The sequence below is a fragment of the Macaca nemestrina genome, chromosome 11 (assembly GCF_043159975.1).
Source record: "Macaca nemestrina isolate mMacNem1 chromosome 11, mMacNem.hap1, whole genome shotgun sequence".
NCBI lineage: Eukaryota > Metazoa > Chordata > Mammalia > Primates > Cercopithecidae > Macaca > Macaca nemestrina.
In genome coordinates this window covers 108508785-108652963 of record NC_092135.1, presented here as the reverse complement: position 1 = coordinate 108652963, position 144179 = coordinate 108508785, and the positions used below count along the sequence as shown (strand labels likewise).

Sequence of the window (144179 nt, the reverse complement as noted above, 5' to 3'; positions counted from 1 at the left end):
ATAACAAACACTAAAAGACTTCAGTAAAATTGCTGGGTACAAAATCAATATACAAAAATAATAGCCTCAATATATACAAATAAAAACCTGTTAGAGGATATAATGGAAGAAAATATGTCATTTATAGACATAATTTTGAAAAATAACATAACTAGGAATAAGCCTGGGAAATGTATATATTTATGTAGAAAACATTAAAGTGTTACTGAAAAACCCAAGTAAGACTAGAATAAATGGAAAAGCAATATCTGTTCTTGAATTTCAATGCTCCATAAATTAATGTATAAATTTAAAGTGACCCCAATACACTAAAAACAAGCAGTATAGTGGAGAAAGTATAGTCTTTTCAATGAACAAGACTGGGAAAGCAATGAATCTTACCTCTTACTTCACACCTCTAGATGGATTGCAAATGTAAATGTGAAAGGGAAAACTGTAATCAAATTAAAAACATAGATGAGCACATCATGACATTTGAATAGGTACAAAAAATTTCTGTTTATATAATCAAAGCAGGCACAACTAATTTATGGTGTTAGAAACAGAATAATGGTTACCTTTGTGAGGAGGTAGAGATGAAAAGGGGCTTCTAGGGAACTGGTTCTATTCTGTTCTTTGATCTGGGTGGTAATTACATGGGTGTGTTCACTATACATAAATATCAAGCTGTGTATTTATGATATGTGCACTTTTCTGCATAGAATTATTTCGAAAACAAAGTTTACTAAAGCAAATTTTTGGAACAAAATAAGCTAAACTTGATATAGAAAAATTAATAGCATGAATTAAGTGGGAGCTTATGAAAGTTGAGTAATAATGACAAGGCACCAGCCTTTTAACAAATCATATTTTAAAATTATGATAGTTAAAATCATAGAATAAACTGGTCATTGTCTATTTTCTTCTCTAGAACCATCATCTGCCTTTCTCTTTTTTTTTTCTTTTTTTTTAAAATTTATTTATTATTATTATACTTTAAGTTGTAGGGTACATGTGCATAACGTGCAGGTTTGTTACATATGTATACTTGTATATGTATGTTGCTGTGCTGCACCCATCAACTCGTCATTTACATTAGGTATAACTCCCAATGCAATCCCTCCCCCCTCCCCCCTCCCTATGATAGGCCCCTGTGTGTGATGTTCCCCTTCCTGAGTCCAAGTGATCTCATTGTTCAGTTCCCACCTATGAGTGAGAACATGCGGTGTTTGGTTTTCTGTTCTTGTGATAGCTTGCTAAGAATGATGGTTTCCAGCTGCATCCATGTCCCTACAAAGGACACAAACTCATCCTTTTTTATGGCTGCATAGTATTCCATGGTGTATATGTGCCACATTTTCTTAATCCAATCTGTCACTGATGGACATTTGGGTTGATTCCAAGTCTTTGCTATTGTGAATAGTGCCGCAATAAACATACGTGTGCATGTGTCTTTATAGCAGCATAATTTATAATCCTTTGGGTATATACCCAGTAATGGGATGGCTGGGTCATATGGTACATCTAGTTCTAGATCCTTGAGGAATCGCCATACTGTTTTCCATAATGGTTGAACTAGTTTACAATCCCACCAACAGTGTAAAAGTGTTCCTATTTCTCCACATCCTCTCCAGCACCTGTTGTTTCCTGACTTTTTAATGATCGCCATTCTAACTGGTGTGAGATGGTATCTCATTGTGGTTTTGATTTGCATTTCTCTGATGGCCAGTGATGATGAGCATTTTTTCATGTGTCTGTTGGCTGTATGAATGTCTTCTTTTGAGAAATGTCTGTTCATATCCTTTGCCCACTTTTTGATGGGGTTGTTTGTTTTTTGCTTGTAAATTTGTTTGAGTTCTTTGTAGGTTCTGGATATTAGCCCTTTGTCAGATGAGTAGATTGCAAAAATTTTCTCCCATTCTGTAGGTTGCCTGTTCACTCTGATGGTAGTTTCTTTTGCTGTGCAGAAGCTCTTTAGTTTAATGAGATCCCATTTGTCAATTTTGGCTTTTGCTGCCGTTGCTTTTGGTGTTTTAGACATGAAGTCTTTGCCCATGCCTATGTCCTGAATGGTACTACCTAGGTTTTCCTCTAGGATTTTTATGGTATTAGGTCTAACATTTAAGTCTCTAATCCATCTTGAATTAATTTTCGTATAAGGAGTAAGGAAAGGATCCAGTTTCAGCTTTCTACTTATGGCTAGCCAGTTTTCCCAGCACCATTTATTAAATAGGGAATCCTTTCCCCATTTCTTGTTTCTCTCAGGTTTGTCAAAGATCAGATGGCTGTAGATGTGTGGTATTATTTCTGAGGACTCTGTTCTGTTCCATTGGTCTATATCTCTGTTTTGGTACCAGTACCATGCTGTTTTGGTTACTGTAGCCTTGTAGTATAGTTTGAAGTCAGGTAGCGTGATGCCTCCAGCTTTGTTCTTTTGACTTAGGATTGTCTTGGAGATGCGGGCTCTTTTTTGGTTCCATATGAACTTTAAAGCAGTTTTTTCCAATTCTGTGAAGAAACTCATTGGTAGCTTGATGGGGATGGCATTGAATCTATAAATTACCTGGGCAGTATGGCCATTTTCACGATATTGATTCTTCCTATCCATGAGCATGGTATGTTCTTCCATTTGTTTGTGTCCTCTTTTATTTCACTGAGCAGTGGTTTGTAGTTCTCCTTGAAGAGGTCCTTTACATCCCTTGTAAGTTGGATTCCGAGGTATTTTATTCTCTTTGAAGCAATTGTGAATGGAAGTTCATTCCTGATTTGGCTCTCTGTTTGTCTGTTACTGGTGTATAAGAATGCTTGTGATTTTTGCACATTAATTTTGTATCCTGAGACTTTGCTGAAGTTGCTTATCAGCTTAAGGAGATTTTGGGCTGAGACAATGGGATTTTCTAAATATACAATCATGTCATCTGCAAACAGGGACAATTTGACTTCTTCTTTTCCTAACTGAATCCCCTTGATTTCTTTCTCTTGCCTAATTGCCCTAGCCAGAACTTCCAACACTATGTTGAATAGGAGTGGTGAGAGAGGGCATCCCTGTCTTGTGCCAGTTTTCAAAGGAAATTTTTCTAGTTTTTGCCCATTCAGTATGATATTGGCTGTGGGTTTGTCATAAATAGCTCTTATGATTTTGAGGTACGTTCCATCAATACTGAATTTATTGAGCGTTTTTAGCATGAAGGGCTGTTGAATTTTGTCAAAAGCCTTTTCTGCATCTATTGAGATAATCATGTGGTTCTTGTCTTTGGTTCTGTTTATATGCTGGATTATGTTTCTTGATTTGCGAATGTTGAACCAGCCTTGCATCCCAGGAATGAAGCCCACTTGATCATGGTGGATAAGCTTTTTGATGTGTTGCTGAATCCAGTTTGCCAGTATTTTATTGAGGATTTTTGCATCGATGTTCATCAGGGATATTGGTCTAAAATTCTCTTTTTTTGTTGTGTCTCTGCCAGGCTTTGGTATCAGGATGATGTTGGCCTCATAAAATGAGTTAGGGAGGATTCCCTCTTTTTCTATTGATTGGAATAGTTTCAGAAGGAATGGTACCAACTCCTCCTTGTACCTCTGGTAGAATTCGGCTGTGAATCCATCTGGTCCTGGACTTTTTTTGGTTGGTAGGCTATTAATTATTGCCTCAATTTCAGAGCCTGCTATTGGTCTATGCAGGGATTCAACTTCTTCCTGGTTTAGTCTTGGAAGAGTGTAAGTGTCCAGGAAATTATCCATTTCTTCTAGATTTTCCAGTTTATTTGAGTAGAGGTGTTTATAGTATTCTCTGATGGTAGTTTGTATTTCTGTGGGGTCAGTGGTGATATCCCCTTTATCATTTTTAATTGCGTCGATTTGATTCTTCTCTCTTTTCTTCTTTATTAGTTTTGCTAGTGGTCTGTCAATTTTGTTGATCTTTTCAAAAAACCAACTCCTGGATTCATTGATTTTTTGGAGAGTTTTTTGTGTCTCTATCTCCTTCAGTTCTGCTCTGATCTTAGTTATTTCTTGCCTTCTGCTAGCTTTTGAATGTGTTTGCTCTTGCTTCTCTAGTTCTTTTAATTGCAATGTTAGAGTGTCAATTTTAGATCTTTCCTGCTTTCTCTTGTGGGCATTTAGTGCTATAAATTTCCCTCTACACACTGCTTTAAATGTGTCCCAGAGATTCTGGTATGTTGTATCTTTGTTCTCATTGGTTTCAAAGAACATCTTTATTTCTGCCTTCATTTCGTTATGTACCCAGTAGTCATTCAGGAGCAGGTTGTTCAGTTTCCATGTAGTTGAGCGGTTTTGATTGAGTTTCTTAGTCCTGAGTTCTAGTTTGATTGCACTGTGGTCTGAGAGACAGTTTGTTATAATTTCTGTTCTTGTACATTTGCTGAGGAGTGCTTTACTTCCAATTACGTGGTCGATTTTGGAGTAAGTACGATGTGGTGCTGAGAAGAATGTATATTCTGTTGATTTGGGGTGGAGAGTTCTATAGATGTCTATTAGGTCTGCTTGCTGCAGAGATGAGTTCAATTCCTGGATATCCTTGTTAACTTTCTGTCTCGTTGATCTGTCTAATGTTGACAGTGGAGTGTTGAAGTCTCCCATTATTATTGTATGGGAGTCTAAGTCTCTTTGTAAGTCTCTAAGGACTTGCTTGATGAATCTGGGTGCTCCTGTATTGGGTGCATATATATTTAGGATAGTTAGCTCTTCCTGTTGAATTGATCCCTTTACCATTATGTAATGGCCTTCTTTGTCTCTTTTGATCTTTGATGGTTTAAAGTCTGTTTTATCAGAGACTAGTATTGCAACCCCCGCTTTTTTTTGTTCTCCATTTGCTTGGTAAATCTTCCTCCATCCCTTTATTTTGAGCCTATGTATGTCTCTGTGTGTGAGATGGGTCTCCTGAATACAGCAGACTGATGGGTCTTGACTCTTTATCCAGTTTGCCAGTCTGTGTCTTTTAATTGGAGCATTTAGTCTATTTACATTTAAGGTTAAGATTGTTATGTGTGAACTTGATCCTGCCATTATGATATTAACTGGTTATTTTGCTCGTTAGTTGATGCAGTTTCTTCCTAGCCTCGATGGTCTTTACATTTTGGCATGTTTTTACAATGGCTGGTACCGGTTGTTCCTTTCCATGTTTAGTGCTTCCTTCAGGGTCTCTTGTAAGGCAGGCCTAGTGGTGACAAAATCTCTAAGCATTTGCTTATCTGTAAAGGATTTTATTTCTCCTTCACTTATGAAACTTAGTTTGGCTGGATATGAAATTCTGGGTTTAAAATTCTTTTCTTTAAGAATGTTGAATATTGGCCCCCACTCTCTTCTGGCTTGGAGAGTTTCTGCCGAGAGATCTGCTGTTAGTCTGATGGGCTTCCCTTTGTGGGTAACCCGACCTTTCTCTCTGGCTGCCCTTAAGATTTTTTCCTTCATTTCAACTTTGGTGAATCTGGCAATTATGTTTCTTGGAGTTGCTCTTCTCGAGGAGTATCTTTGTGGCGTTCTCTGTATTTCCTGGATTTGAATGTTGGCCTGCCCTACTAGGTTGGGGAAGTTCTCCTGGATGATTCTTTGTGGTGTTCTCTGTATTTCCTGGATTTGAATGTTGGCCTGCCCCACTAGGTTGGGGAAGTTCTCCTGGATGATATCCTGAAGAGTGTTTTCCAACTTGGTTCCATTTTCCCCCTCACTTTCAGGCACCCCAATCAGACGTAGATTTGGTCTTTTTACATAATCCCATACTTCTTGCAGGCTTTGTTCATTTCTTTTTCTTCTTTTTTCTTTTGGTTTCTCTTCTCGCTTCATTTCATTCATTTGATCCTCAATCGCAGATACTCTTTCTTCCAGTTGATCGAGTCGGTTACTGAAGCTTGTGCATTTGTCACGTATTTCTCGTGTCATGGTTTTCATCTCTTTCATTTCGTTTGTGACCTTCTCTGCATTAATTACTCTAGCCATCAATTCTTCCACTTTTTTTTCAAGATTTTTAGTTTCTTTGCGCTGAGTACGTAATTCCTCCTTTAGCTCTGAGAAATTTGATGGACTGAAGCCTTCTTCTCTCATCTCGTCAAAGTCATTCTCCGTCCAGCTTTGATCCGTTGCTGGCGATGAGCTGCACTGCTTTGCCGGGGGAGATGCTCTCTTATTTTTTGAATTTCCAGCTTTTCTGCCCTGCTTTTTCCCCATCTTTGTGGTTTTATCTGCCTCTGGTCTTTGATGATGGTGACGTACTGATGGGGTTTTGGTGTAGGTGTCCTTCCTGTTTGATAGTTTTCCTTCTAACAGTCAGGACCCTCAGCTGTAGGTCTGTTGGAGATTGCTTGAGGTCCACTCCAGACCCTGTTTGCCTGGGTATCAGCAGCAGAGGCTGCAGAAGATAGAATATTTCTGAACAGCGAGTGTACCTGTCTGATTCTTGCTTTGGAAGCTTCCTCTCAGGGGTGTACTCCACCCTGTGAGGTGTGGGGTGTCAGACTGCCCCTAGTGGGGGATGTCTCCCAGTTAGGCTACTCAGGGGTCAGGGACCCACTTGAGCAGGGAGTCTGTCCCTTCTCAGATCTCAACCTCCGTGTTGGGAGATCCACTGCTCTCTTCAAAGCTGTCAGACAGAGTCGTTTGCGTCTGCAGAGGTTTCGGCTGCGTTTGGTATTGTTTACTGTGCCCTGTCCCCAGAGGTGGAGTCTACAGAGACAGGCAGGTTTCCTTGAGCTGCTGTGAGCTCCACCCAGTTCGAGCTTCCCAGCAGCTTTGTTTACCTACTTAAGCCTCAGCAATGGCGGGCGCCCCTCCCCCAGCCTCGCTGCTGCCTTGCTGGTAGATCACAGACTGCTGTGCTAGCAAAGAGGGAGGCTCCGTGGGTGTGGGACCCTCCCGGCCAGGTGTGGGATATGATCTCCTGGTGTGCCTGTTTGCTTAAAGCGCAGTATTGGGGTGGGAGTTACCCGATTTTCCAGGTGTTGTGTGTCTCAGTTCCCCTGGCTAGGAAAAGGGATTCCCTTCCCCCTTGCGCTTCCCAGGTGAGGCAATGCCTCGCCCTGCTTCAGCTCTCGCTGGTCGGGCTGCAGCAGCTGACCAGCACCGATCGTCCGGCACTCCCCAGTGAGATGAACCCAGTACCTCAGTTGAAAATGCAGAAATCACCAGTCTTCTGTGTCGCTCGCGCTGGGAGTTGGAGATTGGAGCTGTTCCTATTTGGCCATCTTGCTCCGCCCTCCTCATCTGCCTTTCTCTACCCTGATTTGAGCCCCTGGGGGACTGAACCTCTGTGGATTTATCATCAGACGTGCTAATGGTTGGATTCTACAATGGCAGGCACTAGCAGGAGAGATTTAGAGGGAAGGGAAGAGAAGGAAGTCAGGTTATGTATTTTCTTGGCTCATGCTCCTTTTATGCTGGGGCTGTAATTGTGAAAGTGGTTGGAATCTTCTATGGCCACAGCCCCTTTTGGTCCAGCCTTTTCAATGGCTGCAGGCCTTCCTGGGTTATGGCAACAGTGATTCCGCTTGTGGTTCTCCAGGGGTGCAGGTGTTAATACCTTCCTATCATTGCTACTCCCTGCTTCTCAATATCCTTGTTAATTCCCTTAACTTTGCCCACTCCTGTGTATATAGTATGTTTCATTCTCTTCAAATAACCCTTTAAATGTGCCACCGATCTCCTATAAGAGCCCTAACACATACTAGAAACATTGCTCTTATAAATAGACAAATAGATTATTGGTACAGATAAAGATGCTCAGAAACATACAGGAATGTAGTATATGGTAAATGTGACAAACATATAAGTAGAGGAAATAAGAATTATTCACTAAATAGTGTCAGGGTATCTAGATAAACTTCCAAATTTAAAAAGAGAACTAATAATGGCTGCTTCTCTCTCTCCTAAATCGCCAAATGGATCAAATACATTTTTAAAAAATGTTTTTCCATAAGTAGTAATCTCAGACAAACAAAATCTGCACTGTACGTAAAACCCTTATTATATGAATTTGACAACTTAAAAGTAGCTGTTCTTTCTAGTCAGAGAAATAAATAAAATAAAAACCTACCATAGATGTCGTCAAGTGAAAAAACAACAAAAATCAAAATGGAAAAAAATAATTGAGATATAAATAATGAACAAAGGCCCAATTTCCTCTATATATTAAAGCTTCTGCAAGTTAATTTTTCAAAGTACATGAAACTGTACATCAAGAAGGAAAATGGCATGTAAACATTCCCATTGAGAGGTGAGGTCTCTTTCCGCACCTTAAGCAGAGTTTAGCTGTGTGGCTGGTTTGCCCAATGGGATTCTAGCAAACATAATGCATGCAAAGGCTCAACATGTGCTTACTCATCAGGGCTTCCATTTTTCTTGCTTTTGGAAACCAGCCACCATGTGGCACAACACAGGCTAGCCTGTAAGCTGCTAAGAACTTAGAACACTATCACTTCCTTTAATCTAGCAACCTCCAGACATGGAAATGAGCACATCTAGGACTAATCAGCCACCAGCTGACAGCAGCCACATGGAGGAATGCTCGAAAGACCATCAAAACTGCCCAGTTGAGCCCATCCTGACTGCCAGTCTACAGAATGTGAATTAATAAAAGACTATTGTTTTTTGCCAGTAATTGGGGAGGTGGCTTGTTATACGACAAAGGCTAATTGATACAAATAGAGAACTGTTAGAAAGGGAAATTTTCAATAGCTATCAAAAATAAAAATGTACATTCACTTTGATCCAGTAATATCATTTATGGGAAATTATTTTTTACATGTGGGTGGGGTACACCCATCTGTGTACAAATAGTTATTTCTACATTGTTTATAATAGCAAAATATTAAAAATGACCTACAAGTTCATCACTATAGGAATAATTAAATATGATCTATCTGACTTGTTTATACAATGATATTTTATGAAATAATTTAAAAGAATGGGGCAACTCTCAGTGTAATGATGTGGGAAAATCTCTGAAATATATTCTTAAGTGAAAAAAGTAATGAGTGGGACAGTATGTTCTAATTAGAGTTTAAAAAGTGTATTGTTGTATGTGTGTACTTTTGAATATTTTCATAAAAGTAGCTGCTCTGGAGAAGAGAAATGACTACCTGGGGGACAGTTTTGAAAGGATGAGATTTGTTTTCATTGTATACTCTGTTTACATTTTGAATTTTGAACCATGTGCACAAATTACTTTAAAATTTTTTAAACTCATGATCTTTTAAAACAATTCAATATTTTCCCATTGATCTTGGGATATGATCTAAAATTCTATTACGACCCTGCCTGATCTGTCCTCCAACAAATTCTCCAGCCTCCTTGTAAGTTCCTTTTTACTTCCTGTATGTCAATGACACTGGCCTTTATTAATACCTTTGTACGGGCCTTGCTTCTACCTGCCTCACGACTTTTACCCATGACTCTTGACTTTGTTTTCTTTCTTCTTCTTCCTCTTATAAACTCCATCATTCACTCCTTATCATTTACTGATTAACTCTATTTTGGGTATCAACATTAATATTACTTTCTCATGAAAGTATTTTTGGATTCCTCAAATCAGCCTAACCCCTCCATATGTATTTTTTAGCATGCTCATATTGTTACTTTCTAGTCATTTTCTAACAATGAATTATAAAACTTATTTGGTATATGTTGTCCCTGGTGGACTATAAACTCCATAAGGACAGTTAAAAAAATCATTTTTATCATTGAATCCTCAATCATAATGTTTGAAAAAGGTAGGCACTCAATAAGAACTTATTGAGGTAATAAATTAATAATGGCACACACCTTTATAGGCCAATCACTAATAAGCTTACCCTTGAGCAAGTTGTATAATTCACATAAGTCTTAATTTTCCCATTTCTAAAAGTTTTTTGAGAGACCTCTCCAAAGTACCTCTTCTCTCTGCTTCAAAATTTTATCAGTCTAAAAAATACTATAAGATGGTGTGTTGCTTCCTCAAATCAGACTGAGATGAGTGGCCGAATCTAGACCAGGAATACGTTGTATTATTGACTCTCTCAGAAATGTGGCTGCCTCTTCACAAAATAAACATAAAAGCCAGACCTGGACCATTTTAGACTATGTCTTTGGGCCTATGTAGTTAATATGTTTCATCTTCTCAACTGGTTTGGTGAGGTTGTCCAGTAGCTCAAATTCTCTCATCTGTTGAAAAACCTTAGCTAGACTAGAATAATTATCAAATTCTTACTCCCAAGGCAGCCCACTACCTAGAAGTCCCAAGAACCCAGGTTAGAGAAAGCAGACTTTCTATTGGCTGACTTGACTGATGAGAAAATTCCTTGTCTCTACCCCAAGCAAAAGACCCAAAGGGAGGGGAAGAATGGCTGTATGAGCTAATCACGTATTTCACTGTCATCAACTAAGAGTGGCCTCAGTGGATAAACTGATCCTGTCACCTAATTACTGTCAGAAAGTATGGCTTAATGACACCCACTCTAAAGCTTTAATAATCATTTTGGCAGACCTCCAAAGATTAATTGGCTTATAGTTAACAACTTTATATCACAGGTCAATTCATTTAGTTACCTAGGGGTATATTTTTATAACCACTTTATCTTGGAGATGTACCAGGAAAATGTCTTTGATTAATTTTAGGCATCTGATGTTACCTTATTGATACGTTTATGGCTACCACGAATGATTTGAAACACCCGCTTTGACTTTTTTGCTTTTTCAGAAGAAAATTATTATGACCATATTGTGTAAGTTTTATGCCAAATTCCACTTTGGCACACAATTTTGGGAACTTGAGTGTCCTTTTATTAATCTGTTGGAATAGACCTGACACTTAAAAATGCTCTGGAATCATATGGCTTGTCAAACATTGTACTCAAATTCAGATGGCAATTGCAATGAGAGGTGAGGAACCTGACATTCACTGATTTTCTTACTTTCAGGTTCCTGCCAGAAAAGATATTTTCAAATTATCTAATGTCCAATTTTTAAAAGTGTTTGACAAGTGGTGGAACTCAAAGAGGATTTCAGTTACCCATTTTTCCAGATATTCTAAATTGTTTGACCTGTTTCCCATTGCCCTTAGAATAAAATCAACATGTTTCACCATCAGTTACTATGACTTCTTGTAATCGCATCTCAACTTCTCTTCATCTCACTCACTATGCTCTAGCCACACCAGCTTCCCTGTTATTTTTCCAACTCACCAATATTGTTTCCTCTTCTGAGGTCTCACAATTGCTGTTCTCTATACTTGCAATATCTTTCCTTCTAACCTTGTCATGATTGGTTTCTTGTCATTTAAATGTCCTCAAGTATCATCTTTCAGAGAGGTCTTTCTTATCCTCCTAGTTACTCCCCATCACATAATCCTGTTGTATCATCTTCATAACACTTATCATCATTTGAACCGAGTTTAATGATTCGCCTATTCTCCCAATAGTATGTCATCTCTGATACCTTATCTGTCTTGTTCACCACTTTATCTTCAGTGCTCAGAACAGTGTCCAGCAAATTGCCAGTTCTCAATACATCTTTTTAAATATTTCTTAGTTGAATGAATAAACAAAACTGTGTTATGAAAGGAGCAACCTACACTGAGGAACACACAGCCATGAAATCTAGCTTTGATATTATATAAACAGCTTTGAGATTTAATACATTATATCCTTCAGTGTTCCTCTTCAGGATTTATAAGAGATATTTATCTTGGGTATGTATATACAGGACTAACTAGCAACTCAAGTGCTAGCTAAGATAGTATTTCTCTTACACCCAATCTTGTTTCTATTCCTGGCTGCCAAGAAACTCAGGGCTAAATCTGAGACCCATCTCCAAAAATCAGACAGAAACTTATAGTGCATATTTGGAATCCTGAGCTCACCCCTGGAGTTATTGCATAGTGTTACATTTATCTATCTCTTTATTTTTGATCACAATGTACTGTGTACATTTCTGTAAGTTGTCTCAAATCCTATTTAGAATGAGATGAGCTGAAAAACAAAACACATAAATTATGCATGTCCATTTAATACCTGTGGGCAACTCCGACCCCCTCTCTGCAAATCCTTCAAGTGCCTATCCCTCTCGGAACTAAGATGGCCTTTCAGGTTCATTGGTTACAACTCAATATTTGATTAAATGCTGTTTTATAGTATGTTTTTGTCATTTCATAACTTAGAGGCCATAAGATGTTCAAGTTCTTGTGTATTCATATGTTCTTCATAGCACCTAGACTAGTGCCTGCCACATAACAGGTGTTCAACAGACATTTGTTCAGTGAATGAATGTGCAAATGGCTTAATATGCTGTGTTACTCAATGAAGGGAGGCCGAGACGGGCGGATCACGAGGTCAGGAGATCGAGACCATCCTGGCTAACACGGTGAAACCCCGTCTCTACTAAAAAAACACAAAAAAACTAGCCGGGCGAGGCGGCGGGCGCCTGTAGTCCCAGCTACTCGGGAGGCTGAGGCAGGAGAATGGCGTAAACCCGGGGGGCGGAGCTTGCAGTGAGCTGAGATCCGGCCACTGCACTCCAGCCCGGGCGACAGAGCCAGACTCCATCTCAAAAAAAAAAAAAAATAATAATAATAATAAAAATAATAATAATAATAATAATAATGAAGGGATACAACTACTTTTAAAACCTCTAGGGAAAAACAAAATAAGTTCAATCGCTGAAACATTTTGGAATTATACCTATCAAAGCAATGGAAAATTGGGGAAATTTGGTTTAACAGGTTTCTTACAAGAACAAAGAATTGATGATGTTTAACTATATAAATATTAACAGTCTAAGGCATGTTTTCAGGATGCAAAATTTTCCTAAACATAGATTCATCAACTATGCCATGCCTTTGTATTGATTCTAAAGTGGTTTTTAGATGAAATGTAAAAGCCATTTGCTGAGTGTGAGATTTTGCAGGCTTGGGATTGTCAATAAATATGTTTTTCTATAATTAATAATGATATGTTCTTGCACCTGTGGAGAAGATGAAGCATTATTCTAATTTCATGTTCAGCAATAAACATGAGCAACTGTCTGCACGATTCCTCTTTTGATTCCAGCTGCCAACAGCTTGGAATAGTTTGAGTCCAGCTAACTCTACATTCCCTCATTAACTGGTGTCCCCATTTATTTTTCTGCCTAAATGGGTAGAGAAGTCATTTTGTTTAGCTCATTCGGATCTATTGAGAAAGATACCAGCAAATCAACACCTGTCACTTTTCAGTAAATCCTAGGAGGAACTGGGCTTTGTGGCAGATTTGCCTTGGCAGGAAACAAAATACTCTAGGATTGTAGTAAATGACTGAATTCTATGAAACTGTTATCTCCTCCCCTAAAGTGGGGAATGAGCATCAGTCTATTATGGGCGTAATTAATCCAAATCACTTATAAGACAATAAAATTTAATTATGGGTTCTTAGAAACTAATAACCCACCAATTATTGTTAATAGGCTTTTTCTTAATTGTAGCTAGTGAGTCAAATTTGTTGAGGCTATTTTTCCAACAGTTAATTTTTTTAAAATAAAATCACTATATTTTTAGCTAAGTAGCGATGATGTAACATTGCCTTGTAGTGGTAGACAAAATACTCTGCTGACCTCAGTTTAGTTTTTGTATTTTAGAAAATAATTATTTAAGAACTAAATTCCTGGATGTGTTTTTATATGTTTGGCATTTATTGTACCTTAGAAACTTTCCATCTTTATTATTTGTTAAAAGAAGCATTTCCAGGCAGCTGGATATCTATCTCTACATTGATTTTCAGGTACCTTTGTGTTCAGGAGTGAAAACATGGAAAATATTTAAAAGTTCATTATTATTTTATCGGATCCTATGGTGGGTCAATTGTTGCATCCCTTGAATGTTTAGTAACAAAGACATTACGGATGTAATGATCCTTTTATCTACAAAGGGTTAAGCTGTCCCCAGCGATCAGTAATTTATTTTTAAAAGGGACTTTTTAAGAACTAGTATTTATTGAGCTTTTGCTATGTGGCATGTACCTTTCTATTGCAGTCTTCATGGATCATTTTATTTACCTACTTTACAATTCTATAAACTAGCTGCTATTACTTCTGTCACTTTATCAATGAGTAGACTGAAGCACAGGGAGCTGAGATAGCTTGCCCAAAGTTAGGCAGCAAGTCAGCGGTGGAGACAGACTTTAAACCCAAGAAGGCTTGATTTTAACCGTTATACTCTACTACTCTTTGTTGGCTAGAGGGTAAAAGGATGTGTATACATACACATGCACTAATTTCTTTAAAACCTATCATGTGCTTACTAAGTTGCAAAGCATTTTAATTGATACCAAAAAAAATCCCATATGTGTGCATGCTATGTATGAGTGCCTTGTTAGAAAAGTCTGTCCAAAGTAATGGTTAGAGCCAAGCAGACGTTATCTGTTATCTATTTCTAGCTATGCTACTATGTCAAAAATGTGTGCCTATAACTCTTCTAAACCTCATCCAAATCTTTCAGGCAATGATTCTGTTTTGCTTTAGAGTCAGTCAAAATTACTATCATTATAGACCTTGACCTGAATTGACTTTAAAGTATCACCTAGCCTTCAACAACAAAATATTATTTTCTGCTATTGGGAGATAGATATGTCTTCAAATGAAAAAGAAATGCTGTCCATACACTGATAAGATTTGTGCGCTGAATAGTGCTTACAGCTGTCATGGTGACCTGTGCACAGAAAACTTCAGAGTTTTGAATCAATTAAATTATTTGCAAGTCGTCTAATTGGAGTTAAAAGTATATGATTAAGTATATATGGCTGTAAATTCTTTGGTACTCCTTCCATTGAGAAATAGAGTTTAATTTTCCTCTCCTTGAATATGAGTTGACTTAAGGTTGTGTTTGACCAACAGAGTGCAGGGAAAGTGACATTCTGAAAGGTCTAAGGCTAGATCATAATAAGACTTTCCACTTCTACTAAGGTCTCTCCAAATGCTCACTTTAGGAGGAGCCAACTGGCTTGAGACTTCCACATTAGAGAGGTCAAGTGAAGGCACCCTGGTCAAAGCCTCACCGAGGCCCATGCCTCCAATCATTCTGCCCGAGGTACTATACATGTGAGTGAAGCTGTCTTGGACCTTCAAGACTACCCAAAATACCAGCTGAGTACACCAAATGACATCAGCCAATGTCACAAGAGCAGAGGAATTATACAAGTCTGGTCCAAATTTCTAACCTACATAATTATGAAATAATATTTTATATTTCATAATTATGTATTTCAAGGGTTATTTTAACTCACTAAGTTTTAGAGTAGCTTGTTATACAGCAATGGTAACCAAAAGAGTATCATATGTGACTCTGCCACAAGGAAATCACACCTGACATTGTGATTCTATCATCACAACCCCAAAGCCCTCGGGCCCCAAAGGAGTCACTTCACATTTATAACCAGATTTCACTTTCATATTTGGATCCATCTAAAGAAACATAGGGCTCTGACTCTCCCTTGTAACTGGGCCATCAGTGTTTCCAGTGTGAGATGGTTTAGCTCTGTGTCCCCACCCAAATATCATATTGAATTTATAATTCCCAGGGTTGGGGGAGGGACCTGGTAGGAGGTGATTGAATTATGGGGTTAGATTTCCCTCGTGCTGTTCTCATGATAGTGAGTGAGGTCTCATGAGATCTGATGCTTTAAAAGTGTCTGGCACTTGACCCTTCACTGTCTCCCTCTCCCGCTCTGCCAGGTGAAGAACATGCTAGCTTCCCCTGGCCCTTCTGCCATGATTGTAAGTTTCCTGAGGCCTGCCCAACCATACTTCCTGTACAGCCTGCAGAACCATGAGTCAATTAAACCTCTTTTCTTCATAAATTACCCAGTCTTAGGTAGTTCTTTATAGCAACGTGAGAATGGACAAATACTGCATTCAGGAATGAGTCTGGACAAGCTGGCTACTCTCTGGGAACATTTCTCTATCCTCTGGGTCCACTGAAAGGCCTCTAGCTCCCAACGCTTCTGAGTGTAGCTCACATTTTCATTGACATCTTCAAAAGGATCCAAAATTCAGTTTGTGTGACTGAATGAGTATTCAGACATCATCCATTCCTTCCTGATTTGTCCATCCCTCCTTCTCACTTCCCTCTACTCCTTTGATCTCCCTCCTGCTCTTGTTTACTCTTTCCCCTGCTGCTGCAGACTCATTGCTTTTCTACACTTCCTCCCTTCACCTTCTGTGTGACCTCAGGTGGCTGCTTCACCTCTCTAAACCCCAGCTTCACATCTATAAATTTAGGGATGCTGTAAGCATTAAAATGAGATCACATAATTAAAGCATTAGCATAGCTCATAATAGAGTAAGTGCTGAAAACATGTTCATTATTAATATCACTATTATACTTCAGCACTTTTCCATCAAAATCTGAATTTCCTTGAGCTCATTCAAGTCTACCTCTACCATAATCAGAATGTCTCAGTAAAAGTAACCACACTGCCCAGAAAATCACAGCATGACATGCTGTGAAGAAGAATATCCAGCCCCATCACACAGAGACACTGTCTACCAAACTGTCACTGAAGCCATTCCAGAAATCCAAATTTTCCAACTAAATTATGCTTTATAATTTTATGATCATGCTCAATAAAGCTATATTACTTCTGATGAACACATTAAAGTTATTTAAAATTGGGTCTATTTTAGAATATTAAAACTTGCTATGGTACTGACATATATATTTAACGTTCAACCAAAAGTAATAATTTTTAGTTTTGTATTTCTAGAAGTTTTTAAAATTCAAGAATCTCTAAACATCTTAACATTGAATCAATTTCACTTTTACGTTGTTAAGGAGTCAGTGATGACTATTAGGACTTTCTGTTTTAGGGGTCAAAGTTTCTCAAAATATAATATTTGGTAAGATATGTACTTATAACCAAAAGCTTTCCAATTTTTAAAACTAAGTATACAACTGACTACTAGATATCTCCGTTTGGACATTCCACAGAAATAATAACAATAATAATGGCTAACACTTACCATAGCACTTGCTCTGTACCCAGTAATATTCAAAGTGCCTAACTCACATTTTCTCAATCCAACCCTCATAATAACATTATGGGCAGGTATTATTATTCCCACATGAGAGAGGGGAAGCTGAGATATGGGAAATTTAAGCAATCTACTTAAGATTATGCAGCTACTATCAGAGCCTGGACAAGAAGCTGGACAGTATGCAGCTACTGTCAGAGCCTGGACAACTCAAGAAGACTGGCTCCAATGTCTGGCTTTTAATCACTGACTGGATACTATTTTCATTCTACCTCTCATAGACACCTGAAGTTCACATGTTGGAAACAGAACTTACCATTTTCAGCCTTTTCTCACTCCCAGGTTCTCTGGGGCCAATAAAATCAGGTGACTTCTCACTGTTTTCCCAAGCCAGAAATGTGTAACTCTGAATCTGAGTACCTCCTCTCACTCATCCAAATACATTACAACAGTTCTTTCTCCCAAAAATATCATTCCTCAAATTAGTTTCTCTTTCCTACTCTAGTCCAAGCAATCTCTCTCTATCCTCTCCTCTCTTGCTCTCTTTCTCTCCCTCTCTCTTTCTCCCCTTCTTTCTTCCTCCTGTATCATGATAATGGCTTCCTAACTAGTCTCTCTGCCTCCAATTCTAGTTTATTTCATTCATTCTTCATTCTGTAGTCAAATTGAATTTTCCCAAAATGCAAAAGTAATTGTCACCTTCTGATTTAAAACACTTCAACAGCTTCTTCTTACCCTTAGCAAAGTGTTCACACTCCTTAACATGGTTTACAAGGCTCTATGATTTCCCTACCGTCATCATCAAACCTGTATGCACAATGCTCCAGTTATGCTCAGCTTCCTTCAATTCTTCAATTCTTCAAACACAGGATGTTTTTCTTGCCTTGGGTCTTCATCCGCGTTGTTGTCACTGTATAGAACACATCCACACTTCTTGGTCTGGCAAATTTTTATTTAGCCCTTGGGTCTTCATCCGCGTTGTTGTCACTGTATAGAACACATCCACACTTCTTGGTCTGGCAAATTTTTATTTATCCCTTGGGTTTCAGCTTAGATGTTACTTTCTCATGGAAGCCTGCCTTGATCTGCCCCATCATTTATTAACATAGCCCCCTAAACTTCCCTAAAACCAAGCTCTATTGTAATAGGTTTTTTTTTTCTCTCTCTGTATTCATCACTAGGCTATAAGCTTTGTAAGTCCAAAAATATTCTATTTTATTAAAGGTACTCAGTAAGTATTTGTGAACTTAATGAATGAAGGTTAAGACACAAAGAAGCTTAGAAAAGTGATGCATGAAATGACACACTCCTAAATTGTCTATTTTCTATAAAAATATAGATTTAAGTGAATATACTGTATGAAATATTCTATAAATTGAAATTAAAAAGTAAAAGGAACAGTAAGTGGTCATGAGCAAACCATAATGGAGAAAGAATAAGGGAAAATATAAATACATTTTTAGAGATCATAAGTACATATTTAATACTATGGGCATAGAGATATATATATAAGTCTTCATTAAATGACTGGAACAATAACTAAGATTGAAGACAACAGATCTATTTGTAGTATCAAATAGATTAAATATTTGCAACAATTAATGTTTATCAATGTTTCCTACACAAGGGCACATAAACTGCGCTAGTTTCTTGAGTACCTACAGAGCAAGGCTGAGGCTGAAGGCTTAACACAAACTGTGGTTTGAGATCCCTACAGTCAAGAGACGAGATAAGAACTTGGAACTAAAAGAGAGGACCAAACACATCTCCCTACAATCATTTTCTAGTATCAAAATTTTGTAGATTCAATAGTTTTTGACATCAACTATATTTAAGTTCTGGGAACACAACAGTCAATAAAATAAATATGTCCCTACCTTCTATAGATTTGAATTATGTACCAGAGACTCATGATTATCTCTTAGCTTGTAAGTATCAGGCTGAAGAGATGCTCAAATAATGTGGAATGATTTATAGTGGCAACCTTAATGGACCAAAGAAAATCACCATTGATTAAAACCACCTCATCACATCAATGTTAGTACAATGAGTACAACAACCAAAGCAGCTTTGCATTTCTTTTATTCTTGAGAATATCAGCCTTCCAGAGGTTAGCATAGCAAAACCCGATAAGGTGAATAAGCCAGGGACCATACGAGGAGGAGTCAGTCGGCCAAGTACCATCCCTTTGCGTTAAGAAGTCCCTGGGGCTCCACAGATCCACAGATTTCAGCAGCACCAGGGCACTAGAGTTAGTGAGGTACCTCCGAAGCAAGCAGGGCTTTGCTCAGGATTCTAACGCACGTAATGATAGATTTGGCACAAATAATTATTTGTCCTGGAGGCATCCTCAATGTTGAGAAAGTTAACTCCGTGTTGCCTTATCTGATTCCAACCCAATTAATAAAATGTGAGCCTAATTCACATCAAATGCTTAGGCCTCAAAGTTATTAAAAATCTCTACAGGGCCGTGCGTGGTGGCTCACGCCTGTAATCCCAGCACTTTAGGAGGCTGAGGCCGGCGGATCACGAGGTCAGGAAATCGAGACAATCCTGGATAACATGGTGAAACCTCCTCTCTACTAAAAATACAAAAAGTTAGCCAGACGCAAACTAGCCGGGCGTGGTGGCAGGGACCTGTAGTCCCAGCTACTCGGGAGGCTGAGGCAGGAGAATGACGTGAACCTGGGAGGCAGAGCTTGCAGTGAGCCGAGATTGCGCCACTGTACCCCAGCCTGGGCGACTGAGCGAGACTCATCTCAAAAAAAAAAAAAAAAAAAATCTCTACAAACTCCTACTCACTTTTTAACTACAACAATACTATTTTTCCCTCCAGATCCCTATATATTTTAGTTATGAGTGGGAAAGGAAGTATATCGAACCTGGAAAATAATATTGTGTCCTCAGTTTAATTAGAAAACATTTTTTAAAAAGGATCCATATGTAATTCGTCTTGAATGGGGAGTTCAGCGAATTTTACAGTCTGATTATATTATTCCATATACATTTCATTTGCAGTATTCTATGAGGAAATTTCTAAAGAGTTATGGAAAACACTTAGCAAGATACTTCTTTTATGACAAAGTCCTCAAACTCCTGCCATATTTCAACCTTCGAGGCCTTGCATAGGCAGAGAGAAGAAAGATCACTAAAGAGATTACTGAATGCCTTTAAATTTCAGACAGGAAAACATAGTTGTCTGGGCCCTGGATATTAGAATGTATCCTTTATTAGTAAAACACATTTTCAAGTGATTTATGTCCTTTAATAACATTTTGATCTTGTTGAATTCTCACTCCTTTCTAAATGTTGATCATATTTTGTCTGTCCTCACTATGGCTGCCCGACAATACTGAGCTTTGTGTGTGAAATTATCATTTGGGGACACACACACATCTTTCCTCCTTTTTTTGTGAGGCTGCTGGTGTTGCTTCTTCTGAACAAAAGCTCCTCACTGTGGTGTGTGCGATTCTAATAGGGAACACCTTAGCAAAATCATTAGGTAGGCTGGTCGTTTCAGGAGAAAGTAGACCTTTAGTCCTACTGGAAAACCCTATTTTGTTTGTTTGTTTTGGTCAACAATCAATGGTTTTCTTTGTGGATGTAAGTCCTTTATAAAATGAAAGTTATAAAGACTCAAAAATGATCTTTAAGCAACAAGAAGCAGACACAAATGGTGCTAATTTTGACTTGCTGAGTCTTTTTTTCATAGCTGCATTGATCTCAACAGCTGTAGGTACTTAAATTCTCTTTCTGGAACCCTTGCACCCTACATTATGCACAAGAAAAGAAATAGGAACGATTATTACCAATTTTTCCCAGAGCCCAGGGAGCCACTCAGGGAGGAAAGACATTCTTCCTACTACCACATTACCTTCACACTCGCCAATTGTAACAGCTTCTCATGAAATAGCACAGTAATATTAATTAGGAAAAATGGAATTTTTATATATAAGAACAAAGAGAAAGAACTAAACTTGAGCTAGTCTTTTTTAAGTTAAGGGTGTCTCAAATGATATGTAATGAAAGGTCTTTGTGGATTTGATTGGGTGTGTGTGAGCATTTATGGCACCTGTGCCCACAGGAGACCACACCAGCCGCCAAATGGCAACACTGGCGTGTAATTACAGAGCACTTAACTGCATTCAGCCATGGTTTGTTTCTCTGATAATTTCCACGTTCATTGTTCAAGAGGCTGTGGACATTGTGGAAGCTGAGGTTCAAGTACCTGCAGCTGTTGAGATAAATGACTGTTATAGTTGTTTTTAAAAGTTTCCAGTAGGAATTCTGTTTAAGAGGAAAGTTTGACAGAAGTAAAGTTAAAGTATTATACTTACCTTTCCAAAGCTATAAAATCCTAAATCTATAAATGGATCATTCTTTATTCCTCTTAATTTCAAAAGCTGGCTGAGCTCCTTTTCTCCATAGAACCCATCCTTCTTACATGCTATTAAATTATCAGTATGGAAAAAGTTAGATTTGCTATTCAGCTCTACAGACATAGACCCTGTGTTGTCTGAACTTGTGATATATAATAGATTTGGATATTTAAAACTGCGTTAACATGTTTATATGAAATAATATGTTTCAAAAGGACAGAGCCTTGCCAAATCTGAACACAAATGTTTCCAATTTTTGCATTTCTCTCCTCCAATCAAAGCTCTTAAATGTGTTATTTATCTGTAGTTAAGTCTTTTTAAAGTTTGGAATGTTGGAAAACAGAAAGGCAACCAAAACAAAAATTAATGTAATTCCATTTTTAGCATCATGAGGTCTATCCTGTCTTCTGGTTTTCCAAAGGCCTTTTGTCAACCAAAAACAGTTTATATAGACACAATGTTAAATTAATTATTATTAATCTTCAAATTTTACCATATCTTACAAATATCCAACTCACATTAATATAAAAATTAGGACCCTTTATTAAATTCTCACAACACAATAATTAACTCATTGAGTTTTTGATAGTTTCAGCAAACAATTGTTTATTTAAGACATCGAGTTAGATATCTAAATTGGTCACTAACAGCCTGCTCATTTTTAGTCAACATGTAATTTTTATCTTCCTCTGTGAATATATACATGTGTGCAAGTGTGTTTAGATAGAGAAATAGATGATTGATAGAGTAGAATAAAGCAAATGAAGTAAAATATTACCAATAGGTAAATCTGGGGATTTCTTTTTTACTTTTAAAATTTAAATCCAAAATTATTTCCAAATAAAAAGTTTTAAAACTTCTACCTAGTTTAAACATCCATCATTAAGAGTCCAGTCTCAGCTAAAGCTACTAGCTCTTTCCCTGCACACATACCCTGAGTTCCAGTCATAACAACGTCCTTGTCATTTTCTTAAATGTCCTTACCTTCTAGTCTTCCTTGGGAACGACAAGACATTATTCAAGACAAAACATGAATTCATCTCCTTAAAATGCCCTTCCCTGATCTCTGCAGGCAAATTTAGTATTTTTTTCACCGTGAGGAATGATTTCTTTTTACATGTCTACCTTCACCAGAATATGATACAAAAAAGTGAGACTGCATTTCATGTGACCTTGAGCATATTACTTAACTTCGGTATGCCTATGTTTTCTTATTTATAATATGGAGATAACAGCACCTACTCATAGGGATATTTTGTGGATTAACCAGGTTAACTCATGTAAAGTACTTACAAATGCCTGAAAAATAGTATGGACTCCATAATGTTAATTATTATGGTGATGGTGGTTGTGGTGCTGGTGATATGTAACAGAAACATGCTAGAATAACAGGAGTAGGAGAGACTGTGATATATTCTACATGAAACAGGGAAGAAACTCATTAAATATTTTCAGGTGAATGAATCAAAGTGATCAGGGATTACACAATTATAAGATTACAGGGGACCAGCCTGCCCAACATGGCGAAACCCCGTCTCTATAAAAAATACAAAATATTAGCCAGGCATGTTGGCTGGTGCCTGTAATCTCAGCTACTCAGGAGGCTGAGGCAGGAGAATCGCTTGAACCCAGGAGGTAGAAGTTGCAGCGAGCTGAGATCGCACCACTGCACTCCAGCCTGGGTGACAAGAGGGAAACTCCATCCAAAAAAAAAAAAAAAAAAAAAGATTACAGGGAAGAAGTAATGAAAGTCTTGACCACAGGAAGAACAAGGAAGAGAAGATGAATACTTAAAACATTCATATAGAGCTATAAAAAGTGGTAATCAATTGACTGTGAGGTAACAAGGAAGAAATAAAAGCTGTTATAGCATAATTATCTTAGGACCTTCACAAAGCCATGGTTTCGGTGGTAAATTGGAGGTATGGCATCAATGTGCTCATTGGCACTATTTCCATTAGACAATGTTGGTCAGCCTCTGATGGGATTAAGTTACTTTTCTGAGTTATGTAAGACATTTGTTTGAAAGTTTACTATATATTTGTGGCAATCTTTAATCAGTATGTGGTTGTACTTACACATTAGAAAGGATCCGGGTCAAAGATGGTTTATAGCCATATAACCACATAATGTTATGATGAGACTTAAAAGTAAGGGGGGGGGGACAAGAAAAAATGAAACATGTAGCAGCTGAAACTTATTTTTAATGTTAATTTTCTCATACCCTATATGGGTTTGCACGGAAAAAATAAATAAGCAATGCAATCCTGGCCCAAAACTCTGTTTTATCATAGAAGTAAACTGATTTTTGTACATTAATGTAAAATAAAAACAAATACAACTGCATCACCTCTTAATAGTATTTTATTTAAAAGTTCACAATTAGCGTACTTGTAATAACAGAAAACATTTAAAGGTAACAAAGGCTGCCCTTCGGGAAAGACTTTTTTCTTATATGTAGAAGGAATGGTGTTTTTGCCCTTACAGTGGGTAGAATTCATAGTGCAGTGTGGGACCCCATAGTTAACAGAATCCATCATCTTAAGGGAATGAATCTTAATTCCAAGTTATTCCAAAACCGGGGGAGAGTGTGAATGATAGAAATCTGATTGTTTCACTTGGGCCAAGTTGAAATCCAATGATAAAAACAACAACAAATCTACATAAACACTGTCTACCATCTGCTGATACAGTCCAGAAAACAAAACCAATATTCCTTAAAGAAATCCGTACTCTAAAGCAGGAGAATCGCTTGAACTTGGGAGACAGAGATTGCAGTGAGCCGAGATCATGCCACTGTACTCCAGCCTGGAGACAGAGCGAGACTTCCATCTCAAAAAAAAAAAAAAAAAAAGAAAGAAAAGAAAAGAAATCCATACTCTAAACACCTCTGTCACATTTCTCAACTTCAATATCATGGGAAGGGATAATAATATTCCTGGATTAGCCAAATGGGTGAGAATGAGGATCAAAAAAGAAGCAATACACAAACATCATGATGGAAGGTTCATAAGTTAAATCTATATTTCATTTTATCAAGTTTTTAGAGTATTCTGCTCTGTTAAAGTGTCCTGAGTTTGCAGATACTGTATTAAAAATAGAGTATCTTAAAGTATAGAAAGAATTCAGGGGCCGGGCGCGGTGGCTCAAGCCTGTAATCCCAGCACTTTGGGAGGCCGAGGCGGGCGGATCACGAGGTCAGGAGATCGAGACCATCCTGGCTAACACGGTGAAACCTTATCTCTACTAAAAATACAAAAAAAAAAAAAACTAGCCGGGCGCGGTGGCGGGCGCCTGTAGTCCCAGCTACTCGGGAGGCTGAGGCAGGAGAATGGCGTAAACCCGGGAGGCGGAGCTTGCACTGAGCTGAGATCCGGCCACTGCACTCCAGCCTGGGTGACAGAGCAAGACTCCGTCTCAAAAAAAAAAAAAAAAAAAAAAAAAAAAGAATTCAGAAGGTAGGACAGCAACTTTTCCTGCTTTGATCACCATTAATCAGCACCATAAAATGTAAAAAGCTACAAATAAGCACATAGGCAAGCCTAGTCCACCAAAAATACGGTATTAGTAAATGGATGAAATCTCATGAAGAGTAAGTAACTTACGAAGGACTGTAAGGTTTTGAAGAAGTGACTGACACTTTAATTGCAAAAGATACAGAATATTAAGGCATAACAAAGTAAACTGAAATAAAGTTTAGGTATCAATATTCATCTCTGGGAAACCAAGTTGTGAATCAGTTCCTTTAGATAACATGTGGCTCAGATTTATTTAATAATGGGGCTGTGATGTCTGCATCTCTATGGTGCTTTTCCAGCACTGTACTGCCTGTAGTGGAAAAGACTCTTGGAGTCCACCTTGCGAGATTTCTGCACAGCTTCAGCAAAAAGTTTGGTCACCTGAAAATATAATGGTAGGAATCAGCAACCTCCATGAGATGAAAGTGAATTTTTAATGAATCAAGACTGAGAAGTCACAAGTGTCTGTCCCCAGTTTTCAAAGGGTATGGGATAAAAGGCATAAAAGTTTCTTATTTGATGGAGACTTTCTCCCACATCTCAGACCTCACCATGGGAAATCTCTTTGGTATCTCGGACGTCACTGTGAATAAGCTTGTTTCTCCTCCCATAGGGATTAAAACTGATTTTGGATAAAAAATAAATATGATAGGCAGAAAGTTAATGGGTCTCCACTCTTTCTCCCTGTGATAAATTTGATGGGTCATGTCCAAGTGAAACTGAACATACCTCATGCAATCATTTTTTGTGAATTGAACAAGCACTTGTGCTACATCTGGACCACCATTAACCTGTTGCTTTTATGTGGTGGCTTTCATTTAGAAACAATGAAATAAAAGTCTATATCTTTATTCCATGTCATGCTGTCACTTTTTATTCAAAGGATAATTGTAAGGAGAGAGCCATGGCCATTTCATGGCCTTTGATTATCTCAATTGCTCGATCACCAACTGTCCCATTTAAGCCAGGACCTACCATGTTAGCATCATTATTTTAGATTACTAAAAATTCCTCTCTACTCTGAAAATTACAAAGAGGGGAAAAGAGAGATGTGCATCTACTGATTACACTCTTAAGGGAGGCACAGAAATAAAATTCCCATCCAGTCTATATCCAAGGAAAAGATTATACCTGAAAATTAGTGAGGAGAGGGATTCCACTATCAACAGCTGTCCTCCGAATCACATAATTATCATGGACAAATTTAGTGTTGTTGTTAGGAAGGTTAATCACTAGGTCAATGCTGCCATCTCTAATCAATCTGGAAAAATAAACAAATAAAAACTTATAGACGACAAGCCATATTTTATAGTTTATAAAATACCAACATAAATTGCTGTCGTAGCCATTCAAGTCAATGCCATTCTGAGTTGACTGCCATCTGCCCTCCTCTATTGCTAAGTCAATGTTTAAATTACACTTATACAGGGATTATAATTTTTATTGTGTTCTTGAAGGAATTCTGGTGCAAGTCTAATGGAATGCAGATGTTTGTTTCTGTTTAAAATGCTATCTGTTCACTCATTAAGAATTGGTAATTTGATAGATATTTACTTATTTTTTAAAAAGAAGTGATCCCTCCACCATTGAATGCCCTTTCACCCCCATGCTCCCACTCCCACATTAAGTCTATTGCCTCCTAAGTAGTGCTAATTATTGTTTTACAATGCCCCAAACAAGGAGCTATTACATCCTTGGAAGCCTGCTAAGGTTTGAACACAATGCCATTATTTTATTAAAGTGATAATAATTTATGTGTTGGCTTCTCAAGAACGCTAACAGATAATATATTGCATAGAATGGCACAGCCATTCTGTAGACTGTAATATCTTAAAATAGGTGAGAATTATCTCCCATGCACTTATGCCACATAGATCTTTAAGGGCTGATGCAATGGTATTCCTGCAGATTCACACAATCCACTGAAATAAAATGTCTTATAAAATCTATAGTGATGACATGGTCCAAGGCATAAAAACCTGGTCAAGGAATGACCAATTAGGTAATCCAATGGATGACATCATCATAACACTCAACATAGGTTCCTGTATGTAGTAAGTGCTCAACAAATTGATTTATTATGCACAACCTTAGTAAAATATAGCTGGTCATCTTACACTTGATATGCATATCTACACACAATGTAAGTTTGACATGAAATATAAAGTGCTGCATTAAATTCTTCATGCTCTCACTTGTTTCCATCAAGGAAGCATCCTTACTAAGAAGTATTTTGAAACACATTTCATATAACCATGTACGCATGATGTTATATATTCCATGGTAATGGAGAGTGAAGCTTTACAATCATCCACAAATGTGTTCATTTTTAAATTTGTTTTAAAAGACTTGCAATCAAGTAAGGTGAAATATTCATGTACTGGTTCTGAAATCCTCTAAATTATTTCAGAAAACAGTATGCCTAGTTCTTACTTTCTGATGGAAGAGAGGCTGGGATTCTGTCCGTCTTGAGACGGCCATGCCACTGGGGTGGCGGGGACATTGTTGGCGTTGAGCCAGTCTGATGTGGCTTCCGTGGCAAAGAGCTGCATTTAAAATGAAAAAATCAATTACTGTATCACAGTGATTTCTTATTTTTATAGAACATGTAATTTACAACAGAAGAAGAAATTACTGAACCTGAGAAGTAGTATAATGCCATGGATAAAGACTTGGACTCAGAGTCCAGAGGCATGGGCACTTTAAATATTTTTTTATATATTTGCAGTGATTTAAAAAACTTAACCTCAATTTTATTTGCTTTTGCATTTTAATAATTATACATTTAATTTGAATTTAATAATTCAATGACAATTTCTCATAAATTTAATAATTTCTCAATTATTCATGGCTAATTCCTTGTTATCAGGTCAACAAATCCCCATGGCCACAGGCCCATCATAAGCCTTGGAAATAATTTGTTTTACTCAACAAGGCTTTGTGTGGAGGTATTCACTGCCAAGAAGTTTTGCCTGTAAATGTCACAGCTAGAATCTATAACCTCATATGAAAACAAAAAAGGAAAAACATATGGAAATGTATTGGAACTTTGTCTCAATTGTGCTCAAGCTAAACTTCCTCCGTTTTTAGCTGGCAACGTCTATTGAATTTGTGGTAATTTTGTTAAAAGTTAAAACCAGTCTTTTTAATGATTTTACTCTAAGTTTTGAAACTACCAAGTTAGTTACAGCTTTCATATCAAAAGGACATATTTTGGGCTATTTCTTTTCCAATATCCTGCAATATTTTCTTTTGTGGACTGATTCCATGCTGACAGAAAACAACTTAAAACTAATGAACGTACCTTGAAACCTTCATTGTGTAATTGTTCAGCCACACCAAGGAATCTTGGCCGGAATGATTGCTGAAAAGGAATTTCACAAAATTCACTTTCTGGATATACACGTTCTTCATTTAGTCATATACAACATGGTGTTTCCTTACAACATCTTAAAAGACAATGTCACCTGCTTCCAGATGCTTTATATTCAAAAATGACACGTTTTATCCTTTTATCCTTCTATGGTGAGTATGAGTTTTAGCTATATCCCAATGTCAATGAAATTCCATCCACATTATCTTGATCTCCGCTTTTCACCTTGTTTTTAACTCCCTTTATTCTCTATTTAATCCACTTGGTCTTTGTAAGTTCAGATCCACCCCAGTTCTACAAGGACCCTTTTCCTGGTCAGGGAGGACTTAAAAGACACGTGGGTTAGGAGCCAGTACCAAGTCAGGCTAGCTGTTTTACCTATTCGACCTGCTCTTCTTCTTCTTTTTTTTTTTTTTTTTTTTTTTGAGATGGCATTGTTTGCTCTTGTCGCCCAGGCTGGAGTGCAATGGCGTGATCTCGGCTCACTGCAACCTCCGCCTCCCGGGTTCAAGCGATTCTCCTGCCTCAGACTCCCGAGTAGCGGGGATTACAGGCATCCACCACCAGGCCCAGCTAATTTTGTATTTTTAGTAGACGGGGTGTTTCCATGTTGGTCAAGCTGCTCTCAAATGCCCGACCTCACGTGATCCGCCTGCCTTGGCCTCCCAAAGTGCTGGGGATTACAGGCGTGAGCCACTGCGCCCGGCCTCAATCTGCTCTTATTTCTAAATTCTAATTGTGTACTGCTCTTCAATAACTAGGCCATTTTCCCACTAGCTCATGTACAAGTCCCTGCAATAATTCAATCACTGGAACTTATTTTTTCATTTACTAGGAGGCAATAAAAAGTTGTAGCTGAAGTATGAGCTCTAAAGTCAGCTGCATTTCAAATCTTGGCTTTCACCATTCACTAGTGGTGTGTGCTTCAAAATGTTAATGACTTTGGCCTTCATTTCTTCATTTCTAAAACAGTGATGATAATAGTAGTATTTCTACTTTTTGAGGCTCCACACCTTATTAAACTGTGTGACCTTGAACATCTTACTTAACAACTCTACGATGCAGTTTCCTCATCTGTTACACAGGAATAGTAACAGTTCTTACATTAGTATGAGTGTTCAATAAACTAATTTAGAAGTAAGCACTACATAAGTGTTAGTACTATAATTTCTCACAGTTATTTGCCTATTAATAGTTCTTAATAAATATTAATATAATTAAAATAATTGTTTTTTCAGCCCCCCTAAAGACTTGATTCCTGCCCTTACATCCGAGTTTCCAAGCATGGGTTCCTCTACCCACGATTACACTTACAACCCAAACCGACTGCCCCCTCATTTATATGCATTTCATTTCCACACAGGCTTCTCTAATGCTCCATCTCACTGTTCAGATATTTTCCTACAGTCCATTGCTGTGTCCTTCCTAGGAATCCAGGTGGACCTGTCTAGTGTCCAACCCAACCTTCCCTGGATTCCTGACCATTACCATCAGGGGTTCCCTAGTTCTGAATATACTTTCTGTGATCAAGAGCTAGTGCTTGCAAGATAGTGGTCAGAATGAAAGAAAACAACACCAGGTGACCTACCCAAAGATCAAACCCTGACCTTGACTTCATTAACATGAGTGTCTGAGTAACTGAGCTGGCATATTTAAAATCATATACTGTTAAAAACATATCCATTCTTCTTTAAATAGGAACATTCTTGTTGGTTTCCCTTGTAAAAAGGTTTTAAACAGATGACATAAGCTGGTTACTTCAGCAAATGTCTTGTAATCTGTTTATAAACCATATTAGCGATGGCTGGAAAAAATCAAATGATCTTATTTCAGAGTCAGAAACCAAGAACTGTGAAAATAAAACACATATGATCCTTGCACAATTTTGATAATGTTTAGCCCATAACACCCTCTAATATTTACTTGCAGAGGCTTTCTGAGCACAGATCTAAATCCTAAGAAAAGACCCCAAAGACTATGTTCAAATATAAAATTCTTTCAGATTCTGGCCCTCTCAATCCCAGAACTGCAGTTTTATAAGAGGAAACTATTGGCAAATAGAAAAGATAAATGCAACTGGATGAATTTCAGCTGAGGCAGGCTCAGGGGTTATTCATGACTGCCTTATAGAACATGAATTGTAACCATGCCCAGGACGGTAGCTTTTCATTTCCACTTAGGGCCAAACAGAAAAAATGAGCTTAGATGCAAGAAGCTCATGGTTAGACATAAAAAAAAAAAAAGTAAAAAATAACTCTTAGTGACATCAAGACAATTGGTTAGACAGAAGAAAAAGATAATTCAAGTTTGATTCTCCTCAGAAAAGTCAAAGGGCTAAATTTGATGGCATATAAAATGTTTTTCATGTTTTAAGATTCCTTGGTATATAACAAATATATATATGAAATGTCTATATATGAAATGTCCAAACTGAACTTCTGAATGTTGTTAAATTCCCCTAATATGGAACATTACATTGTGACCCTCTGCTAAACACAGAATAGACTTCAGTAAGTACTAAATCACATTAGAAGGCTTAGCATAATGATCTCCAACACTTACTACTTGATACATTAATCATGCACTCAACTTTTCTCAATCTTTTATACTTTCCCCTAGCAAAAATTCCCTGATAACATGTTTGACAATAATAAGTGCTAACATAACTTTTAACTAGGTTTCTAAAGTACCATTGCTCAAGTAGAGTGGTTCTCAAATTGTGGTCCCTGGGAGAGCAGCATCAGCATTACCTGGGAATTTTTTTAAAATATGAAAATTTGAACCCCACCCCAGACCTATTGAATCAGGAACTCTGGGAGTGCATCCTAGCCATTTGTTGTTTTACAAACCCTCCAGGTGATTTTGATGCATACTTAAGTTTAAGAAAGGGGGGAATAGGAGATAGGAAGACTATCCTCCACTCATTGTGTAATATGAGGTCAAGATTGCATGAACCTTGGCTAAAATCACCATGAGAAACCTTGAGGGAGCAGTACTAGAATGTAATTTTTTTTTTGCCATTTTAAAGTAAAATAAGTCAGCAAGTCCTCTAAGACCTGCAGACACCAGGCAGAACCTCATTATGGAGCTGTTTCAGTGTTGTCCCCCAGGTGGAAAAGATAAATATCCAACATGACAGTATTGACAGTTCCCAGCCAGGGAACCACTCTACCTTCTGGTCTGGGTGTTGGCTTCCATAGGCACATTATAAACTTCTATCAAACATGTATTGAACATTTGTGACACATAAAACAGCCTCTCTACAAAAAGAAATTACAGCTGTCAGCTTGCATCTGAGTAGCCTCAGATTTAAAGGCTGATTGAAAATACCTGTGTAAGAAACCATTTGTTACTAAAGGTGAAAAGTACAAGCTGATTTATTTTCTTGGAAATGTTTATAAAGAAGACAGTCCTTTAAAAGGGAAAAATATATATATATTTCCTCCAATGATCATTTTCACATTTATCCAATGCCTGGCTACAGAAAAGAAAGCCAAGTTAACACTATGTGATGCCTGTGGATTCTCCGGGGACCTCGGGATTGGCAACTCTATGGTTGTTCCTAATGATTCCATATTAAAGATAAAAGGTTATTCATGCCACTTGGAGTTGTCTTTTCAGATAAAATGCTTGCTTTGTGTTTCTGAGCGATGCTGAAGCGCAGATGTCAGATTGGTGCTTGCCACTCCACAAGCATCACTGAATAGCCCAATCAGAGAGGAAAACACTGAGTGCTCTTGATCTACTCTAGAGTAAATCATTTATTGTTAAAGGGTCTTCCAGAAAACTTCAAAACAAGGCAGACTGCCTATTCACGGCCACTAAAAATAAATCCTAATGCAATGAAAGGTGGCTAGAAATATTACAGGAAAATCAAAGATGATTTTTGTTGCCACATAAACCTCTATTATGCCTGTCTTATGTTAGAAATGCCTTGGTAGAGACATAGGGCATGTAATAGATTTACAAGAATCCTTTGACAAAATCTACATCTTGATTCTTTTATTCTAAGTCCTAGTTATAAGATTGATGTTATGAATATTTCAAACTTCCCAGGTACTTTGACCTATCGGATTTAACTTTGGAAGACCAGAAACGGAGAGTCGGTATGTGTTAAGGAGGAGGGTGGGAAATAGAAAAGAAATTTAAAAGTTAGAAAGACTGCCATATAAAAAGTTCTCTTGGAACTTCATAAGATAACTCACCTTCAACTAGATGCCTTCCATTGGATTTACTATCCCTAACCCCCATTTATATATTAGCAGTCCTTTTTTGTGCTATTTTCAGTTCTAACTTCAAATATCCAAAGTGTTTATACGAGTTCTTCTGACCAAGTGGGATCACGTTAAATAAAATGTTTTTTAAAAGTACAATGTATCCTAAAATATGGAACCCTAATTACTTTATCTGCAATTTCTATAAAGCTGCAGTAAAAAGTTGAGATTAGATTTGGCCCCATTCTAAGAAGTAGTCCAGTAAGTTTTATAGCTATTAACTCTCTATTTAGTATATTCTGTCATGCTTTTTCAGTTTATTAGACTAAGCATTTTTAAAAACATCATTAATGAAAATTCTTCATGTAGTAATGAAGAAACTATGCATTAGCTGATCAATTTTACCATGGCTGTAAATATTTTCATAAGTATAATTTTAAGTATTCTTTAAATACTTTTTAATATATTTTTAAATCTGTGTCCGTATGCTCTCATGTACAGAAAGTTCTTCTCAACAACTCATGTAGCTGCTAGAACATTTATTTATTTAAAAAGGAAAGCATTGAAAGGTAGACTTTCAATAGACAGCACTCACTTCTTTAAGAAAACATTATTTTTTCTAACAAACCCTTTTTTCCCCGACAAAGCAAAATTCTGTCCACTAATGCCAAAATTATGCAAATACTTCATAGGGATCAAATTAATTTTTGCTTCACATTTCCCTGCAGCACTAGAACCAAACAAGGCACAATTTTATACATCACTGCCTTCTTAAGCTGGCATTTTAAGATGTTAGCACTATTATGATTAGATGTGAAGATGTGGACTAAGGGCATGGTCTCCTCTGAATGCCCCCAGGTCTCACATTAAACTTTAAGCCATAACTGGAAGTTGGGCAAATATTCTCTTACTTGGGACTTATTAATACTTAATATCCATTTATAACGTTATGAGTCTATCATATGGTGTGATATGTCTCTAAACTGCCATTAAGCTTCACAATTGCAAGTCATCTTGTTAGCCTCTGCTCTAACTATTCACCATTGTCCTTCTGGTACCTTCATAAAGCAAAATCCCAAGTTACTCTTTGCAGAAACTTCTCCAAAGCCACTACCTGTATAGTCTCCAGAGTCTAATTTGCTAATATTAAGACACCCTAATGAGATGGAATCTAAAATAATCACCCACTGGCTTGAGAATACCTGGTACTGTTCTAATTATATTTTTATTGATTTTTATGTAGCCATGCAGAGTTTGAGCTTATTAAAAGCACAGCGGGGATATTATATAAGACCTTTTTTTTTTTTTTATAGGAGCCAAGAATTACTAATCTCAAATAAAAATGAATGACCAGTTGGGAAGCCTCTAGTATTTTTTCAGGAAATTTATAAACAGGACAGTTTGTACACACTTGCAATTAGTAATAGTAACAGAAGTAGTTCCAAATAGTAATAAAAAGCATTCCAAATAGTAATAGAAGTTTCCTATCATTTTGCCCTAAGATTTATATTTAACTTACATCAGTAAATTGATAATGCCTTTTTTTATTGCATAAAGATATCCATTTCACCCTACTTTGACCTAGAAGGCTTACCAATGAATAATATTTCAAGAACTTCCACAGTATACTATGAAATAAGCTGACTGTATTAGGCCCAGTAAATCACTACCCTTCAAAAATTTTCAATCTGGAGTGTTAAGTTGAGAAATTTTATTAAATAATGTCCATGTATTCAACTTCGAATCCTTGGCATTTGATAGTGATTGAAATGTGAAGGACTGAATGAATGAAAGGAAGGAAGGGGAGATGGTCAGGAGAGAACAGACATGATTTCAGTTTGAGAAATTTTGGATTTGAGATATTCAAGTGGAGGTATGCAGCAGATTGTTGGAAATATGGGATGGCTGAGGATGTAAATTTACAGGTGGTAGTTATAGATAGAAGAGTAGGTACTATAGACGTGGATAAGTTGGCAAGGGGGAAAATCAAGAGACGGAGAAATATCAAGAGAAACAAACAGAGGAAGTGAGACCCAACCTCATTATAATGCCTATGTTCAGGAACTAAGGATGAAGAGCTAAGAGGAAAACATATAGAAAAGACAAAACCAAAGATTAAGAGGTTCATTTTTTAAGGTACCCTGCATCCCATTTAGAACAAATATCCCTTCGCTAGAAACATTTTCTGTCTGTATTTTATTTTTGCATGGACTGATGCAACAGAAGGCAAAATCAAGAAGCAAATAGAGAACAAATGTCTCTTCTTCCTGTAAGTTGCCATAAATGGAAAGGTAAAACAAATCGCCCTTCTTCTATACCACAATTAACATTCTACCCTGCTCTTCCCCACTTACCGTGTATGACCATGGGCAAGCACACAGCCACAAACCACTTACCTGGATGCCAATCAGGATGCCTTTCTGGGGTATCTTAAATCCTGTGGAAAGCATTGCCTTTAGGAAGGCTGTATGAATACCTTCACCAAAGCAAGCCACCTGTTTAGAATAAATAAAAAATTAAAATAGAGGATGCAAAGAATAGTCAACCCCTCCTACCAAAAATTAAAATTAAAATACACACACACACACACACGCACACACACGCACAAATGGAAAGTACTTTACTCATAGACGCTTTCTGTAGATTTCATTAATGTTGCCCAAAGACCACGCAATCTGAATCCAGGGATTAAAAGGCTGGCCAGGGCAGATGTATCTTATGTTTTTAATTAAGCATAATGAATGAATAAGCAATTCTTTCTCTATCCAACAACACTCAATGGAGCAACATAACTGGATTCTACTGTGAGTTATTTGGATACAAATCACAGCTTCTGGTCCATAATGTGGTAAGTTTCCGAATGTTAATATGACTTACTGTTTAAATAACAGTATGTGTCATATATACTATGCAGCCGTGCATGAATTTACTGGTCAGTAGCTGAAATCCATAACTGTTGAATTGGTTTGGAGTCATTTCATAGAGCTTATGAGACAGCCTTCTGAGAAATTTAATAACTCCATGAAAACCTCAAAGGAACCTGTTTTTTTTTTTAAATCATTTTTATAAAATGAACCAAAATATCCTGCTACTAGTCCTGAATACCACAGTCATATGAGGAAAAAACAATTCCAAACAAACTAATATATATAGTAATGTTAGAGTACACAGAAGTTTCATTTAGGTTTACGGTAATTGTGCTACAATATAACTACAAGTCAAATAGCCAATGTAATTATAGAACAAGTGGTATATTTGAACCTGACAGGAGTCAGTTCTGCCATGTATATCATCATTTGGCACAGGCACGGAACCACCATTAGAGTAAATACCACTGATGGCTAAATTCATTTCTTAAGCAAATGACCATTTCTGTGCAAGAAAAGTTCTTATGACTATAACCTTCAGTCGGTCACCAGTACGTGCAACTGCTGCTTTTCTCTCCACAGTGAACATTTTACTCAGTCAAGTACTGGGCAACTAACTTAAATAAGGTCAACCTAAGTTAATGAGTCTCAAATTCTACTGAAAAGAATTGGGTAATCCCATCATAAGTGCAGATGCTTCAACACAGACAAGGTTTTAAAAATTGTCTACAGAACCATAGAAAATATTTAAATGTGCCATTAAAGATCAGGACTAACATCCCCACTTTACCACTAGGAACATAAAATGTCCCTTATATCAGTAGTTAGATGTTTAATCCTACAACAAGCCATTTGGACACTGAAAATGTCTCTTTGAAGCATAATTGAGATTTTACTAAGCTAGAATTCTGATTTCAGTAATAAAACAGACCTCGTAATATTTTACTTTATCACACTTGGAAATATGACCCTTTCAAATAATGGAAGAATTCTCTTTATACTTGAGAAACACATATAATGAAGGGGAGCTGAATTTCTCATTCTTTTCCTATTTTTATATTTCAATAACTCCCATAATGTATGTGTGGATGCAGAATGAACATAAGCACTGAAAACAAATTTGCCATGCTAAAGAAAGCAGCATGGGCCGGGCGCGGTGGCTCATGTCTGTCGTGGGCGGATCACCTTAGGTCGGGACTTTGAGACCAGCCTGACCCACATGGAGAAACCTCGTCTCTACTAAAAATACAAAATTAGCCAGGCATAGTGGCACATGCCTGTAATCCCAGCTACTCGGGAGGCGAGGCAGGAGAATCGCTTGAACCCAGGAGGCGGAGGTTGCAGTGAACCGAGATGGCGCCCCTGCACTCCAGCCTGGGCAACAAGAGCGAAACTCTGTTTCAAAAAAAAGGGAAGAAAGAAAACAGTATTAGGGAAAATACATCTTTCTCTCTGATCTGAACAGTGGGCCAGCTAAATCAGCATTACTAGTAGTAGTGACCATGGGTTCAAGAAGAACCTGAAGACTGTCTCCTTAAACCGACTGGAGATGTAACATTCATAGCGCCTTCATTTAAAAGTAAGGGGTTTTTGCCCTTAAATTAAAAGAAGCAACAAAGAGGCAAATAGTCCCCTTTCTAAGAGTCGAAATACAAACCGGACAGTCATTTATTCCTGACTGCCTGCCTTCTTGTTTCACTTGGTTTCTCACCACAAATCTTGCTTGTAACCAGGCAACCACATAAAACATCACATACTCTGTTGCAATTAAGTATCTTCTCCTTTTAGGTTTTCCTTAATACCAAGAGGAAACAATGATTGCTTCCAGTCTGATATTGCCACTCGGATGTGCACTGATGAGAATCTGAAGGTTGTATCTAGTAAGTCTGTCAAGGGCTAGGTGATTCACAAAATGTCCTGACACTGACATGGAGAGAACTTTCTAGAATCTGACAGCTCTTTATAAGAAACACATTTCACAATCCTAAAGAAACCTTCAGCTGACACAGCCTCAACACAAGTGAAGAGGGACATCCAGTGGCCAATTCCATTATAGTTTTTAGATAATCCCCAGGAGGTTAAAAGTAGTCCTGAAATTTTGTATGTATCTGCAGATTCCACAATGTTTAGGTCTATGATCTTTACAATGCTGTCATTCTCCATATTACTAGTAAAAATCAAATGATCTAATTTAATGGCAGCGAGGCAGGGAATGAGGTGCTGTTACAGAGAGACCTGAGAACCTTTAATAAAAAGACATAGAAGATACTTACTTGGATGTCTAGATAAATACTTGGAAGATGTTCTCATGTGAAAATGAATTAGGAACACGTGTATTATATTCCCATGTTAAAATATAAATAAGAATTTAGACCCTATTCCAAATAGAAGTAAAATATTTTTCAAATTCAAAATTCATAAGCCCTTTGAGTCTTACTCTGATGGCAGAAGTTTTTATTCCCTTTATTTTACTGTATTCAAATCGTAAAACCTTAGATTTCAAAGTAGATTTAATGAACGCTTCCATGGATAATTAACTAGTTACCTCTCCAGTGGAAGCCATTTCACATCTCAGAATGGGGTCAGCATCCCTCAACCGGGGCCAGGAAAACATGGGAGCCTGTCGGAAAAAAAAACAGGGAGAAAAATTATGTGAGGGAAAAGCAGAAAATGAATAAGAGAGGATAAATATATTTAGCGAATCATCTCTCACAGGGTTCACTTAGGCTACAGTAGACATGTAAAAAATCTCTTGGGTCCAAGCATCTGACTTGAAAAATAGCTTTAAAACTCCATTCCAAGAATTTCTTGAGCTCTTGGCCAAAACTTTAGGTTAAATAATCACAAATTAATTCTGTAAATAGGGCCCCTGAGACCAGTCGGGACCAGTGTTTCTAATCTGGCCCGTGCATATTCCTATTGGAATGATTTCAAAGTCCACTGGGCATTGGTCTCTCCAGACAGAGTTCAAACACATTTTTTCTCTTTGATAGGCTTTGGAAACATTCCTCTTCTTGTTCTGATCATTTGAACTTGCAACAAGCCACCTTGCCAGCAATGGCTGTCTGTAAGCCAGCTTCTGAGACATTAAACTGTTGTTGACACCTCTTAAAAGCTTTGAAAAACATTCTGCTTAGAAACACTTTTGTGCAGAACATTCATATGAACTAGAATATAGGAGCGCCTCCTTTTCATTTATTTTGCTGATGCAATTCATGAAGAACCAAGTTTCCATTTCTTGCTATATGTCCACTTATCTGGTACATGGAGGAATTTTATCAATTTCTCCATCGATTCTGGCACCCAATCTAAATTATGATGGGAATTCTAGCTTGGGAGTCATTTCACTGGATCATCTTGCTCAAGTTACATATTTCTGCACTTCAGCTTCCCTATTTCCCCATCTGTTGATACCTACTAGCCTCACTAGGCTATTAAGATTGACAATGAATAAGTAATTTGAAAAAACTTAAGATTTATATACAATGCTAACTAGGGAATGAGTAAGCTGGAAGACACAGTGCATTTAAAAAATGCGTATCTACCTGTAATCCCAGTACTTTGGGAGGCCGAGGCAGGTGGATTACCAGAGTTCAGGAGTTTAAGACCAGCCTTGCCAAAATGGCAAAACCCCATCTCTACTAAAAATATAAAAATTAGCTAGTTGTGGTGGCATGTGCCTGTAATCCCAGTTACTTAGGGGGCTGAGGAGGGAGAATCACTTGAACCTGGAAGGTAGAGGTTGCAGTGAGCTGAGATCATGGCACTGCACTCCAGCCAGGGTGACAGAGTGAGACTCCATCTCAAAACAAAACCAAAAAAAAAAAAATGCGTATCTATCCATCAATATTATTTTTAGTTAAAAATTCATTTATCAATTTACTAAAAGAAATAAGCATACTCCTATAACTGTGAATAAAGAAACATGAACTTAAAATCCATATATAGAATCTCCAGTGAAAAAAAAATTTTTCTCTATTTTTCTACTAAAAGATTTAACGATATATTTGTGTCATAGTCTCCAGGAATAAAATGCCACCCCTCTTCCAAACATAAAAAGTCACATTCCATCTCAATGCACTATAAAATTCAAGGCATCCTACATTATCAGCTTAAGCAAGATTAATACAGATTTTTAAATGCACAGCTTCAACTCAAAGTTCCCATCACAAAAATCAAAAGTCCAAGTCTGAGCTGTAACATAATTATGGCTGAGGTCACTAGCACATATACGAACAGAAACCTTTTGAAAACATCAGAAATTTGTCAATTTTACATAAATATATCAATATTAATGTTACATAAATATTAATTTCATTGTGCTCTTCATCTATGTAATTCAAATACGTTTATATATCACCAATCCTTATTCCTGTCCAGCCAAGTAGTTAAAGGTCATAGTTCTGTGCACAATCATAATGATGCAGCTAGAAGATCACAATGGCATTATTATTATTATTATTATTATTATTTTTTTTTTTTTTTTTGAGACGGAGTCTAGTTTTGTCGCCCAGGCTGGAGTGCAGTGGCGTGATCTCGGCTCACTGCAAGCTCCGCCTCCCGGGTTCACGCCATTCTCCTGCCTCAGCCTCCCGAGTAGCTGGGACTACAGGCGCCCACAACCGCGCCCGGCTAATTTTTTGTATTTTTAGTAGAGACGGGGTTTCACCGTGGTCTCGATCTCCTGACCTTGTGATCCGCCCGCCTCGGCCTCCCAAAGTGCTGGGATTACAGGCGTGAGCCACCGCGCCCGGCCGGCATTATTAAGATATTACTTAAAATACACATACGTACTGGAAATTTGTGAACAAACTTTAAATTTTCCTGGTTACTCTTTTTAAAGGTGTCATCAATTTCAACAACCTCACAGCACCATATACAGCAACAGCTGTCTCAATTTTTCAAATGGAAAAATCATGCCACTGAAGAAAACATGTACTAAGCAAAGGTGGTAAATGTGGTAGGAATTTAGCCAACCCCCACAGGGTAACCCTCTTTACAAAGGTCATGTAAGACTGGGCACAATTCAAGCTTTATCCTAACAAAGTATGTCCTGGATTTCTATTTACCAGCTAAACTAGCATCATCATGTGTCAGCTGCATAAAAAGCTGATAATTCACTCAGTTACTTGGTTTTGAAGTTATGGAATTCTAGATAGTTTTTAAAAAATTTTTGAAATGTACAATAGTTCACATAAAGTTGCCTATAGTACAACTGCAGTACATTATCAAAAGGAAACATAAATCTCTAGTCCAACCCTTTAGTTAGAAGGTTTTAAAAGTAACAAGATTTTTGATGACAAATTGTTCCTTTAATTTCACTAGAACTCATAAAATGACTAATACATTTCAAAAATGACTAACATTTTTGAAAATGTTACCTTAATTGCAACATAGTCAGCAGGAATTATGGGATGGTCCAATGTTGGAAGAGGTTTCTCATCAACATTCTCTCCAATCATCACCTTGGTGGCCACATCAATGAAGTCAACCCCGAGAGTCTTGGAAACAAAGGGGAAGGATCGAGAAGCTCTCAAGTTACACTCAATCACCTGAAGAGATAAAATTCAAAATGAGAAAGAGGACATTGAAAGCCAGTAACAACAATATTAATATTCTCTCTACCACTGGTTTCCAGCTGTTATTATCTGGGGACCAGCTCTTGTTTTGCTAATCTTATCTCTTTTATCCTCACTGCTTGGATTTTTCCAGATACTTTCAGTCAGTATCTCTGAAATCTGACTTTTTTCCATGCCTTTTTCCAAATTGCATTCCCATGCACTGCTGATGGGTTTCGTTTAATGCAGAGCTCAAATAATGCCATACCCCTCCTGAAAACCTTCGCTGGATGTCCACTGGCATCAGATTAAAGTCTAATCCCTGAAGGGCTTCTGTCCTCTTGCTTCAATGCACCTCACTATCTTATACTACTCTTATACTACTCTCCTGGACTCAATCTTACTTTCCCAGTTCATTCGTTTTACTCAGTAAAATCATCTGATTCAACTGAACTATTTACTGTCTCCAAATATGCTCTTTTTTCACCTTTACAGATGATGTTCTATCTATATGTAATAATCTCTCTACCATCCTTAACTTGTCAAAATTCCAACCATTTTGCAAGATCCAGTTCACAATACAAAATCTACCCTGAAGTCTTTTATGATCTACTCCTAACCAAGCATAGGATGCTCAAATACATGTTCGTGCACACACACACTGGAGAATATGCCCTCTCTGCTCTATAAGTACAATACCATTTTATTTGTACATCCCCTCTAGCAACTATGATACTGTACTTTATAGTTTTCTACAAATTTATCTTCTTCCAAACCTTCACTAAATTACAGGATTTTTGAGAGCAGAGGCTTGCCTAATACAGTTTTGCAGCCACCATATGACTGCGAGTAGGAGGTAAATCAATGTTGGTTACTACTATGGTTTGGATGTGGTTTGGTCCCCATCAAAACTCGTGTTGAAATTTGGTCCCCAATGTGGCCGTGATGGAAACTGGAGCCTAGTGGGAGGTTTTTGGGTCACAGGGGTGGATTTTTCATGAATAAATTAATGCTCTCCTGTTGGGGTGAGTTCTCAGTCTGGTAGGAGTAAATTAATTCTCGTAACAGTGGGCTGTTAAAAACTATGGTTTCTTCAGTTTCTCTCCCTCACTTTCTCCCTCACCATCTGATTTCCCTTTCCACTCCCTTTCCACTCTCCACCATGAATGGAAGCAGCCTGAGACCCTTACCAGATGCAGCTTTCCAATCTTAGACTTTCTAGCCACCAGAATCATAAGCCAAGTAAACCCCTTTTCTCTGTAAGTTATACCCAGACTCAGGTATTCTGTTATAGCAACACAAAACAGACTAAGGCAGTTACTGATTAGCTAAACTAAGTAGACGAAATTAATTAGGACTAATCTAGTTCATTTATCTTTTTTTTTTTTTTTTTTTTTTTTGCAAATGGTATCATCTCTGGGTAAGGAGTAAAGGAAAATTTCAGTACATGTAATTTATGACTACTCTACACATTCAGTATATTTATGATAGTCTGTCTCACCGTATACTGTAGGTGCCATACGGTGACCTTCCCAATGGATCAGTGTGCTTTACAAAGCTGTAACTGACTTATCAGTGCCACCAAGAGCCTGGGCCTTCAAATAAGGTAGACGTTATACGCTATGCATCATTCCACACTCAGACACAAACAGATACAGGGGTCTCAGTTGCTCTTTGGTGCTCACAGAGAAGATTACCAGATAGATGCAAACCAACATGAGTAACATAGTGGTGGTGTCCTCTCAGGCATCTTGGCATTTCTTACCAAAACATCATTTCCTTTGACAAGAAATTGGATGTTGAATGGACCAGAGATGGCAAAAGCCTTTGCAATCTTCCGGGTAGCATCCTTCACCTAAATTAAAAAGGATAATCATATAGTGTGCTAAAGAGTATATCTTAGTTTTTGAAAACTTTCTAAAAGGCACAGTACCTTAAATTTGGATGTCTTTAATTTCTCTTTACAGAGAGCTATATATCTACATTAATAATTATAATGGAGGGCACTATTAGGCTTCTATTAACAAAATAATATGCAATAAATACACACCAAATAATAGGAAGGAAAAGAACAAATAATTTTACATGATTATCTCTCTGCCAAATTCCCCTATCTGCCTACAATTATATAACCTGGTTTTACATTGAGGGTTAAATGGAATCCTTTCAGTCTCATTGCTTTAGCACCAGAAACTGCAGTCCAACCTCTATATCAATGTAATGACCTACCTGCTGGGGAGGTACAGGCCCTGAAATTACATGGTACTGCAAAGAGACCAGAGAGATTTCTTTTATGTTGCTTTTCCATTGCCCTGGACTCTACAAGGTTAGATATTATGTTTGGAAGGAAACAGTGTTTCCCTGTAGGGAGGCCCTGCATGTCACATACAGGAATCCCTGTATTCAACCAGAGCCAGAATGTCCCTATGCCAAGAGGGGGCATTGATTACAAAAAGCAAGAGTTCCTCTCTCATTATGCTCACAAGAGTGGTTCAGCAATGTAATTGGGTATAAAAGGAAGTAGAGTCTATGACACGTTGAGCTCTGAGAGATTTCGAAAATCCTGAGTTCTGAGGATCATTTATCCTGACGTGAGAAACTGCCGTACATTTGAGATCCAAGGACTTCTTTTCTTTTATGCTTCTGCTATTACAAAGTATCCTGCTACCTCTACCTTCTAGAACAAAGACCTTCAGAATCCAGCCCAATGTACAACCAGAGAGACGGGTCTGCCTGGATTCTGATGGCAGGGTCACTGGAAAAGCTCACTAAAAGGAGCTGAGCCTGATCTAATATACCTAAAGACTAATGGGACCACCTCAAAGGTTATTTAAGATGATAGGCTCTAAATGTACACCTAGCAGTGCATATTGAGAACTAAGGCAGAGTCATTATTTTTGGGACGTTCTTTATAAGACTGGCTCTCAAAGACAGCTCAAATGAGATATCAGAAAGTGCTGTTTGGAGGTGAAATCAAGGGTGAGGAGGGAAAACATAGATTCCAGAAAGTTCTCAAGTGACTGGTCCACACCTGTTTCCCCACTCCTAACTGAGAAGCATTGCTTCAGATGCTTCTCACCTGTGTGTGGCCCTGAAACATTAGAATCGCCGGGAGCAGTTCTCTATCATCCCCAGACTAGCAGCGATAGCGTCACCTTAGGACTTGTGAAAAATGCAAATTCTGGGGCCTGATCCAGAAATATGAAATCAGAAACTGGGGGATGGAGTCCAGCAGTGTGTTTAGCAAGCTCTCCAGGTGTCTGTGATGCACATTCAAGTTTGACCACCCCTGTACTCGCATACAACCAAAGGGGCTCAAAAGGACAGTGAAGAAAATTGTTATCTTTAGAATACCCAGGTGACTCAGAGCAAGGAAGTTAGCCTCATCATTAAATTTAACCTGCAGCATATCTTACATTGCTATCTAGCTTTAAAAAAAAAAAATTAGGTGTTTTTTTTCCCTCACTGTTGCCTTTTCCCTTCCACTTTTATTTATAAATGACCTTTTCAATGGCCCCTTGGCTGATGGTTTGTGTGGGCAGCATCAGAGTGGCATCTCCCGAGTGGACACCTGCATCTTCAACATGTTCGGAGATGGCATGAGAGATAACCTGGCCAAAAAAAAGAAAAGTATTTTAGAAAGAGTTTTCAGGTCCTCCTTCAAGAATGCTACACCCTCATCCTCCCCTTTGGTCCTAACAGATGCACTGAGCATGGACCAGTTCCCTTGCTGCATTCCTGATGAGAGCAGTAGAAAGTGCTGCCTCCTTGTGCAGTAACAAACAGATTGCCTCTAGAGGCAGCTAAGAGGGGCTGAGAGCCTACCTCCCTCATCCACTCATTAGCATTGGTATAAGTAATAGGAAAAGAGTAAAACTAAACAAATTCATATTGATGTTTAAGAATGGGATAGGAAACTAAAGCATTTGAAAAGCACTGAAAATATCTTCATCTTTTAGGCACTGGGAAAGAAAAGAAGGTGGGAGAGCTCAATATCTATCTAGGTAAATGGCACAACTTGGGTGGACTAAAAATAAGTCTCAAAGATCTCATTAAAAGATCATTAAATGGAAGTTTGAAAGAGGAAGGAGTCGAAAGGAAAATATTTTAGTCCTTTTTTAGAAGTAAGCAAACAAAAGCAATGTAATAATAAATAACCCAGGTTCATGTGACTGGTATGTGACTGCGTTAGGATTTTGAATCTTATCTGTCAGATTCCAAAGTCTATGGTCTCAATCACTATAACCCATGTGTTAATAATATGTGTGTCCTTGGGAAATGGCGAAGCTGAGAGTAAGGGAGAATAATTGGGTGGGTATAAAGGACTTAAGCAAATCTCTTATGTAATTTATTTATCAGATTTATAAACGTCTTAAAACAGAGTGACATTTGAGTTTCCATCCTTCTATTCTGTGACCTGGGCAAAGTGCTTTACTTGCTTAGCCTTGGTTTATGATAAGATAGGAATAACCTGCTCATAGCATAAGCTCATAGCATAAGGTAAGGATAAAAGAGACCACATATAAGTAAGAGCTCATTTTTTACAAGAGCTTATTTATAAAATAATAAGAGCTCATTTTTGGTGAGGTGTCTAGAAAAGGGGAGGCATTCACCCCACCGAGCTCAGCAACAATCATAATATACCTGCAGGTCTATGTCCATTTCTTAGCATGGCAATTTAAAAACTATGTGAATAACCTGTAACATTTCCAAAACAGGGAGTACAGGACGACGTGCAATAGTTGATATCTGAGAAAACCTTAGGGAAAGCACGTATCCTGGCAACCTAGAGCCAAATAAAGACAACAGACCAGCCTTATTTTACTAGTACAGTATTTGAAAAAGTACAAATGTCTCCAGGCCAGTCTTACATTCTCCACTTCCATATATAGGTATCACATTCCTCTTATTTTATATCTCAACCTTCAAATACTTAAGATGTTGAAAAAGAAAGAGATAAAGTTTTTGCTCTGAAACTCAGAAAACCAGGGATAAGAGTCCCAAGGAAACAGGACTTAGTTCAAGATAAAGAATACCTGAGATGTCAAAAAAAAAAGTGACCACAATATGTAATCCTACAATGTGTTGTGTTTTGTATCACCAAAGTGCTTAAAAGAAAACATATGACCACCTTCCAGGGATGCTGTAAAGAAAACTTCGGACTTGGAGGGTGGAGGGCTGGAATAAATTCTCTCTAAGGGTGTTTCAACTCAAGATTATGTGATTCTGTCGTAAGTACATACCATTACCATTTTTATTAACAAGATCTACTCTGAACTGCTAATCTGGAAGGAAAAGAAGAAAAGATTTAACATCTTCAGTAGTGTTTTGAAGTATTTGCAAAGCAAAAGATGAACGCCAACTTCATATTTTTCCTTAAAGCAAGTAAAATGGCATAGACTCCCTACAACATAACTTGCTACATTTTAAGAGAAGTCACAAATACATTATTAATACAACCATAAAACTAAAGTAAAACATTTTTTATACTTTCATTTCTCCTTGAAGTTGGAGGTATTCATTGTATTAGAAATACAAGATGTGATATGGTAAGCCAATTTCATATTATTATCCTTATCTACTTTGTTTGACTTTGCCTTTATTAACCCAATAAAAAGGGAGGAGGGTGGGAAATGAAGAAAGAAGAAAAAACAGGATTCAATTGGGAACTTCAGAAAGAAAAGTATTAGATGTTTTCATAACATCCATTGAAACATAAAAGGAAAGCTACAGACAAAAGAAAATGAGAGAGAAAATCTATTCAAAAGGAATGATGAGTACAGGATGATAATTACTTTTGAGTATCATCAGAGAAATTCTAACAGTATGAAACATAGAAAATGTTATACCCATGACACCTCAACTGAATTGTCAGAGAATTTGATTTTTTTAACAGCTTCTCCACTATTACTGGAGACCTATTTTATAGATATCGTGAGTTCTAACCTGTCAATATTTCAAGACTGTTAAAGAAAAAAAAATGATCAGAAGGCAGGAATGAAGGAGATGAGAATAAAGCACTTACCCTTCCATCTTTGCCAACAGCATCCATTTCTACTTCTCTGGCCCCTTCAATAAATTTCGTCAGCACCACTGGGTGCTCCTGTCATGAAGGAAAACAGAGGAGCAGAATATTTAGCTAACAGTATGTATATAGTGTCAATAAACCATGTACCTTAATTATTGTAAGTATCAGGGCAATACTTGCAAAACACTCAAGGTTGAACATACTACATAAACTCATTACCTAATCTGTGCTGTAAGAACAAGGTTGTTCTCTGCTTACAGTGAGGCAGAGGGTCTTTCTCCGACTTTGAGCGCTCAGCAAACTGACCATGAATCCTCAAGTATAGGCATCCAGGCCAATTAGAGAAAAGAGGGGACTAAGTAGGAAGCAGAATATGGCTTCTTTCTCTGCTACCAGAATCATGAATATTTCTCTACTTTATTATTATATAGTATTATTGGTTCAGAATATTTCTTTCTTTCTACCCTTATCTTTTCTGAGCACTACAACTCCCTAAATCAGATCTCTCTTTGAGAATTGTGGGAGAACTCAGAATGAGAGTTTCCTTTTGGTCTTACTCATCCTTTACCTCGAGTTGATTTGTCTTATGCCACTTCTAGAGTATGACATTTGGAACTGTAAAACCAAGTATTTTTATTTATTAATCTTAAAACATCCTTCCTTTCTTGGCTGTTTCAGACCCTTCTCATCCTGAAGTACTTCCCACACTCAGTTCCTCCAAGTTAGGGTTGGGATGCCCTCCACAACCTAACCCGCACTTGCTTTTCTCCAGACTAAATGAAGAGGTTGAGGGAAGATCTCCAGGGTTTAGATATCTTCTCCTCTGTGCCATAGGCTAAAACAACCTGGGCCACTGTCTTCTTACCAGGCCCTGTATTCATTTCCTTCCATGAGTCTCTTCCCCACATGCATTCTATCTTTTCTCCTCAGCTTCATCTTTCAAATCTCAACTCACCCTTCAAGGCCTAGGTCATACGCCATCTCCTCCCTGAATCCTTCTCTGAATATCCCTTTTTCCTCTGAACACAAACCCCTTCTGACCACTATCATGAAATACAGCATTATATAAAGCTGGCCTTCTGAAAAAACACTTTCTTCCTTTGGTATCTGTAAACTACATTTTTGGGCTTCTTTCTTCAGCTCATTCGTGGTTCTTTCTTCTCCTCTCTGCCTTAAATGCCAGTATTCCTCTGGTGTCTGTCTTAGCTGTTCCTTTTCTTCTATACTCTCTCCCTCAGTGATTGCTTTCATTTTCTAATCTTCAATTAAAATGATATGCTATTTATTTCAAAATCTATATTTACTTCTCTATCTCTAGCCGTGATCTTGGTACTCAATTCCAAACCTATTATAATAACCCTTGCCTTTAAATCATCTCCACTTGGATTTCTCACAGGCAGTTCATATTCAAAAGGTTAAAAAATAAATATATAATTCCTCCCTCTAGACTTTTCTCCTTCCTCAGTGTTCCCTATCTCAATAAATGGCATCACTGTCTACCCCGTTATTCAAGGCAGAAGACTCAGGAGTTATCCTTTATCTTCTTTCACCCTCCTCCTCCATTCATTCACTAATTCTTTTCAATGCACATTCTTATCATTTCTCTCCATCTTTAGTGTCATTACTCTTATCCCAAGCACTGTCATCTCTACCCTGAGCTATACCAATAACTCACTCACCTCTTTCCATGAATTTGGTCTTCCCCATAATTCACTCTGTGTACTACAGCACACTAATCTTTTTAAAATTAAAAATATGACTAAAATTCAAACTCATTATAATGACCAATAAAGTCTACTTTATCTGGTCCCTGACTACTTCTACACCATCATTAATAATCAGCATCACGTTTGATGTCCTAGCCATATAAAGAATGCTTTATCAGTTTTGAGAAACTCCCTACTGTTTCTCCCCTTCAGGCCTTCAAACATGCTGTTCCTTTCTTCCTCCTACTCCCACAATGTAAGCCATTTGCCCAGTTAATTCTGAATCAACCATTAGGTATCAATTAAAAGTCCCTTCCTCAGGGACTAGAGCCCAAGACTTTCACACTCTCCCTCAACATCCTGTATTTTTTCTATTGCAATGTTCATTGCTCATCATATTTAATTGTAATTATTTGACGTCTATTGAGCCTAGCAAAAAGAAGTCCTATGTGACAGTAGAGATCATATCTTTCTTTACATAAGTATAATTCCTGATACTGAGATCAATGCCACCATATAACAGGTGTTATAAATAAATGAATGCATACATAGATTAGTGATTGATTGGGGCTGGTTTTACTCTAGAGTCATTGAATTTAGTATCCCAGATGCTGCTGTAGTTTGACAGGGAACATTGAACTATAAAGTATTCAATCACAACATCTCTATTATTAAACTTTGGTCCCCTGTGGATTCTATCCATATGCTAATGGAAAAATACTTTAAAAATATTGTACTGAGATCCTATGAGGAGTGTTCGAGGCAGACAAGATGGGACACCTGCCTCATCACTCATGTGAGACCAGCTGAGTACAGTAGTCAGTCCCTGAAAAGGGCCACATGGCAGGACCCCTGGCCAGGAATAAAATAGAGGAGAAGACAATTGATGTCTCACTCCATTAATGAAAACTGGCCCATTGGAAAGATTCCTTTCTCAGCTATCTGATTTGCACACAAACATGAATTCAAAATCTACCTGGTTTTCTTTTTTTACACTCTTTGCCTTTTCTCACTCTTTATTCTTATCTACTCTCTTACCACCCAAACATCCTTGGGAGCAGCTATCATACACAGAAGAGGGATCCAGCGTCATGTGTGCAGAAACAGTCCATGCACTTTATTCCTCTTTGAAGTGCTCCTGATTTCACTCTTCCTCCCTCCAAATTCCACTTGCCTAACATCAAACTCTTCTCTATGAATTGTTCCCCCCCTTAAAAAAAAAAAAAAGCCCCAACAAGCTTTTGAAAGCTTTTAAAAGGAAAACATTACTTTTATCCTCTACAATACAAGATCAATAACCCCACTGGGTAAATCTTAAATGGATCATGCTGAGGTAATACTGAAGGAGAAAGTAAAGGCTGAGGGGAAGTGGAGGAAGGCAGTTGAGTTGCCACAAAATAAGAGATGTTTGTATTAACTCACAAATTGAATGTGCCAACATGAAAAAATAAAAAATAGTTGAGTGAGGGACTATGAAAGTTGCATGTTTGACTAAGGCAAAGTTCCCAGATGTGAAAATTAAAAATCAGGAAAGCTTTCACTTGTTAATGGTGAGCAGGGTTGAGCAGCCCTTGAGACTAGGAATTCCAGAAATACCCTGACCAGCATCTAATTCATGAGAAGAACAAAAATCATTGTCCTTTTAGACTCCTGGAGTCTAAAATCTGTTTTGATAAAATATGCACAGGTATTCCTCTTTTTCCACCAACCTTAAAAATCTAGTTATAATTTAATACCTTCAAGTTTTCTCATTCTTATATATAGGAGACTAGAGGGTAGAAGAGGAAAAAAAGAAAACTCATTCTAACACATTGTGTGAAAAGAAAACATACAAAGTAAGGTTGTATTTAAGAGACAAAAGTCACTACAAAGAAATTGGACACTACCTGGGAAACTCTAGTGGCCTCTTCTAGGAATTTTTTCATCTCATCCTCAGAGAATACCACATTCATAGCAGACCCACTGGAAAAGGAGGGGGAAAAAAAAGCAGGTCAGGTTTATGCTAATGTTAGACTTAACTGGTTCTCAGAACAGTTCCAGACAACTTTTAGGTCTAGTCTGGGCAGAATAACAAGGTGCCTCTTGCTAAATTGAGACTTTTCTCCATTTAATCACCAGGACAATCAACCAAAGTATAAAACTGACAAAGTTGAGGATAGAAGAAGGTAAAGTGTTGGGGGTCGGTAAACCTGTATTAATTCCCAAAGGGAATCCTGGTAGCTCCAGTAATTATACTTCTCCAAGGTTTGCCCTTTCTGATTTACTATATTAACACTCTGCTGGTTCCAGGTAATTCTTAAGCCTTAGCAGGATTCAGCCCAGAACCTGATTTCTCCAACCTGTTTCTTCAGAGTTCAGTATCAACTGCTGATCTTAGCCCACTGCTCTGTTGTCAAAGCAGGTTATGCTACTCCCTCAACCAGATTGCAGATGAATCAATTTTTAAAGTAATATTTGCTAACATAATGTACAGTATCTGAATAAAATCTTTTCAACTATATCTTTTCTTTTTAAATACTTGAGAAAAAATGCTATCTGAAATCAATTTACTCTGAATTTCAACATTTTCAAAATGGGTTGGGAGGGGAGGAGAGGAGGAGTAACAGAAAGCAAAAAAAAAGAAAAAGAAAAAGAAAAATATTACTTTGCTTTTAAACAGAAGCATTTACCTCTTTTACACTACTACAAATTTCTCTTTTAAAGTTAAAATATATTTTTAATTGGCAAATAGTAATTGCATATATTTATGAGGTATTATGTGATGTTTTGATCTATGTTTTGACATTATCGAAAGTCAATCAAGTCATTTATATATCCATCACCTCACCAGTTTATCATCCTATTACAAATTTCTGCCTAAAGGGCTTTCAATTGCTTCATTTGTTTAAGAGAGGAAGGCTAGAGCAATAATGCTTATCATTCAGAGTATATGAAACTGGAACAAAAATATAGATTGCAAAAAGGGAAACGAAGTGTGATAGCAAAGCTGTTTTTTTAATCCTTCCTTAAATGTGTGCATGTTTAAATTAATTTACATTAACTCCTCAAAGAGGTAGTATTATTAGACTATGGTTTACACATAATGATATTTAAATAACAAGATTTCCACCTCATTTGAAATTTTTCATTTTCATCATTTTAAAGGAACTCATATCAAATTCCATTTACACTTTCAAATTGTGCAGAGCAAATTGTGTTTCTTTTATTATCCCCTGTTTAGTGAAGTCATTCCTTACATGTGGTAACATCTGAAGAAAGTAAGTGATAATTCACAACTTCTCCTTTCATGATAAAACTTTCTTTTAAAGTTTAATATAAAAGATCCTGACTGTCCCTGTTCCTCACCATTATAATTTATCTATTAAACATTCTTATCTCAAAAACTTAAAATTTTAAAACAAAGGCACTATCAGAAGGTGCTGACAATAGTCAAAGATAAGCTGTCATTACTGGGTATCAGAAAACATGCTGGTGAGAGATACCTCAATTTGTGTGTGTCTTTTTTTAATTGTCCTGTTCTCTAATACAAAGCTACCCTCTCTGGTAAGGAGATGCCTTCCACTACACTTCTAGATGAAGAACTGTAGTCTCTTCCTATGGCCACTCCCTGAAGGGAAAGCATTAAACTAGAAGACCACACATTGGTCCTTCAACTGGCTGTGATGGTTTGGAAATTGTCAATGGATTTATAAATTACTACATATAGAACCTTAGTGTTATTAGTATACAGCATGCATTTCTGTATCTCCCAATTTTTGAATCATTGTTTTGAAAAACAATATACAGTGTTACCTCAAAACATAGGAAGGCCTCAACAAGCAGGGGTAGTCCACAGACTTTGCAAATTCCAGGGCTTCATTCTAATTAATAGAAGCAACGACAAAAATGTATGAATAGTTTAAAATATGCAATAAAATTACAGAATGTATCATTAGCTCAAGTGGTAACCCAGCTTCTTTATTCTCTAAAAGACACCATTAAAATGTAAATTGGACACTGAAATACATAAAATTCCTAGCTTTTGATTCTAAATATCAAATCTTGTTCAAAACTGGTTTGAAATTATTTTCATTGTCTGAATCTTAATGAGAATACTGCTATCAATTCATAATCAGCATTTAACTGCAATCATGGATATACAACAACTTTAAAGAAAATTCACTAAGTGTATGCATTCTATCTGCCCTGTAGTTAACATATCCAATAGTCAACATTCAGGTTACAGCTCTTCAAAATAGAACGTTAAAAACAGATACTTGTTTCTCTCCTTACCAAAGTATTAACAGCTTTCCAAGGTGCCTGAGCCACCTTCAGCTCATCCAAGACGGCTGAGAAGATGGAGCGATCCTCAGCCCTGTCAATCTGCAGGGGGCTTGTGCCCATGATCTTGACACCATTCTTGTACAGAGGAACTGCCAGGTTGTTTGGAATCTGGCCTCCGACTGATATGATGCAGCCACCACATGCCTGAAAAAGACACGCACAATATCAGCCATTGGAGTAACTTCATTATGAATGGACAACTATGCTAATATTGCATCTATTTCCTTACTGATAATTCTTAACCTGATTGTGATATTTACATCTCTCCTACCAATGAATACTGTTAAATGATGCCACAAAGTTTTGACTTCCCAGGCACTTAGATGCTACAATCTGTGCAAGATTTCCATACAAGTACACATGAATATCATTTGTGACGTTCACATGTGTGGCAAATGGAAAGGAAAATCAAGCCAATAAATGTTTGCCACGTACTCTATTCTATAATCAATTAATTCCCGGACTACTGCTGGAATTTCCTAACTGAATACAGATTTCTCCCTTTAACACTCCCTTCTCCTGCACACCTGCACCCTAGCACTTCACATTAAGATTAAGCAAGACTGCTTCATCAAATTGTTCCTACACTCAGAGTTCTCCAAAGGTTTCCGTTGCCTAGAGAATCAAGTATAAACTTTTGACCCCCAGGGCACTTAAGACTTTCCAATCTTATCTATTATCACCCCTCTTAGCCTCAAAAAGACTACTCATTAGCCCCAACTACCTACTTTCTCACTAGCAAATTCTTTGCACCACTGAAACTTCCCTGGCTGTTGTTTCCTTTCTCTTCTCTTCCAGCTTATCTAACCTTCAGCTACCCCTTAGGTCCAGTCTAGTATCTCAGGTCCCACTTTGATGACCTTCCGCTTTGATGACCTTCCACCTTCCCCTCTCCTTTGCTGCAGCCTTGGTACCTGTCGACAGTACCTAGTAACTGATTTTAGTTCCTACTGCCTTACTACTTGCTTTACAAACAGTGCCAGAATCTTTAGCCTTATTTCAGATGTTGATTTGTGTAAGATTTTCTTACATAAGCCCAAAGCTCCTATTAGCTGTGTGATGGTGTTGTGCAGGTCTTGCCCACACAGCAAAAGGAATTCAGTATGAGAACATATTTGTAAGATGTTAATATAACATAGTTTTATGGAATAATCCAATCTTAAATTGATCCAACACCAAATATCACGGGACCTGTAGGAACATAGGGATGAGAACCTGGTAACCCACACAGGTAAATCATCATCCTTATCCTAGCCATTATGCCTGAATAGTTTCAAGAAACCTACTGAAATAAAATCTTATAACTTTTGAATATTGTTTAGTAGATTTCTAAAATATTTAGGCCCAAAATTCCATTAAGCTCCCAAAATTCCATTAATCATACCTAGATCTGTTTGCATCCTTTTTACCCATGTTAGTTTTCTGTTTTTTTAAACCTGATAGCACTAACCTACCACAGCACAAGAATATTTCTGAAACAATATCCAAGTTGCAATCATACCAGAAACATATTTTCAATAGAAAAACATTAAAAGGAAATGCTTCAAATTTATTTGAGAATATCTTAACTTATCCCGGCCACTAATCACTTTGGTTAGTCCTTATTTTTATGCACAAATTAGATGTATTACAGAAAGAATGTAATGTGAGAAAATTTATCTTTCTAACAGAAATAGTATTTGCCTCATTACAAATGGCCCTGGTTTTTGGAATTTTATGAATTATCTCCAATTTATAAAATTCTATCTGTACACCTGCCAATGAGAAGGATGATGCTTTGTATTTTACTAATTTACATTTTAGTAAAAGATGTTTTATAGTTTAGGCAGTATTTTAGGATTACATTTAATTACAATTAAGCCAAATGCTATAAATGAACCTCAATTCTGTCTTGAGTCATGCATTCTCTAATGGGTTTTGCCTATCACTAATTAATGTCTGTCATTAATCCATTCATTTAACTTGTTTTGTGACAGAAGTACCATTGTCTACATTTACATATGTACATCATATTATGTCCTCTAGCATATTTTAAATTACCTCCTAATATATAGTAATACTATATTTTAAATACAAATTAGTTTCAAAGAAGGCCCAACTTAATTCTTTCTGTAACACTGACTTCAGTTTTAGTAAACAAATCTCATTAAGAGCCATGTATAATTGTATCCAAAAGCAGTCACAAAGGTTTTTCATCTTTCTTTAAACCATTTCATGAGGACATAATTAATTATATGCAAAAATGCCTGCTGCTATCATCTGTAATGTTTTTTAATATTTTTAAATTAGTATTTGATTTTTCACATTTATATCACAGATACTAGTTTTATTGTTAATGTCTTGAACCTGTTTTCCTAGGTGTCTATCATACTGAACCTGGATTTATAAAATATTCAAGAAATATTTGTAGGGTACACTTATTTTGATGCCCACCTGTCTCTGAAATGAATATTAAGGAGTGATTTAAAAACAACCATGTCAGAGATAGGTCTAAAAAAAGTTATATATTCTATTTAATGGATCAATTTTATGAAAGGATTAGTAGGCCAGGCCCAAGTAGACAACTACAATTATACATCCTTCCTAAACTTGTCTACTTTGTTTTGTAATAGTAAAATAATAACATTATTCTAGCACTATACTTCATACTTTACAATCTGACTTCAGCCATAAACTCTACGTTAACTTCACAGTATTTGCAAGTGGCATGTGTTTATACTCATATGATTCATTTAAAATAAAGATAAAACACAGAGAATTTATGTAACTTAAAGAAATCAATGAGGTTGTCAGTCAAAACTAAAATTTAAGTATTTTGGCTCCAATTTAGTACTTTTTTCCCTCTAATTGACTATATTTTCAACACAGAGATGATTTTCTGTTAAAAAGTAATAATAGTAACTGTAATAATATCAAAGGCCTAACTACTGGACATCACTCTAAAATTTTCCAGTAGTTTTTGTTTTAATTATAAGATAATTTAATTTGTGCTACAGTCTTATAGTAATCTGCAATCCCATGAATTCACAGTGAAGATACTCAGTAATATTGGGATGGGAATGGAGGAGCAACTGTAAATGAAAGCTATAAAAGAAGCAAAATTATTCACAATGAACTCATTGATCTTAAACTGAAGACTAATGGCTTCATCTGATGGAACAAGGAATTAACTGGTCTTTTTTGAACAATTGACTATTTTCAGTGAACTGTTCATCATTAAACCACATCACACAAACTAGAAAGAGGCTGTTTATTGTATGTGTAGACGACCAATTAAATCACTCTGCAAGATATTTATGAGGGATCATCTTGCATTAGTTAATATGTATCTGGCACATGTTATCAAGTAGAGTTTTCAATCTAGCTGAAACCCTTAGAAAGAAAAAGTAAACTTTATGTGAAAAATAATCACTCTGTGCCAGGGGCTCAAAAATATAAGAATGGAGTGATTTTTTTTTTTTTTAGAGTTTTACTACAAAATAAGACAATGGATGCCACTGGCAGTTCTTTCTTCTAAGGGGAATTATAATATATATCTACATACCTGAATGCATATATATAAAGTGTATACTGCATATAGCTATCTTCTTTTTTTCTTTTTTTTTTCTGTTTTTCTTTTCTTACCTCCTGATGGTAGATGTCTAGGATTCTCTCCAAGGACAACTCTTCAAAGTACAGTTTGTCACACTCATCAAAGTCTGTGCTCACAGTCTCAGGATTGCAATTCACCACCACCGTCTTCTTGCCAAGTTGACGCAGTGTGCGGATACTAGAGACAGCACACCAATCAAATTCCACACTGCTGCCTGCAGAGACAATGAGATTGGCAAAAGGGGTAAGAGAAGCACAAAGTTACAATACAAAAAGAAGCAGAAATGTATCACCCGTCAGTCCAGGCTAAGGAAGCTAATGACTTTCAATTCAATGTTTAAACTCCAAAATATAAATTTCAAATCCATGATGCATGCTATATTAGTAGTAGGAGAAACAGGTACAAATTAAACAGCAAGGAAATATTGGCTTGTCATATATGCTAAATTCTGCAATAGAAAATCTCAATATTTGAAATATTTAGAACTTCAATGTTAATGGCAGGTAATTTTAATGATAAAAATAACCCTCACCTACTGAAAAGAAATTCAAAGTGAATACATTGACCTCAATACACAAAAATAGTTAATCCAGTGATCAGGATACTTGAGCCCTTTTTTCAGCCTTTCCATTTAATCTACTGTCTGAGGGCTGAACCTAATGATCCCTGAGGTGCCTTGCAGCTCTGACATATCCTGATTGATAGAAAAGTCCTATCCTTTCCAAGCATATCCTTTTAAACTTGGCAAGGCCACCCATGCAGAGTGAGTGACCTTCTATAAAGAAATCTGAAGTGTAATAATGGCCTAAACACCTCGAAATATCACGTCTACTGGGATGCCATAGAATTGAAAGTCCACAGACTTGTACTAATTCTTTGCATTAAGATATTGTCTTCTAAAAATTCTTGTGAAAATACGTTATTCAAATATACTGGCATATTAATGCTAAGTAAGCACACACTTGATTATTAGCTTGATTAGTCTTTGGATCCTGATGTAATGAAGAATTACTGCATAAATAGGTAAAATTTGAAAAGGAAGAAAAAGTACTCCAGAGAGTAGACAGGTAGATGCTGGTGAAATGGTCAGGCTATTTAGCCATAAGATAACTGCCATGGTCTAAACATGTCCCCTGAAATCCATGTGTTGGAACACTTAGTCACCAGTGCAACAGTGCTGGGAGGTGGGGCCTTGTAGGAGGGTTTTAGTTCATAAGTGCAGATCCCTCATGAATAGATTAATTCCATTATAGAAAGCTTGCTGGACATAGTGGCTCCTGCCTGTAATACCAGCACTTTGGGAGGCTGAGGCAGGAGGATCTCATGAGTCCAGAAGTGTGAGACTAGCCTGGTCAACACAGAAAAATTCCATCTCTACAAAAAATAAAAATAAAAATAAATTAGCCAAGCATGATGGCACACGCCTACAGGCCCAGCTTCTAAGGAGGCTGAGGTGGGAGGAGTGCTTGAGCCTAGGACATCAAGGCTACAGTGAACCATGATCATACCACTGCATTCCAGCCCAGGTGACACAGTAAGACCTGTCTCAGAAAAAACTGAGGGTGAAGGTTTGATGGAGGGAACTTGTTCCCTTTGTGCTCCTGTACCTTCTGCCATGTAAAGACAGCATTCCTTGTGGGAAGCACAAGTTTTAAGGTGCCATCTTAGAAGCAGAAACCTATGTCTTACCAGACAACTGAACTTCCTGGCACTCGATTTTGGACTTCCCAGCCCCTAGAACTGTGAGAATTTATTGATAAATTACCCAGTCTCAGGTATTTTGTTACAGCAGCACAAATGGACTAAGACAATGACTAGGGTGGTAAAGATAAACATTTTTGTCCTACTTCAAGATTTGTCCAAAGATTGGTAAACTAACATATCCTGAACCTCTTAGTTCATTGTAAAAACTAAAGTAAACTATGCTTAAAGTAACAGAGTAAGACTACATATATTTAAATAATAGATTCTATCATTTCCATATTATAATGCTTTGTGGAGATTAAATATTAAATCCATATGTTGACTAATATCACTGTCCATTAAAATACATACTTGCATTTGTAATCATCTTTAGTGGTTATTTAATTGGCTGGAGAGAAATGTCATAATTTCTGGTGATTACGTTTTAATTTGCCTATATAATGCTCTACCCGTGCACCAAAGAAACAAGATTTTTGCATTTGATGTAAACAAAAGTCATATATGTTACATAGGATGAGGTCAGAGATGGTATCTGTGATATAATTTCTGGCTAATGTATAAAGTCCTTGAGTAAATGTAGATCCTTATGAAAAACTATGCTAGAAGATAAAAGATCAATGTCTAATCCAATCCCAACTCCAGCGAGAGGCTCAATTCAGTTAAAAAGGGTGAAAATTAAGTTACACGGTGAAATGAGAGGAGATAGAATTTGTAGTTGAGACCTGCATTTGAATCCCACTCTACTACTAAATAGCTGTATATATTTGGGTTTTATTTTTCTGAACCCCAGTTTCCTAATGTGCAAAACATATATTATAGCATTTATTTGACACAGTTCTTGGAATAATGAAATTAACATGCATGAATAAAACTATATAAATTGTGTAAAGTCCTATATACATATAATTTATTATTTTACCAATGTGATATGGACCACAGCCTAGCACCATCATTCCATGGTCATCAAAATTGATATCATGCTCCTGAGGAAATAAGAAAAGGAAGATGCGGAAATCATTATGTGTTATTATTCCATTTAATTAAACTATTTGTCCTATCATTAAGTATGTATTTCTCATTCTTCCTCTTATTAACGTGTATTCTTTATTAGTCTCTGGAAACCCATAAATATAAAGTTATACAAGTCCTACTTATTTATAAAAAATAGATATGGCACAATATTTTTAAATTAAATAGTCATGAGAACATAGCATAATTGTATGATCACATAGTCATTGTCCTTAATTTTTCACTTGTTTGATTTCATTATCTTAAGGCAGTTCTTAAAAGACTGAGTACAGGAACATATAATCATATCTCACACATGATGCCATTTTTTATTACCTAGATATCCAAAGAGGTAAAAAATATATATTCCCTAGTGTGAACTGTCTACCAAATCTAGTGCTTTCTGGATATGCCAGTTTGCCCATTCCTACCTGACCATTGTAGGTAACATAGAGATAGTTTGTTACTGACGGGTATTCTGCAGCCAGTGTATCAATCTGTAAGAGAAAACAAATAAACAAGAATGTTATTATAATTTGTTCAAGACTAAATGTTTTTTGCTTTATATATGTATATATTCCTTTAATTCCTATTACTGTAAAGTATGCAGACAGGAAAATGTATGACCCATGGAATTGCTTTCTAATTCTGAAAATAAGAGAGAGATAATAGTGACATGGTCTAGTTATCACTTGAGAAACACGGCGTTGGATCACTAGTAGTAGTAGTATCTCTCATGAACATTGCAAAGTGGTCCTATAGTCAACAGGTTACTAGGAAGACTTACCCCACCAGCTCTCTAAAAGCAGCTGTATATGAAATCTTAAATCTGAGTAAAATAACCTTTATGTAAGGATCTCTTTGGTTTGCAAATTAATGCACAGGATTTAAGTTGCCTGTGGCACTAAGTGTTCGGATGACACAAATACCATAAAGCCATAGGGGATGAACAGGGGGGAGAACAAGATCTCATTGAACATATTTGGAAATCAATTCCACTCTCAAGGGCCAGTAACTCAGCTTAGTGAGCAAGAATTTGGGGCCGACAGGGCAAGCTGGTATAAAGCAGGTGAGAAGGAAGAAAGATAATAATTGCTGAGTGGAAAATATTTAGCATCAAGCTTGAGACCTAAGGGTATGCATGTGCCTCTTGAGCATGCAGAGAAAAGTCAATGATTTTAAAGGACAAAAACCAGCTGGTGGTACTTTAAACCAAGACATCCCTTCCATTAAAGGCCAAAGGAAAAAAAAATCACAACAGCACACCTATGAATGTTCATGCGTGATTGTCATGAATACTAGATGAGCTCATTATGCCCAGCCCTATCACAATGAATACTAAATGAACCATAATGATGGGGCACTTAATATAAAGTATTACCCTGTAAAAAGTTAGTGCCAAAGGAGATAACTATTATTTTCCAGAGGGTCAGCCACCATGCTAGGAAATTTCAAGTCCTTCTATTACACTAAGGATTTCTTAACTACTTACATATTTGAACACAGGTCAAAAAGCAGAGGAGAGACAGTTTAAATTTTTGTTTTGTTTTGTTCAGTTAGGCCAAGAAAATCAGGTACTCACTCTTATCTTTACAACCTAGTGCCCTTTCCTTCTTTCCCTTTTAAGTAAAAATTAATCATGTGCTCAATAAAATTGGTGACATTATGAGCATCAACCAGATGAGTAGTGTCACTTCTTAATCCCACTCCTCTTTTTATTGACAATGGCCTTTTGAATGGGTGCCTACATTTTACCACAGAAATCCTGTTGGTGGGGGTTGGAGGGAAAGGGAAACTCTTTTACCTGTTTAACCCAAGGGTGGATGTTTTTCTTTAGCCTCAGCTCCCTTGTCTGGGCCTCAGTTAGCCCAAGGCACTTGGAAATCTGCTTATCTGAGAATCCAATCTCCTTTGCTCTTTTCAGGGTTTCTTCAGTAATGGACTCACTAGGATTTAATAGAAAAGAGAGATTCAAGTTTAGACCAAACACAATAAAAAGCAGTGACAAGTTCAATTTCAAAAACACCAAGGCTTCTTATTTTCCACCTTCAAACATATTTAAGTCCTGTTGTCTTTTAAAAATACACAAATAATGACGAACCCACTCAATCTTCCAGCCTCTATGAAGTCTTCTATTTGCAAAGCTGACAATCTCTGATCGCCTGCTTTCACACTCTATGTGACCTCTTCCCTGCTGCTTTTATAAAAAATGGCAAGTGCATTTACTGTTCTAATAAATGTGCTCATTAGTAATAATCGGAGACTTCACTCTCTAAATCCAGGAGCCCTTTCTCAGTTTTCATTTTCCTCAACCTGTCATCACAAGACCCTTTTGATTATTTATTTCTTAAAAAGATATTCTGGCTTCCACTAAGTGACTCCTCACTCTACTTTATTACTCACAACTACCATTTACTAGTTTGGGTTTCCCCCGCCAGGGCTCTACCCTTTGTTACCTGCTTTTGTCTTCCCTCTCTCCCTCTCTAAATTCGGCCACTGTCATGGGTGCAAGTTGCATGGTTGGTTGGTGATTCCCAAATCCATGGCCTATTCTCCAACATCTGACCTGTGCTCCAGGTCTTTATGCATATGAGCTTCGAGAATCATCTTCACCTAGGCGTCCCAACATTGCATCAGGTTGGATATCCTCTCCATAAATCACCTCTGCTTACTAATATCACCCATCGGTCTACGTTGAGAAGACAGTTTTGTCATTTTATAATTGTTTTCTGCTCAAACTAGATTTGTCTTATTTTCCCCCTGCTCCTGTCCATAGTGTAGACTTTATTTGTATTGTTTCTCTCATCTGTAACACCTTTGACATTCCTTTTACCTTCTCAACTTCTCCCCAACCCTCAGCAGCCCTTCAAAGTCCAACTAAAGCCAAGCTTTATTTGTGAAGCCTTTTGGTTTGCTCTCATCCATGCTGAACTTCTTGTGCTTTTGACTGCCTCTTTTGCTTGAAGCGATGGACATAGAACCATACAGTTTAGCATGTCCATTTTCACCTGATACTTTTAATGTCTCTTAACTTTTATTCATCAATCAGGCTTTTTCCTGCTAGATTTAAGTTCCATAAAGGTAAAGAAGACATTTGGCTTATTTACCAGATTACTCCCCAAATCGACCACATTATCTGGCCCACAGAGAGCATTCAATAATCATTGATGAAAATAAATAAATGAAGGATAAATATAAGTAATATAAACACAAATAAAATGCATATATTTTATAAATTAATTATAAATATAATTTATGAATATAAATAAATGAAGGATAAATATAAAAACTTCAATTCCCTAGGTTTTTATTTTATAGAAAAGACAAAGAAATGATTAAAATTAGCTCATAACTAGATTTCAAAATGCACGCAAAAATAATTTGTAAAGAACTAAGGGAAAGAAAAATAAAATACTACTGTAAAAGCATCTTTAACCAGATACCTGTGGGCCAGCTATTTCATGTAATAGTTAATACAATACAATTCAATTATAATAGTTTGATAGTCAATACAATGAAATTAAAATAGTGTATTGCCAGAAGAACTAACTTGCATTAAGAAAACATTTTCATGAAATGCTGTTAATAAAATGTAATTGGATTAAATCTATTGCATTTTATTCATTCTAATCATTAATCTGCTTTAATTAATTCATATTGTGAGTTTGGAGAAGAAAAATCAAGCTGGCGTATATAATGGCTATTTCTCTGACTTTCCAATGTCAGTATTAGTTTAAATTTTTGCAGCTACAGTTCTTCCTAGTCAATTTGCTTTTCCTATTGAACCTAAATTCCCTTCTGTCTCTAATCAGTGTGTTAAATCTCCCATTGAATTTAATTTCTTCTCTTTTTATTCTTATTTTGAATTTAGTTTTCCCAAGTATTTGTTAAGCATTCTCTCAGAGCAATGCATTTTCCTGTTAAATTCTTGAATGCGATCCAATATTAAGTATTATTGCTGACTTAGTATGTGTGCCAAGCCCTGTGCTTTGGAACTGTGCCATCCAACATAGTAGCCCCTAGCCACATGTGGTTATTTAAATTGAAAAGTTAATTAAATCTTTTACAACTAAAAATTTAGATCTACAGTCACGAAAGCCAGGTTTCAAGTGCTCAATAGCCACACATGGTCAGTGGCTCCAGTGTCAGAAAGTGCAGATTATAGAATATTTCATCATCACAGAAATTTCTACTGAACAGTACTGCCCCAGAAGATACGGAAGCAATATTTGAGACAATGAAATGATAGTGATTCAAAACACTTTATGGAGGGATAAGCTATGTGGTGCTACGTGAGCCCAGAGAAAGATAATAGTGTGAAAGACTGTACTTGAGAAATACTATGGCAGTGGAGGGATGAGAACAGATCTATAAAGAAAGTTCAATTTGGCCGGGGGCAGTGGCTCACACCTGTAATCCCAGCACTTTGGGAGGCCGAGGCGGGCAAATCACAAGGTCAGGAGTTTGAGACCAGCCTGGCCAACATGGTGAAACCCCATCCCTACTAAAAATACAAAAAATTAGCTGGGCATAGTGGCAGGTGTCTGTTAATCCCAGCTACTTGAGAGGCTGAGGCAAAAGAATCACTTGAACCCAGGAGGTGGGGGTTGCAGTGAGCTGAGATCACGCCACTGCACTGCAACCCAGACAATGGAGTGAGACTCCACCTCAAAAAAAAAAGAAAAAAGAAAGTTCAACTATATATAGATAAAAGAGTTGACAGATGTACAATAGACAATGGCAATAGTATTGGCTATTGTTTGAGAGCAACAGTGGACATGGCACGTAAGGGAAACATACTGAGGATTTGTAGTTGGAAAGAGTGTACAGGAAAGTGGATGGTGAGGGCAGAGCCACATTCATTATCATTCTTTCATTAGTGCTTTAACATTTAGTGAATATGTGCTCTGTATCAGACCTGTGCTGCCTATATTAATGATGGAAGATGAAATATTGTATTCTTACATTTGGGAGGTCAGAGGATGTTAGGAAGCACGAATAGCCATTGATATGTCTACATCATGAGAGGTGCCATGAGAGAAGTGTGCACAAGTTGATGCTGTGGCTTACGGCAGGGGCCCCCAGCTTCCAAAGGGGAAGTCTGGAAAGGCTTTACCCCAGAGGGGACTTTTGAGCTTCAGAGAGCCTTAGAAACACCAAAGTTTGTGGTTACTTTTAGTTTCGGGGAAAAAAAAAGAGAGAGAGAAATTAATTTTAAAAGTAGAGGAAAGATTTCCTTTTTTTTGTTATTGTTGCTATTTGTTTTAGAAACGTATGTTTCTACTTCCCTTGCCAAGAATATGCTCCCAAACCAATTACTCATTTGTTTATGTGCAAGTATGCACTCAGCGTTTCAGTGGAAGTGCTTGACATATAAGCTATTTTTCTAAGTTAGAACAATAACCACTTTTACTTAAATGACTAAAATCCTAACTCTGAAGAACAGTCATCCAGATACACGTAAGACACATGCCTTGAAAAGAACCATCACATCTATAATTGTGACCATGGGCGAACACAGCAGCACCACAAGTGCAGGTTCTTCAAGTGCTAAGATAACCAGAAGTCATGTAGTTATCTTTAGCTTTTTCAGTCAGGTTTTTCTATTTGTTTGTTGTGATAATTTTTAGGGTGTCTTTAATTATTTGTTTGCATTCCTTCTTACATGGAATACCAGTCAGTTCTTCAAAGGTCGCTATGTTGTTTAAAATGAAAATTACAAGTAATGGTATTAAATAAGAAAAATTTAGATTCTTCACATTTCTATTAGGGATGCAATAAATTTGCATTTGTTTCATCTACATTCAGCAATGCAGTATTTTCATGCAGGAATGTAGTATTTTCATTTCTGGAATACACATAATTTATCTTGTTCTTTTTCGCCACAAGAGTCTAACAGATTATATGTAGACATCTCTAGAAAATATACAAAGTCTTCCTCCTCTACCTACTAAATAAAACTGGGGACACACTTACCAGCAAAGAAATAAAAATAATAAGAAAGAAGGGACAATGAGAAAGAAGAAAGAAAAGTTTGATTGATAAGAATTGGCCTTGTGCATTAAAAAGTGAAGTGAGTTAATTTTGTACTCAGCTCTGGTGATGGAAAAAAAGTCATCTGTAAATCAGACTAACTCAATTGTTACTGCTCCCCAGTCCGTAGCATTTCCCACAGCAGAGAGTTTTCATAATTTAAAGGAAAAGTCTGAGAAGAGTAACAGTAACACAAAATAATGATTGTGAATGATACTTCAGAATGGGAGTGAAAACCTTCTACATAGCCATCCCCTTAAATCATACCAGGTGAGAATTTTGAAACAGATGTACCAAGCTAGACCTGCACATTGCATATTTTAATCTCACTAGTTGATTCTTAGGACATTTTCTTGGTGAGCCAAAAACTGCTTTAACGTCTGCCCAATTTTCAAATAACTACATCAATAATATAATACGATATTTTAAAATGTCTTGAAAATTCGAATTATTAAATTGAAATGGTATATTAGTACATTCATGTTCATCTACCTTAACTTGAATACAGATATTGGGTATGTGTGATCATTGGATGTTCAAAGTGATATAATTTCTATAGTATTCATGGTCTCTCTGGTTATTTCTGCTCTTTAGACATGATCATGAAATACTGCAAAGCACTTAGCAATCCTCCTCACTGAGAAATCACTGTTGATCCTGACCCACCACAGCCATTAGAGAGGCACAGACAAGTTAGATCCCTTCCCACAGTCTGTGCTGCCTAATTCCACAAGGTACTCCTAACGCCAAGACAGGAAGCCGGTCAATTCTCTGTATTGTCCTCACCTTTCCTCTCCTCTGTTTTCTCTCTTCTGTGTAACACCAGGCTGGCTGATATGTCATTACACACAGAAGAAAATTCACTTTAGTCCCAGCTTGTTCTGATACAAAATTTTATTTTGTGTCCCATTATAATAAAAGAAAAAAAAAGACAGTTCAAAGACACAATTCATTAGTTGTGGGGCAGTGATTTAGATCAGGTAAAATCTCCTCAGAGTCAGATACAAGATGAATAATCTTAAGCAAACACAAAGCTCATTTAATAATGTGGAGACTCAGATAGATGCTCCTCATCTTTATCTGCCCACATTGTGCTCCCTCCATTTTGTTTGCCAAAAAGAATTTCCATCACGGTGGGTTTTTGTTTTTGTTTTTTAAATTAAGCTAGGTAAATGCTTATTTTTGAAACAAGGCTATAACATTTTTATTTTTCTGAAGGAAAAAATAAAAACCTTAATTTGAAAATAAAAACAAATAAAATTTGTTTAAAAAAAAAATAAAAACCTTAATTTGAAACAAACCTTAATTTGAAACAAACTCAAAACAGAATAATTACTAAAGGAAATATAAATACTGAATTTCTAATTCAACACTGCTTTTTGAAACCTCAATAGGGAATACTCCGTTTATATTATGTTGTAAATCAAGACAGCTTTATGCCCAGCTAGAAATGTGATCAGCTGAAGAAAGCATATTGCACAAAAGCACACAATTTTAAAATATGCATACTAAATTATCCTTCTGTTATTTGATATGTGTTTGTATGTGCTAGTATTTTATGTTTATTTTTACTCTTTTGAACATGTACACATTAAATCTGTATTTCAGAACAATGTCCTCTAAAATATGCTATTATATACACAACTTTTCTTTCCCTTGCCATTTTGCTTTGCTTTGAGAGTTCAAGGGCAAACTTTAGAAAAGGTTAGACTTTCATCATTGCATAATAGAATGTATACAGTAAAACAACACACCAAATGGCTGTGATGCTGGCCTTTTCATAATCTTCAGTTTCTTTCTACTTAGCAGCACAAAATGACAGTTTGAAATTTTAGAAGGGGAAAAAAAAATGCCTTAAAACCAAACCGTCAGACTTTTACACACTCTGCCATAATCTTCAAATGGTGAGACAGCATGGTTCGGCTTCTACAGCAAGAAGTCTCTGGTGTGTTCTCTGGTTTACAAACAATACAAGTCTTTCTCTTCGCTCTCTAAGACTTCCAATGTAGATATTGTTGTCGTTGTTGTTTAAAATTCCTCCCTGTCATCTCTGAAACTTCCTCCACTCACACTTAGTCTTCAATCATAAATGATAAAAGGAAATGGAATAAATTCCCCTTAATGAGGAAATTTTCACCTGGCACAGAGGAGCTGGGGAAATCTATTAGCTGACTGGAGGAACGCCTGCAGCATTCTAATTATCAGGGGAGCAGGCGCACTTCACACAGTCCTCTCTTCCACTTGACTGGCTTTTATCGGATCCACCAACTCACAAGTAATACTAAACCAAATTTCCCCTCCAGATTGCACAAGCTCTAATGTGAAAATGAGCACTCCACCTGGCCTACAATTATGGGATGGGTTTGCAATTTTATTATTATCCTCTTTAAAAAGGAAAAAAAAACAAACACTCCAAAATGGCAGAAAAAAACTAAGCCTGATGTTCAGTAATGGCATCTGCTTTAATAAGAGAATTGAGTAAGATATATGTTCTCTGCCTCATGAACCCTCACTAGCCTCTCTCTTGAGTTTTTTACTTCTTCACTTATTATTTTTGGCATTTCATAGGTTCAAGACCATGCCACAATCACAATAATGCTATCAGTGGAGAAATTATTTGCCACCTCTCTTCATTCAGGGAGACAAGTTACTACGTATTTCCTTAAGAGAAATGCAAAAGACAATTTTCAAAAATAGGAGTGGCATTTAGAAGGGCAAAGTATAAAAACACAGGCAATTGGGTAGACACTACTATTTTGTCTTAATTTTTGAGTACCACGGCTGTTTCTATACAGGAATGAGGTCTTTGAAGGAATTTAAGAAGACCTGAATCTTTAAATTTCTTGTACAGAGCAAATAATACCTAGATCCAATGTTCACATGAAAATATGGCATCGAGAAAATTATCTAATAGTGCTAAGTGGACCCAGATTCTATCACAATAAGGCTAAAATGTTACAAGTAATCGTTTTCAAAAAATGGCATACATAAAACTATATTTCACCTTAAAGGCTAGTAATAATAACAGCAAAATCAACATTAAGAAGGAAACCTTATGAGAAACTGATAAAGTAGACATCTTTAAATAGGCAAGTTTTAATTTTCTGAATTTCATCTTCTTTTTTGCTAATCTTTAATAACCCTAATAATCCAGAAATATCATGATATTACTTTTATTCTGGTAAAGCCACTCATTTAGTATTGAATATAATGTCATAATTAGGTTCTATGAATACAAGGAATAATGATGAAAAAAAGCTTAATGTCAGTTAATTGCAATTTTTGAGCCTTAATAAACCACATTTTGTTTTTTCATGTTTTTTTTTTGTTTGTTTGTTTGTTTTGTTTTGTTTTGTTTGAGACAGAGTCTCGCTCTGTTGCCCAGGCTAGAGTGCAGTGGCGCGATCTCTGCTCACTGCAAGCTCTGCCTCCTGGGTTCACGCCATTCTCCTGCCTCAACTTCCTGAGTAGCTGGGACTACAGGCGCCCGCCACCACGCCTGGCTAATTTTTTTTTTTTTTTTTTGTATATTTAGTAGAGATGGGGTTTCACCATGTTAGCCAGGATAGTCTCAATCTCCTGACCTCATGATCCACCCGCCTCGGCCTCCCAAAGTGCTGGGATTACAGGCGTGAACCACCGCCCCCGGGCCATGGTTCTTAATTTAAGATGCAGTGACTCTCTCTCTGCCCTTGATTTTACCAAATTTGAATTTTACCTTTCATCTTTACCAAGATGAAAAACAAATGGAAACCACCTAACCAAAGCAGTAAGTTATGTCAATTCATAGGTAAGAAAGTATTCTCTTATATTCAAAAAAAGCATGCTGATACCAATCAAATAGCTTTTGCTTGAGCCAATTAGACTAAAGGGTTAAGTCCATACTATGAAATATTGTTTCTGTTATTTCTGATGAATACATTTATTTATAATTTTAAATCTATTCAATGTATGCCTTCCCCAAAATAAAGATGTATTCAGTAAGCAAAACTCTTGATTTTCCCCTGAATATAAGATTTTTATGTGTACAGAATTTAAATCTAACAGATAAAAAGAAACACTTTATGAGGCCTCATAGAAAATAGGGATTGAATGGGCACTCTTTGATGTTTTATAATTTGTTATTGCAAATACATTTATTCGAAAGTCCTATATTTTAAAACATCTCTATCATCTTTGTTTAAATCATCATGTTTCCACAGAGCAATTTTCCAAACATCACGTAGGTTGTACCAAGCAACAAATACATAAATATAACTTTGAATATAGCTTTCTTTGACTTCTAGAAAGAATTACGTAGAGCCTTGTTAAAATAAATAACTTTTTTTTTTTTTTGAGATAGAATCTCGTTCTGTTGCCCAGGTTGGAGGGCAGTGGTGTGATCTCAGCTCACTGCAACCTCCACCTCCCCAGTTCAGTCGATTCTCCTGCCTCAGCCTCCCAAGTGGCTGGGACTACAGGCACCTGCCACCATGCCCAGCTAATTTTTGTATTTTTAGTAGAGACAGGGTTTCACTATGTTGGCCAGGCTGGTCTCAAACTACTGACCTCGTGATCCGCCTGTTTTGGCCTCCCAAAAACTTAACAGAAGCCTATCTACTAATAACTACTGCATATTTTTTTCCTAGAAAAATGTAAGATATATAAGAATAATTTTTGACTACATTTTTCTAGTTCTTGAAGGAAAAAATGTAAGCCATTTTTAGAAAGGAGGAAAAGGAGAAGTTTTTTTTAGGAGGATGTGGGAAAATTCTAGAATTAAATTCCCAGTGACATGTCATATTCAATCTATGTTGATATGAGGCTTACTACCTACATGGAAAGCAGATATCTTTATTATCTGGGTTTTTTTTATAAGAAAACATATAAAATGCACATTAATATCCATGAGAGCAAAAATTATCCACTTGACACTACAACTGTATACTCATCAATTTATCAGCTGAAGAGTGGGTAGAAGGGGAGGGGTAGAAGAAGTAGCTGCAATTTGATACTGCCAGGTGGATATTGCTGTGATGGCCATTACATTATCATCAGTATAGTTATATAGGCAAATAGTGTCAAAATGCCTACTTCAACCTCAGAAAGGCAAATACCTTTGCCCAAAACCTGCAGTCATACTCCACCATCCTGAGAAAAAGACTCATCAGTCAGATAAAATAATAAATGTGGTACGTATTCAGCACAACAGCAAGAAGGTAATAAGTGCTTAATAGGTGCAATTGCTGGAGGAAAAGGAAGAAGGGAAAGAAACAGACCAACAGGGAGGAGAAAGAGGAAGAGGAAGAAGAGAAGAAGCAGGAGAAGTTTAGCAGAGCAAAACTAGCAAGTCACCTACATTTGGCTCAGCACCTCAGCTCTCTTTGTTTTCTTTCCTCTCCTGTGGAGTATTTCTGTACTCATACCTTGAGGTGGTGAGGGGCCACCATACTTTTGACTCCCTGCAAATCAAAATTGATCTTCTGGAGAGAGAGCACTCTCAGGCATTTACTCCACTGTCAGGAGGCGTGGTCGCTGCCTTATACTCTTTGGGTACAAAATGCGTGACTATCCGAAGGTCAGACTCGAAGGTTTTATGCCCCATAAAGGCATCTCAAGTATAAATTACCAGGTGAAGAAATTCTGGGGTCAGCAACTAATTATCCAGCTTCTGTAATTATAGCTCTGGCAGCCTATTTTGTGTAAATTTAATTTCCATTCTACGCTCAAGAGTTGTTTTACTCATACCTGCCTAAACATGGAAGACAAGGTACTTGTATTTTAAAGAAAATCTATCTATAGACATATATTGTGTATAAATATATGCAATCTTTTATTACAAATAAAGTAAAACTTAAAAAGAAAATTCTCATCCTGGGTTTTTGTACCCTTGAAAATCCTGTTTACATTTTTCAAAGGTGACTTGCTGGGGCTTTCTCCCTGCCAGACTTCCTGTGTTTTCCCCCAAGAGTTTTGGAAAAGGGCAAATTCCTCACAATGTTTCCCCTCTAAGTGGGGTCAACAATGCAGGCAGCTCACAACTTGACAGCTAAGGAGGAACTGATCTCCAGCTGTCTGATTTAAAAGTCATATCTCGAAAAAGAAGCGTTTGAAAAGGGTTAGTGACGAAAACTGAAAGTGGGAGCCCTGGGCTAGATTCCTTGCTTTCCTCTGACTGGTGAGACATAAAGTATGACACACACCTCGTGTGATTCAGTTTCACCATCCAGAAAAACAGGATAGTGATATTTTTCACCTTTATTATAATAGAAATGTACTTTAACATCACCAGAGAAATACAGTAGATATCTGTATTTTAAATAAGTATTTATTTTTGTCTTAACCTTCTTCACTGGTTAATAAAATAATATCCTTTCATATAGTTGAAAATGTCTGTGAATATTTCTCACAAAAACTTCTCAGAAAATGCAAAAATTTGAAAACGTGGATAATTTTTGAAGATCAAGAGTACACAAACACTGGTTAGTTCTCACCAAGAATTAGAGATTTCACAATATACTTATAATGCCTACATGTATGTAATTTTTGACAATATAAAACAATTAGATAAATCTACTTTTATTAAAAAACAGTTTATTCAGAGCCGTCCTAGCTAATTAGTAGATACATAACTACTTTAAAAAATTAAAACCTAGAGATGTTTGTCTACAATATTTCCCAACACAGTCAGTTTATATATTGGGCTATGTATTTTCTAATTAATAATTTTGTGAATTTTGTGAATTCAATCCCTTTGAACAACCAGGAATCATCTGCATTTTGCTCCACTACAATTCTCCCTCCTTTCCCATCACGAAGAAATGATGATTTTCACTTTCTACCAAGAATGTTTGTTATATTATCATACAAATATTTTTGATGTTTATACAAAACACCATATATCAATTCCCAAGAAAATATATGGTAAATAATGATTTGGAAACCATTTGTATCTATTTCAGAAATTATGACTTATACCTTATGCCACAGTGAACTCTATTCTGCACTCATACAAATTAACAAAATTTCTTGCTAAGAAAGACCTATAATAAAAGTATATTAAGATATTATGGTATTGGGTACTTTCCCCAATGAAAATTACAACTTAATTGGGGGATGATATTAGTATATATGCAATATTTACAGAACAATGAAGTAAGACTGTGTGGCACCCACTGTTTCACCCAATGAACAAACAGGTAGCTAATATCCAATTTAATTTTTCTTCTTATATTATCTTAATTTCCTCATAGTCAGATTTTCACTGTTATGAAAAATAGCATAAATAAGATAAAGAGCAAACACAAATTGTCAGTTCCTGAGTAGAATTCATACCTTTACCTACTTCTTTCTCACTATATATTTGGTCCTGATAGTCTAGCTTCCACTCCTACCTACCCAACATCAAACGAGGACTTAATTCTGTTTCTCTCTTCTCTCTCTAAACCATGCAATCCTCTTGAAACTGTCTTCCTATTTCATTTATTTTAAATTCTCTCTTCCTTTGGCTCCTATGACAGTGGGATATATTGAAGGAAAGAATATTGTCCTTGGATTGAGAAATTTCTGATCTTAAAATCTGGCTCCAACATGTACTACCTGTAAAACTTTGGAGAATTTACTTGAACATTCTGAGTCATCATTTCTTTCATAAAATATGGGATAGAGACACAAACCTTCTAAAAACTATACATTGAGACTTGTATGAGATAACATGTGTAAGTTAGCTCAGAGCTTTTGTTTCTAACCTCCACTAAACTTTCATGAATTCATATCTCTGCTTCTCACATGTCCATTAATGTGTCCTGTTTATGTATAGCTATTTGCATAGTTTATAAACCTATATTATAGGCTCAATGGCTAGTGATTATTCATCAACAAATGGCTTTGGAACTAGCACATAGTAGGTACTCAATAAATAATGACTGAATAGAAGAACAAATACCATTTGGTCTAATAACTAGTGATTATTCATCAACAAATGGCTTTGGAACTAGCACAAAACCTTACACATAGTAGGTACCCAGTACTTAATGACTGAATAGAAGAACTGTCTAATAACAGTTCCTAATAAAAATAAATGGCATCAAGTAAATATAGATCCCATGATGCTTAGTTCAGAGACATTAACATAGGAATAATGTATTAATTATTGACTATAGATATATACACACATATTCTGAGTATGTGTTATTTTAAATCAACTTAAAATTTTTAAGTTCTATACTCTTATGAACTATCAAACATACAATAATTAATATACAGAAACATAATAGGCACTTTATGAGTCATCTGAATATTACTCTGAAAACCTTTTAAGCAAAACATTCATCTTGTCCATGCCAGCCTCGTAAGTCCTCTCTCACACATTCAAAAATGCACAATTATTTGCCAAAACTATGAAAACACTATTAAAATAACAAATGAAGGCTCTCAGAACATTAAATATTTGAGGTAAAATGTTTTATCTATCTCAATAAATTATTACTTTAAAAATTAATGGAGTCCTATCAAACCTATGACATCACCTAAAATATCCTTTTATTACACGGAACATAAAAGCAAGTTTAAAAATAAAATGTATTTTTGGCATTAGTTCACAGAGTTATAAAATTTCCCATGGTAATACTCTTCTCTTACAAATAAATAAGTACTTGTATATGTACGCCCCAATTTTTAGCATTCCTGAAGAGGTTTATTATATAAATGGCTTGCAGTATGAAGACTGAAAGCATAGAATGGTAATATGTAGTAACTGGTAAGATTGTTTTTCTTTAAAGTTTATTACTTTACATATAGTATATATTCAGCTAGCTGCATGACTGACCAGTAAAATAAGAAGGGAGTTTTTGTTGTTTCCTTTTGTTTTGTTTTTACTAGGGTGAAACTGAGGCTTAGACTATCGTATGAGTTAGTAGTAACATGAGAAGACATAAGACCATTTTCTGCAAGTCAAATTAATGGGTTCCATTAAAGTGTTCAATCATCTCCATTCTCATTTCTATATCCAAAATAATAGATGCTACCACAAAAATAGGTCACAGTAAAGTACCACAAACATTATAATGTAATTATATGTTATATTATCTTTCTTTAAATTACTTGTATATTTAGTAGTTTAAGATGAAAATTGTTGATTTTTTTTCTACCAGAAAATATACATTGTCATCAGAAAGTGCTGACCCTTCTGTTCCTTATATCTAAGTTCTAACAACTCTTAGGTGACACTTTTCCCCCAGAAGCTTCAATCAAGCATAAGCACAAAACGTTCTTGCCGATTTTTGCCATGCCTCGTGAGCAAGTTAAATAAAAAGTCAATAGAAGCTAGCATGTGTAGGAGAGGACATTCAAAGGGAGTGTTCCAGCTAAGGTGACACCTGCATTATTACATCTGCCAGAAGTTTGTGGCTATAGGGAAATGGCCAACTTTACTGAGCTCAATTTAGCACTTGAATGCCCAAGTGGAACTCACCAGGGTTGTCCTAGATTGTTTTCCTAAGCAATAGGCACACCTGTGATTTTTCACCACTCACCAATGGACATAGTTTATCACACTGAACATAGTGATTTCGGATGGAAATTGGACCCTTCAAAAGTGCACTTTACTCTTTTTTCTTTAACTACATTGACTATAAGCGGTAAAGAGGAAAGAGAATATGAAAGTTATTAGAGTGAGGATAGCAAAAAAAAAAAAAACACATGAAACCTATAGAATATTACACAAAAGCAATATCTGAATAATTTGTAAATAAATCCATAGTAAAGTTTATGTCAACAATAGGGAAACAAATACAAATCTTAGCTTCCAATACTTATATGGTATAAATTGTATCACAATGGTTATATCTCCTACTTTTGAACATGTGAAATGAATGAAAATAGATGTTTTTTAAGTAGTCATCTACAACATTGCTAACATAAATAGCAGCATTGTACATAAAAACAAGAGAGCAAAATGGACCATTCCAGGAAAATTGCCCAAAATGAATGGAATGCACAAGAACAAACAATCATCATAAATGGTGGAAAACCTTCACTTTGATAATTTAACATGGTATAGCACAAGCAGAGGCTGGCCGTCTTCTTTAAGCTCATCACTTGAAGCAAGGATTCAAAACTTAATTCAGCTTAGTTTTAACCAGTAAAAGAACAAAATTATACAATTTAGGCAGGTATAATAAAATCCCCAAGCTGCATATCTCAGTCAGAAATAGCTAAAGAACCAACCCTGAAAAAAATAAGGAAATAAAAAATTTAAAAAGAGTTGCAGCCAGAGGGAGAAGCAGATGCTTAAAGCTGGTAATTAGTACTCTCACTTTTTTCTTCTTGCCTGTTCATGTGTCTTTTTTTTTAAGTATCATGATTGTCTTTCAATATAAAATTGCCAATCCAGATTGGTATTATAAATAATAATTTGGGGGTGTAAAGTCCTGAAATAGTTCTTTCTCACAAGCTCTATTATAGTTGAATTCCTTACATACTTATAGCAAGAGGGGTCCAACGGAAGGATGTTTGTACCTGTGCCTATTTATTAATAATATAGTAGAAACCTTCATTATATATGCTGGTTCTACCATGATAGGACTATTACCCCTTTATTGGCTACTGTTTCTATACTGAAGGTGTCTGTTTTAGGTTGTCTTATTTCTTATTTCCTCTAGATGTCATCTATACCCCTAAACAAATCTGTTTCTATACCCCAAGCAAACCTGTTCCTGTGTGTATATATATGCTTACGTTTACATGTATTTAATATATTTACATGCATATTTACATACCATATACTTGATATGTAAGTATATAAGCATATACATATAGATAAGTATTATTTTTAAGCAGTCATCTATCGTATATAGAAATACAAATATATTGTATTTGATATGTAAGTATGTAAGTATACACTTACATGTAAGTAAGTATTCTTTTTAAGCATCATCTACAACATTGCTCACATAAATAGCAACATTGTACATAAAAACAATGTTTACTTTTTAATTAAAAAAAGTGAAAAGTATATAAGTATGTACTTAGATATCAAATATAAGGGGTTAAATAGCAAGTATCCTTGGCTCTGGAGTCCTGCCTAGGCTTGATCCCAATTCTGACACTTATTAGTACGTGATGTAGAGGAAACTGCTGAATCTCTCAGTGCCTCAGTTTACTATCAATAAAATTAGGATGATCACGGATTTCTTAATGTTGTGTTAGGAATTAAACAAACTAATGTGCTTAGAACAGTGTTTAATATGTAGTCCAAAAATTTGGTGATTATTATCTTTACTTGGAAGGCATTCAGAATTATTAAAATAAATCAAAATTCAAGTTTCAGTATTAAGAGTTATAAATTCATTATTTGGTTACAGTAGGGAATTGGCTATATTAGAAGAACCTAGTTGGTGAAGACATTTGACATCTTTATTTGATTTATCATAGCTGCACTTCCTCTCTCCAGGCAGGAGATCTTTATATGACCAAAACTGAATCTATGCACTAATGGAAAAAAAGAACTAGAGGTGAGATTTTTATAATTTCTAACGGATCAAAGATATTTTTCTTTTAGTATTTATTAAAATGCTACATGGGAAGGGCACAATTAGTGAAAGAGATGGCAGTGGGAGAGTGAGTATGGGAAAATTAGACTAAAATCTGAGTAGCTTAACAGTGAAGGTTAATGGACAGAGATTATGCACATGTTGTGGTTCCACTAAAAATTTATATAGACTTAACTTTCCTCAAACTCCTTGCAGGGTGATCTGACAATGTGAAGTTAAAAGACCTTTGGTGACCATTAAACATCTAAATTCCAAAGCATACACATAACAAGTATTCGAATCCTACATGATACAACTTATATCACATTCAGTAAAAAGAAACTTCTCAAATCCTAAATAAATCCACTGTAAATATGTTATCACCCTAGGTCAGTGAATGCTACTACACCAGCCTATAAATCTGGGGAACTGCCTACAACAGTCAGCTTCCCTAGCATACCCTTGGGTAGCAATAAGCAGTTTAAGTGGAAAAGGAGAAAGTCAGTGAGCGTAAGTGGGAAAGAGATTTTTTTTTGGCTAAAGCTGTCTAAATAATGGTTATTACCTAAGCTGGTAAGAATAGATATTGTTTCAGAAGTCTTGCGAGGGTTGCCATTGCTACTATATTCGGGTATTAAAGACAGCATACTGAGTTCTGAGGGGGCCAGTGCTCAAAGCTAGGATGCTGAGTTGATTATTCTGATACCTGTTATAGATTTTATATTTGTCCCCGCCCCAAATCTCAGATTGATATTTAATCCCCAGTGTTGGAGATGGGGACTGGTGGGAGGTGACTGGATTATGGGAGCAGATTTCTCATGAATGATTTAGCACCATCCCCTTGGTGCTCTCCTGGCAATAGTGAGTGAATTCTTGCATAATCTGGTTATATAAAAGTATGTGGCATCTCCCCCACCGACTCTCTCTCTCTGGCTGGCTCCTGCTTTTTCCATAGGACACAGCTGCTTTCCTTTTGCCTTCCACGATGAATGTAAGATTTCTGAGGCCTCCCTAGAAGCCAAGCAGATGCTAGCACCACGCTTCCTGTAAAGTTTACAGAACCGTGAGCTGATTAAACCTCTTCATAAACTACCCAGTCTCAGATATTTCTTTATAGCAATGCAAGAATGGCCTAATATACCTATCCCTCTTGTCTCATCACCCTGCAGAAAGATAAGACTTCACACATCATCATCAGCATGAATCATGTTTATCTCTCCCCTTCAAGGAGGGGATTTCTCATTGTGATTTCTACTATCTCACAGGCATAGAAAACTCATCAGTTATTTCCATGATGCCTACCTAGTTACAATCATTCTTTTGTTTTCCCCATCTCAATCTGTGAATATTTATATACACTAAATATGTGAGTATATTCATTTTTACTATTTTCCCTTGTATTTTATTTTAAAATATATTGTTTGAAGTTACTGCTTAAATAAGTACATTTATTGTTTACATTTCAAACATAAAAACCTATGTTCTTGTTTTTATATTTCTTTTTTTATATTATTATATTTTAAGTTTTGGGATACATGTACAGAACGTGCAGGCTTGTTACATAGGTATACACGTGACATGGTGGTTTGCTGCACCCATCAACCCGTCATCTACATTAGGTATTTCTCCTAATGCTATCCCTCCCCTAGCCCCCCAACCCCCGACAGGCCCCGGTGTGTGATGTTCCCCTCCCTATGTCCATGTGTGGGTATATTCTATTTTGGACTCAAATTCTGAACTTCATTTCAGATGACTGTATGTAAACACAAGTCAGAGACTGACCATCAATTTAGCAATATGCTCATCCTCTGCTACTAAATGTGTTTATCAGACTTTAGAATTTGAGCTTGATTAACAACTGTAGAGTAGGAATTTTTATTCATTAGCATAAAGGAGTGCTATTTATCTTTTGATAAGAATAGCATTTGCATCAGTAGCTATCATTAATTGCTTCCTTTAAAAAATAGGTCTGATATTAAAATAAGTGATGCATCATAAAGGAAATTAAGAAATGATACATTGCAAAATATATAAGCAAATGAAAATTGTGAGTCTGAAAATGAATCTTTAAATATCTATCATATCTACATATCTAAAATCATAATACATAATACATATCTAAAATCATAAAGTTACCTTTATTATAACAAATAGTACTTTTTATTTTCAGGGGAAAAGAAAAATTTTCTTGGGCCCTCACAATATGTCAGATGTCGTTTATACTTATATAAATTAAGCTTAACCAAAAAAACTAGAAGTAGAGATTAAGAGAAAGAACATGAAGCTGGAGAAATGAAAGAGGTAATGTACTTCTGATTCTATAGTGGGGAGGACTGCGCACCAATCTCTCTGGCTCTGTAGTCTGCTCCTTCCAGTGCACAAGGATGGAACCAGAAAACCCACGTCTAGCATTCTTACTTTTCTCTTAAGTTACTTCTCTTTTCCCAAGTGAGATGCCCACTGCCTGTCTTCCCAAGGATCTATATGAAAAGTACAAAGGGAGTGCGGCACATTGGCACCAGAAATGGATGATGAGGCAGGAGAATCCTTGAGTTCTCTCAACACACAACAAATAAATCGCTAGCTCCTAGGCCTACAGCTAAAGACAGCTATTCTAACACAGAAGCAGTTGAGATCTTCAAAGTAAACCATAAATAAATACAAATGAAAAAGAACAACTAATCTTCTCAGCCCTTCTCCAAACTGGCAATATGTAAGTCAGCTGTAGATCATTAACAGGGAGCTCTTATTACTGTTGGAGCAGTACATACCTTGATGACTAAGCCTCCCTGGATATTGAGGGGCTGAGAAAAAGCAGAGCACTTATGACCCAGACTAATGGTGAGTATAATTAAAATACAGCAAGGAAACTCAAGACCTACATACTTAACATTCCATCAGCTGTCATATCCTTTCAACTTCAGACCCCTATGTGCCACAAAATGATTGAGACAGGTAGCTTTAGTGGCCATCTATTCTTGTTATTTATCTAATACCACTAAATAACAATCATTATCAAATTGCTATGTGTGAATCAATGACACTTCAAAAAGAAAGGAATTAAACCATAAAGTGACACTCAGATAATGAGCTCAGGGTTTAGGTTTGCTAATGCCACGGATCATCTGTGAGGTCCACTCCAGGTTTACTTTAGCTTTTGCTATATAATAGAGACTTCAACCTCCCTGGATCTAAAACAAATTTATACAGTAGAGATGGTTTTTAAGTATATGTTTTTTTTTTAATTTTTGAAATGATATAAAGCTTTTCATAAAGAGTTTTAAATGTAGATCATTATGAACAATAGAAAATATCTCTATTTACAAATATATTTATGCCAGAAAAATGAAGATTGAAAATGTCAAATTGCAGGCAAATAAATGCAACAGAATGTGGAAGTCAAAAATATTGTAAGTAATCTATAACAGTGTGTTGTTTTAATCCTCCAAGGACCTTTTTCACTATCAACATACCCTTATTTATGCTTAGTTAGAATCGCAACCTGCCTTCTGGTTGTAACGAAAGCTATTCAATTAAAACATTGAATTTGTCCAAAAATCAGAACGTATATCAAGTGGAAATTTAAATCACAATAACATCTGTTATTTTCCACCCCAGGTCTTTTCCACTGCTGTGACTGGCATACTGTAAGTTTCTAGCACCCCCATGTGGCTTAACTGGAGTGGTTTCATAAGCATTTGAACTCAGTTGCTTGAAACTGAGAACAGTAGAAGAGACTATAATTCAAGACAGAAGTTCTGCTGGCATCATAAACCAAGAAGGAAAACTTAAGTCAGCAAAATTATAAGATAAATGTATAGGCTCAATTCCTAACTTATTTGCTATCTACTGTTCATTTTATGTGATGACTAGAAAGGATGATTTACAAGCAACAATAGCTAGTTTCATCTTCGTCAGGTAGAATTCCTCAGTTTTCAAAACCAAGCATTTGACATGGGCAATAATTAAATAGATGAAAAAGAACCTAATTTTTCTCAAGAAGAAAAGCAAGTGCTTTATTGCCCAGTTTGTCCACATATTGATCAAGCAAATACAGCAACCCAACTATATGTTGCAATTGCTGAATAGTTGAGCAATCCAGGTTTTGAGATCTTCCACTGTCCTCAAAGATATTTTAAGTGATTAAAGTATCTACATTTTGTCAAATCATTTGAGAACAATTTTTATACAAACAAAATTTTTCCTTCTCTAAGCACATCCCTAGTTTGCAGGTGAGACGTCTTTTCAAGTTCAAGAGGACTATATTGTCTTTCTTGTTTTTGTTTTTGTTTTTTTTTTTGAGACGGAGTCTCGCTCTGTCGCCCGGGCTGGAGTGCAGTGGCCGGATCTCAGCTCACTGCAAGCTCCGCCTGCCGGGTTTACGCCATTCTCCTGCCTCAGCCTCCCGAGTAGCTGGGATTACAGGCGCCCGCCACCTCGCCCGGCTAGTTTTTTGTATTTTTTTAGTAGAGACGGTGTTTCCCCGTGTTAGCCAGGATGGTCTCGATCTCCTGACCTCGTGATCCACCCGTCTCGGCCTCCCAAAGTGCTGGGATTACAGGCTTAAGCCACCGCGCCCAGCCTATATTGTCTTTCTTAATCTGCTAATAAATGCTCCTCTTATCGAAGATAGATGTTTAAAACTGATCCATGATTTCATCAGCCTGAGGTGCCCCAGCAAACAGTTTTCCCATGAAAAATTTAAAAGCAGATTTTAAGGCACCTACATTATCAAAATATTTTCCACATGAAGTTTAAAAATAATTGGCCCTGATGGAGGTAAAAATGTAAATTAGTCAGAAGTAAAGCGTCTGTTGAGAGAAACCTGAATGTGGCTTATTTGTATGCTGAACTGAATGTCCTAATTTAAAAATAGTAGCACGCAAAAGGAATACATTTTCTCCTCAATATACGGCAATGTATAGATTGATATTAAAAGGGGAAAACAGACTTCAGAATGTAGAAGAAAATTTTTAGAAAACAGAAATATTCATTTAATTGATTAATAAAATTTAAATCTAGAAAGTATTTCATAATTAAATAATACTTGTTCATAAATGTATACCAATTTTGTGCATTCAAGAGACCTTCTTACTATGTCTGATGACAAGGGTGGGAATAGAAGATGATTAAAAAGATTAATGGGTACATTTCTAAAGATAAACATCTAAAAAAAAAAACAAAACTGCCATTTGTCTCCTGGCTGCAGGTACTATTTTCCCACATTGGCACTATCTACCTCATTGAATCACAATGTTGACAAAATGCTTAAGAGTAGGAAGAATACTCTTCAAAAACTGCACTGAAGGTGTCTAGTATGAATGAGAGCAACACTGCCTTACCTGTTGAGCCCTTTCAGTGTCTTTTCCATGTTTAAAATGTCACGCATCTTATACAAAAACCACTTGTCAATGTATGTGAGCTTCTCAATCTCATCAAGGGACATGTTGTCATCAATGGCCTGCCAAGAGGAGAAGAGATACTTTCTTTGGCAAACATTTTTCTAAATGTCTTATTTGGTTGAAAACACATAGCAGTCATGCCTCTGTGTGTTATTTAGAGAGCCTGAGACTACAGACTGAGTTACGAAACATGAAACTGACATCATTGACATTCCTTCCAATAAACATAAAGACGGTGCCAACTATATCCACAAATGGCATACAGAGGAGGTGCCTGCCTTGAGTTATCAGAGTGGTGTGTCCTCAGAAAAATCTCCTCACAGGTTTTGACTCACTCCTCTTTATTTGATCGTGTTACCCATTATACCCTAAATTTGGTATATCTCTTTGGAACTAAAGAGAGTCTCTTGAAACTACAGTTAAGCCAAATTGGTAAGAAAATCTAGAATTACTATAATGATCACTTAACTTGTATTGTTGGTAGTTACCCTGTAGGAGATAGCATATTTTTATCACCTCACTCCACATTCACACAAACATACAACTGTCAGTGAGAATTTATGGGTCAGCTCTGGCTTGGCATTATTCCTCCAGAATATTTCCTCACGGATGGTTTCAAACAAAAAATTGTTTTGAATCAGTCACCATGATTTTTGTGCTAAGGCAGGCATTTTTAAAAATCCTAATATATTCCAAAACAATGTAGTAATAACTTCTGTTCTGATAGGCAGCTCAGCCTCTTCCTCAAGCTCACTTTAGCAATTTCTCAAAAGTAAAACTACAACTATGGGTCATTAAGCTGAGTAGAAATTTCAACTGAAAGAAGAGATAAACTCTCAAAACCAAAATCTTTGTACTAAAAGATGTCTATTTTTATTCTTGTATGTATGTATGTGTATATGTACATATACCCAGCAAAAACAATCAGAAAATATTCCAGGAAAACATATTTTAGAATAGCACACTGCGTTTTTAAGATCCATTAATATTATGTAACTAGTAACTCTGCCATTATATTTCAGCCCAGGGAGCTTACTTTTCTTACAGCTTTTACATAATTGTAGTATCAGAGAGACCATGATTATAATTGTTGAGCTATGGCATGGCTCATAATTTTGTTGACTAGAGTAAGATGACATTTAACAGAAATACTCAAAGCCATGTTCATTTCCTAAGTCAATTGATGTTTCTTTTGTTTAATTCTCCCTGTAATTACAGTCAGGTTCCCAAAGACTTAACATTCTGTCTTACTTTCTAAGTGATTAAAGGCACAATTAGCTGTTGGCCATCAACACTGTGAGGTAGAGAGAACCTTAAGTTACTGAAACTTTTAACAGATCAAAGGAGATTTTCACACAAGCACATACAGTGAGGGAGGGCCTAGAATCATGTAGTCATTTCACTGGAAGGAAGGAAAGGACAACTACAGTCAAATTCATGATTTCTTTCATGAACATATATATATATATGTATATGTAGAGAGAGAGAGAGAGAGAGAGAGAGATCTGGGATACATGTGCAGGAGGTGCAGGTTTGTTACATAGGTTTACACGTGCCATGATGGTTTACTGCACCCATCAACCCGTCATCTACATTAGGTATTTCTCCTAATGCTATCCCTCCCCTACCTCCACACTTGCCAACAGGCCCCAGTGTGTGATGTTCCCCTCCTGTGCTCATATGTTCTCATTGTTCCACTCCCACTTATGAGTGAGAACATGCGGTGTTTGGTTTTCTGTTCCTGTGTTAATTTGCTGTGAATGATGGTTTCCAGCTTCATCCATGTCCCTGTAAAGGACATGAACTCATCCTTTTTATGGCTGCATAGTATTCCATGGTGTATATGTGCCACATTTAAAAGTTCATCATCACTGGTCATTAGAGAAATGCAAATCAAAACCACAATGAGATACCATGTAATGCCAGTGAGAATGGCAATCATTAAAAACTCAGTAAACAACAGAGGCTGGAGAGGATGTTGAGAAATAGGAATGCTTTTACACTGCTGGTGGGAGTGTAAATTAGTTCAACCATTGTGAAAGACTGTGTGGCAATTCCTCAAGGATCTAGAACCAGAAATACCATTTGACCCAGCAATCCCATTACTGGGTATATACCCAAAGGATTATAAATCATTCTACTATAGAAACAAATACACACATATGTTTATTACAGCACTATTCGTGATAGCAAAGACTTAGAACCAACCCAGATGCCCATCAATGATAGACTGGATAAAAAAAATCCATGATTTCTAACAGCAAGCAAGAGCCTGCCAGTCCTAAGACCTCATCTCCAAGCACTGCAGCTTTGCTATATAACACCGCTGTAATGAAGTCTATAATGACCCCAAACAAGTTTAAGGTTAGTTTAATGTTCCAAAAATCAAAAATAATGCCCTGCATTCTGCCCAAATCAAAAGAGGTGATGATCCAGTCATCCTGAAATAAGACTGCTGTAAAAATCAGACCTCAGAGCAAGTTGCTCTTTTCTAAGAATCATGAAAGCAAGCAAAGATTTACACACTCCCTTCATTCTTTTTCCCCTTCAGCCCTCCACGGTCCTTACACTCTTTGTCAAAATCACCAAGTTCCTGGTTGCTGTGGAAATGAACAGTAATGATGACCTCTAACAAACAGAAATCAGTTCCTTCTCCCAGCACTCGAACAGATCATAATTTATACGCAGACCCTGTACTTCTTGTTCATACATAGGGTACCCTGTGAACGAAAGAACCTCCACACATTTTTCCCAGATTCTCATCCTTTATAAGTCTGTTAGAAAAGAATGAGAGATTTGCTTGAGTTTTACAGATTAGCTGGGAACTTGGAAATGCTTTCCTTTTTCATCTCCTTCAAAGTGGCAGAAACATGATTGCTAGACTTAAGGAAAAAATCTATTTACTGTCCTTTGAGATAAAATTATATGCATATGTACACACACACACACACACACACACATATGAATGTCATGAGCTGCTTCTTAAGTAAAAGACTGAAATAGGGGCAATAAATGATGAAGGTGAAATGGTTTTCTAAAATAACTTCTTATCACTGCTATCCCACCCACCAGCACCAGAGAAAAATTCTAATTACCTTGAAACTCAACATGGGAAAATGCCCATCAGGAGATAATAGCAACTCCCAGAATTTCAGTAGGGTTTAAATATTTTCCATTTAGAAACCATAAGAGTGAGGAGAATATGCATTGGAGGCAATGAAGGAAATATCCCTTCCTCTCCTTCTGGTCTCTTAAGGACTCAAAATATGGACATAAAAGTTGCGATGAGTTGAAAATCACTAACAGCATTTTTCTGTTTCTCCACAGGCAAATTACAAAGATGGGAATCCCTTTAAAGAGAAAGTTCATGTTTTCATCTACTCATTCCACATGCACGCACACACACACTGACATACACACACACACACACACACACACACACACAATGGTCAGTGGAGCTTTGTAGAACCAGTGCAGTTTGATACTGTTGGAGGATTAATGCTTGTGCTTCTTTAAATGTCAAAAAGCCTTTCAGGGATTTCTGACCAGACAGATTCCAGCTGCCCAAGTCACCTTTTATAAAATCAGATGAGCTGAAACTTCAAAACTCTAAGCACAGTAAATATGAAAGGAGATTAACATGGCATTTAATTTACATGAGAAGCAAGTAGTGGAGGGAAGTGAGAAATGTAGAGCCTTTTTTCCTGAAAGTAAGACCAGTAAAATAATTACATGGAAAACCCTATAATCATGGGGCCCTTTATAGTCTGTTGCTGTTTTTTAAACACAGAAAGAGAAGCAAATAAATTAAGATTATTCTAGACTCAAGTAGCACATACTAAGGGACATTATTGTATGCACCTTCCTTTCTACAATACAACTTTACACATTCAAGGAACATGTAATAAAGTTAATCGGAAAGGACAAGTCAACATTGCCAAATCTATTTAAGAGTAATAGTACTAAGTATACTTAAAAAGGGGGACATTTTATCTATTTAATCATCCTTTAAAACTGCAACGTGCCCTTAAATCCAGGCTTAAAGTCAAATAAAAAATGATAATTTATAATTAATTGTAGAAGACTCTAATGAAATCTATAGACATTTCCAGTTTAATAATATAAAAGAATTAAAAATTTTCCAAAAATCCCTGATTTAAAACCACTTTGTGATTCAGTTTTATTTTCATGTCCAGACTGACTACATTCTGGAAAAACAACTAGTAGCTCTGGGCCCCTTGTAACATCTTACCTTGGCAATGGCATAGATACGGGTGCTGCTTGGTTCAGACAACTCTTTTCTAACATCTAAGTTAGATGGCCATTCTTTGTTCATTGGGAGACGGGGAGTGAAACCTTCTATAGATGGGTGGCACATCCGTAAAGCTTTCTGGAAACTCTCCTCAAAGGTACGACCAATAGCCATGACCTGTAACACATATTTAAGATCTCATACTGAAAGAAAGAGCTTATTTAATTTGTAACTGAACTGGATGTAAAATATGTTTCAGAAGACAAGAACAAAAAATATATCACAATGCCTCTCAAAAAAAGGTGATCTTTTTTTTCTTCCTCGTTCACTTTCTCCATGGTTTTGGTATAATGCATCTTCATTAGGTCAGTCTTTTACCACTCAGGGAGTTCAGCTGTATTTGCTGAGATTGATGAGGAAATCACCTGTATCTGCTCTGGACCATAGTATTAAAATAAGAAATTCAAAGTTGAAGATAGAGACCTTTTCTTAGTAAGATCTTGCTTTATGCAAATGTTCTTTAGAATGGAAGGCAAATAAAGAGAAACCAGAAATATATTAACACAAAAACAGAACTATTTGTAAATGAGTATCAGTCAGTATTCAAGACAGGTTGGCTTTCCTTATAGCTAAGCATTAATATTAATAGAACCTTGAGAGTCATAACAAATACTGATGATTATGATTTTGAACATAGGAGGAGACTAAACTTCCTATGACAAATTCAATGTGTCTTTCCGCAATCTTTACAGCTCATCTTACACTAATCAATTAGAAAAATTATGTGGTGATTTAGTTTGAACAAGTTGCATGTCAGAACTAAACTTAAATTGATCTTGCAACCTACCCAGTTATTTTCACTGGATAAATATTGTCTTTGAATCTTTTCATAGAATAATAGATTGCTATGCATTTTTGGTCTCCAATTTAAAATAATAGCAGTCATGATGCTATCTTCGGTAAACTTTTGTGATTCCTCAAATAGACTCACATTACCACTAATGTCAGTTTAGGAAATCTTCATGTCAATTATGTGACAAGATACATATTCAGTGATCACTAAAGCCAAACAGATAACCTTTTCACACTGTTCCAAATTTAATTAGAAATAGGGAAAATTCACAAGAGCAGGAATAAACAACCTGTTAACACAATTCAGATATGCAATTTGCAAGTCATAGTGGTATCTTAAAGAGTTAGACAATATGTTTATAGATTGTCTAGCCTGGGCATGGAAAAGACTGCCGGAAATCAGACATTTTATGGTTCTGTAAAATTAAGGAAATATTTTGGGTATATTTAAGAAAATTTGAGGTATTACATATTTAAAATTTGGCTGAAATTAGTTCTATAAGTAACTCTCCATATATTTTTATTATTCTTAAGCAACTCTATATAATGATACATGGGATCCATTAAAAAAAGATACTTATATAATAAAGGAATATATAACTATAAATGTTTGCTCAAAAATTGTGCTTTTCAATACTCTCTATATATTTTTTTGCTTTTTGAAACAGGTTCTCACTCTGTTACCCAGGCTGGAGTGTAGTGGCACCATAGAGCTCACTATAGGCTGGACCCCCTGGGCTCAAGTCATCCTCCCACCATATTTGCCCTAAACTATTAAAATGCACCTTCCTTGAGTGACTATTTCACATTTTTCAGTGGAATGACTGTAATGGGCTTCCTCAACCCTATTCTACTATATTCTCATAGCACCTATATATAAATACTATCTTTTAATATTTACCAGAGATTAATAATTCCTCATATATTTGTGTTAGTTTAGATATTCTGAATTTACCAATTGCAGACAATGTATCTCAATTACCTATCATCTATTCTTTCTTTATCCTCAGTGTCTTGCATGTAGTAAGAATTCAGGAAATGTTTGCTCACTTTTTGAACTAAATGTAAGGTGTTAGACAACAAAACTCCACCTGAGCTTTTATTTTTTGTTTGACAACAAAATTATTTTAAAATATTTCATTAGTATCTTACAAATTAAGGAAGACAAAATGTAATAATTCTGCCTTTCATGTGTGAATATGATTGACCAGTAAAACATTTCTTTTTCTTTTTCCCTGTATTGGTGACAGATTTAATCTATATTTTCTGTGATTAGTGACATGCATTTCTGAAATGGCTGGCCTGGGTTTAGCCTATCATCTGTGTTATGGGACAAATAAAGAACAATATGGAACAATATGTCATAAGCCTTTTACTCTGTACTCTAACCAGCTTAGATACATAGACTAAAAGCTCTCACACTGGCCACAACAGAAACAGAGATGAGATACAGATAAACTAAGATAAATGGTAGATAGACAAATGATAGAGAAAGACTGAGATTTGTTCATACTTCTGCACTTAAAACCACTACCCCTATGCAACATTTATGAATACTAATTTAATAATAACAATAATGATGGATTACATTTATTAAGGGGGGGTATTATAAGAATCCTGCAAGGTAGGTATTATTATTTCTATTTTGTAGGTATGGATCCTGCAACTCAGTGTCTTGCCTGAGAGTCTGTAGCTAATAAGTGGCAATGCCAAGAGTAATATCCAAGTCCAGCTGGTTCCGAGGTTCACGTTTTCTCCACTATCCCAAACCTTCTGGATGCATAAAATGATTAGGACTTGGTGGAAGGAGGCAAGGGAGTGAATCTCGCAAAGATATGAATTCCTTTCTTTCCTCCCACACAGAAGAATACTGCATCTTTGAAGATGCAATAATCAAAGGCTAACTTCAATTTCAAATAGTATAACACAGCACATTCTAAAAAATCTTCTAAAGATGTTAAAAGCTTAGAACTTTTTAGTATAATTAAATGGGACTTACTAATCCACTATGCTCATATCAATTTAGAATTTTAGAGCTAGAAGGACCCTGAGAGATGATCTAGTCCAGCCTATTCTTTTATAGATATGGGAAATGAGGTCTCAGGAAGTTAAAGCCACAGTTTGCATGAATGGACTAAAGTTGAATTCTTAAACTCAGTTCAGTGGTCTTTTTAAATATATTATATTCTATATTACTTTCTGGATTTGTTTATAAAATATATTACAACTCAGTTATATATATATGAATGTGTTTTCATATACGTATCTATATTATATACCCAGACATATGGCCTCACCTTTTGAACAGGAAGGCCTTCAAATCCAGCAAAATGGACATGTAACATATGTAATACGTTAACAGTCAAATAAAGACTGTTGGCATATTAGTATGCTAATATTCAGGCAACTTTAACACTGTCAATTGTACCTTTAACACTGTCCATGTGTTGACAGTATCCAGGCAACTTTAACACTGTCAATGGTGTCACAAATTTGACAAAATAACTGAGAACAAGAAGAAAATAGATTAATAAACCGAGGACTCACCTCTCCTACACTTTTCATAGAGCTACCAATTCGGCTAGATGTTCCATGAAAACGGTCAAGATCCCAGCGGGGAATCTTGGTGACCATGTAATCCAGGCTAGGTTCAAAGCAGGCCGATGTCTTCCCAGATACAACGTTCTTAATTTCTGGAAGTGGGATTCCTAGGGCAATCTTTGCAGCAATGAATGCCAATGGGTAGCTATGAAAAGAAGACAATTTTTTTTTTCTTTGAGCAATTATTGAAAACAGACCAAAACATAAATTGGTCTTTCTTAAAATTTCTGGTATTATTCTACTTCAGGGTATAAGACACTTGACTCTCTGTTTTGCATCAATATTTAGTAGCCACTTGCGGAAAAATAGGAGTCATGATACAAAGTATAGAAGCACAGGTCACAGGAGAATTTACTCTACATGCATTGCTACAAATCTCAACCTTCACCTCTTCAACCTAAAATCAATAGCTTTGTTGATAAATAAAGTTTAACCTCCATTTGTGTTTAACCTCCACTAAGATGAGAATCTGCAAAATATTTTTTGAGAAAATATATACATATCTGTACCTAAGAAGACAGTGAGTTAGCTAGTACAAGGGAGCAGGCATTTCAAGTTTGGGTCCTTGCTCTGTCTCCAAATTATAAATGATAGCAGTATCATTTACCTCAATCAGAAAACAGTTGAAGACTAAAATTAAGGATTAATCTGCACTTTTAACAACATCTGCAAAGTGTAATTAAGAAGCAGATTTTTCACAGCCTGCTTTGTCCACCTAGATTTTGATCCGTTTGTGATTAGCCAGCAAACAAAGCCAGCTAGCTATATCATTTACCTCAATCGTAGCCTTTGAACTTTGGACTCCTTACAAAACTAACACTTTGAGAACTTGGCTGTCTTTATCCAGAATGTCAGTTTGGGTTATTTTGTTTGAAAAAAAATTCATAGAACTATAGAATTAAAAATGAGTTCTTTAGTACAACTTCCATCTAACAAATGAGGAAAGTGATAAAGACAATGAGTGATGTGCCCCAAATCACGTGGTCACTAGAAGAACCAAATGAGAATGCAGAATTGTGACTGCTGCACAGAGGGCAACATGCCTTTCGCCACTCCATGCAGTGCTGTGGAACTACGTAAAAAAATCTAAAGAAGTAAATATTTTGTTCATTTAAATGCCATAATTTAAGTGTAAGATGCTAAATATATTATTAGAAACAAAAGGTTTTGATTAACTTTCCCTCCAATCATGCCTGCTAGTGGCTGTTACATAGACAGCAGATTTGTTTGGTTGTAACATTTACTTGTGAAAAAATTCCACACTGTTCAGTCTTGTGGAGTTTTGATAAAATAAAAGTAATGTGTATTGCATGCTTGAGTCAAGTGAACTATATTTTCTGTCAACTATTTGCTATAGGGCTATATACCTGAAGAAAACAGTTGAAAACTAAAATTAAGGATTAATCTGCACTTTTAACAACATCTGCAAAGTGCAATTAAGAAGCAGATTTTTCACAGCTTGCTTTGGCCACCTAGATTTTGATTCATTTATGATTAGCTAGCAAACAAAGCCAGCTAGCAGTATCATTTACTTCAATCTGGCAACAAGCTCATTAATAATCATGTCCTCAGGGTCCTATAAATGATTTGGAGCTAACATACAGAAAAGGGGAACATAGTTTGTAAATGCAGCACAGTCTTCCACTATCTGTCAATTTTTCATTTCTGTCTGCAAAGAATCTGCAAACTCACGGTCAATTATTCTGGTCTTACCCAGTGGCTTTTGAGGCCAGAGCAGAGCTTCGGGACAGTCTGGCATTCACTTCAATGATGCAGTATTCCATTGAGGTAGGATGAAGGGCAAACTGAATGTTGCATTCACCCACAATGCCCAAGTGGCGAACAACATTGATTGAAGTACGTCTCAACATCTGAAACTCAGCATTGGAGAGTGTCTGGGCAGGAGCCACAACAACTGAGTCACCTGTATATCCAAGAAGCACTCATTACTTGGTGGCATATTGAAATAACCAACTTCAGCGACTTAACCTCTACTTGCATGATGTAAGACACAGAACAGTCTGAGGGTTTGTTGGGATATATATGTGAAATCAAGTATTCCCCCAATTCCTGTTTCCCCGTGTTATTCTGATACAGTACTTTTAGAAACCTCTCTAACTTTTCCCAAGTTCATCTATCTAATAAGTAGCTATCAAGGCTTCAATCATCTACTTACTAGAATGACTTCAACTTCCCTGCTGTTCATCTCAAATTATTTCTCAAGTTCTTCCTTTCATAGAATATTATCACTCAGACTGGCTCATCACTTGGCTTTCTGTATCTCATCCCTTTCCATCCTCACTTCTCTCATCATAGCCCCTTATATCTGCAATCTTAGTCTCCATCCCTTCTGCCTTCAAACACGGTCAGATCATCATTGCCTCCAGAAGTCTTCTCCCAACGTTGTCAGAGGACCATACAAAGCTTCTCTCTCATTCTTTACATAAATGAGCTTCTTGAAAGTTTGCCAATTCTGCTTACCACTCGATACCATATAATTCCTTTCAACAGAGCTCCCAGAACTGACTTTGCAATGAAATTGTTCTCTTAGACATCCAAAAGAGCCAAATTAGTTAATCAGCCTTGGTCTTGCATAGCATTTGAAACTGCCAAAAACAAAGCTCTTTGATAAAATAGTTCTTGCATTGGCTTAGTTGTTACAGTTCTACCCTGATTTTCCTCTTAACTCTTTATTCTCCCCTTCTATCTTCAACAGTAATACTTCCTCTTTCCCCTGCCCTGCAAATCTAAATGTTTCCCAGAGTTCAAAGTTCAACCCTATTCTCTCCTCTTTCTATACCTATGCCCTTGAATACTTTGTCTATGCCTATGACTTCAATTATCCCCTTTATGCCAACAGTTTCCAATGTCTTTGTATCAATTTCTTTATTTCTATTTTATTTCTTAAATTCCATCTCCACATTCTCAACTCCCTTTTTTGACAGTTCTAATCACACCTCAAATTTAGCACTTTTGAATCCTAAGTTATCATCTTTGCCCTCTTATCTAACTAACGTACTTCCCTGAAAAACTTATTTCTATTATTGTGCCTATTTTCTCATTTACTGGGTGACTAACATCTCAGTCTGCTTTAAACCTTCTCAACTTCCCTTCTTATTTTTCAACATCAGGTTTTATGGATCTTATTTCTACCATATTGCTTTGGCTTTTCCTCAGTTAAATCAGGGTTCCTTACTTCACAGGGTTTGTGTAAAGATCAAATTAAATGTGAGAATATTTTCAATACTGTAAAATACTATACTTGTCCAAAATGTTATCACTAGTCCGTCTACTAGAAATAGTAATTTAAAGACAACAACTTTATAAAGACTGCCATGGCCATCAACGACATTGCTAAAATGAGCTGAAAGCATTGCTATAGTTCTTGAATATGCTTTGCCTACCTGTGTGAACACCCATGGCGTCAACATTTTCCATGTTACAGACAGTGACACAGTTGTCATCAGCATCTCGAACCACTTCATATTCTATTTCTTTCCAACCTGTCACTGACTTCTCCACCAGAATTTGGTTGGTCATAGCAAAGGCCTAGAAATTGGTGACAAAAGATATCAAAGAGTAAGAAAAATCTCTGGCTTCAACAAGGATATTTGGCAAAATATCCTGGCATAAATCCTGGTCAGCACTGAACTCTCAAACCCCATCTCCATTCTCTCCTGCACAGAAGGCACAATGTGTCAGAAAATCAGTGAGGTACTAGGAATAGCATCCTGCAGTGAATATGCTTGATTTACATTATTGAGGCTTGCCATTCAAAGTGCTGATATGACATTAAATCAAACTAATTTAGGAAAAAGAGAAAATAATTGAGCAATCAGGCAGAGGGAAATGAAATTATTTCAGCAGCTAGGCTTCTGTGAAACCAGAAAATGTGATAAGTGTGAATAAATATGGAAAAATAAGTCTAAAGACTCTGGCTCTCTCTAAAATAGCTGAGGGTGCTTTGTGCAGTGACACACACAATAAAAGTTAGTTGCTGTTGATGAGGAGGAGAAAGGAGATGATGATGGTTGTAAACAGTTAGCCAAGATGGCATGTAAAACTTGAGAATTAGAAGAATCATATGGGACTATTATTATGGTTAATCACTGCCTAAATGCTTAAATACTCTGAGTCATATATCATGTATGCCTGATTAGACAGATATGAATTAGCATACATGAATTAGCATAATTATCGTTTCATATTTATGGCACACCCACAATGGGTAGAATACTGAACCCAAAATAGGAAAGTGGTAATCTCTGACCTTAGGACATGCAGTGGCTGATAATCCAAGAGAGAAATGTCTCATTGTCTTATAATATATTTGATGTGGAATGGCAGTGAAAGGGAAAGTTGTTTGAATTTTTTGAAATTATTAATAGGCATTAAAATAATAACAATGTAAGTTTTTCTGTAATGTGCCTTAATATGATTTTTTTAACTTCAGTCATCACTACAGGCTCCAGCACGTGCAACTGAAAATGTGACACATTTGTCCCCACAGCTGCCCACGATGAGGTTGTCAAAGTGGTTAGAAAAATCAGTAGCCAATGTTAACAATTTAATAATGATTAATTTGTCATTCCGGTTGCCTGCTAAAAGAAGAAATCTAGGAAACAAAGGGTATAAATTTGGAAAAGTATTTTGCATTATAAAGAAGTGAAACGGGTATTTAGGGAAAATTGAAATTATCTTCACCTGTTTTCTCAGCTTGTTTTTATTTTTATGTTTTAAAGTCTTTGATTTTATACAAAAAGTTAACTTAGGGACCTGGGTAAGTTAATGCAGCTTTTAATGGTGCTAACTATAACCTCAAGAGAATAAGGGGATTGTTTAGGACATAATGATACAACTAATTATTCTCAAGGTAAGAGTGAGGGGTTTTTTTCAACAAGAAAAACCATTTAAAGGATTATTGATTATTTGAGCACAACGTAAATACTTGAAAACTATCTCATTCCAAAATTCTCTTCATTATAAACTTTCTTACATGAAAAGTTCAGTATTCAGATTTTTTTTTATAGAGTAAAAAATAATAATAGAGAAAAAGTATGCATTGCCACTATTGGCAGTTATGAAGTTGTTAATATTGAAAATATTTGGAGCATCTAACATGCTAGAGGAAATAAGCTTTTCATCCTCAAAAGCATGTTTTTGCTTTAAATACATGATTCATATGTCCAGGATGGAAACAAGAAACATTTATGTTAGGTATGTTTCCCTTTTTGTAATTTTCACAACTTTAGAAAAATGAAACCCAAGTTATTTATATGTAAGTCTGCCATTGTAGTTATTTAAATATGCTGAATTGTACTTACCTGTTTTCAAAATTCTATGTCAACAATTCAAGGGTCTCATTTCACTTCAGTTCAAAAAGTAAGTAAAGATAAAGCAATAAGCTGTCCTTGAGCTATTTCCTAAATAATCCCCAAAATAGCCCTCACAGTAATTCTGTCAAATTCACTTCTATGACTGCCATGTAGGTTACACAGGTTTCTTGGCTGCACATGTACTCATTCTTCAAAGGCATTATTGAGCTCCTGGTATTTCCACACACTGTTCTGTTTTGTGGAAATAGAGTATAGATGAAAGTCTCTGTTTTCCTGGAGCATATTTTTCTGTGTTAGTCTCTAGTTTTTGTAGCATATCTTACTTTTCTCAAGGGTTTTCCTCTAATATGCAAAAAAAGAAGTAGTTCCTAATATGTTAAAAGTGATTGTGATAGAAAATAAATTATAGCTGGGCGCGGTGGCTCAAGCCTGTAATCCCAGCACTTTGGGAGGCCGAGACGGGCGGATCACAAGGTCAGGAGATCGAGACTATCCTGGCTAACATGGTGAAACCCCGTCTCTACTAAAAAATACAAAAAACTAGCCGGGCGAGGTGGCAGGCGCCTGTAGTCCCAGCTACTCGGGAGGCTGAGGCAGGAGAATGGCGTAAACTCGGGAGGCGGAGCTTGCAGTGAGGCGAGATCCGGCCACTGCACTCCAGCCTGGGCGACAGAGCGAGACTCCGTCTCAAAAAAAAAAAAAAAAAAAAAAGAAAAGAAAAAAAATAAATTATAAACCCTCAAATCTCTCATGTTTTTATGACTATATGGCAGTTGGTGGAGTTCAGTCATTTACTGTACTGAGAGGTTTATACCATGTATATTTTAGACATCTTAATTTTGAGTAAAGTCAAACTACTCAATGGGCTTTGTTTCACTTTCTGGATGTCATCCATGCCAGCCACATTATTTCAAAAAAAAAATTAAAAATGAGACATTATGTCCTATTTTTCCTTAACCACTAAAACATATTTTAGCATTTTAAATATTTGGGAGTAGATTGTGAAACAAAGGAAGAAAGAGTTGAATTAAGTTCATCTTACTGAAGTCGATAGATTGTACTATAAAGGTGGAATTTGAGGTAAAGTGACCACTGGTTTACCTGGAACCATGTGGTTTATCATTGCATCCTGGCATGAACAGTTGCGCTGCACTACTCTCTCAAAAGTGTCATCTTGGCCGGGTGCAGTGGCTCATGCCTGTAATCCCAGCACGTTGGGAGGTCGAGGCAGGCAGATCACGAGGTCAGAAGATCAAGACCATCCTGGCTAAAACGGTGAAACCCCATCTCTACTATCTCTACTAACAATACAAAAAAATAGCCAGGCGTGGTGGCGGGCGCCTGTAGTGCCAGCTACTTGGGAGGCTGAGGGAGGAGAATGGCATGAACCCGGGAGGCGGAGCTTGCAGTGAGCCGAGATCGCGCCACTGCACTCCGCCCTGGGAGACAGAGCGAGACTCCGTCTCAAAAAAAAAAAAAGTATCATCTTTTGGAAGACACTTTTGGAGAACATGATCATGATTTAATAAGTAAAGAAAATGTAATTTCTCATCTACATAACTCTCTCTAGTTGAAAAGATATATCAAGTCAGTTTTTTTGGTTGGTAAGAATATTGTCTACAAAAATACACACCTTTGTGCTGAGGTCCATCAAAGTCTCTCTGTTAGGACAGATGCCTGAGCCTAACCCACCCAGCGCATAGGCGGAACGGATCATCACTGGGTAGCCAATGGTGTCTGCTGCCTTCAGTGCGTCCTCAATCTGTCAACAAGAACAAGGACTCAACATTTTAAAAGCTGAGCACACTGGCAGAATAGACCACACCAAGGGAGTCTGGCAATCAGGTAAACCAACTTATCTGGGGAGAGTGAATATGGAAATGTTCTATTATTCCCTCACATTATGAAAAGCAAATGCTGTTATTCAAATGCTGTTATTCAAATGTTAAGTAAAATTCTAGAAGAGAGGAGATATACACACACACACACACACACACACATATATACACACATATACATATATATATGTGTGTATATATATATATGTATATATATATAGCTTTTAAGAAATATACTTTTGTGGTAAATTTTGTCCTGTCCTATTGAAACAGAACCATGGTCAAAGCAGAAATAATCATCATTCATTTGAGAATGGGAGCCATATTGAATGGTTGGATTTTTACATGTAGCTTAAAAGTCTCTGTCTTAATGAAACCAGGTTCTCTGCTGCTGAAGCTAACTTGATGTTACCGCAATAAACCATTAGGAACACTGTGTATAAAGAGATTTTTCATTTTCAGGCTCAGTCTGAGAATAGTCCCAGAAGCTTGGAATTCTTTTTTTAACTTACAGAATACAACATATGGTGGCTATATTTTTCTGTCATGGAATATTATTACACTACCAATGGGAATGTAATTACACCTTTCCCATATGCCTGTTTCTTATCCTGGGGAAGCAAGGACATAATTAAATCTGGCAATGAAAGAATAAATGTATGGCAAGAGCTTCCCAAATTGTGCAGCAGAGTTATCCTGGGATTATTTGATTGACAAGTTTGTAACACAAAAGATACTTGGTAGCATTGTTTTCTGAAACATACAGAGCCCATTTTTAGTTGTACCAGCAGTACCTGCTTTATTCCTAAGGGCGTGCCTGATTCTACCATGGAGAAGTTGCATTTAACACTGCCCTTAGCACCCTCACTTCACCAAATATAAGCCTGAAGTCAAAAATAAAGTCAGGGGCAAAAACAGATATAAAGTGAGTTGATTCTTTTTCCTGATAATTGGTAATAGCTTATTGATAGGCATAAGAGGCAATGGAAATAAATAATAGAAAAGTAAATCTATCTTTCTTAAATATCGAAACTACAGGTTTTCCAGTCATTTTACTGACTGGATCCATTTTATTCTAAAATGTTTATTTTATTTCAAAAAAAATTTAAAGCCAATTTCCCATTTGCAGGGCATTCACACATGCAAAATGTGTGACTGATCCCAGAAACAAGGTAAAACTTGCTTTGGTATTGCAAGTTGATATGGTTCTGAGTTTCGGTTCAGGAGATCGGAGATTCATTGGCACTTCAAGCCTTGATAAACCACTTCATCTCTGGACTTAGGTTTTTCTTTTCATAAAATAAAATGTTAATACCTATCATTTCAGCATTGAGTGTTGTAATTAATATACAATATTTCTAAACTATTAACACTTTTCTAGAAGAAAATGCATACAACTATAATCATCTTAACTATTATTATTAGGCATGAAAAATCATTCTCCCTACAACCCAAGACAAATAATGCCCTCGTTTCTCCAAAGCAAAGAATCCTTACCGATTCCACTGCAAAACTTGGAGCAATCTTTTCATTGATCTCATTTAGTTTATCTGAAAACAGCTGCCTGTCCTCCGTGGCCATAATGGACTCAACTGAAGTTCCCAGGACTTTCACACCGTATTCCTTGAGCACACCTCTCTTGAATAGTTCCACTCCTAAACAAGAACCAAATAGGATTAGTTTTTAAAATCTCGAAATTTTATGCCTTTTTAAGCAGACAACTGAATACAACTATACAACTATTTCTTTTTTTTTTATCTTAAAATCCAAGAAGATACCACTGTCTACAATAGAATTGCACTTAGGGAAAAAAATTGAAATAAAAATTCTGAAGATAGTCTGACAAAATATGTTACTGATGCTACTATTACTTATATTACCATCTTCTGAAAATCATTTTTATCCTTATTAATAAATGTCATAATATTATACTGAGTCTTAAGATTTCAATATATTCCCTTTCCTCCTAAAGTCCATTTCTATAATGAGATTCTATAATTTAAAAAATCCTAAATATATGAGTACCTACCTGGGTTAAAAAATTATCATCAAAATGGTTTGTGTTTTCACTATCTAGCCATCTAATTTTGCCTATCTCTTTTTTTTTTTGACATACAAATTATATAACCAATTGCTTACCCAAACTAGCTAAAGAGATTCTTATTCATGATCTAATTCCAAAGATTTGAAGAATTTTTTTTTATTATTATACTTTATGTTCTAGGGTGCATGTACACAACGTGCAGGTTCGTTACATATGTATACATGTGCCATGTTGGTGTGCTGCACCCATTAACTCGTCATTCACATTAGGTATATCTCATAATGCTATCCTTCCCCCGTCCCCCCACCCCACAACAAGCCCCAGTGTGTGATGTTCCCCTTCCCATGTCCAAGTATTCTCATTGATCAATTCCCACCTATGAGTGAGAACATGTGGTGTTTGGTTTCCTGTTCTCATGATAGTTTGCTGAGAATGATGGTTTCCAGCTGCATACATGTCCTTACAAAGGACGTGGACTCATCCTTTTTTATGGCTGCATAGTATTCCATGGTGTATATGTGCCACATTTTCTTAATCCAGTCTGTCATTGATGGACATCTGGGTTGGTTCCAAGTCTTTGCTATTGTGAATAGTGCTGCAGTAAACATACATGTGCATGTGTCTTTATAGCAGCATGATTTATAATCCTTTGGGTATATACCCAGTAATGGGATGGCTGGGTCAAATGGTATTTCTAGTTCTAGATCCTTGAGGAATCACCACACTGTCTTCCACAATGGTTGAACTAGTTTACAGTCCCACCAACAGTGTAAAAGTGTTCCTATTTCTCCACATCCTCTCCAGCACCTGTTGTTTCCTGACTTTTTAATGATCACCGTTCTAACTGGTGTGAGACGGTATCTGAAGAATTTTAAAGAGAACAAAGCAGTAGACTCAGAAGATGTATGTAGTAATAGTAGAAAGACTGATCTATGTTATTATGAAAACATGTTTGAGAGGCAAATGCTACAGGGCTGATACCTAAGAGCACTTAACTAATGTTAATTCTCATTTTTCATTCATAATAGTTCTCAACACCTCAATAGCAACAGAGAAAAACAATATCCTGGGATAGAGTAGAGAAAGTTAAGAAACCTACTGGCTACTCTGGAGCATTAAAGTGAAAGGTTTCTTTGTCTCTCAGCTATTTTGTGAAATTAACTAGTAATATTCATCATATGACTATTTTAAGTGGCTGTTTGCTAACTGCTTCCTCACACATTAGAGGAAAGGTTTTATGAACACACAAAGCACAATTGTTAGATGAGTTCAAATAAAATATGTTACACAGCAGTGCATATGTCAAAACTCTGCAATTAAGCTTATAAGAACTCACCACAGTTCAGAGCTGTTTGGCCACCCATGCCCAGAATTAACCCATCTGGCCGTTCTGCCTTGATGACCTCTGTGACAAACTGAGGGGTGATGGGAAGAAAGTAGACAGTATCGGCTTGCTTTAAGCCCACCTCATTGGTCTGGACTGATGCAATGTTTGGGTTCATCAGAACAGTTTTGACATTTTCTTCCTGAAAGAAGCAAAAGAATCCAGTACATGAATATATGTTCTAAAGAAGAGAACGGCCACACTTAAATAAGGAAACATGGGGTAACTAAGCTTTTAGGTTATCTGTGGGCTGTAGAGATCCATAATACGACATGTAAATAGAAGTTAAAGGAAGACAACCATTTGGTGAAAGAAATGAAGACATTCTTGAAAATGAAACTATACAAAATAATTGACTGCCTCATGAAGATCACCACGAGGTGATCTTTGCCACTGTTGGCAAAGCTGGAGACCATTTCTATACAATTTGTCTAGAGATCCACAAATATTACTGAACTCTGTAGTTCAATCAACCTTAAAAGAATAACATATTCCAAAAATTTTAAATTAGTAAATGTAAAATAGAACTAGAGGCAATATGAAAGCTGCTTGCAATTTAGAGTATGTGTCATGTGGTGATGAGAAGAATGTATATTCTGTTTTGGGGTGCAGAGTTCTTACAAAGGTCTATCAGATCCATTTGGTCCAATGTCAAATTTAGGTCCTGAATATCTTTGTTAAATTTCTGCCTCAATGTTCTGTCTAATACAGTGGAGTGTTGATGTCTCCCACTATTAATGTGTGGGAGTCTAAGTCTCTTTGCAGGTCTCTAAGAACTTGCTTTATGAAACTGGGTACTCCTGTGTTGGGTGCAAATATATTTAGGATAGTTAGATCTTCTTGAATTGAACCCATTACCATTATGTAATGCCCTTCTTTGTCTTTTTTTAAATCTTTGTTCATTTGAAATCTGTGTTTTCTGAAATTAGGATTGTATCCCTTGTTTTTTTTTTTTTTTTTTTTTTTTTTCTGTTTTCCATTTGCTTGGTAGATTTTCCTCTATCCCTTTATTTTGAGCATAGGGGTGCACTACATATGAGATGGGTATCTTGAAGACAGCATACCATTGGGTTTTGCTTCTATATCCTGCTTGCACTCCATTCCTTTTAAGTGGGGGCATTTAGCCAGTTTATATTCAAGGTTAGTATTGATATGTGGATTTGATCCTGCCATTGTGCTATTAGCTGGTTATTATGTTGGTTTGTTTGTGTGGTTGCTTTATAGTGACACTGGTCTGTGTGTCTAAGTGCATTTTTGTATCAGCTGGTAGCGGTCTTTCCTTTCTATACTTAGTGTTCCTTTCAAGATCTTTTGTAAGGCAAGCCTGGTGGTAATGAATTCCTTCAATATTTGCTTATTCAAAAAGGATCTTATTTCACCTACACATGTTACCCCCAAACCTAAAATAAAAGTTAAATAAAGCTGCTCCCCCTTCTATTTATTTGTCTAAGAAGAACATTGAATGTACATTTAAAATGCAGAATAATGTGCTCCCTTCTTGCTGGAAGCACTGAGAGCCTTCTGCTGGTTTCCATTTATTTTCCAGATTTTCATGCTTGCTGTAGTGCTTTAACAAAGAACATTATACAACTGTTTGTACATATTATATTTTAAAAACCATATGGCAAAAGAAATAAAACTATGTATGTGCATGCATGCTTGTGTGCGTGTCTGCGTGTGTGTCTGTGTGTATGTATGCATATATCTATATGAAGGTATTCATAGCTCGATCTTATTCCTTACATCAGGAGAAACCTTCAAAATACTTCTTTTTGTAGCCTACTAAGGATAATTGCATTATAAACCAGTATGAGGGTGACACTTAGCAAAATAATTATTATACAATACAGCCAGATGGTTCTAATTATTTCATACATTAGCAGGTCAATTTTAAGTTCTCCTAAAACGTCAACAACATATTCAGATAAAGGTATAGAAATTATTATTGAAAACCCTACATATCTTTGGGGAGGATCTGAATAAAACATTAAATATATTTTATGCTGCTTTAAATTCAAATAGTAACTTAATGCTTGTAATGTACTTTTAGTAATGTATTTGATTTTTATACCAAGACTATGAAAGAGATTTCAACCTTTTGGATGAAGAAACTGAGATTCAGTAAGGTTAAATGGCTTGCTAAAGGTCATACAGCTAATAAGTGGCAATATTAGGGCTCTAATTCAAGTGTTATTATTCAAATCCTATGTTCTTTCCTCAATATGAGTCATCTCTCAAGATTTTAAGAGTAATATTATTAATAAAATGTCAGGAAGATACAAACAGATAAGCAAATGCTTTTATAATATGGGATGAATTTTAATAATTGAGTCCCAACTGACAACACGTCAGCAACAGAAGTTATAGAAAGCCTCACTACTAAAGAAAAGTGACAAATGTTAGTATATTTAAGTATTTTTCTGAATGTGCTATACAATGAATATGGTGATTTTTTTATAAGTCAAATTATACAGGAAAAGATCCTATACATACACATGAGTGTTCATTTATTTTAAAACTTATTTCAAGCCATCTTAATTTTAAATCATTTTGTTTTATTTTTCTAATTCTTGTTACAATATATGCACCAATTATAATATTTTTAGTTTAAAAATTCATCTCTAGTTATTAACTTTCTAAGTGATCACAATATAATCTAATAATTCCTGTTCTTTAGTTAAAAATGTATAACTTTACCCAGTTGATGTAAAACACATTAAAATACAAACTATAAAAATTCTAATTATTTGTAAAACTCCCAAATAGAATAAAAACTGTATACTAGTTAAATGTATTCTAAACTCTGAATACACTTAGATTGTGTTCTAACTAATCTAAACCACTGGACAGTCTCCAATTATCTAATGAGAAATTAAAGCATAATGCAAAGAAGTGAAACATCATTTTGAAAACGTATTCCAAAAAATATGTGAGTGTGCATGTACGTGAATGGAGGAGAGTATTAAAAAAAAAAAAGAAAACAAATGAGAAAAAGAGTAAAGTCATTGAGACTGTGTTCTACCCCTTCAACAGACACCCATCAGGTGAAAATCTTTGACTATAGAATATTAACAAAAAGAAAACCTTTGGCCAACTGTTTGTCCCATGTTTGCTGTCCCAGTCTTCTGCTGCCATTCTATGCTGCCCTCTACTAGCCTGGTCTCTGGTGAATGGCTTTACACTGCAAAGCCTGCGGCAATGTCACCAAGAGCTCACATTGCCTCTGAATGGCCTGATTAGCACGATGAGGGTTACCAACTGAACTCCTCAAGAGAAATACCTTAAATATACAATAGAATTTTTCTAAAGTTTTATTTTACTACAGTAAGTGTTGGGAGATCTCCGGAGGATTTAAAGAAACCGGGAGGATGTCCTTCCACACCTGTATATCAAATCCTCTTTTCTACTTGAAAGTGTTGCCATATCATCCCATTTCCCAGGCACTGATGGGAGAACTGTGTCCCCTAGTGACAGATAATAATTTCTAAAACCTGAACAAAATGTACTGTTGCCCTTGCTCTTCCAACCAGAGTTTCCCATTTCAACCACAGAGATGCCCACAGCATCCTGTAGAGCACTTGAAGGATTTTAAAGCAACAAAGATGTCCAAAATTTCTCTTTCACATAAAAGACAAGTATATTTGAAACGCTCACTGCCTCAAAAGAAATAAACAGCATCAATAAATGTGGCTTTATATATGTTTTCACTATAAGTAGGCAGTAACCTAAATAATTTTGGAGATTAATCTAACCTCAATTTACAGATGTGCACATTTGAGAAAGTTGAAATTCTTGCTCGTGATCAAGCTTCTTTAATACAAGATTTATAAAGGCACAGTTAAGGAAAATAATTACAGCAACTTTGAAAAGAGGTAGTGTCATAAATCTAAATTATAAAATACTAATTAGACTCATTAAAGGAAGCATATTAATTCTAACGAAGATCATATTCTCTCACCTTCATGGCTTTTACAGCTTGAGATCCTGAGTAATCAAATTCTCCAGCCTGACCAATGGACAGACCTCCTGATCCTAGGATAAGGACTTTGGAAACCTATAAGCAATAAGAAAACGACATTGTTATTACTGCTAAAATGGGGAAAATAAGGCATTTTCAAGAGTGGAGAAGACAAACCACATTGTCTGAGTTTATGTGGTCATTTAAGGTCTAATGTTATGAAAAATATGTAATAGATAGAGAAAAAGACTAATAATTTAAAACATCTCTAATTTCAATGTGATTTCCAAAGTTTATTAAGGTTTTTCACATTTTATTAAACATATATAAATATCCAAAAATATGTACATATATATAAATACATCTATGTGTGGTATTTTTTCAAATACACATACATCCTTCTAAATTTTAAATAATGATGTAAGTGTACAGTTTACAAAGGAAATGGGTAAAAACCTTATCACACTAATATACATATTCAACTTAAGGATTCAAGTGTTATATTAATCCTTGAATAACAGGTATTCTGGTTGAAACAAAAAGAACTCTATCATCTGTAATGCTTCTGTAGTCTGAAATGTATCTCATGTTTACATAGAGCTATGGCTTTGTGGATAATGGGAAATAAATTCTAAACTAAACTCTATTCTTTGTTATGTTATTACAACTACTCTGGAAGAAGTAAACTTTAGAAAAGACATTATTTTAACTTAAACCATGAAAGTTCCACAAAACATTATCAAGAAGGAACCAAATAATTAGTTACAAAATGACAGACTATTACAGTCTTATCAGTCATATTTTATTAAACACTAGTATACCTTATATCATTCAGTTTTTAAAAATCATCACATGATAGGGACAATCCAAATTCATAAACCAAAGACAAGCCCACATACTGACCTCAACTCGAGATGCAACCAGTGCTGGCTTCGGTAAGACTGATGTAATGGTGGTACCTTTTCCTGTCTTCATCAGTGAGAAAAAGGAATCAAACAGGTACTAGAAGAAAATATAACTAGTTAGAAGCTTCAAAATTCTTAAGTTCACCAGATGAAACACAAGATGCCCAGTTAAATTTGAACTTCAGATAAGCAACAAATAATTTTTAGTATAGCATATGTATTTTTTTGCTTTTTTGTCAATAACTACATATCTTACTAGTATAAGAATTTAATCAAATAAACACTTCTCTTCACCTCTAGTGTTATAAAAAAGAAGTTTCCAACAAGCAAGAAACATATCAGATGCCTTCTGAGAATGCCAAGTTTACAGCAACTTGTATATCATTTGCTTCTTCTAAATCAAATTCTAGGTGGATATAACGATTGAAGCTATATCACTTAAGATATAGAAAATTAGAAATACTAATTTAAATTTAAATTTCTATCAGCTCTAAAAAACAATTTCTGAAGATTATTCTTAAACTTTGCCAAAGGATTTACTTCTGTTGTTTCACTAGATATGACAAATTACAGCAAAGAATATTCATTTTGCAATTATTGGAAAGACAAAAAAGAAGAATTATGTGATAGCAGATATTATTACATATCTTAATTGCAATGTTCCTAATCCAAAGTACTAATATATGCTAATTTAAATTTTAAATTAAAAAACTACTTAGCATGTGTTAGATGATACGCATAACTAAATTTGATTTATGAGTTTCATCATGGGTTGGTAATACAATACTGATTTTGGCTATTAAGAATCAGTATTTCCTAATAATATTAAAACAAGAACAAAATACAGATATCTAAAAAGGCAATTCAGACATGAGAGAGTAGAGCAGAGCTTGCAGAAAGAAAGCTCTTATTCTCTTCCCCATTTTACCTAGAAGTCATTTCTGAGAGTTCTGACAATGAAGATTTGCTACTGGAGGTCCCTGGGTGTGGGGAAGTCATAACAGACTTCAGATTTTTCTAGATGTCACCCGAAGAATTTATTTGGAAAGATGTGCTTGAAAAATGAACTAAGAGCTCACACAAAAAAAGTGAAAATATTTAGATTAAATACAAAACTCCTCTAAGCATTCTTTGTGGTTCTTTTCTGAAGCTGTCTGAATTATCTATGTATGTGCATGCATGCCCTCTCTCCCCCGTACACCCCTTCCCCTCCTTCTCCTGCTGCTGTTTATTCTCCCTTAGTGGCTACACAACCAGTTGCCATAGGGATTTTTGTGAAGTCACAGATGGGGGATTAAAATTTCATTTCAGTCATGAGACCGAGAGAGAGCAATAGGGAATTCATTTGCATAGTACAACAATTGTAAATTTCAGAACTAAATATATTAGAATGATAATGGGTTTAAATAAAAATAGCATCGCTTCGGGTTTCTTAAGGGCTTTCCCACTTTAAATTTTAAAAAAGATAAAAATTTCCTCTGTGACATTCATGGGGAGATTTTAATACAAAATGTGTGTTACCAAAGCACTCTTCTTGAGAATGTTCTGCTCAAGATCATCTGGGGTGATTATTTTGGTTTTTTTGAATTTCCACATTTTTTTTTTTTACATACATAATAGGCCTCATCTTTCTAACATACCTCAGTGTCTGTTGGCCCTGGGGTGACCTCTGGGTGGAACTGCACAGCGAAGAAGGGTTTGCTCTCATGCATAATCCCCTAAAGAAATAAGAAATGGGAAGAAATTCCTTCTGTAATAGTGAACGTCAAGTGTGGCTATGTATTATTCAGGGGACAATAAAGCTCAAATTTAAAAACTGAGTTAGATACTTAATAAAATTTTTGTAACTAACAGTACTATTAACACGGCCTGATATCTTAAGGACTTACATATCTGACCATTTTGATAAGTATGGAAAATGGGTCAATGAAGACTCAACTGAATGTATTTTCCTTTAAAATAAATAAATAACAAATTTGGTCTATAGCCTTTGGGACCCTTCTGGGTTCTATTCAGAATAAACCCAAGTCCTCATCTTATCCCCAGGTCCTAAATTACTTTTCCAAGGGTCTTCTTAAAGACTATACCAGTCCCAAGTAAGTCCCAGAGACCCACCTAGACTGGGCTCAGACAGATTTGGATCAACAGCCCACTAACATTGAACGTATAAGATAGTTGTTCATTAATGACTCAAATAGTGAATCTTAACAAGTCAACTGATGAGAGAATAAGAGAGAGAAATGACTTTTTAAAACACAGAGGGCTATGGGAGAAAACCTATAACTGTTTTTCAACACTCAACCAAATCACCAACAAACAGTAGAAAGGTATTTGCATCACAGTGTACTTAAAAATTCTGGGTGAATATTCTGAGTGAATAATTTATTGCACATTTCAAAACAGCTAGAAGAGAAGATTTGAAATGTCCTCAGTACAACTAAATTTAAAAAATGTTTGAGGTGATGGTCATCCTAGTCTGATTTGATTACATATGATATGCATGTATCAAAATATCACATGTATCTCATAAATATATACTATGCTTATGTATCAATTATTTTTAAAAACCCTGCATTTCTCATCACCAACTGAACAGGTTTATTGACATCATTTACCTCATTTGTTTGATCGTTGACATTCACAAAAAGTGGTTTCCAGCCAGCAGGGAGGGCGTTGTCCAAGGCATAGCCATGATTCTGAGCAGTAATGAAAGCCTGTCTGTTTGTGATATTCAGAACAGGCTGATTCTGCCCTCTGGAAAGAAAAGGAGAAAAACAATAGGGAAAAGGAAAAGTGAAGAGGATAATATAAACGTATTCCTTATAAAGTAGTGAAAAAGTAAAGCCTATTAAAATTTAAAATTTCAATTGCTTAGTGAAAATCAGTCTGTGAGAAAAGTCACAGATTGTTAATCCCAATAATTTTCCCAACAAAAATCAATTCAGGAAGCTTTGTTGAGTGTTAAATACACAGGTCTATTAAATTCTATAATCAGTTTTAGAAAAGGGGACATTGCGCTCATAACAAAAAGGGTTGCTCACCAGCTTAACAGAAACTAAGAAATACGAGTGACTTATTTTAAGAGAACTACAATAATTTTAAAGCCAGAGAGTTATTGGGAGATAACAAATAGAGGACTGCTTAGACCTGAATTGTACTTTATGTAGAGGGTGGACCATGGGGGAAAGCCTGATGTTTAATAAATTAATATTGTTTGAGGCAAAAAAAAAATGAGAAACCGAGAGGATCTAAAGATTTCTCGGTTCTAAAGTCACACTTACCTTCTGAAAATGTTACAATGTTCTGAAATTAGGCTTAAAATCAGAACAATTTCCCTTGAAGTATCATTTGATTGAGTATTATAACCTCAATTTATGCCAAGGGAAGGAAAATAACTTTAAATTATAGCAAGGTTATCATTAGAGAAGCCTGCTTTCCAAAAATGCAATAAAAGTGGTATCAGGTAGTCAACTGTCAACCGTGTAAGGTATGGCTATTTATTTACTCTAAAGAAATGGCAGGTAAGTCTTCTGAGTTCTTTGTACTTAGTTAGTATGTCAGAACTGGTTTACTGTAAGCAAAAGTGAAACTACCTCACCTGTTGGCCATGGACATCTTGTAGGTTTTGGCACCAGTAGCCAATCCTGTTATTAAGTTTCCTGTACTGATTCCAAACAATGGCTCCTTGCGATCACTCTCCAAAATCTAAATCAGGGAGAATTTTTATTAATCAATTAGTACAGTTCCAAAAAATGTTGCTTCTGAATGAATAAAAACAAGGTATCCTTTTTTCTTAAGAAGGTAAAGAGAATAGTAACTGAATTAAAGGAGAATATATAAAAGGACATGATTGACAAACTTGTAGCATTAGAATTCAATAAGATGTACTTTACATTCAGACTAAACTAAATCTGATTTAATATTTCTTTAGAGACCTGCAGGTCTTATGGGTCCCAAGGTCATGGTGAGGAACCATGAGTTGTCAGTTCACAACTGTAGGGCAAAATACATTTGGCCATTGGACTCCAGTTCTTTTAACTCAAGGACATGATCGCAAAGTTACTTTGCCTGAAGAAAAGCCCTATTTTCTCTGATATTCTCTCCTCATTGGTTCCCCTATAGAATATCTCTACTGACACTGCCTCAGAAGTCACAAATACCAGCATTGAAAAATGCCTAAATAAATAAAATGTATCACAGCCCTTTCAGGGTACAGAGCGGAAGCCCCCACCTCCCACACAGATACACGTTAATTCCAGGTTCACTGCACCTTTCTGACATTCTGAATTAGTGGTTCTGCAAGAGCTGGGTTCCCCGGTCCTCCTGCGATCAAAATCCCATCATACTCCATCTTGGTGAAATCGTGATTCCAAGGAACTAAGTGCACTTCAGCTCCTCGCTGGAAAAGGGACACAAGAATGACGAATTTAATAACATGTTTCTTTGCCAAAGTATAATTTTGTTAGACTTTCTCTTGACTAACCATTCCTTAAAGGGAAGGAAAAATTTGTAAACATTTCAAACAATGCAAAAATTTCTTTGGGGCCGGGCTTGGTGGCTCATGCTGGTGATCCTAGCACATAGGGAAGCTCAAGGTATGGGGGAATTGCTTGAGCCCAGGAGGTCGAGACTAGCCTGGGAAACAGGGCAAAACCCTATCTCTACCAAAAAAGATAAAACAAAAATTAGCCAGGTATAGTCCCAGCTACCCAGAAAACTGAGATGGAAGGATCACCTGAGCCCAGGAGTCACAGGTCCCAGCGAGCCAAGATCACACCATTGCACTCTAGGCTGGACAACAAAGTGAGACCCTGTCTCGAAAAAAAAAAAAAAAAAGAAAGAAAGAAAGAAAAAAAAGGAAAACAATCACCATTAAAAGTTTTGATCCTGAAAAAATAGATAATGCACTGTCCTGCACTCAAGAGAAGTTTCAGTGCCTATAAATGCCATGATTGGACTGACAGGAGAGTAGGTTACCTTCACACTACCAATTGCAAAAAAGTACAAATCCATTTTCTGAAAATGTTAAGTTGGCCCACATCAGAACTTTTTCAGTCTTGCCTTTTTGTCTTATCAAATTTTAACCAGCCTTCTTTCCTAGGGTTTTCTCATTATCTGTAAGATTTATATTCGAATGGAAAATTAGAAATTTGTTTTAATATAAAAGCACATAGGAAGGTGTCTTTGCGGGTTTCCCATGAAGCATTTCCCGAAACAAGGATTTGAGAGAATAAAAGCTTATTTGGAAGGTACTTCCTTCTAATCAGAGAGGAAGTGACATCATGAAACACCCCAATAAAGTATGCATTAGCAAGCAGTTACCACTAGGGATAAGTGAAGTTTAAGCCCACTAGGGCACTCTGAGAGCCCATGTGGAATAGTTACCTTAGAGACTGTCTATCCATGGGACAAAGGAGCCACGGTAGTTAAACACTGGCTCTTTCTGAGTTTTGGTTGGGGGCTACTCCAGAGATCATTAATTCTATGCCATTTACTGCCTGCCAGTAGGCTCCAGCCATCAGGCAAAGAGATATAGATATTAGAAATTGGAAGATGGGCAACATGAATTAAAATGGTAACTTGAGAGTGAGATACCATTTCACTCTTAGAGTGACCTGTCTAAGGTCTTAGAGTGACCTTAGAGTGACCTGTCTAAGGTCATCCACAGCATCTGCTACCATGCATGCTATTCATGCAAATGTTTGTTAATAAAATTGAAAAGAATTTGAAATCATGATTTGAATATTGCTGATATTCTCTAATAAGGAGGTACAATGAAGAATCTCCCAATATGCATGCTAATTTGGTGTTATGCAAATGTGTGTGTGTGTGTGTGTGTGTATGTGTGTGTATGGAGGGGAGATGTGTAGATAGAGACAGACTGAGAGAGGAGTGAGGAGAAGGAAAAATCCTAACCAAACTTTGTTTAAGAAACATTATTATGATGGTTAAGTTCTCCTTGAGAATTATTAAGATTTAATTTTAACTGGTTGTCTAACAGTTGATATAAAAGCACTGTGACAGTTCACACTGTGTCAGGGCATGATTCCTACAAACATGTGGTGCATAATAAATGTAGGCCCAAAGAAGATGCTATCAGACAGGCTCTAGCTTTTTGGTCATCTCTATACCACAAAGAAAGTGAACATGATGCATCTTAGACTGTCAGTCAATTAATGACAAGAAAAGTCATCATTTTCTTCCACGTTTTAGTGGCCCTTGAGGTTTTTTTTTTTTTTTTAAGAAAAACCATAGCAGTCTATATCTTTAATTTGAACAGGGATAAATCTGTTATTTTGTAAATCAAAAGCAACAAGAAGAGTGTAGACCCCTGACATTCTGAAAGAATGCCTAAGTTCCTCTGTGACAGAGGAAATTGGCTGAACACTAATGGTCAATATGGCAAACCCTCACCTTTGAGATGAACAAATTACTTACCTTTACTAGCAGGCGGATTACATTGTTTTTAATCCCACAGTCTACAGCTACCACTTTTGTGGGGTTTCCTTTGCCGTACACCTTGACATCCTGCCATTTTAAAAACCAGAGAATGAGAGGGAAGTCCCAGCTATGGGCAACAGACCAAAACCATAAACACATCTGACAATGCTTTGCACTTAGATTGGTAACAGATTGACTGTTAACTACTAGGGAGTGACTGGCAGTTAACAAACAATTTGTAAGAAAGGCACAGCAAGTGCCACAGACTGTATCTTTTTTATGAGAAAAAAAAGACTTTACTGTTTTATATAAACTGTTGATTACAGTAATAACAATGATCTCTAAGAAACTGGTTGCGTCCATAGTTAACCATCTTTCCCATGTTTTGCCTCATTAACAACTACTAGCAATGAAATTTTTAAGTATTATTGCCTGATTCAGCACTAGACAGATGCGGCAATAGATACATTGTGCTTTAAATACCACTTGATCCTCAACTTGCACTAAAGATCGAATGGGGTAAAGCTGAATTACTGTACATTAGGCTTCTTCAGTGGGGCCTAATGGATAAAATCAGTATGAGAGTCACAGGAATTGCTAGGCAGGTATAGACCACCAGTTCCTTTAGGTTGCTGTGCAATTGTTTGCATTTAAATGGTAGATTTCATGAAAAGACCCCAGAGCATATCATAATCATTATCTGTGTCTAAAGCACGGCTGGGAGGCAGATCTATTTTCACAGGCATTAACCCAAGAAGCAGCTCCCCAAAGTCATAAAAGGAGAAATAATAGAAATAGAGAGAAAGCCTAGAAGGCTGGGCACACACACTGGTTCCTGCTTTGAGAGTTGTTAGCTAGCACACTGTGAATTTAGGATGATTTCATCATTTGTGAAAAATTTCAGATGAAAAGTGCAAACTGAATATTTGAAAGAACAGTTTATTTTGACTGAAATATCTACCTCTCCATTAAGTCTATATAGAATGTGAAATTATAATCCTTAGACTGTAGTTGAGGAAAAAATATATTAACTATATGTGTTTTTTTTCCTCCCACTGACTATTCTGAAGGAAAAAACATACCCCCATCCTTTCATGATCTGGGGGAGTTATTGCTGAATTGAATGCCACAGGTATTCTTTCTCACCAAATAATTTGAAAAAGTTTAGATCTATTCTTAACCTTAGGCTTCTGCTGTAAAATAAAGCAATATTACCATCTAGTTGTAGCTACAGAAAATTGTAATTACAAGACAATGAATGAAGTTATCAACATTTCCAAGGCATGTAGCCAAACAAAACTCACAAAATATATGTAATCTCCTGATACAAATGCACATTTTATCATAGCTATAGTAACATTATTTAATTGCACTGGCATTCAGAAACAACAGAGCCAGCTTTCACCATTGCAGCATCTCCCTTGATTTGACATAGATAAAAACACAGATATGCTCATTTTTGCTAGTCTCTACACAAATACATTAAAAACTATCCATAAGAATAACAGAATTTACACAAGACCTCATGAATACTTGCATATATGGATTTGTGTTTGGACTTACGAGAGAGGAATATATTATGCAGCATTTTTCAACCTTCCTTGACCACAGAATTTTTTCAGATGAACTGCTCCACACCACCGTTTTCCAATTTAGGAAATGGTAGACTAAACCACCAAGGCAGTTCTCAATTCTAACATTCTATCATCTATCATCACCCTCTATCATGCTATGTTTCAAACTAAATCATTTCACAGGGAAATATGTAAAAGAAAGGGAAGTCATATGAATAGGACCAATTTTAAAGTTAAAAATCAGAAGTGAATATTGCAAACACCATGATCAAATTCCATACATATAAGTAATTACATATCTAACTTAAAATTCATTTTCTTTAACAACACATGTTTTGAATGCACATCCCTGCCCGACATGGACATCACAACTCAGTACTAATTTATAGGAACCCCAAACCCTTGTCTCTCATTTTCATGTGACAGGAGCCTGAATACCAGATAATATCAATGTGTGTTTCCTCTGAGTCTTACATGTTACTGATCAGACTATTTGACTCTTTGAATAACTTTTTTTTTAAAGCCTTTAAAAACTCTCACACTGGAACTCTTCCTTAGAAATGTTCTCTATACTCCTTCTGATTGGTGCCATATCACAGCATGAATATTTTCCCAGATGAACAGGTGTCAGGAAAGGCATGGGAACATCCTTTCTAAAGACCCTCAGTGACAAAGTTTGGTCACAGGAGGGGGTAGGATACTCATACAAGAAGAGTCTGTTTCCAGCATATTCACATATTCACATATTTTACCATTTCTGATTTAAAATTATCGAATCCTTACTCTGCATATGTAAAAGGTAGGAGTGAAACAATGTAAACTTATTTGAATATGATTACATGGTAGTATAATGATGGTTACTAATAGTATAACTGTTAGTAGTATAACCATTATTTGTAGTATGTTGAAAGGCAGTATGAGATGATGTTTTCTGAAAGGTAGACACTAGACCAAGCCTTCCTACATATAAATCCTGTGGCCATTCACACTGAGGAAGGTATTTAATCTCTCTACACCCCAGTTTCTTCATCAGTAAATGAGTTCCTAATAATATCCATCTCATATAATTGCTCTAAAGATGGAATAAGTTAATCAGTGTAAAGCATTTAGAAGAAACCTAGCAGATAATAAGTACTCAACAGATCGTGCCTATTTTTTATTAGTAAGACATAGTTATTAATAATGATAATTTTATTATATGAATAATGGAGATCATAGAACCATAAGAAACACTGATTAAAGGATTTGAAGGGAAAATAAGAATGTGCAATTTCTTTACCACCAACTCTAACTACCATTTACCGGCTTTGTATATTCCTTTATCTATTCACTATTTGTTGACCATGTACTATGTGAAAGGTACTATGGGCAGTGCTGGGGATTCAAGTAAGTAAACCATGGCCTCTCCTCTCAAAAAGCCACCCAAGACAAGTGAGAGAGACAATCTTTCCAGAGAGTTAAATTCAATATGATCCTGGTTATACTGAAGCTATTTATTAAATGACATGGAATCCGAAGGTTAGCTGAGTCATGGAAGCTTCACACAGGAACAATGAGCTGACTCTTGAAACTGACTTCTTCAGACAAGAAGGGGAAGAAGAAAGCATGAGAAAAGGTTCGTAGGTAGAGAAGCAAACATATTCAGACCTTGTAAGATGCAGGCCAAATAGAAAATAGGTTCACAGGGAGTCTTGAAGAGGTTTCTTGAATTCATGCAGCAGAAATCTAGAAATTGAGCTTTTTAAGGCTTTTCCATCAAACCCCCATCAAAATGCAAAGAAAAATAGCATGAAATTAGCCACAGAGACTCTGGAGTCACTTGAATTCAAATTGATGCTAAATTTGGGCAAGTTACATTTGATTTTATATAGACTTACTTGCTAAGCTTATTTCTTCATCTATGACATGGAGTTTTTACGAAAATTAACTGAGTGTTCAAAAAAACTTGGTTGTTATTATTTTCCTCAAAGACCAGAGCTACCACGTTGAATAGACCATGATAATTATGAAATATCATAGGCAAAAAAGTGTATGTTTGCTACATCTAGGAATAAAATGTTGTAGTGAATAAACATATTTAAAATCAAACTTTGTGTCCACATGTACTTTTTCTATTCCTTCCTGTCAAAGAATTTCAATCGCCTTTGTTGAAATAACACTCACTTTCTACTTGGATAAAGTAGAGTTTCTCTGAGAGACTCCATTGCCACACTGGTGATGGAAGAGAAGTTTGCAGCCATCTCTGCTATAGTATAAATAAACCCCAAGGTAGAACCAGCCAATAACAATGATGCCACACAGGCTTCCATAGGGCTAAATTCTCCACATGTAAAGCCCCGTGGTAACCAAATACATAGTCCTTGGAAAGAGAAGCTCTATTTTTATCTCCCATTGTATGTAGTAAAAACAGAAGGTAGCAATTCTTCCTTTAAGTTTCAAAGTGGATCAAAAACTTTTCTTTAAAAAAATTTTATAGCAGTATCCCATAAATATCTCAGATATCGAATGACATAATCACTATGCTCAACCAAACTAGTTGAAATCCTTAGGTGAGAAAATAGGATGATATTTTACCTGGCCACATTCAGCACCTCCTTCTCCCATTTGTATAAGCCGCCTAGGCTGCTATATCTGTTCTTGCTATTACTGCTCGGTTCAGGGTCTCATAAGTTTTGTTCCAATAAGTTACAATAACCTTCTAGTTGCTTGCTCTTTTATTCAGTTTTACTTTGCTTCAAAATGACACTGAATGAGTTGGCAATAGTTTCTGGAAGTGCTGATTAGCCAATGATATGAAACCTTCTAGACCTAGCTTCATTCAGTCCATCTCCACTCATCCTTCCCCAAGTGTGTAAACCAATAGGTGTGAACCCCTTTGTTCAGCCATCCCAAACTGTGCGTAACTCTTCAAACATACTATGTTATTCTGTACCTCTATGCCTCTTGGCAAACCATTCCTTCTGCCTGAAACAAAGTTCTTCTGGTTCTCCATCGACCTAACTGTTACTATCTGCTCTTTGTGTCTCGGAACGAGGCTCACTCTTCCACAGAGCCTTCTCTGATCCACCTATCCCATTTCAATGCTGCCCCATGCATGCCCTTGCAGCATGCTATGCACACTCCAAGGACAGCATTTATCACAGGATTCTGCACATGGTGATTTACTTGCTTGCTTGTTCCACAAGGCTCTATGTTCCCCAAGGACAGAGACTGCAGCTCAAGAAACTCACTCACACCTACATTCGAAACATTGGTTTCGATCAAAACCAATGAACTTCTTTCTAAAATGTATTCTGTACCTTTTTATAAATGTATACTAAAGGAATTTCACTTTAGGGTGACTCAGTCGTCATTATGAACATTAATTTTGAAATAAAGCTATAACACAATAAATCTTTAGTGTATGAATAAATATTTTTCCCGCACAAAATGCCCCAGACTCTGATTACTGTACCTGATTTCTATAAAATTCTCTTGGCTCTCTGGCAGGTTACTAGCTCTGACTCCTCATCATCACTGTACCTATCTTTGGCAATTCAGTGCTCCCTTTATTTGACATTGTTAAAATCCTAAGCTGAAGAATCAGAAAGGGTGGAGGGAACACTAAAATAATAGTAAAAATCCTCTAAATCGGGGCATGAAGTTTCCCATGTAAGCCTGTAAGTAAAACTTACCAGCTTTAAATGCACTGATTTTGTAACGTGTATTTTAGCCACTATGAGATCCCTTTTTTCCCTCAACACTGGTGCTTCTGGAAGATAAATTCTGCCTAAATGAAGATTTTGATATTTCAAGAAAGGTCTAAACAGGATCAAATAAAACTTAAAAATATAAAGGAAAACCCCTCACCTTGGTTGAAACCTCAGCAATCAAATTCTGTTTATTTGGATCCACAAAATCCACAGGCTGACCTTCAAATTCAATCTTCCCAAGCATGGTACCCTATCAAATTAAAAAATTTAGTTAAAAGGAAGCAACGATGAAGGTGTTGACAAGATAAACTCAAAGGGACTTTAAACAGCTGCTCCAAGATTTAGATGTCTTTATAACTACTCATAATCATCAGTGGAAGATCTTCGTCTTCTCAAACTGAAAAGATTAAGTAATTTGCACATGCATTTTGGGAAATACTCTTGGAAATATAATTAGTTCTTCTAGGGCTGACACCATTGCCTGATGTAGGCAAAGTCAAAAGGCATCAGAATTCAGGTCTCCAGGCTCTGGGCTGATGCAAATTGGGATATTTAGTAAACTTACACTCCTCGGTGTATATGACCTAAAGACATTTCTGAGAGAAGTGGACAAAAAAAATCTATTGAGACAATAAGGAATCTAAAAATACCAAAAAAATAAAAAGAATGAGAATTCATTTATTGTGATAGTAATATTAATTCACAAAGATGAAATGCAACATAAGTCATAAACTTCTAGAATTTGCAACGAAAATATTCACTATTTTAGACATATTCATGTCCAAGTGTTCCCAAGGGCCTGAATTTAAAGAATGTTCAACCCTTTGTAAAGTTTTCGCAAACTACCCTTGCTAGCTTGAACATGACAATGTCATCCTTTTTCAGCTATATCTTGAGATTTACTTATTTGTTAGTAAGTCTGCTTTTAGAAAAATGGTATGCTATATTTAGTAGTCAAGATTTTATTGAGGGGTAAAAATTCAAAATAATTCATTCATTTGCCCTTTTCTGACGAAATTATTGCATTGAAGGAAATAGAAGGAAGCCTTCATTTCCCTTTTAAATGTATTTCTTGGGGGAGAAGTCACTTGGGGGTAAGTGAGAGTAGAAAGTACCTATGTGTCATGCAAGCATGATGGTTATTTCAGTGCTATTATTAAATTCAGAGTGCTGCCTCTAAGTCTGGGAACATTACCTCAAAAACACCTTTCACTTCCATAGTAAATTACTAAATTTCATGGTGGCCTGTATTTACTTTTAGAATCCAAGTCACATAATCTCTTGTCTATATTTATGGATCCCTAATTTTGAAATTTGGTTTTCAGTTATCCTTCCCCTTTTCTTAAAACATTCTGAATGAAATACGATCTTATTTTTCAAACTAAGATTAATAGAAGTGAAAGCCATAATATACATTTTAATACGAACCACCATCACTGATAAACAATTATGAGGCAATACTATTTTGTCTGTGCCAATCTATTCAGCCAATTTTGAAAACCTAACTGCCTATGATAAAAGGAGGGCTCATTTTAACCTAACATATCACGTGAAAGACAAGTACGGTCTTGTAAAGTTTTCCTGAATCATTAGGCCTGACTATATTTTATTCAACCTGCCAATTCTGCCATCTGAATTGATTTTTTCAACTGTATTCCTTTCCCACCTTTATAGTCTCGTCATTGTTTACTGCTCACACCCATCATTAGGCTGAGAGAACACAAGAATCTCCCTGGGATATATAATTTCACTAACACCTATTCTCAGGAAAATCATGGTAGAGTGAATAAAATCAGAGGTGGGATAGAATGATGGTGTAAATGCTCACTGTCTTCCTTCTGGCCATGGGTATTTGGACGTGTTTTTATTTTCAAAGCTGTTTTTCCTTCTGTTTACAGAGAGCCTGTATCCTAACAAGAAATCTACAAAAGATTTTTTTGAAGATTCCTTTTCCCATATGTACTTTTTTTTTTTTTTTTTTTTGAGACAGGCTCTTGTTGCCCAAGTTGGAGTGCAGTGGCGTGATCTCAGCTCGTTGCAACCTCTGCCTCCTGGGTTCAAGTGATTCTTCTGCCTCAGCCTCCTGAGTAGCTGGGATTACAGGTATGTGCCACTACACCTGGCTAATTTTTGTATATTTAGTAGAGATGGGTTTCACCATGTTGGTCAGGCTGGTCTCGAACTCCTGACCTCAAGTGATCCGTTTGCCTCAGCCTCCCAAAGTGCTGGGATTATAGGCGTGAGCCACTGCACCCAGCCCACATGCGTAGTTTCAAATTGTATCATTTATCTTTTTATTTTTATGTAATTATATTTAGTAAGAAAACTTTAGTTGCATTTGGGGAATTTAGTTAACATTAGTGAAGTAATGTTTCTTTCTGATTTGGAACGTGGAAATTTCAAGTAAAATAATAATAAACTCAACAAGCAGATGGTGATGAGATATTCTCAGAGGAGGGGTCAGATGTTGTAGCAATCAGACATGAAAGCAAAAGATAACCTTCCCTTTTATCACCTTGGTCATTGATATGGTCTCAACAAAGACTATATAATTGAAGTAACGCATGCAGGGCTTATTTGGCACATTCATGAAAGATAATGCATTAATTTAACAGATAACTCTTTCACAAGGACAAAACAAATAATAGTAACAATGCTGTACACTTCCTGGAGTGTATTTTTCAGCATGTAGGTTTCCATTTCAGGCAACGTTGTTATGCAATTTGTTACCTTTTCCACTTGTTTCACTAAAGTTCTATCACATGAGCTGAATTATAAATGCCTTGACTTGTTGGTATAATAAACACATAGCGGATACTCAACAAACCGCCAGGTGAATGAATATCAAGTCCATTTAGTCAAAAACATACCAATCAAATATTCAGTCTTGAAAATTGCACTGAAAATAGTAAAGCAAAATAACAGAGACCCAAATAGCAGATGCTGGCCAGATTCACTCCTTTACATATTAATGGATCCCATAGGCATTGAGGGAAACATACATACATACATACATACATACATACATACATACATACACACACACACACACACAGAGAGAGAAACATAGATTTGGCTAAAGATGATGATTATACCTTATCCCGAATTATTTTAGTCAGCATTCTTGTGTCCACTCCATAAATTGCAGGAACCTATACGAAAAAAATTGTAGTGACAGTGAAATTGGAGGAAATTAAATCCAGCATATTGTTTCCAAGTTACAAACCTGGCCTCATCTATCTTCTTGGGCAGTAAATAATTTCTCCACTCTTTCTTTTCTCTGACCCAGGGTGACTGTGTTGTCAGAACACGGTAAATTGTTGCTACAGTTAGGCATAGGACTCTTAATACCCAGGTTCTTTCTCAGAGTAAAAAATGAGAAATTTTGAACATCAATCTTCTGCTACACTTCGGTTGCTTTTAACCCAGGATGTTAAGTAAGTTAAATCACACTGGTGAACTTCATAAGCAATAATATGCAAATCTATGTTTTGAGCCAAACGTTCCTGGCACAGAGTAGGCCCTCAACACATTTTTCTGAAGGGCCATGTTGAGTAGTCATGTTGTTCTAAAACATGATCATCCTATTAGTCCATCATGCAAGACCACCATTTGTTTTGTTTCTTTGACTAGGTTGGATAGAGACACATGTAGTATAAAGAAAGAGTAATGAGTTAGGAATCAAGAAAACAGGCTCTATTCCCCTGGAGGCTTTTTATTAAAACAACAATTTTTAAAAAGAAGTTAGAAAAATGAAAACATGTTTTAGTTTTTTTTTCTTCCACTAATTATCTGAGAAATGTTTAAGCAATGTATTTGTTCTCATCTGTAAATTGAAGGAGTTGAACTGGTTATTATTTTGGATTCTTTTCTACTCTACATGTCTGTGATCATGGAAGAAGATCCAAAGCACATTTAAAAAACAAACTTACAAGCCATTGGTTAGACTTACACTAAAACTATTAGTTCTGACATGGAAAAGCTATGAGAACAAGGGTCAAATAACAAAAAAGGAAAAGGAAACCTTGGGTTGTGGGGGCTGGGGGGAGAAAAGTGTGTCTCCCAAATGACGATTACAGAAATTAGCTGCCTGGATAAGGAAGATAAATTCAGATAATAGTTGAGAAGAAAATGACGATGGCCCAGGATATGATATGGATGCCTTCTTCTCCCTTTTAAAATTTAGAAAGAATGAGATCTAAAAAGCCAGGATCGAGATTTTTTTTTTTTATTTGTCAGAAAGAAGCAATGTTTAGACCCCATAGATAGACACTCATTGGAGACGCAGCACTTTCTTAGAATAAAATTCTGTCAATATCAGGCCCAGCAGTTGAACAAAAAGCAGCTACAGCAAAACTAGAGATGAAGTTAATGGATGCAAGTCCATACTTCTAACATCCAAACAAGGCAAATGCTGTTATTTCATTAGAAATTAATATTTACGGCTGGGCGCAGTGGCTCACGCCTGTAATCCCCGCACTTTGGGAGGCCGAGGTGGGTGGATCACCTGAGGTCAGGAGTTCAAGACCAGCCTGGCCGACATGGTGAAACCCCCTCTCTACTAGAAATATAAAAAATTAGCCAGGCATGGTGGCAGGCTCCTGTACTCCCAGCTGCTGGGGGGGCTGAAGCAGGTGAATCACTTGAACCCAGGAGGCAGAGGTTGCAGTGAGCTGAGATTGCCCCATTGCACTCCAGCCTGGGCAACAAGAGTGAAAGACCGCCTCAAAAAAAAAAAAAAAAAAATAGAAATTAATATTTAAACTAAAAGTGTAAGATAAAGTTTTATAACCCTTTTCTGATATTATTAATACTTCAAATGAAATTATATATAATTACATGTCATAATGTTGAAGCCCAACGAAACTTGATGGTAATCTGCTTATACTCATAAGAATTAGAGATGACACAATTATTGCATAGAATGATTATGTGACCTGCACAAAGTTACACAACCAGTTAACAGTAGAGCTGGTACTAGAACACTAGAACCCATGAAGCAAGTTCCATAACTACATTCTAGATAAAACGGTGAAGGAGAGTAAAAGACTCAATTGCTAAAAAGAGAAAATGCTAAAATTTTATCTTACCCCCTTTCTCCCAAATGTGAAATGCTACCAAGCATGTATGAGTGCCACCTAGTGGATAAACTGAAAATACGTGCTCATCAGCACTTCAGGAGGAATCCAGACATTTCAGCCTTTATATAGTAAGAGAAGGAATCCCTCTCTGAAATGCAAAGATCCCAAACTACATGATCTTCCTCTGTCTGCTTGTCACTTCTGAATCTACAGGCACCTTCTCAATCTTCCTTAGGTAATGATGGATGCCCTATTACATTTCTCACCTTTTCTTCCTGTAGCCATTGCCCTAAACTCTTGGTAGCCAGCCAATGGTTGTAGTCTTTACTATAATCCAGCACCAGCAAACCTGCAACCTAGAAAGACAGGCAGTCATTTTAAAGAGGTTATCACAAAATATTATCTAACTCTTGTGAGTCAATTTGCATTTGTTTTTAAGTTTTATGATATCCACTGACATGAGACTTAGGATTTTTGAAAACAAGAAGAGGCAAAAAAAAAAAAAAAAAAAAAAAAGCTCTTTTTTTAAAATACGTAATTGTTGCATTCACCATCATGAGAGGGAGCAGGCTTACCTGGCTTGGTAAATCCTGAGGCTAAACTAGGTCCCCCTTCTGACATGCATGGCAAAAAAAATCAAGAATTTAATTAACAATTACTGGTTTAATGCACATGATGAACAAAATCATTTTTAATTTACATTTAAGGGAGAGAAAAAAATTGATGGGAAATTGTGAGAAATAGTGAAAACTAAGTTAAATGATCAGTTGAAGTCATTCAAAAATGGAATGGTGAAAAAATAGGATTGAATTTGGAATATAAATTTTTGAATTGCTCATATGATATATATTCCTAAGATAGTATTCAAAGTTACCTTGTTTAGGAAATCTTAATATGTTTACTTTTAGACTGGCATAAAAGCTATCTTTAAATCATCCCCTAGAGATTAAGCTTAAAAAGCAAATAATTGATACAGAATTGATTACTAAACTCCTCCTTTTAAAAGGTGATTCTTCCCCAATTATTTTATAGCACAGTTGTTATTTGAACTTATAGCAACATTTTTTTTCAAGTTAAGCCAAGTTTCATCCAATGCATTAAAATTCAAAGTGCCCTAAGAAATGAAACTCAAAATACTGTCAAGTTAAAGATTATTCTCATATACCTAGGAATAAGATTGAATACTTGAGCTTAATGATTTGTACTACCATATTGAGGAAGAAACTTTGGCCATCCTAATTCTTAAGAATAAGTTAACTATACTCCCTCAAATTGAGACTTTTTAAATGACCATCACTGGTACTACCTTGATTCCATTAGACTCCAAATATTTGCTAAGTCCCAGTTCATCCAGAGCAGTAGTATCAGGGGCTCCACCATTCCCAATAATAGGGTTGGCCATTGTGAGAATCTGTCCCTTGTAGGCAGGGTCAGTAATAGCTTCTGGGTACCTGGGTAAACATGCCAAAAAAGTATCAACAAGTAATGTATGTAACTACAAAGCTATAATCTGCATACATGCTCTGAATTATGTAACCCTTGAAAATGAGAAGAATCCAACAAGAATGTCTCTAGATTTTAGCAAACCTAGGGAAATTTTACGACAGAATATAAAAATTTATACCATGATATAATTGATATAAAGAAAAACCAACTCATGAATACCAAGGTATATTTTCATATAAGTTTTATCCCCTCAATTTCTTTATATTTTTAAATTCCTTTAAAAATCCCTTTCTAGCATCTTAATTTTTAAAATATTGCTGCTCTATTTAAAGTTTGCAGATACTCTAAAGACTTCCCTGGCCTACCAGATATCATTGAGCACAAACTGATATTTACTGTTGAGGGCTGCCAGTTTCACCAAGATAGTAACCATCAAAAAATTGAAAAGCTTTTCTTGATATTTTTTAGGATACTGAATAGTATCCTGATTGTGTTAGTGATGGTTGCATGAGTATATATGATTATTAAAATTCAATGAATATTTAAAATAAGTAAGTTAATTTATATGAAAGAATAACTCAATAAAGTTGATTTTTAAAATATTTTAATTTTAGAAAGAAGCATATAAGTTTGGGAGTTATTATCTGCTAAGAAAAAAAATTCATCTGACAGACCTGACTTGAGGCCTTTCTGACTTCTAAGTTAAAAGATGCTGATATGTAATTAGGGAGGAATGCAGGAGGGCTATATTTTAAAGTTTGGGTGAGAGGAAAAATACAAATATATCATGTGTGTGTATGTGTGTGCATATACATATCATATGTGTATATATGCACACACACACACATTTCTTATTCTTAAGAAGAAGAAACACTATTCCCATAAATACCAGGAGCTATCTACACTTTTTCTATGCACTGGAATACATTGCAATTCAGGGGTTTTTTTTTCTGCTCTCTTCCATGTTCACTTTCTGCAAAATGAGTTAAGCCAAATCTTTTTTGTGGATTACAACTGAAAGTGAATTTAGGTGCTCAGGGGGACAGAATCAACGATTTTGAAAGCAATAAAGTTTAACACAGGCAGTAGTCAACATAAATTCTTCAACACCATCCAGACTAGCGCCTACCAGAACTAACTTTGTCAACAACATACTTACTCTTCCAGCTCTGCAATCCCTAAGGGGACTTGAGGGCTGTGGTATTTATCCACAGCTTCCATCAGTTAATTTCTCAGCTGTCTCTTATCTGTCAGGAACTGATAATTTTTTAACCAAGGCCTGCCCACAATATAAAGCATTGCTTGAAGATGAAAAACAAAATAACCCCTTTAATTATCAACCACCTTACTGAGTGAGGCACGTAATGAATGAAAGCAGCATTTCTCAATGGAAAAATAGGGTCTATGGACTAATCTTATAAATGAATGCCTTTTCCTACATCAAAAAAAAAACTTTAATTAATTTGATTTTACTTCTCTTTCTTCTTTCTTTCCATAAAAGAACTGACCATTCCCTTTAAACATATGCTTACAATACTCTTCAGTAAATGAATAAATACACTTTGTTTTAGAGAACTACAATGTTGGGAGCAAATTAATCCAACAGCTCCTGTTTGACTTGTGTGATGTGACAAGATTTATTACCTGTAATCTATCACAGAGAAGAAAACTCTAGTGCCCTCCATCATTCTGATCTATATTAAACAGTTGTTTGTTGGCAGGTATATTAACACAGCTAGTAATTAGTGCTGTCAAAAAGCTTAAATAATTGCCTGGTGAAGCAAAACTTTGCAAACAGGTTTCAATACACTGTAATTTAATGTTCTCACCAGTGGAACTATTTAAAAACCCATCTAATATTCTTCATTTCACACAGGGAGGCAAGACTTTAAGAAAGAATATAAATTAATAATATAATGGAAGTTTGGTCAACTAGTATCGGTGAACCTAATGCCCCCTTGTCTTTATGAGGCTAACTCAAATTTCTCTAAAGAATTTATCAAATATTTCATAGAATACTAGTTGGATTGAATCTCTATTGGAAACCCCTTCAATCAATCTAGTCATGTTTTTAAGACATGTTTAAATCCCCAGTTTAAATTAGTATCTAATCCAGCCCCCCACTTTTTATATGAAGAAACTAGAACTCAAAAAGCTTAAGTGATGTTCCCAATATTATATAGTTATCCTTAGAACTGAGACTAGAACTTTAGCCTCCTGATTCCCAGGTGAACAAACATTTATTAACTAGGTAAAACCAGTCACTTAATTTCTGTAGCAACTCTCATTTTCATTGCTGTACGTGTTAGCAGGTCTTAAATACTAAGGCAGGTCATAGTTGATAATTACTGAAAATATTAGATCTACACAGCTGCTCTCTCATTGATTAAACATAATAAATGTATCTGTTATTTCAACTTTCTTACTAGAGTGCAAAATTACATAAAATACCCAAGGACTTTCTTATCTCCTTATAGTATTTCATATTAGATGTGCAAAATTGATTCTTTCCTAATGAAATGACACTAGAATGTACTATCCATTCTTTTCCTTGCTCCAATTTTCACCTTAATTAGACCCATACCTCCCCTTAGATAAACCATTTGGTAATCTCACATAACCTGTGTCCTCACAATCTAAGTTTCTAGAATTCATTTTGTTCTCTTTATCCAGGGGACCACCAGCATGCCCATGTTGTCTTTCATTTACAGTAGCAGGACGTTCATGTCTAACTTTCTTTCAAGGACGGCTGCAGTAGGCTATGCACAAGGCACGGTGCAACTTCAGGACAATATGAAGTCTAATTATGATGCAGTGATTTCAACTTGCCACCACGAGTGAGATCATCCGGTTATTTCTCTACATAGAGGAAGAATAAAGCCTTGGAAAAGAAGCATTACTCACCCTCCCAGGCCAGTATTAAAAACCACTTCACCAGCAACAGAGGATGGATGGCCAAAGGAGTAACCTTTCATCTTAGTTCCATCTTCCAGGACAATGTGTGCTGTCTGTGCCTGAAGAAACAGTTGCATGAATCTTAGCAGAATACACAATACAAAACACACAAAAATATTCCAAAGGTAAAATACACAGATATATTAAATAAAGGCATAGTATATTTAATGAAACCACAATGCCCAGATTTCCAGTTGCTTTCCTATTGCTTGTCACTTTTCTTCAGATATATGGCTCCTGTAACTGGCAGATGTTTTGTTTTGTTTTCTTGGAAGAGGAACTGAAGCATGCAGATACATTGTCTATTCTAAGTTTACTTGTAGAGTTGTTGACAAGCCAGAAATACTTCACTTTAGCTGAAATGTTATATGTCTATCTTTTCCCCTTTATCATTCTCTAGCTTTGCTCAAGAACAGCTTTAAGGAAAGTTCATGAGTTTGCAAAAACATTGTGAATTGTACCATACAGCTCAGCATCACTCTGAGATTTAGAGCCAGAAGGAATCTTCAAGATTATCTATCAAATTGTGTTCTGCAGAGCTCTTGTGTTTGATGGAGTTGTCCTAAGGGTTGCCCTCTCCATGCCAGAATTATGTTCATGAAGAAACTGAAACTTTATCACTCTCTTAATACTGACACAAAACCAAGCACTGTGGAACATTCTAGAAGTATATTGTATTTTGCTTTTTATTAGAGTTAATTATATCCATGTCTACTTCCTTCTCTATACTATGGCGTTCAGAATTGGATAACTTTGCCATAATAATCTTTGAGCCAGGGTCTACCAAATTCTTAGCTAAGAAGAGGAACAACTGGAAAAACATCTAAGAAGCAGACATCATTTACTCCTTATAAATACCCTAAATTCTGTTGTTGAAACCATTTAAATCTAACTCTCAATTTCCATAAAATTCAGGGGAGAAAGAAATGTTTTCAGCTACACCTTGGGAGACAAAATATAGACTCCCTAAGAAACTCTATAGGACAAGCTAATTAGAATGTGATTTTTAAAAATTAAACTATAAAGAAAAACATATCTGAAATAATTGAGGAAATTAGAATCATAAATTGATATTTGATTATATGAAGTGTAATTTTTTAAGATTGATCTTAGGATTGCAGTTATATTTTTAGTCATTGCCTTTAAAAGATATACACTGTAATATTCAAGGATAAAATAGTATGATATCTGAGATTTGCTTCAAAGTAATCAGCAGTCAAGGGGATGGACAGGGACATAGAGAAAAGAAGTCTGGCCATGAGTCGAATTTCCTGAAGTAAGGAAGATCATTGGGCTATTCTTTCTGGAAGGTTTAAGTGTAATCATCGAAGACAAAAATAAATAAATAAATAATACTAATTATTCATTTTACTTCCCTCACAGTTTTAGGACTGAGGCCAAAGTGCCTAATCCTTTTAAATCTTGCCACCCCACCTCCACTCCCATTACACATACACATACACATACATACATACAAACACACACACACAAACTTTAGTAGGCAGCAGGAACTCCATAAATGATTTCTAGACCTTTGTTTCTATGCTCCTTTTGCTTTATAACATGCACTAAACTTTTCAAATGTTAAAATGAAGAAAGCCCGTTCTTTTTCTATAATAATTCTCTCTGTAGAAATAAGATGCCTCTTTTAGATCCGAAGCACCCGAGTCTCTTGTTATTAGAATGATTGTGTTCTGCAATGTAAAAGAATGTCTTGATTACCTTTAAACCAATATGCTATGTTCCAACATCTTGTTTATGTGTGAGTGTGTATACATATTAACTTACATTTACACACAAAACTATGTTAATGTTTTCCATTAAAATTGATGGGATATGTTTAAGATGTTCCTCTCAACAGATAATTTTATTAGTTTCTTTTTTAAATCAGAGGTACAATATGTGAATTTCAAGTTCGTATTTCTGAGAAAGATTGAACAATGTACTGTACTGCACATTTTATGTATGTTTGTATATGTGTGAGTGAGCATATATGTGTGTTCCTGGGCAACATTAACCAAAAATATCTTGTCCTTTGCTTGACTTATCAAATTATCTTTGAGTTAAAGTTTTATCTATCTCCTTCGACCCAGTGTTTGAAATCTCAAGCTTGACACTTTAAATAGTTGGAGTTTGTCTTTATTAAATTTAAAAATATTTTAGAATTACTCAGCACAAAGGAAACCACAATTATTTATTTATTTACTATAAGTGATGACCAGACTTCTACAGAAGAGATGATCTTATACAGAAGTCTGAATTCTGCTTCTGTACCCAGGAAATCAACTTACATATCACTTCTGATAACATGCTATTCTGATTCTAAATTTTGTTTTAATTTGCCAATTGTTGTCTAACTATAATTCAAGACAGAAGTTGAAGATTTTAGAAAGTAAGAGTGATAGTATTCGGTGTATTTCCAAAGATTATTATAAGCTATTCAAATATCTCTGCTAATGGGTCTGAGTAGAAGTGTGTTTGTTAGGAAAACTCCCCAGGTAACTCTGATGTGTTTTATTAGGTGAAACCCTTGGTCTAAGTAATGAAAATTTACCATCGAAATATATTTTCTACTGGAAATACTGTTTTTTAGTTCTTGAGGAAATCATGTGTAAACCTACATGCTTTTACAAAACGAAAAGAAAAAGAAAAAAATTTTAGATAAGATGTAACTTTGATAGAACCTAAAACAACTGTATTTAGTTGGCAAAATTGGGCGTAAATTGTAAATTTCACTTGTTTTCTGTGTATCAGTTTATCTATGCTACTCTGAACCATGCTTGCTTAAGATATTACCTTGGTTTATATTTTTATTTTGCTTGTCTCTATTCTCATCTGAGAATTTCAAATTATCCGATATCTGGGTTAGACACTTTCTAATCATTTTAAAGAAAGGTAAAAAATAACATAAGAAAATCAACACTTGTGAGCCTATTCCTATAATTCTGTTTGGGATTTTTCTCACTCCCTTCATGAAACTAGTTTTCTATTTTACTTTCCATCTCTATATTTGAAGAGACATTTGCTATTGCCTGAAATAGTCCCTGAGATTGTGTTCAATATGTCTTTTTGTTGCTTTAATTATATTTTTGGTTCTTTTGGCAGTTTTTATAGATCTTCCAATCCTCTTTCCTACTACACATTATATTGTAACAAGGCCTCTGTTTATTGCTAAAGTACTCTTTATATTCCTCTTAACTACACTGGCCCCTGATGAATTTAAAATGATGAGTGCCAGTTGACTTATCTATGAATTGATGGACGAACTCTGAACAAAGAGCTATTATTTGGAATCCTTTCTTCTAACTAACAGTTCCCCAAATGCTATTTCATTCCAAGGAGTATAAAAGAAATCACCTTGTTACCATCATAAGATATTTTAGTATCCTCAGTCCTAGTTGACAGAGGTCTGCAGGCGAGGAATTAGATTATAACATTAAATTATAATTTAAGTGCCTACTGCCAGAGCACTTCACACTTTGAAAAGGGGAAATACAAAGGAAATCTTAATGAAAAGAAGTGTATATTCTTGTAGAATGTCAGGAAAAGTAACCAAAGGATTATATAAATGTGAGTTCTATAAAATAAAGGACCTTATCATGACATGATCCCTATGTGTTTAATAAAAATGTATATGCCAATAAGAGCATTTAGACATTCAAGTCTCAGACAGTGAACTCCTACCAGGTGTCAAGCACCTTGCTAGGCTCTGTAGATAAACGGATGAATGTCTCCAGTCTTCTCGTTTAGTAAAAGGCTAGATAAGGAAATGGATTACAAAACAGAGAAAACTTCAGTAAGGATATCACTGAGGCATCACTAAAACACATGGAAAAGCAAAGATAAATATTTTTCCCTTGAGAGATTAAGCTTTAACACTAGAATTTGCCCTTTCTTTTCCACTGATGTTTTAAGCAATAAAAATAAAAATTTCAATACAAAAGCTTGCCAAATTTTGAATTTAAAATCCAAAATTTAAAGATCCCTTCCTCTTGGCTTAGATGTCATTTTCTCGGAGAGGTCTACCTTGACGCCCTCATTTAAAATTACAATATGTTCCCCAGCCCTCTTTCTCCTTGGTCTGCTCTTTCTTCATAGCACTCATTACCTTTTAACATACCATCTAGTGATTTATTTATTATCTATTTCATCACATTAGAAAGTGAACCTCATGTGGGCAGAGTATTGGGTCTGCTTCATTCACTATTGCACCTCCAGCCTATATCGGTGGCTAGCACAGAGTAGACAAGTAACTAAGCTTTGTTCACACTTTAGTGAAATTATTTTAGTCAGATAATCTACTGACTATTTAGCAGAATATTTCTAAATGATTAAATAATGACTTTGATAAGAGAGGAAAAGTTATAATAGAAAAAATATACAAGCATATGCTCTCCTACCCACACCCATCGTCCTGATTATTTCTTTCAATGCTGAAAATATTAAACACTTATTTTTTCATCTTACACTGCATAGAATTTTTTATTTTAACCATGTTTCAAATTCTTAATTCACTTTTCTTATTATTGGTGGGATTGTCATCTAAAATGTAGATATCTAATGCAATGTTTTTTCTAGCAGTGGTTAGTCTTACAAATATTTTAAAACCTGAAACATTAAGTTTCTTGGAGTCTCAATCTCTCTCTGTCATATTTTCCCAGTATATCTTGGAGTTACAACTGTCAAGTCACACCTGGTCCTACAGGCTAGTTACTTAAATAATACTCCAATTAAAAATAGTTCTACCTCATCACATAGTATCTAATAATGATAATGGCTATAACTAATAAATAGTCACCTATTTGCTTTTAGAATTAACTTCACACTATACGAAATTGCATGACCACCCAAGACAAAAATCCCACCATCACCTACTATTGCCTCCTAATTGTTCTGGCTGCCTCCAATCTCTCCCTGCTTCTATCCATCCTATGAAGTAGAGTCAAGGTTTTCTTAAACATTAATTGGATGACACTAATCCCCAAATTCCTCAATTCACATTCAAAGTCCTTTCATCTGGCCCGCTCTCTATATGGAATACCTTAGATTCCCTACCTCTCTTTGTCAGTCCTTTGTGCATAAATGTCTTCCTTGTTGCCTTTTTATATCCTGGCAATGCTTCCTAGTACCCATGGTATGTACTAAGTCAGAATTAATCACCGATTTTCTTGTGCTTCCACTGACTGCGTTTGGTGTATACTGTTGTGTGTTACCTTTGAATTGCTAAAGGTATTTTTCTACCATACTAGATTCTAACTTCTCAGTGTTGCATCTAGAAAGCACAATGCCTAATTCCATGTTGTATCCCCATTTAAATACCCCACTGTTGTCTACACAGTAATATTCTCACTACACAGTTGGTGAATGCATAGAAACGTACTTCATTATGTGACATTAGCATGTGACAGTGCTGACACTATGGTGTTTTCAAAATAATTCTTTGATGCTCACTGACTTCTGGTTATTTTACCAATTTTCATCTTCTCCTCTTGAAAGCAAAGACAAATATTTCACACAGGTATAGTTCATGCTAAAAGATAGAAGATGAAAGTAAGGAATGAGTTAAGGCTGGGTGGCAATTACTGCCCAAATGGTACCCTTAGGCTTTCATCTACCAGTCAGGTGTCATATAAGTAATGTCTTCAGAGGAAGACCCTAAAAGGTGATTTCTAAATGTCATTCTTTAGGTTTCCTCATGAATTGTTTCTATCATTAATATTAATTATCTATGTTACGTAGAAATCTAATCTTCGGAATAAAGCTGCATTAAGTATATATAACCCAAGCATTCTCTTTTTCTTCCCTTACTTTTCATCTAAAATGCTTGCCAAATTTTACTGTATGTCAGCAATAAATTTGTTTTAATTCACTGATGTGGTTTCATGCTGACAACATTACATTTCTATACCTACTCCCCAACTATGTTATAACTAATAATTATCCCATTTTCTCCCTCTATTAAAAATACCAAATCTATTATATTTTTATTGTTTTTGTTGTTGAGGTCTATGTATAATCCTGGTACATCTTTGGCATTCAATAAATGTAAGTATAATTAATTTTGGAAATAGTAACTAAAGATAATGTATACTTTAAGCTTTCTCTAGTGTGAGTTCAAATGTTAAAATGCCTCCCTTAATAAAAACTGTAATACTGATATTTGGATAAAGTAAAGCATTAACATTTCTTAAGCATGTCTGGTAGAAGTAGATTGTCCTGTCACTATCCTATTTCTACCTTCTGCCATTACTTTACTGATAACCTATTAAGACATAAACTGGGTTGCATAAATACTTGTCTATGTTTATTAAAGTCTATATGCAGTTGTACAAATAAGTTGAGAATTTGGATTTGAATAATAAATTTATACTGTTCTGGGAAATGTATCTTACTTCAAATAGAATTATGAAGCTATGTTGAAAAAGTAGGGTTTGGGAGCATGTTGTGTCACCAAGAACTCCATCCTGATCAATTCCCTATGACATCCTTAATAATAGTTAACATGAATGTACTGAATACTATCTTTAAAGCCATTAGTGGGTTTTCTTATCTAATCTTCACACACACACACACAAAAGATGTAGGTAATATCGAAATCTCCATTTTACACGAGCTAACTGAGCCTCAGAGAAGTAAAGATCATTCTACTAGCAATTGGAGGAGCAGCAGTTTCTGAATCCAGTCTGACTTATAACCTCTTTTTCTTTTTCTAAGCTTACTTTTATTTCTGCTTTCCAATTTCTTAAGTGAGGATAAAAAGAAATTTAAGCGGCCTGACGCGGTGACTCACGCCAGTAATCCCAACACTTTGGGAGTCTGAGACGGGTGGATCACGAGGTCAGGAGATGGAGACCATCCTGGCTAACACGGTGAAACCCCGTCTCTACTAAAAAATCCAAAAAAATTAGCCAGGCGTGGTGGTGGGCGCCTGTAGTCCCAGCTACTCGGGAGGCTGAGGCAGGAGAATGGTGTGAACCTGGGAGGCGGAGCTTGCAGTGAGCCGAGATCCCGCCACTGCACTCCAGCCTGGGTGATAGAGTGAGACTCTGTCTCAAAAAGAAAAAAGAAGAAAAGAAATTTAAGCATGAACTCTATTTAAATTTATTATAAGAGCCTTAATTCAAAATTGCCATGGATAAGCCACAACAGGCCCAGGTCAACCAAGAACTACCTATCTATAAATCTGTAAATTGTCAGAGTGAAATGTCAAGTCATTAATTATTTGAGTCATTAAAGTCTGATGAGAACCAGCAGGTTTTGAGAACAATTTGCACTGATCCTAGGCCCTTGAGTTCTCAAGCTTTGAAGATTGTTAGAACCCTAGATGCTGTGATGAATAAGGAGATCTACCTCTCCGTCCCCCCTCCATTTTCCCCAGTGATAGAGGATTCAATTTCTAGATAACATAGATAATTATTCATATTAATAATGGAAAGACTTGCTGCCCTGCTGTGAGGAGTGAGGTCAGCAAACCATCTCCTGCTGTCAAATTGTTCAGGGTCTGTCTCAGCTGTAGACGGCTGCATTGCCCCATGACCTTCCTGGAATACGCCATGGCCAGTGACCGAGTCAGGCCCAGATATAAAGGCTCAGGTCCCGTCCAGGGAAGTCTGGTGGGCAACAGCTTCCTATCCAGTTGGCCATGGCTTTATCAAAACTGCATTACAGTTTAGTTCTCTGTCCAGTTCTACTTTCTGAAGCTTCACAGAGGCTGATCCCTAATAGACAGCATGCTCCCCAAACATCATCTCAGCATTTGTTTACAGAGAACCTAACTCATGCTAGGTACTTAAACCAAATGATCAAAGTCTTTATGCCAAAGTTAATGTTACTTCCAAGTTACCTGATGTTCAAGAGTGGAGGCCACATGTGAACATTCACTTAATTTGAACAACTAAGCACAAGTTTAGCATGCAACTGCCTAAAATAAAATTCATACAGAGAGAAAGAGAGATTTTTCTGTACTTTCTAAAAATCTTACGTTTTTATGAGATTTTGTTTGAATCTCATAAAACACACAAATATGTTTAAATTTTTGAACCAATATGTTTAAGTTGTGGCTACAATTAATAACATTATCTCCACCTTTTTGGAATTATGTTTGTATGTTTTTCTTCTCCCACCCATGTAGTTATATTCATAAAACATGTAAACATACCCCAAAGAAATAGGCCAGGGATTGTAGCTAATATGGATATCAAGAAAAATGCCTTAAGGCTAGTTTCCACTAACAGTCTGGCATTTTTTAGTCTGGAGCCTACAAGTATTGTGAATCTGTGAGTCAATCAGGTTATAAAATAAGTAGTGAAAAATTGTGTTCTCTTGTTACTTCATATGAATTTAAAAATTAAAGATTAAATTACTAGTCTCTACGGCCTAGTAATACTAAATGTTTCTTTTGTCTGCAAATTTATTGGAGGAAGATTCGTAACACTGTAGATTTTTTCACACACAATATTTAGGACTAAAACTGAATTTTCCTGTGTATATGTAATTGCTCCATGTTTAATCTTACTTTATAATTGTATTTAGTACTCCTATTTCTAAATTAAACTGAATTACAAAAATAACTATATGATCTCCATTCTTATATTACTTTTATTTTTTATTTCTTTATTTATTTATTGAGATGAAATCTCTCTGTCACCCAAGCTAGAGTGCAGTGGCACAATCTTGGCTCACTGCAACCTCTGCCTCCTAGGTTCAAGCAATTCTCCTGTTTCAGCCACCCCAGTAGCTGAGATTACAGGTACTTGTGCCACCACACCCAGCTAATTTTGTATTTGTAGTAGAGGTGGGGTTTCACCATGTTGGCTGTGCTGGTCTTAAACACCTGACCTCAAGAGATCCGCCTGCTTTGGCTTCCCAAAGTGCTGGAATTACAGGTGTGAGCCACCACGCCCGGTCCCCATTCTTAAATTACTTTTACAATGAGCATTCTAAACTAAATTTAATGCTTCATTTCTTAATATTTGTAAAGTCTGAGGATTCTTTCACAAGTTATAAGTCATTTTTAATGAAAATACATTTTTGTGAGGGGGGGTTACATATAAGTAGAAATTCCAATAAACTCTCAATGGCTATTTGTTTGTTTGTCTGCTGTGGATGTTGGTATTATTGTTTCACCATTGTCATACAATATTTCAATTTTCTAATGATATTACCAAAGAGAATACTTCAAGATCTGAAATTTCTCTAAACATCTCATCTCTTTTAGGGGTTTTAAATTTTCCTCACAATTAAAATTCACTGTAAGCCTACATTTATGGGTCTATTTTCCTTTCTTAGTAAGATGATTGATTAACTTTATGGGACCACAAAGAAGTGACTCCAATTTCTCACTTTAATACTCTCAGTTTGAGATTCAGTTGAAAAGGGTAGATGTTTCAAAGTCTTTTCCAGAATAGGAATAATGCAACAGCTATTAATGAGAGTCACACAGCTACATTCCCCTTGAAAAGGGTTTGAACATGTGTCCCTGGTGCTATGCTAAACTGATTTAGAGGGCTTAGTCTTAGGAAGTAACAGCCAAAACTCAAACATAATTTATAATTTAATCTATAAAAGTTTTTGAAGCAGCCTAGTGTTTATCATTATTGTTAGGTTTTCCTTTGCATTCAGTATTATGCTATTAAAAATCATCTACTCATTGTTCATGTATCGTTTCCAACCCATCAGCATTCTGAACTAACTCTAAGGATATCGATCCTTTACTTCGAACCAGTTTTCTTTGGGTCTTTTATATCAAGACGGAAAACAAGTCAAAATGAGACTTTTCTTGCAGCCTAAAATTGCATTAGGTTTTTGTATATGTGGAACTTACAGGACTATAAGAGAAAGAAACACATTGAAACTGAAAAACAGAATGTTATGTTACAAACACATGACAATATTTAGGTTGAAGTGGAAGAAATATGTCAACTATAAACAGCATTGCCCTAAAATGTCCTATTTGTAGAATTGTTGACAGCCATATAAAACAAGAATCCTTACTTATTATTTGATTTAAACAACCTATTCTCAAAAAAAGAAAAGGAAAGGAAAAATTAAATTTGTGTTGTATTGCGATAACGTTCAGTATGTAAATGAGCTCGTGAGTAAGCAATAAAATAACAGCAGAAGAAATGACTTAGAACATTCTGAAGCCAGGTTAAACAACAACTATGGCATCAGATATATAAGTACAATAACAAAACTTCAAATTAAAAAGACCCATCTGTTGTTTGAAGCCTAATTAAAATTCTAACCAGATTTGCTAACGTTTATTTTGTTTTATGTACAAAAACAGGCAACCATGTGTCCTTGTTTTAACTGCAGCACTTACATGTCTGTAAAATAGGAAGAACAGAAATGTTTCTTCTCCTGGATAAGAGACTCCACCACTAAAATGTTCTGGATGTAAAGCCTTAAGCTAATTCAGCAACAGATTTCATAAAAGGTTTGGAAAAAAAAAAAAAAAACACCATTATAAAGTCAATAATCCCCTTAAGCTAGTAGTAAAAATGAAAATAATTTACTCTGGGATTGCTGTATTGCTGTTGAATCATTTATCTACGTAAATTATTTGCACATCAGAAAAAGTAGAGGCACCACATGGTTTTTTTTCCATTTTCACCAAGGCCTAAAGCTATATAACATACTTGCCTTCTGGCTTACCTGATGTTTCTTAGCTATTAGTATGCCTCAGTACTCATCCTCTTAAAAAATAAATCTGAACTAAGCGCTGGAAAGTAGAAAGCCTAAAGCCAGAATTTATTTCGGGTAATTATTGTGTAGATAATATGGTAAAAAGTTACAATCAAGTAAATGAAATCTTATTTTTTTATTGTTGGAGTTATACTATTAAGATACGGATATTTGAAATTTAGAATTTCAGCACAATTTGTCTTTGAAATATTTCATGAGACTTCTCTGCGGTTACAAGGCCTAACACTTCAAAATTTTGAAGCACTGTAACAGCAGTAATCAATTAGGTCTTACCACATTCTAAGTTAATAATCTTACAAACATTCTAAGTTAATATTAAGTCATCGGTCTTTGGTTAAACATAAGCCAACATTAGGGGGACAAAATCACAAGGTTAATTTACTTGAGTATTTTATGTTTGAACATTAATAAACAAAAGATTTAGATTCATGAATCATTTTATTCTAATAAGATTTCTCATTGTAAATGAAATATAGCACTTATAAAAACTTCATTACAAAGTATGTTCATAAAGTGTAGGATTATTAATATGCCTTACTGAGCATCTGCTATGTGGCAAGTTGTTCAGAATCCTGGAGGAACCTAGATATAATAAGCTAATTTTAACTGTATGGTAATAAATTAAAATGGTCTTATATTTCATTCTGCATTATAGAAGAAACTTAGAAAAATTCTTTAGTAATATAGCAACCCTACTGATTCATTTACGAGAACTTCAAATTAGTCAATTACCTCCCTGTGAAATTTAAAAGATCAATGTATAGCATTTAACAAGTTGAAAAAAAAAAAAAGAAAACAGAGTAGCCTTGAAAATATTTTTATAAGTTAAACTCATTTAGATCACATGAAGAAAATCAAATGGAAGCTAAAGATCCCTAGGGCTGAGGAGCCTAACACAAACTTTGACCTTGGCCCGTGCAGCTTTCTTCGGGCCTCCGTTCATTGCAAATGCCCCAGGAACTATGAGTCACATCAAGGGCAGTCAGTATGGCATACCAAACTCCTCCTGAAGGCTCAAAGTAAATTCTAGCATGACCATTGCATAAGAGATATTGAAAACTTTCTACAGCACCCCTCAATTTTTGGAACAAGTTGGAAATATGAAGAAAATCTAATAGAGATGTAAAGGCAGAGGAATAGTCTCCATTTCCATAGCAATAAGACCTAATGTCACCTCTAGATCATCAGAAAGTCTGGCTAGACATGAGCAAATTGGAATGAGAGAGAGGAAAGCATAGGTCAAGATTAGTACTAGTCCCTTAGGCAGTTCTACAGCCAGAATGCTTAGCTTCTGACCCAAAGCTGGGACTGGGGTACTGAGTGATGTGCTTAGGGCCTAACACCCAAAGAGGTACTCCATGACACTAACAGTGACAGCCTCCTTAAATTTTGCATCTCAGGTGTCTATCTCACTCACTTAACCTAGTCTATGACATTTAACCTATAGTTTTTTCAAGGGTTTTATGTCAAGAAGCACATAATTTTGAGGCATTGTTGGTAACAAATAAATGAATCTATATTTTAGAAAATTGGGGATATAAAAAATGGAGAAAATAAAAATATTCAAAAGAAAGGCCATCTCCCAATTAGAGAAATATTGCATGCCAAAAATATGTAAAGTTGTCCATCAGGCAAACTAATTCTGCAACAGCTTATTTGGGACTGAACCCAATTAATATTTCAAAAATGTAGATTGCCATAGATGAAATCCAGTCCTAAAAATATGTCTATATGTAGTAAATGTCCAATAAAATAGTTATTTTTAAAAGTGTGTGATAACCCTATCCCCACTCTTACATCTAATGTGTACAGAAGCTCCTATATAATAATGAGTTATATTTCCTGTGAATATCTATAAAGCTACTACAATATAAGTAAATGATTCTAATTGTAGGAGTTTTTATAGTTGCCAATTTCTAATCAAATGACAATAGCTCCTTAAGACTGAACTGAATAGATACTTCTATGTCAAAATCAGAATATAAAATCTTACAAAATGAATGCCTTTCAAACGAAATAATGACTCCCAGTGCTTATTCATAGCTGAAGTATCAGAGAGGACACTTAGATTGTTAGGTTCCTAGCTTAATTATAACACAGGTCACCATTGTTAAAAAATGAATGGATTAATGTTAGAAGGAGTACTTATTGAACACTTTTCTATTCATAGGGAACTTAACCTTTACAATTTAATACCTTTGATTTCCAAATTCATTTACAAGTAAAAATAAAACTATTTAGTCTTGATGACTTTCCCAGATTTGAGAACTCAGAATTCTTAAGTCTGTAAGTTTCTTGAAATCAGAGACTATCCTCTTCCCACTTACTTCTATTTATCATTCTTCCTGTATACTCCCATGGTAGAGGTTTCATGTTTACTAAAGAATAAATGAATGAATAAAAGAATGAATGAATGAATGAATGAAATAGGTTATTATGGTGTCTATTCTGCCTTTTGGAATTAAATTTGCCATACTGAAAAAAAAAAGATTATTTGCTTCATTTTCCTTGAGTCTGATTTATTATAAGAAATATCTTCTTAGAGATGTTTAATATAAGGCAAAGGTGAACAAATCATTATTATAAATATTTGAGAATTCTTATCAAATACCTTGTCATTGCAACAACTTGAAAAACATAAGGACTCTTTGACATAACCCTCTACTAACTCCTCCTACTGTATAGAATGGAATTTTTTTTAAATATCCAGTTTTTGCTTAAAAACATTCAGTTTAATGGTTTAAATTTAAAACTTTAAAGATTTTTAAAAATTGTTCATGTGTGACAATCACATACTTTTTCGAGTAAATCAGTCATCATTTCCACTATACAGATGACAAAACTTAGGTTCAGAGAACATGTGACTTGTCCAAGATCAGAGCATTAGGAAATGCGTAACAGGGGTTAGAATCCAGATCTTTTTGTGCCCCATCCAGGGTATATCCCACTATACTGTTGCAACTTGTAATAATGAGCACTGAACCTTTTCAATACTAATGGAAAAAGATTATGGTCTCTAAAACTTCTTAGTATTTACAATTTTGTGGTTGTTGATTATTTACACCCCTGATATCAACTTTCTTTAAAATACAGAGAACCTTGAAATTATTTCCTCTTTCCTGTAAGTAAAATACAACTGTGTCAACTGACAAGGCACTCTATAAATATTAGCTACCGACAAATACCCAGGGAAGGGCCACATAAAATTATAAGTGCGTCATTGCTGTTGCCAAACCCACCCTCTCTGTCTGTCATCAAAGAGAGAGGAAAAGCGACCTCTAAATACGTCGAAAAAGCAACCCAATTTACAGGGCAATGATTATAGATGTGACCACAGGGTGTCTTTCACAATCCATTTACCGTCTATAACTAGACATAATGCTACTAACCTTTAAAGTGACTGTTCTCAGTGCCCTTCACTGACCATTATGTAACTACATCCTAATGATTTTAACTGTCTTTAAAATATGATGTCAATCTAAAAATAGTAAATTTGGCTATATTTTTCTAAGACAGTTGAGATTTTAAGGTGAAGGCAGGAAGAAAAGTAGGTAGAGGACTATTTAAAATAAGTGAATAATAACACAAGTCCCCTTGGGCTGCTCTATGGAATTTTAATTCACTATTGTGAAGTTCAAGAACTTCTATTTTTTGTGCTTGGCATTCCTCCAAAACTCTGGCCAGTAATGATTGAATGTGAGTAATGGCTTTTACACCATGAAATGATGGCTTAGTCCTCCTATAAATTTGTCATTCTTAGCTGTGCACTGTGACAGACCCTTGAAACAGATCTGTCACCATGAGCTAGAACTGCTTTCACAGTAATCCATCCACATAATTACACCATTTTGTCGTGGTTGTGATTGTGGTGGTGGTTGTATGGACTTATTGTGATCTTGGAGAATTGGATTCTAATCTCAATCATATCTCCACCATTTTAAGTCAGTACTCACTCAATTTCACGGTTTCTGGTGTCTGATGAAGATGCGCCTATCCTTACCTACATACCTGCCTTCTCACAGAGTGACAAGAAGATATTCCAAGTCACCTAACTTTGAAGTATTAGGTGGCACATATAATCATAGGGGATAACTTTCATTACTATTGATTTTCTCTGAGCTGATACATGAGTACACTTAAGGTATTACTAACAATAAATTCTCATAGTTTACATCTAGTTACAATGTCTTTGATGTTAGTTAGGCTTTCCCATCTTTTTCTATAATGAAACTAAATTCAAGAAAATGTCTAAAACTAGACATAATGCCACTAACCTTTAGTGACTGTTCTCAGTGCCCTTTATGGCCACATGTAACTACATCCTAATGATTTCAACTATCTTTAAATATCCATCTAAAAAGAGTAAATTTGGATATATTTGAATATATAACCACATAAAAGACATTTCCTTTTCTGGTTTTGTTAATTTAAAATGGTAATTTCCTACCCTCTTGTTAGCATCTTCTCAGTGTTAAAGGCTGACGTTGTTAACACACCACTAAGGCTACTATATGTATTTCCTCCTTTTTCCTGGGATCTTGAGCTTGTTTCTCTCTCTCTCTCTCTCTCTCTCTCTCTCTCTCTCTCTCTCTCTCTCCCCCCCCTCCTCCCCTCTCCCCCACCATCCCTCACACTTCTCCCCTCCCCCTCTCCCTGTCTCCATCTCTCTTCCTTTTCTTTTACTCCCATTCCTTTCCCATTCCTATCCCTGGTGTCCACAAGAATCTATGAGTATTCCTTGGCCTTGCAGGTGTCAGAACCAAAACCCCACTGAATCCTGACTTGAGCAACTGAAACAATAGAAGCTTAGTCAACTCAATGAGCATACAAAGTATAAGCACAACACTCCAAACTATGAGATCCCATTTTCACATCAACAGAGGTTTTCTTTTGTTTTTTTCTATTTCAAATTTTACAGCTTTTACTACTAAAGAAGCAATATATCTAAAGATAATATGATTGCTTAAACTTATAGTCACTAAAGATTATTTTCATTGGCAAAGTTCCTCTGGAGTAATTTCAGGTTTCTCTGATAATGAACGTCTTCATAAAGTTATAGGAAGGAGCAGAGGTTCCTACAGGAATTTCATAATTCAATGCTGGGGGGCAGGAAGAAGGGCAATTAATGTTTCTTTCCTGGGCTTGCCCCCTCAATTATAGATACCTCTGGAGGGAGAGAATTATCAGCTGCTATCTGCCTCCATGTATTACTCTACAAAATGAAAATAATAAATTTGGCCTGTCCAAAAAAACAGCCAGAAGGAAAAGGAAAAAGCTGAAGCAGTGTCTACATGATGACCTGCAAATATCAAAACCACATATTTTCTAATTATATTTAAAAAATTTTTTAATGATATTTCAAAAGAGAACTTTTCAGTAAGCCCTTTTTACAGAACAGAGCTTAACACACTATATACCATAGTGTGGCTCACACACATATGAGCAGCCCCATTTTTTAAAATCCAAACTGTAAGCAATAGTATCTAGGCACAGAAAGCTATCTGTGAAAGAGAAGATGTTTCTTTTCCAAGCAGTGCACTTACATTTTACATGTTCACAGGAATTGTCATCATTCTTTATGTCGGGTAAAAATTACTGTCATTTTACTCAGATAAGATAAAAACTAGCATTTGCTAACTCAGTAGGTTCCATAGTAAAGGAAATATTAATACATTAGTACTTCGGAGCTATATTCAAAACTGTATTTGCTTTGTAAGGGACACCTTTGCTTCACAGCTAAACTCTACCCCATACTATTTTATCAGAAACAATCAATATGGGTATTACCTTGACAGAAAGGAGCCTGATGCCAGGTCTTGAAAATTTCCATTTTTGGTGTGCAGTCACATTGGTAAAGCCAAAACCAGTCTTCACTGTCCTCACCACTTTGCAAGCTGTCAAAATCCTCGTCATTTTGAAGATGATTTATGACTAAAATTAAATGAAATTACATATATTTTATGAGATTGTGTGATAAGACTTTTTTTAGTTAATGTAAAAGAAATCTGGGAGGGGGTGCAGTCAGTGTTTAAGGCTGACTACACAGCGATCTTTGAATTTCCATTCATTCTGCCATTAAATGTCTTCAGCCACAGCTCCTCCTTCTCTTAACCCCTCCTCCTGAGGTAATGTCCAAAGATGTTCCATGGGCATGTAGCACAAATTGCAACACATCAAATACTACCTTCTCCTGCTAAAATAATGCTGGGGTTGTAGAAAACCAGCCATCCATCAAAGGAATTGCTTATGCAGCTGAATGGAATGACATTGACATCATGGACAACCTTATCCTAAAGAGTAGCAACTTTCAAGATGCTAAGGATCATAGGCTTTTACTTGTGTCACATGTGATACCTAATATGCCTCATAAGAGATTTTAGATTCCCAAAGAAAGCTGAACCCTTGCCATTTTCTGCTGGAGTAAAAAGACAAGGTTCTTTTTACAAAAAGTAAAAATCAGAGCATCCTACAAGTAGCATTTTTACTATTCATAAAAAGAATGTTAGAAACTTTTCTCCACAAATATATAATATGTTTTGAGTTAATAGAGTAGTATACTACATTCTTACTATAGCATTGTTCTGTGTTTCAAAGCTAAAGCAACCAGTAATATCAAGTAAAACACAATTAGAGCAAAGTGGACTATTATATCCCTCTTATGCCTCTTAAATTTGTAAAAACTTCATGAAATGACAAACACTCATTTTAATATAAGCACTATTCCTAAGTCAAGTTTTTTTTCAGTTATTAAAATGTTATACATAAAATTTTCAAAACTTTAGCATTCATATTTCAACATGAATAAAAAGTGATTCACTTCACCGTTCAATCTCATGTTTAACCAGGCCGTCAAGGGACCTCATTGGCTGGCACATGCTCTTGCTTAAGTCACGTGACTATGTAGAACAGGAAGTACTGCAGCATTGTTCTTTCACACCC

At 36.0% G+C, this 144179-nt stretch overlaps 1 protein-coding gene across 1 annotated transcript; it reads right to left on the bottom strand.

The window, feature by feature from the left end:
* Positions 1–23684: 23684 nt before the first annotated feature.
* LOC105481139 (carbamoyl-phosphate synthase 1) lies at positions 23685–143300 on the bottom strand. The gene is made up of 38 exons (XM_011740476.2): positions 143028–143300; positions 126483–126592; positions 123439–123583; positions 122399–122488; positions 120147–120203; positions 117209–117301; positions 111783–111872; positions 109615–109743; positions 108943–109049; positions 107960–108098; positions 106985–107062; positions 105343–105441; positions 104440–104535; positions 100434–100623; positions 98551–98708; positions 96849–96977; positions 93284–93428; positions 91593–91803; positions 89826–90024; positions 86427–86603; positions 82115–82233; positions 61034–61175; positions 59661–59726; positions 59141–59204; positions 56550–56731; positions 52875–53069; positions 52395–52462; positions 50489–50564; positions 46894–46971; positions 44372–44479; positions 42634–42723; positions 40692–40862; positions 37856–37930; positions 34840–34938; positions 28161–28220; positions 27290–27402; positions 25988–26117; positions 23685–25237 (listed from the first exon to the last, which is right to left on the bottom strand). The coding sequence occupies exons 1-38, from the start codon at positions 143151–143153 to the stop codon at positions 25139–25141; spliced, it is 4503 nt and encodes a 1500-aa protein (XP_011738778.2). The 5' UTR covers positions 143154–143300; the 3' UTR covers positions 23685–25138.
* Between the last annotated feature and the right edge of the window lie 879 nt (positions 143301–144179).

Excerpts from the sequence above, each read along its gene's own strand:
- LOC105481139 (XM_011740476.2), bottom strand. The coding sequence starts at position 143,153 with ATGACGAGGATTTTGACAGCTTGCAAAGTGGTGAGGACAGTGAAGACT. Across the intron at positions 109,050-109,614 it reads TAATTCAGAATGTCAGAAAG|ATTTTGGAGAGTGATCGCAA; the intron begins GTGCAGTGAACC and ends TCCCTGATTTAG. Across the intron at positions 40,863-42,633 it reads TCAAAGGAAATGATGTTTTG|GTGATTGAGTGTAACTTGAG; the intron begins GTAAGAAATGCC and ends TTATCTCTTCAG.